We start from the raw sequence: 132,809 nt of genomic DNA on the forward strand, positions 1-132,809 counted from the left end.
GGCTCTGTACTTTGGACTTTGTTTCTCGCTGTTTTTCCCTGACTCCTTCATTCCGCCAATTTTTTTTTTTTTTTTTTTTTTTTTTTTTGCAGCGCAGTGAGTCTCAGGCTCATTCAACAACACGAGTAAGGGTTTGGCTGTAAACAGCTCGTTGCTCTGGATTCCCCCCTGGATGCAGACCCGTGTCTGCAGATGCTCCCGCACAGGGCTTTCTGCAGGAGCACGGCTGCAGCGGGGGGCTGAGCATCGTGGGGGGGGGTCCGAGGGCTTCCCGCAGGCAGGCTCCTCGCTGCCTGTAAGCTCTCCGGGGTAGGGATGTCTTTATCACTCGGTGTGTACAACCACCACCACGTGAGTGTTTTTGTCGAGGTGGTTTATTAAACCTTTATTACATTTATGTAACTCCTAGGGTAATATGATCTGGAGTTAATTACTGGAGCCGGTTTTCTTTGTGAATACATCTGAAGAGTTTGTCAAAAGCCTGCGGTAGTCTTTTGTGCTCCTGTTTAACGTGACACAAATTTGGATGGCTCGGCGTAAACATGGGCATCGGGGAGGCTTGGGCAGGCGCTGGAGGCGGAGGAGAGCCCCGTGATGCTTTGCAGGGGGCTGCTCTGTCGGCAAAGCCCTGCCTCGGATGTGGGCGCCTGGTGATTTTTTGGGGATGGATGCAATGCTCTGCGGTGTCCCAGCCAGCCTGGGATATGGTAGGAGACCACCTGGAAAGTCCCGGTACGGAGGGTGCAGGGCGAGGAGAAGCCCAAATACTCAGGGCTAGAAGCTGACGCCTTACTGCAGCCGGGGAGAGGAGGGAGGAGGAGGAATCCACTGCAAAAATGTTCTTGAACGTGGTCGAATGAGGTTGAGCAGCTCCAAATGTGAGATTCTGAGAAAAGCAGTGCTAAATAAGGACAGGTAGCTGCCTCTGTCTGAAAGGATATTTTTATTGGGCCGGCAGCAGGAAGCATAATTTTCTTTAAATGACATGTATATCTAGAGTATGCTGTAATACAAAAAGTCAGCCAGTGCTGCGCTTTTTTGAAATGGGAAATTATATTTCAAAATCCATACAGCAGAATTCACCGGGAAGGGAACACAGCTGGCGGTGGGCAAGTGGGGGGGATGCTGCCACGTGCGACGGCAGTGCTGGAGAAAAATACCTGTTTTCTGCCATGTCCCCACCAGCGAAGGGGCACATTTGCCCCCTCTGAACTCTGCTGATTTAAAATAGGCATTTTGGTTCTTTTTGCTACAAAGATGCGGTATCATTCATGACCAGGATGAATATACGTTTGTACCGACGTGGCTGTAATTATAGTAGTCTCTATGCATTGCGTACGATGTATATATTATCCTTGTACCCCTGGCACTGCTGTTGTGAAAAGTCTGTTGATGCTTCAGTTCGAAAACTTGGTTTTTTCAGAGGTTTCTGACTTCCCATAAAAGCCTATTCTGGGCTGAAACTCTCTGTGCCAACTCTTAGGCAAAGATTGAAATTTCTTTTCTGAAATTTTGGGTTGAGCCAGTTTGAATGTTGTTATAGAAAGTGCATAAGGGCACAGAGTAAAACTTGTGTCTTGTGTGCCATAAGCGAATCTGACTCCTAAAGAACTTGCATTTTGTATAACCATTTACAGAGGTGCAAAGTGCTGCCATTGTCAACAGCAGTTTTAACCCTTTTATTTTTACACAGGTAAGAATTGCTGTTGGTATTGGCCTGTACTTGATAACCGTGCCCTGCTTCTGAGTATCGGGCAAGTTTTTGGTGGCAAAGAGCCGGTGGCTTTGGCAGTGGCAGCTCACCCTGCGCAGCTGGGTGCAGCTGCAGATTTTGAGCAGTTAATGCTGAAGGAAGTTGGGTTTTGCACGGTTTATTTTAGTCTCCTAGCTCACAGAGAGAGGCAGGCCTCTAAATTAGGTGCTCTGAATTACTGTCGAAAGGCTTCCCTGGCAGAGGATCTGGGCTCTGGCGTTAGATGATGCAAATGCATCATCCTTGTGCTTATATACAGGTTTATTGATGCAAACACATCGTTTCCAGTAAATATCAAGTATATCTCCTCTTTAAAGCCTGTTCTGTCTTCTTATAAGCCATTGCCTCTGCTCTGGAGGGTGGAATAATTGCTTACAGACAAAGCTATCTGATTTTTGAGAATGAGTGTAACTGTTGCTGGCAACTCGTCTGATTAATTAAACAACAACAAAAAAAAATCCAGACAACCCGTTTTTTTTTTAAAAAAAGCTTTATTTTGTTTCAGTCTGGATGAAACCACAGCAGGTGAAGTGAGCTGGGAAGCAGCAGCGGTTCCTGCTTGCTCCGTGCTACGCCGGGCACCCCCGATGCTCGTAATGATGTAGCATGCCGCACGCTGCCGCGCAGCTGAACAAAACTCACCGTAATGAAAAAAGGCACAAGCACATTATTGTGGTTTTGTTCTCCCCGCCTGTGCTCTGCTGAAGTGCTGGGCACTCAGGAAATGCTGTCTCCAAATAGAAGTGGGACACAATGGGGAACTTGGTTTTTCACCTGTAATTCGGTTCTGCCCTGCACCGTCTCTAATAACGATCCCTCGAAGAAAGAAAAGAGCAGTTCTTCAGTGCAGACCCTCAGCAGCGAGAAGGCAGGCTGCTGGCACGAGGCAGAAAACCTGGCGCTGGTGCTCGGCTTCAGAAGAATCACGACCTCCTGTATGTGCAAGAAACAGAGCCTGTTCTGATGTAGGCATCTCCCTCCTGCAGAAGGTTTTGCACAGTCCTTTCACCAGCGGGATGAGCAGGGATGCTACCGAGGAATTTGGAAATGGGCCTTTGTAATTCTATTGCTTTTTTTTTTTTTTAAACTTTTGAAAGGCTGAGTCATTACCTACTTAAAAAAAGGAAATTCAGTTAATCATGTTTCCTTTCTGAAACACGATGGATTAGTGCATTACAACTGCAGTGCATTGAACTGTGTTTCCATAATATCCTGTTCACTGAATTCCTTAGGTGAGCGCCTGTGCAAAACTTTCTTTTTTAAAGAAATACTTCTGTAAGGAGATCCTTCAAAAAGAAAGTGGAAGAAATGGCCGTCCACAGCCTGGCAGGGAAGAAGTGCCATTCCGCACATGCTCTTGTGGCTTCAGAGCTCCGGATGCGATGCACAGAGTCCATCAGCCCAACGCGATGAGAACTGGAAAAAATTCCCACTGCTTCAGCATGAGCTGTCAGTCACCTGAGTACAAAAACCAAACTGGAGACTTACTGCCATAAGCACCAGCAAAATATAGAGTTCAAATGTTTAAGATTTCTTTAAAGTTTTGAATTCTGTATTCCAAACTCAAGCTCTGCTTAGCTGCACACGCGGAGCAGAAGCGGCGTGGAAGGGGGGAGCCGAGGAGCCAGGAGAGCCCTGGCGTTAGGCTCAGAGTTACTTTTCCTGAATGCTTTGTTATTTTACCTTTTGTCATCAAACTTACATAATTTAGTTTAAGCAACAACTCTTTCAACTACAGCATGTTTACACTGAACTGAGGAAGAAACATCCCAAACTTTCAAATAAATGTTCCAGGCTGCCGAGTTGTTTTGCCGGGTGCCGGTTTGTTTGTTAGTGGCTTTGGTGCCGACGGAGACCCCCGCGGCTGATGGGGAAGCCTCACCACTGTAAGCAGAAACCAGTTTCCAGAAAGAAAATCGGATCGTCTGCACCCACCAAACCTTTGTGCTGTGTTCAGGCACCTTTGTTGCGTTTGGTGCCACTACCTGGGTGTAGTTGCGTAGATCTTTGTTCCAGCTAAAGAGATGAAATTGCTCTCTTTGTCTTTCAGGTTTTTTGCTCAGCAGTGTAAGTTGGAGAGGTTTCTGGTGCCCGCTGTTTGCAATAAGCAGTACCCATCCCCACCTCAGATGCAGAATCCGTTTGGCCTTGAACAAATTACATCACCCTTGGCTTATTGTATCTATAAATGGGGATTATGTTTAAGGCACCTGAGCATACAGGGCTGTTGTAAAAATTAATTAGGTAATGGTTTTAACGTGCTTTGAAGATGAAAAGCATCGCAGTACTTTAGGTGATAATTACGCTCTGGAGGCTCTCACTCCGCTTGCAGGTTGGTTTTGACTCTCATACTGATGCTGCCACGCGTGTGCTCGGTGGCTCTCCAGCTCCAGCAGCACCCAGTACCGCGGGTGTCTCCCCTGGCTGAAAGTAAAACGTGTTTTAGGTTCCCACATGACATAGCCCAATGTTTTGGAGCACTTGCATGTGAGCATGCTGCATCCTGCATGCAGACCGTTCGCTTTTCCTTGCTATGAACTGTGCTAGGGTGGGTTATTGCTCCACACCCTGAGCTCTGAGCTGCTCCCTGAAGACAGGGCTTGAGGTGAGCAGAGGTGTGAACCTATTATGGAGTGGTGGTTGTGCTAAAGGACCCTGAACTGCAAGGAGTTCAAAACTCTGCAAGTAGAACATGAATATGAGTAGTTCAAATTCTTTAAGTATAAACAGAGACCACAACAAACATCAAAGCGACCAGAAGAATTCAGTCCCAGACGGGCTTCTATTCTGTTTAATGCTAGATGGATGAGGATAAGAAGTTTTGAGGTTTTTTTTTATTGAAGCTCAAGTTATGCCATTGTATTTACTCAGTATTCATTAGGCAAAACTAAAGGGCGTTATTTAATTAGAGTACTTTTATCTAGTGCTCTTTCTTAAGGTGGAAACTAATGTAAAAAAATAAAGTTTCCAGTTAAAGCAAGTCTTTCTGATGGCTTTTTTTTTTTTTCCCCCTAAAGGAAGTGCTAGCATAAAGATCGGGTGGGATTTAATAAATTTCTGTATGTGAGGTATCTGAAGAAGCCTGGACCAAACGCTGCTGGGCCACACCGCTCTCGAGAGACACCTGGTGGAAGGAGCCTCCTCCCCAACACCTCCTCGCCAACACCTCCTCGCCAACACCTCGCCGTGCCAGCCCGTGGGATTTCTGCTGCTCTGGGGCTGCAGCAAGGGGTGCCGGTGCCTAAGGAGGGCCCTGGGGCCAGGGCAGGAGCTTGAATCCTGGGTATTTCCAACCATCGCTGCAGGTGAAGGTGTGAATGCAAAGGCTTCTGCGTGGCTGTGATAGCTACTCATGTAAACCGAGCTTTACGCTTAATACTGCGCTTTGAGACCCTTTTCTTCTTCCTGGATGCAGAGTCTCCTGATCTCAGTTTTCCAAGTAAAAACGTTGAGTCTGTGCTAACATTATACAGCTGCCCTTCAGCACAGGCGTGCATGATGCTCGTGCAGCTCCTCAAGTGCACAAAACCAGCTCAGATGGGGACTTTAAAATACTACTCCATCAAACTGCTGTGCTCCTCTGGAGGAAGCCAAGCTGTCGGTCCTTGGTGGAGCACAAGGAGCTGCACGGTTTCTTCCTGAGCAAGCACACAGCATCTCTGCTGCAGGACTCCAGATGCTCAGCGACACCTCTGGGTTTCATTTTTAGCTCAGCCTTTCTCAGCAACTTGGAGAAGGCATTTAGGAAAACGAGCACATCAGATTGTGCTCGGGATAATTAAGATCTCAGTGGTTTTGATCACGTCCCGCTTGTCAGCAAAAGGCCGGTCACAGACTAAGGCGAAGGACCCATCCGGAGGGTGACGAGAGCACTCGTCGTCGGAGGGGGAATGACTCGTGGGAAACATCACGCACTGTGGAGCCATTGAGGTAGGGAACCAACACACGTAAACAACAGAAATTCAGCATTTGTATTCAAGGCAGCGTTTTCATCGCTTTAATTATATTTTGGATAATGCAATAAAATACTGGCGACCTTCTGGATGCAGGCAGGAACCAGCAGCACTGGATTTATCGAGGCAGCTCCCACCCAACCGTAAATCTCCGGATCCCGGGGCCGTATTTCCAACCCTTTTCCCTCCTCTCCCGGCGGGGAGGGCACCGGGGGGGAAAGGCGGGCGGGGGGGGGGTTGGCGTCCCGGGACAGCGCTGCGGCCACGCCCGGGTACCGCGGGGATGCGCGGCCGGGGGGGGGGGGGGGGGGGCAGCCGTGGGCAGCTCCGTTCCGCCCCGCTCCGCCCCGGGGCGGTGGAGTCCGGCCCCTCGCCCTGTGCCCGGCGGGGAGCGCCGCGTCCCCCGCCGCAGCGGAGCCGAGCGGAGCGGGGCCGGTGAGTGCCGGGGCGGCGGGGGGGGGGGGGGAGGTGGTGCCGGGGGGGGGGGGGGTGTTCTCCCTTCCGCCCTCCCTCCGCCGCGGATGGAGGTTGGGGGGGCGGCTGCTGTACCGGGGGGAAACGGTCCTTCCCCCCCCCCCGAGGTGTGTAAAACGGGAAGGGGAAGAAAAGAAGGGAGAGGAAGAGGAGGAGTTTTGCTGTACCTGTCGGTGCGCGTCATTACACTCGAGTAAATGCTTTGGGGTTATTTGTGTATTTATTAAGGTTTCGTGGCTGGGTGAAAAATAGTGACGAACCGAGATATGAAGGGTTTGGGGGGGGAAGGGAGGAATGGAAGCCCGAGGGGTGTCCTCCCCCCGCGGTTGCAGCCCCGGGGATGCTGCGGGAGCGGGGGGCTGTGCGGGGAGCAGTGCGGGGGGCCGTGGGGGGGAGCAGTGCGGGGGGAGCTGGGGGGGGGCCGTGGGGGGGAGCAGTGCGGGGGGAGCCGTGCGGGGGAGCTGTGGGGGGGAGCCGTGGGGGGGAGCCGTGCGGGGGGCGGCCCGGCCCGGCCCGGCTGCGCTCGCTGTCAGCCCGTTGTGCTGCGACTCCGTGACGGTGAGTTCGGGGGGAGCGTCCTGCAGTTCTGGGCTTCGTGGTGCTCGAGGGACGGCTGTTTCCCTGGGGGGGGGTTCCATAAGGGAGAAAATTCCGCCCGTTTTTAAAAATGCATAAATAAAGCATTTAGCTTAAATATTTTAAGGCCAGTGAAGAGCACATCAGAGTTTTTCTTCAGTATCACTTAGGCGATTGTCTTCTTGCAGCAAGATCAATAATCTTATTTTTTTATCTCTCTGCGGCTGTTGTTCACTGATAAGTTGTTTTGGTTTTTTTTTTCCTTCAAGCCACAGCTCATTTAGCTGGGGCTCATCCCCCCCCTTGTTTGTTTGGTTTGGTTTTAGCTTTAAAAACACTTAGTGCACCACTAAATGGCATAAACTGACCCTTAAAGACCATTGCCAGGTTGATGTCTGGGGAAGTGAGGGAACTCTTCCTAGGTATCAAACGATCATTATTCCCCCCCCCCCCGCAAGAAGCACAAATATCTCCCATGTGGAATGTACAAACCCAGGAATTTCCTTGAGACTGCTGTGTTTCACCCACTTCTCCTGTCACTACAAGACCAGAAGGAAGCAGCTGAATTGTTGGGGACTTTTGCTGGTTAAGGATATTTTTGTTTGTCCCATGTTATTCAAATAAATGTCTTGGCAGCTGCTTTTTCTGTTTGTCCTATCTGTTCGTTTTCCTGGTCTGGAGTTTCTCGAAGGGTTTGGATTTTTTTTCTTTTTTTTTTCTTTTTTTTTTCTTTTTTTTTTTCCCCAGATACAGTTTTTCACCATTCAAGTGATATTTCTTCAGTGTTCTTAATTGTGCGTTATGTAGCTTCATCAGCTTACGTGGAGATGGCAAGTGTAATACCAAGACATTAATTAACACTCTTAAAATGACCTTCCCTCCAACCCAGGGGAGGTTAAGTAAAGCATAGAAGTGTTCCAGTGAAGGTGTGGAAGTATTACTGTTGGTTGGGATTTTTTTGTAACTGGATGGAAAATAATTAAAGGAGCAGTAACGGGCATTAGTGATTGATTAAATCAGCTTTGCTAATTTTCTGGATTTCAATAAACTAGAGGAGTGGGGTGAGGGAAGGGGTGGCCGCTTTAATGCGGTCGTGTAGCATTCGGCAAGGACCTCGGTGGAGCTTCTCCTCTTGTAAGTGCTCTTGGAATCTGCTCCTGAAAGCAAACAGTGGAAGTCCAAGCACTTAACAGGGCACGCTGTGAGCAGAGGGGAGAAGCGTGATATTTTTTATGACCTGTAAGCAATAGCTGCTCTTGATTATTTTTACAGCGGCTGTCATCTTGAAGCGTTTCTTGCTTGAAAACGTCCAGAGGAGTTGCATACATTTTTTTCCTGCAAAAATTAGTTACTAGCACAGGTTGACGTTTAAGCATTTCGCGTTTCATTTTGTTTTTTATCAAAGGAAAAAAAAAATGTTTTATTTTTGGAGTAGATTCAGTGGACTTTTATGGGAAGCGCTCCAGGTGGGGTCTCTTCCCCAGGCTTTGCTTTCAGTGATGTGCAGCCGTGTCCCCCCCAGGTCGGTCCTGCCCCATGGGGGACCCTGACACCCAGCAAAGGAAGCCGTGAGCAGTGGGTTCGGTTACTTATGGATGCCTTTCCCCTCCTCTCTTCCCTCCTACGCTCCGAGAAACGCAGGCTCTGATAACGCTGTCTGCCTGTAAGCAGTTTGTGTATTTGAAGTTCTTCAAGCTCAGCTCATAGCAGCAGTGCTGACATCCGAGCAACCTCATGCGCTTCTTTAGTTAGATGGTGTCTGTACTCCAAAAATAGATTTCCATATTAAAATACGGCTGGGGAAGGAAGCTTGAGCCATGCATTGTCTGACAGATAACGGAGGAACCAGGGCCAGCTGCAGAGCTGCTCTGAACGGGCGGTCACCAAAACCATCAGTCCACTTTGTGAATAACTGCTGGGAGCTGTAAAACCTGGAATATGGATAAATTCTTAAAATCTGCACTGTATTTTGGCTGAAATGTTGAGAAATGACTCAGCTGTTCACCTGTGGCAGGTGGGTGTTGCTGCAGTGGGACTCATGGCCGGAGCAGTCGGGGAGCGGGACGGGGTGGTGGTGTGAAGACCCGTGCGAGTTCTCGTGCTGCCTCTGCTGAGCAGCTCTCGGTTTTATTTCAGCTCCTCAGGTGAGGAAACGGAGAGAGATGTAGGTTGACCAGTGACTCCGAACCTCAGACAGCAAGGTGGTGGCAAAACTGGGGATAAAATCCTGGTGGTTCCCCAGCCTGCTGTTCCTCACCAGGTACGTCCTGGTGGAACGGGCTGCTGTCTCCTGGAAGAGCATTTTCAATTTTATTTTAATTCCATTTTTTTTTTTCTCCAAAAGATTATGTTCAGCACTACTGTGCTGTGCAGCTGGCCTAATGAAAAGGTAAAAGAATAATGAAAAGGAAAATAAGTAGCGTTGGATCCGCTCCAGAGCGGAAAGGGGTTACTCGCGGTAAATTGAACAGTTTGCCTGGGGTGAGATGGCTCTTGTTTTCGGATGCATGGGTCTGGCTGGCTGCCCTGAGCTCACGTGATGGACACTGGAATTGTGCTTTGAGATAAATACTTTGGTTCGTAGTGTGTATGTAGCAAAATGAAAATAAGCCCAGGTTAGCTCAAGCCTCGTGAGCTTGCGCAGAGCTGATGCTGCCTTTGCATCCCGAGACCTCTCCCAGCCAGTTTGCCCAGCTCTCTCGTTGCAAAGGAGCAGTAGCAATTTCTTCGTGTGACGGGCATCTAGCAGGTATATTGGAAGGCATTTAAAGTACAAAAAATAAAATTTACATGAAAATAGAAAAATAGGAGATGCTGAATGCTGTAACTGCCTGGCTTTTGCTTTTTAAATTGTTTTGTCATTTCATATGGGTTTGCTTTAGTTTGTGTCTTTTTATTTCCTTAAACAAACCAGTCTGGAAAAATGGCACCAGCTACTCCAAGAGAAGCAGGAGTATGGAGGCAAACCAGAGCTCTCCTGTTCAAGAACTGTCTTATTAAGTGTAGGACTAAAAAAAGCAGCGTTCAGGTAAGTGGAGTGCTTGTTTACTGCTGTCTTCGTGTCTGCGGTTATTCTGCCTTTAAGTGGCTCTCGAGTCGGAGGCAACGCTCAGTTTTATTATAATGTTTCTGCAGCTTCAAGGTCTGCTCTGAATTTTGGTTTGAAATAGGCTTTTTCAGAAGGTATTTTCTGATCCTCTGGTTGAAAACATATTCTAATGTGTCAGGCGCTATCCAGAAAATGTCCTTGATTTCATATTGCAATTTTAGTGCACTTTAAAAACATTTGCAGTATAGCAGGACTAGACCTCTCCAAAAGACTTTTATCTTTTCTGAGAGTTTAGCCCTGTGCGTAGGTGATGTGCGTGATACTTCAAGATGAATTTTGAGGTGAAGAAGACACAGTACAATCCTTGGCTAGACTTATTGAACGGTTCGTGGCTTGCGTTTTGCTACTTCCCAAATAACCTAAGTTTGCTGATACTTGAAGCATGTAGAATTATCCCTTTATACCTTAAAATGGCTTCTTAAGTTACCAACGCAAGCAATTAAAATCCCGCTTCAGTGCCAGAGAAGGATTTGGCATTAAAATTACAGTTGCATTGAAAACGTTCAGGGAACTCTGCAGTCAAGTAAGTAGACTCACAGTCCCTCTCTTAAGCTTCGTGTAACTAAGATAAACTTTCAGAAATTTTTGTTTCTACGACCGCTCTTTGATTTTTTCCATATTTCTTTCTTTCTCTGCACAGGAGGTCCTTTTCCCACTCTTTTTCTTGTTTTGGCTGATTCTGATGAGCATGATGCATCCGCACAGGAAATACGGGGAGGTCGCCAACACCAACCTCGGCACCCTGGATACCTCCGTGCTGGTGAATTTTGTCATCGGATACACGCCGCCAACCCGAATGGCACGAGAAATCATGAAGAAAGTGGCTTTCGATAACTTCGAAGATGGTATTCGGAGCATTTTATTTTTCGGAGTATATCTCACGCTGTGGCTTGTGTTTGAAGAGGGAGCTGGGAAAAAGCATTTCTTTCCCATCGCAGATAAAGAACAGACTGCGAAGGCGGTTTGGTTTTTTTTTTTTTTTGCTTCGTTGGCAAATGTTTTGGCACTGCCATCTCCGAGTGGTTCCCATTCTCCTGTTGCAGCCAACGAGTGTTATATGGCTGCAGGAAGGATTTTGGGAGAACACAAATGCAAAGTACAAAAAGCCCCTGAGCAGCTCTAGGGCTAATTTATACTTATCCTGTGACATCCTGGGGTAAAGTCAGGAGATGATGCTGTCCTGCAGATATTTTAGGTTGTGTTTGCTATCCTGTTGTTACTATCAAAACAACATTTTTAAAATTATTTTTTAAAAATGCTGATCCCCGTTAACGCCGTGTCACCTCTTCTTTTAAAAGCTATTTTTCTTTTTTTTTCTTCTTTTTTTTTTTGTTTGTTTTGTTTTTTCCCAAGTGCTTTGCCTACGCAACTCACGCATCTAATGGGAACTTATCTCTCCAGAACCACTCTGATTCTGATGTATTTTCAGTTTGGTATCTTTGATTCTCTTCCTTATGGTATGGATGCTTCAAAGGTACCGCAGAGCCCAGCCCAACATCTGCATTTTCCTTACGGGTGCCCTCAGCTGCTTGGAGCAAACGGTTCCACTTTCTGCCTTTGCAGCCCGTTTTCCTCCCGTCCTCTGCTGAAGTCGGTGGCAAAATACTGTGTTTTCATATATTTAGCCCTCTGCACTGGTTAATCTGCCCTTTTTGAAAATTGCTGGTGCTGGAGAATGACCTCTTGGGTAGCCGGCGCAGGATTGGGGCACAGAAACTGTTGGAGCAGCAAAAAAATGGGGGAAAAAGGAAAAAACTTGGGGGTAAACTTGAATTACCTACCTCGCTACTGAGCGACACTCCTGCAGGTTTCTGTCCAGGAGAATACTTCTTTCGCTGGGACCAAAATATTACCCTAAATATATGCGTATCTCCAAAACCAAATAAATCGCTAATGATTAACGTCATGCTTCTTTAAAACTGTTGCACGGTTTTTCTTCCTGCTGGGCTGATACCTAAATGAACGTGATCATTTCTCGTATCTCCCAGGCATCATCACAGAGGAGTATTTAAGCGAAGAGGACCTGCAAGAGGCTAGCGCTTTTAAACCCTCAAACTTCGTGGGTGTAGTGTTCAACGATGCCATGTCCTACCAGCTGAGGTTTCCCGATTCGGTCGCTATGTCTTCCATTTACATGGAATCCAGAGGTAAATGTGCACACTCTTCCATCTATCCGTAAGGGAATAGACTGAAAAATCATTCCCTCTCTTTCTTTCTTGACCTGATGTTGCATATATTGGTTTTTTGGAAGTTGTTTCCACCGCTGATGAGGGATGGCCTCAAGCTGCACCGTCTTTACGTTAGGGATAGGACGGCTGTAACTCCAGGTGTTTGCATTTTAAAATGCCCTGCTTTATTCCGCAGCCAGTTGCTCCAACCTGCGGAAAGGGTGTGAATCGGTAACGTACTGGAGCTCGGGATTTACGGCTCTGCAAGCCTGCATCGATGCTGCAATCATACAGGTAACTCCGAACAGATAACATAGTAAGACCCAGGAGACTGAAATCCGTGGACTGCCTTGGCTCTGAGTGGTTTCGATGTTGTCTGTTAATTCTGTAAAATGCCATAGCAAAAATTAGCTTGGATCCGATGAGCAGGCAGAATATTTCACAGGTGGTTTTGCTGTAATTTGGACAGAAATGTTCTTGTCCGGTTGAATAATGCAGACATTTGTCTTCGGTTGTGTCCAAATGAGCCCGAACCATCCGTACATCACAGCAGTTAAAACATGAAGGCTTGACAGTGCTCACCCCAAAATGCTGTTTAAGGTGCTGTGCCAAAAGGGGCTGCAGAATTCGCCTGGCTATTTTGGTGTCGGTATTGCTCAGCGATGCCCTTTTTCCCTATTTCTCCCCCGTCATGCCGCTCACGGTGAGAGCGAGCCTCATCATTTCAGGTGACAGGAATTGCAGAAATGTTAATTTTTATCTCCAGATGTTCAGATATTCTCCAATTTCCCTGCTTTTTGGACTGGGATTTGGGGACAGTAAGGTTTTGGGGTGTCCAGATCTCTCCGTCAGCAGGGATGGAGACCGGGCTGAGCGCGGGGCGACGTGCTGGCACGTGGGTGCTGCTGGGTGGGATGGGGCTGGAAAATCCGGAGCGATGCAAAAATAACTCTTCCTTCTCCTCCTTCCAGCTGAAGACTAATCAATCGGTTTGGGAACAACTTGAATTGACGAGAGCAATGGTTATGGGAGAGGCCGCGGTGGTGGAAATAGATAATTTTCCTCGTGCGATCATTTTAATTTACCTAGTGATCGCTTTCTCACCGTTTGGGTATTATTTGGCAATTCATATTGTGGCGGAAAAGGAGAGGAAGTTGAAGGAATTCTTAAAAATATTGGGACTGCATGACACTGCCTTTTGGTATGTGAGTGTTTGGTGTAACCCGTTCTTTATAGAAGAAATATAAAATACATAAAGAAATAGTTAAAAAAATAACTCTAGGAAAACTCCTTTATCCCATCCTCCAGTTTTTTAATTGTTTTCAGTCTGATTAACTGAAAACAGCCTAAAAGTGAGATACTCTGTAAAATCTAACATAGAGATACTTGCAGTATTGTGAAAGTAGAAATATTTTAATAAGTAAATGCCAGAGTAATGCTGCTACATTTATGCATGTAAAGTTGCGCCAGACTTCAAGGGATTAAATGCGATGATGCGCGAGATTTTTAAGTAGTTTGATTTTATTGTTTTTAAGTATTTTTGGCTCAGTATCTCCTTTTCTGGTGGCTCAACAGGTAACCTGCCGTCTCTCTCCAGAGCTTATCAGCAGTTTCCCCAACACACAATTAAATGAATCTAATTCCATAATTTTAACGTGACAGAGCAATCTAAGCAGTGGGTTTTAAATTGTTTCCTTGCCAAGATGGAGATTGTCCTGTGCAATATAATGGATTTTTTTCCCCAAATGAGAGGATGTAGTAATTTGAAATCATTGATAGTCGCAGAGATAAAAGCAGGTTTAGTTTTGCCCTTTGCTGCAGCAGCCAACAGCGTTTTAGCATCTTTCTCTGCTGCGCCGTAACAGCCAGCTGGGATTGTCTGTCTTTTTTTTTTTTTTTTTTTTTTATTCCCCCCCTGGTTGCTTTTGTTTTATTTCTGCACCCAAGCTCTTTTCTGACAGTCAGTTCTGTTTGTTTGCGGTACGTCCTTAGTGACAAATCTTATTTAGTCGAGTCCTCCACCCGCGGCGTTGGTCTGCTGTCCCCACTTGCGCATCAGCGTAGAGCATCTCTGGTCTGGAGAAAATCGTTTTACTTTTCCCAGTGCGAAATGGGAGCGATCTGCAAAGGCACGCTGGTAATGCAGCTTTCATCGGCCACTGGATATGACTCAGAAACTTGCTTCTGAGGAAAACGTGTCATTTTTTACTACCTGTACACAAACCGCCCTTATTTCCCGAGGTCAGAATTGCTCACAGACTTGCAGCTCTGTTTTTAAAAGAAAAGGATTTTATTACCCTGCCCGGCTACTGGAATGACTAGTGTATTAAATTTTAAATAGAATTTCTTTAATTATTGAAACCTACTACTCAGTTACCCTCTTTCGGTTATACCAGGGAATTAATTACGCAAGTTAAAATAAAAAAAAACCCAAACCCATGAATCATCTAATTGTGTATCTTTTTGATGCCGTGGGTATTGATGTGTGTGCTCTAATGCGTAGAACAATTATAGGGATGTTTACAAGACCTCTCTTTATTTGGGGACTCTTGTTTTGTTGCAAGCCTGTCCTTTGGTGCAGCTGTCTGGAATATTAAAGACTGGTAGTTTTAGCTATTTTTGTGTGTGAATAATTCAGGCTGGGAACTCATTGACTGGTTTCTGTTCTTTTTTTCCCCTTTTGCTCCTAGGCTTTCTTGGGTGCTGCTCTACATGAGCCTGATTTTTGTCATGTCCATTCTTATGGCAGTGATTGCGACAGCCTCTTCCCTCTTTCCCCAGAGCAGTGCCTTTGTCATATTTCTCCTTTTTTTCCTGTACGGAATCTCTTCAGTAAGTATTTCTGGTCTGGTGGAATTCGGCCATCCCATCCCTGTGTTTGGTTTGGGTTTTTTTTTTTTTTCTCCCTTCCCATCTGATCTTGTTCTCTCTGCTGAAGCATTTGGAACAAATGTAGCTGCCGTAGGACCAAACGGTGGTGGGTGAATGCTCTAGTGACTGTACCAGGAAAATGATTTGATTATCAGAGGCAAAAGTGAAGCTATGGTCTTTTCACTTTAGTATTTCTATACCCTGTATTTATTTATTTTTTAATATAATACCTTCTTATCTTTTTTTTTTTTTTTTATCTGTCCTTAGGTTTTCTTTGCACTTATGCTGACACCTCTATTTAAAAAGTCAAAGCACGTGGGTATAGTGGAGTTCTTGGCGACGCTGACTTTTGGGTTTGTGGGCCTTAATATTGTCCTGCTGGAAGATTTCCCCAAGTCTTTCGTGTGGATTCTCAGCCCCTTATGTCAGTGCAGCTTCTTGATCGGTGTCGCGCAGGTAAATAACCTTCTGCTCCTCCGATTGCAACCTCATTGCACTCATCTTGCATCGTTTTCACATAAGTCTTGACGTAGATATTCTTAATTTTATTATTTTTTTTAAATAAACTGATGAAGGTGGGGAAAAATGCCTATTTTAATAGCTTCTCACGGCAATTTAATAGCAAGCAAAATACAGTGCACCATCAAGCAGCCGTTATTCTTTGTGTTCGTTACTGTGATCTCCATCTCTTTAATTTTTTTCCCGTTGCTAAGTTTTGCACCGTGCTGTGCTGTCTTTCCAGGCTGGTACGGTGCCGGTGTGTAACATCTCCACTTGTCCGTGTTTGTTGGCAGGTCATGCATCTAGAAGACTATGAAGATGGCGCAACATTTTCAAATCTAAATCGCGGTCCTTACCCGCTCTTTATCTCTCTCATTTTATTGGTGCTGGATAGCGTATTTTATCTGCTTGTAGCTGTCTACCTTGATCAGGTTATCCCAGGTACGTTCATGAGAAAAATGGAACTGAACTGTGCCAGCATCACCAGTTCTTGAAGTCCTGAGCCCCCAGGCTGGTGGAGCTGGGTGCCGTTTCCGACTTCATTCCAGCTGTGGGGAAAGGAGATGCTGCTCTTTACAAATATATTTTACTCTGTGACTCGGAATACTTTTAGCTGAAATAATTTATGTTCTGTTACAACTGCGAGATGTGAGGAGGGGTATTGGCATGTTCGGAATCGATGGCTTTTAGGCACGCCAGCTAAACTGGGTTTCCCTCTTTCTAGAGGAAAAGCTGCCTCACTGCCTTAACCCAGCCTTTGCCGTTGGCTCTTACGGGGTCGAAAATTAAAGACTGCTCTGCCTGTGCCAGACCTTTCCCTGTGACGGCAGTAGTTTAACACGAAACGTAGAATAAAGTTGTTAATCTTGCGACTAATGCCTGGTTAAGCCCTTCAGGTGCCTTTGCCTCTGATCTCGCTGGCTTGGCGTTGCCTGTGTTTAAGTCACTGTTCTTTCAGCACTGGGGATTTCTCTCGCGTAGAAAGAGATTCGCAGATAGATTTAAACACTTAACGCTGCTAGCAGATTCCAGTTTTGCTGATGGGAACCGTGGCTGAAATGCAAATAATATAAACGTGGCTGATGAAATCCCTCCAGCATCGGGTGTGGGCTGGCTCCTAAACCTTTAGCAGGATAGCTCATGGCTTTTATAGCGAAAACCCAAAAGCTGAGGAATATCTGCAGTTCCTTTTGTACCAGTATTTTATACTTGTACAACATTTTGTAACGTTGCAGTTACAACAAACAAAAAGGCTGTCTTTTTCTCTTCGTTATCCAGGGGAATTTGGTCTCCGCCGCGCTCCGTTTTTCTTTATGAAGCCCTCGTTTTGGTCAAAGCGCAGAAAAAATTACAAGGAGTTGTACGAGAGCAGCATCAATGGCAGTTTAAGTTTCAGCGAGATCGTTGAGCCAGTGCCTTCGGAATTTCAGGGGAAAGAAGCCATCAGGTACGATTCCTGCCGTGCCCCACGTGCAAATGAGCAGATCGCCTGATATTTAATGTGTAATTTGAAAAATCACTCTTGTTTCTCCAATCGTTGGATTCAAATGGCATATGGTATGCATTGCTGAGAGTCCTCCGCGCGCGCAGCACGGCGAGTTTCCATTTTCAGTGAAGCCCCACCATCAACGACGTGGATGCTCTCCAAGGATAAATCACTGGGCTTAAAGAAAGGGTTTGTTTGTGGATTGTATTCCTTCAGTTGGAGTCCTCTCAAAACCGGCCGGTTTTCCATTCCCTCAGTTTCACTGAGGCCACGAGAGGCGTAAGCGGTTGCAGATGTTGAAACGCCTACTCTTCTGGGAGGGTTTCGTTTCTGGTAACACACATTTGAGGAGGAAAAAGCTGAATTCTAGGTTTGTGTGAAGGCTGTTGTGTTCTCTGTGGACCAGAAGAGAACTTCATGGTGGTTTTACTCAGCTGCCGTATCTAAGAGGGTGAGACAAAACCGATGAATAGATGGCCACGCTCTCATCTTTTGCGTTGCGTTTTGTGTCATCTGTTGTCTTGCATCTGGACTGTCACATATTTTTAATGTATCTCAGATATTAATTTCAGTATCTTCCTTTCAGCCCTCGTTTTCATCATTTTCCAGTGGCATAGCCTGATGGGGGTTGAGGAACTCTGCGTCTTCACTCCTCCTGGTTGGCTCGGCTAGTCTCAAATATTTGAGCTTAGTGACCAGAACGAGTCTTGTGTTGTCAGTGCTGTCCCTGTCTCTTTGGGCATCTGCCATAGGTTGAAGAGTCCAGTTTTAATCCTGATGTTCACATGAGAACATTGTGGCCATTTTTGCATTATTCATCTGCCCTGGACTCCTTCGTAGCATCCCTCCACCAGCTCTCCATCATTTTCTCACTGTCTTGTCATCTTTACATGTGCAGGTTTTGTTTTCTTTCATACCCAGTTCTCCTCCCCACTATTCACACCTGTAACCCACTCCCCATCCTCATGTTCAGCGTGGCCAGGCTTCCAAAACCCATCCTCCACACGGTGCCTTCCGATAAACTGGTTGGGATTTTTTTCATTTTGAAAAACAGTGGTGCTGGAAGGAATGTTTTTACCTTTCTCGGAGAGACAGATACTGGCTTTCTTTTGCCTAATCTTGATCAAGCACTGTCAGTAATCACATCTTTGGAGTCTGGTCTACTAACATCTCTTTTCCATATCCTGTCTGTTGAGTCTTCTGTTGTGAAATTACTGGGGAGTAGCTGTGCCCTTTTCTAGGTTGGGAAACCTCTAGTGCATTGCTCTACAGCGTGAAAGAAACACAGATTCGAAATAACTCAGTCTGTCATCATAGGAAATACCTAAGAAGGTGACCAGAAAAAGGTTTCTGATACCGGGGTGGAGGTGGACTAAGTTCTGCAACAAGATGTGCTGTCTCTTGACTTGCCTCTGTGGGTCTGCAACGTGTCTGGTGCCACTTTAGTATGGTCATCTTGTTGTGACTGTTGCCAAGCGTGGATCATTCAAAATGACGTATCAAGATCCTAAAATAGTTTATAAAATGACGTGTCTTCTTTCAGAATCAGCTGTGTTCAGAAAACATTCAGGAAAAAGGGGGAAACTGTGGAGGCTCTCAGAAGTAAGAACATTTTAGCTTTTTAGCTGCTTGTCAGATGCAGAGGAGCAATAGCTGAATTGTTGAGTGGTCTTTTGTGTTTCAGTTGGGGCTTTTTGGTTTCTTTTAGTGGGGTGGGACGTTGGAGCATGAATGCAGATGTGCTTGCGTGCGTCTTCTCTCACCGCTTTGGCAGTAATCTTGTCTAAAATAGTACCCCAAAAAGAGGAGCCCTTCCATCACTAAAGAAAGCCTGCTGACATCATCCCCGCTATTCCTCCTCCGCCCGTGTCATTAGTGATACCATCTTCCCTGCCCCATCTTCCCTCATCTTTTCATCTCGTTTCCACGCGTGGCTTTTAAACGCAGCCAGTGCAGGGACTGTCCCAGCCCCAGCGGTCGCGGGGCGCGGAGGTGAGGCGTCCCCTCGAGCCGAGCGTGAATGCATACCCCATATGTCAGTATTTGAATTGACCTCTGCGGTGGGAGCCGGCTCCGGGAGCCACGAGTGTGTCGCTAACATCTCCTCTTTCTCTTGCGCCTGCCTCGGGGACCAGATTTATCCTTCGACATCTACGAAGGTCAGATCACGGCTCTGCTCGGGCACAGCGGGACCGGGAAGACGACGCTGATGAACATCCTTTGCGGGCTGTGTCCACCGACGGACGGTGAGCTTCTCCGGTGTTTTTGGGTACCCTGCTTTTGAAAACCAAAGCTGTTAACCTTTATGGTTATTGCAGGACGCACCAGATTTTTCTCTGGATAATGTCTGGCAGAGTCCACTTCAGATTCATGTCCTTGTTAGCCTGCTCTCTGACCATAAAAAAACCTCTCAGTTGATTGCTCTTGGCTTTTTTTCTCACTTTTTTTTTTTTTTTTTTTTAGGGTTCGTCTCTGTCTATGGGCACAAAGTCTCTGAAATCGATGAAATGCTTGAAGTGCGACAAATAGCGGGGGTGTGCCCCCAGTCCGACATACACTTTGATATATTAACTGTGGAGGAGAATCTCTCCATATTTGCTGCGATTAAAGGAATCCCTCAGAATGATTTGATACAAGAGGTAAGTCAGCTGGGCACAAGTATTGTCTTTTATGTTCATTTTTAACCTGTAGGGCAAAATACCCTTACCCTGCGCAGACAGTTCCGTAAGACGAGTTTGCAGGGGAATATTACTTTACAGTACAATACAGAGAGGTACAGATGTTTTTTACAATTTTTCCTAGGAAACTGAAATACTCATGAAACATTTCAGATCCTAGCGTTTGTGTTCAAGCATAGACGCCTTGGAACTTCTTCAGGTTTGCTGGAGCTCGAGACCCTGCTCTGGATGTACGGGTTCGTTAGCGGGGGGCGTGGTTCAGATACGGAGTACGCTGTGAATTAGGAACAGTTAATTTGAATGTTAATTGTTAATCATCTGGTTAAAAAAAATTGTAGCTTTTTTTAACAGTAAATGTGGTTCTTATGTTTTAAAGGTGCAGAAGGTGTTGTTGGATTTGGATATGCAGCCTATCAAAGACAATCAAGCTAAGAAATTAAGTGGGGGGCAGAAGAGGCGGCTGTCGGTGGGTGTTGCTGTTCTCGGGAACCCAAAGGTGAGAGCGAAGGAGCCGTCCCCAACCCGCTGTCACTAATACACCTCAGGGCTGACGCCTCTTGGCAAAACCGACTAATGCATCTAATAATAGATAAGGTGCAGAAATTATTTCTGTGAGCATCTGTCGCTCTTTTTTTCTTCATTTATGGTTTAAACAATTAAGATCAATAGCTCAGCCTTTATGCTTGAGGATGGTAACGACTTCGGTAATGGCAGTAGCTCTGGATTTGATCTCTTTGTGAAATAAATAGCACGACAAGTTTTGTGTTGTCTCTGGCAGGTAACGTTTAGTCCCCAACAGTGAAACTGTGGGAGACTTTCCTGGCAAAACCATCCAGGCGCTTGGAGCAGGGACGGAGCCGGAGAGCTCTTTTGTGTTACAGGTCTATTATTTCTGGCCTGTAGGAATGGGAACTGCTTTTAGACCTGTATTTAAAAATGATGTGTGTGACAGTTCGCTGGGATTTTAAAAGCGTGTGTGCATATTTAACCATCCCTTACTAGAAGGAGTGAATACATTGCTAGACGTAATTGTATTGGAAACAGAATAAAACAGACTATGACATATGATTTTTCCATTTGGAAACAGGAAACAACAGGAGATTAATTTATTCAAAGCATAGTGAAGATAGGTGCCTTGCTCACTCCAGGATGTTTTTTATATATGTTTTAGAGGACTAACTAGCAGGCTTCAAACACAAAGCCCAGTATCTGTCACTTAGGAAGGATTTCCTGAAGTCAATACCTTGCACGTGGATGTGGCTTTGCAAACGCGTCCTGTTTTTGCACAAAGGTTTTACTGCTGGATGAGCCGACGGCGGGTATGGATCCGTGTTCACGGCACATCGTCTGGAACCTCCTGAAAAACAGAAAAGCAAATCGCGTGACCGTTTTCAGTACCCACTTCATGGACGAGGCGGATATCCTTGCCGGTGAGTCCTGCGCGACCGCCTGGAACCGCCCGGGGTACCCAGTCCATAAGTGATGGTCACGTTATAGAGCAAAAAGCGATGCTTCGCTAACCGTGGTGTATGCCTTTATTTGAAATATATAGTGGGTTTTTGGAGTAAATTGACAATCCTTAGATTTTTTTGGTTTTGTTTCTAGATCGTAAAGCTGTGATTTCTCAAGGGATGTTAAAATGCCTTGGATCTTCTCTCTTTCTCAAAAGCAAATGGGGGATTGGCTACCGCTTGAGGTATCCTTTTTCTGTGATATCTGTTACGTGGCGTCAAGTACCTTTTCTTTGTTTTCTGTTGAAATCTGTACGACAGCACTCCCCACCCCCCAAAAAAACATCCTTTTATCATCTTCATGCTGAATGTTTGGTGCTCTGCTGGCTGATAGTTCTGATGTGGGTGTAAGCAGAAATCAAGCTTTAAAAACCCAATTTCTTGTGTATTTTTTTAGCATGCACATCGATGCCTACTGCAACACGGAAGCTACAACCTCGCTGATAAGACAGCACATACCTGCAGCCAGCCTGATCCAAGAGAACGACGAGCAGCTCGTGTACACCCTGCCGCTCAAGGACATGGACAAGTTTGCAGGTATCGATGTCTTTGTTGTGCTGCGGGACACGCTGACGGAGAAAGCCATCAAGCATGGCCGTAGCCTGCAATTCTTGTTCCATTGCCACTCTATATGCTTTTATACATGCTCATCGTTTGGCTCTGATTTGGCTGACGATCAGTCAGTGAGGACCTCCTTGCCTCCTCCAAGGGGGCTGTGGTACGTTACGAGGGATGTGGGTACCCGACAGCGGGTGCTGGGGAGGTGCCTTCAGCAGAAGGGTGAAGAGACCCTTTTGTCCAAGAATCCCCTTGTCCTGCAGAAGCATCATCTCCTTGCAGAGCGTTTTAATGAGCAGGGCTGGTCTCCAGCGGGAAGCCGGAAAGCCCCAAGTCCTACAATAATCAATCCCCCTTATTGCGAGCCGCAAAGAGCATTGTGTCGCTGCCTTAAAATTCACGGGCGAGAGGGAGCGCGGCACAGATCTGTTTATTTTCACTAGATGGCAGCAATTATCTGATCAGTCCTACGCGGGGCTCCTTGTTCACCTCCCAGGAGAAAATGGAAGAAACAGTGTGTCCTTTGCGCTATGCGGAGAGCTAAGGGGGAATCAATACTGATGTGAACACGCAGCTCATATTTCATAAATGAGTTTTTCCCCGTTGCATTTAACCATTTAATCATTTATTAGCTTTACCTTTAGCAGCCACTGCGTGTACTTTTGAAAAACAGGCACCTTTTATGTAAGATTGAATCAATTCCCCTGAACTATTTCAAGGTAGAAGCCAAGGTTAGGAATATGCCTCAGCCATAAGAAGAAATTCAGCCAGGGGCAGAAGAAATTGCAGAGATCTGTTGAGCATCGTTGGGTATCCAACTGCTCTTCCCATTTGACGCATTCGCATTTCCCTTCCGTGGGACCTTGGCTTTGAAGCTCCTGGTTTTGTCAAGTCCTTCACTTCATAGGACTGGCAAGAGCCTGATAGCATTTTTTTTTTTTATTCCAAGGTGCCCTCACTCAGAACATCATTTTGGTCTTCAAGCTATGCATGCTGTCGAGGATCTCCTGCCCAGTTAAGCTGGCTTTACAGATCTGGGTATTTATTTTTATACATACAAAAATACATCCAATTACTCAGTGCTTTCATTTGTCAAATCGCTCTGTGCCTGGGCAGGGATCTGGGTAGGATGAGCTGTCCCGCAGTCCCTGTGTGTGATGCTCCCAGGAGAGGGGCTCTCATAGCCAGCTGGGAGGCAGCTCTGAGCTGTAGGATGCTGAGGTGATTTCCATAAAGAACATGCCGCATTTCCCATACCTGACCACAGAGGCTGAAATTTTGTGCTAAAAGGAGCTTATCCCAGCCTTGGTTCTCAAGCCATGACCTGTGTCTTCATAATTAAGCAACCATATTTACACGTTACCTGCTGCTTTTCCACCATGCAGAAGGCTTTAGGGATGCCTGTGATGTGCTTGAAGATCTCTTGGGAGATGATGTAACCCTGCTTCAGAGCAACCAACATGTTTCACCTCTGCCTCTAGGCTTGTTTTCTGACCTGGACACTCATTCCCATTTGGGCGTTATCACCTACGGCGTTTCCATGACGACGCTGGAAGATGTCTATCTGAAGCTGGAAGTTGAGGCAGAGATCGATCAAGCAGGTGGGGTGGACCGTGGCTGTTTTCCTGTTTTCCCTCCTATTTGATTTAGTCTTCGTTAGTGTAGAATTGCCCACGCCGCATCGCTGCCAGAAGGAGTTTTGCTCTGGAGGCAAGAATAAAAAAATCCTCTCGCAGAGGGCTGCATCCAGCAGCACAGGGCGCCTTCAGTCTCACGGCATTCCAGGCTTCTGAAATATTTATCATGAAAAACACGCAGAAGTCAGCGAGTTGGACGAGGAGTGATTCTGGGAGGATCCAGGGGAAAAGCTTTTTACTGGCTGTCTCTGCAGTAATTAATTTTTCATCCAGTGTACTTACATCTAACTTCTTTGCTTTACAATTGCACTTTTTATGGCTAGCTTTTTAAAATGTACTTTATTTTCCTAATGGAGCTTACTTTCAAGAAAGTGTAAATGCACAGGATAAAATCTATTTCCAACTTTACGCGTGAACAGTAATATTAGTTGCCTGCACTTAAGGCTGAAATAGCCGAACTTTTCATTCTTTCCCTCCTCTAAATTACCTTTCCATTCAAATGAAAAGTTGAGACGGCTTAATATTACTCCAGAATTAATCAGCTCTTCTTTTGATGTCAACTGTGAATGGTTTAAGCAATCTTAATCTTTCTGGAGCTTTCTGTGGGATACAGACTAGTAAACTATCCTGCCCTGCAAAGCTTTCGCGTGGGTGTAGGAGGGTTTACCCGCTGAATGTGCCGGTACTGAGCAATGCAGGTGCACACGCAGGCTAACGGCGTGAAACTGGGGCGAGCCTGCTCCTTTGGAGTGGCAGGGGTTTGTATCATCTGCCTTAAGCGTCTGCTGCGCGTGCGATGCAGAGCCGTGGGGTAGGTCGGTGTCGTTGACCTTGGGGTTAAGTTGGAATTTGGAAATTGGAGACTGGGATGAGATGGCTTCTGCAATAGCAAGGGGACGGAATTGCCGGTCAGCCACCTTTCTCCAGCCCTACCGTTTCCAACCGCGTAGCTCTGTCAGAGCGTCGGATCTCTAGAGTTTTACTCTCTTCTTTTACAGATTATAGCGTGTTCAATTCCCAGCAAGTGCAGGATGAAATGGACACGAAATCCCTCGACGATATGGAGCAGAGCCTCCTGATGCTCTCGGAGACGAAGGCGCCGGCGATGAGCAATACAGCCCTCTGGAAGAAGCAGGTTTCCACCATAGCGAAGGTTCATTTCCTTAGTCTCAGGCGGGAAAATAAATGTGTGAGAGTTATGTAAGTATTGGGGCTTTCTCATTTGTATACAAAATTCTCAAAACCTGTTTGAATGACACCAGAGAAAGGGCAGGATGCGATTAATTTTTTTCCCATAGTTACATTTAAAAAATAATAAGTAAGAAGCTATTCATTACTGTTGAATACATGCTTTTTTTTGGGGGGGGGGGGGAGATGTTATATGTGCATGCACATAAACTGGGTTGGCTTTCTCTGAATTTTAGTAAAATCAAAACTTTTATTTCTTTCAGGTTGTTGCTTTTTCTCATTTTTCTTGTAGTTCAGATTTTATTATTTTTCATACACCACATCATCAAAAATTCTGTAGCTGCTATCAAACTTTCCCCAGATTTGTACTTGCTGAAGCCCGGAGAGGACTATCACAAGTACAGGAGTCGTCTCCTGCTGCAGAACTCCACAGGTAGGAGAGCAGAGATGCTCCACGGGGGCAGCTCCCGTCTCCCCCTCTCTCTTCAACGTAGTGTTTCACGTGGTGGGGAAAGACGGTGTGTGCTGCTTTTGGGGTTGGGGACAAACTTTTTCCTTGAAATTCACCCAAATGAAGAGTTTCCAAGTACCCAGAGATGGTAGAGAGTGAGTATCCTTTGTGCCGTAGGGTTTGGTTCAGAGATCGTCCTCCTCGTCCCGTGTCTGGTAGCCTTGTGCTCGCTGTGTCTCGAGGCGCAGAGACAACCCGTGTGAAGGAACTGGGTAGGGAGACATTTAGATACATCAACGTTAAAATCCTGCTACAGAGCGTTTTGGAAAATTCCTTTTTATTTCAACTTAGGATGTTTTTAAAGTGCGTAGCAGCGATCCGGGCAATAGAAATGAGCATCTGTTGGAGTTCTTGGGAATTTGTGCTTAATCGAACTTCATTTCTCCAGCCGCTGTATCAAAGTGCTGCTGGTTTCCTGCTCTCTTAGCTAATTCTCTGTTCAACCGAAACCGTATCCTGATAACGCTCGTTGGCAGCTCTGCTTCCTCGCTGCTGCGTTTGACTTGCACAAATTAATTGGAGAGTATAACCAAAAAATTTTCTTGAAGTCTTTGGAGGCTGTTGAGTGAGAAGCCAAAATAAAAACGTGCATGTTGTTCAAAAGAGCAGAGGACTCTTTTTGGTGGGCATGCGTGAGGAAACAGCGATCTTTCGTCATAGGGCTATAGCAGTGAGAAAATGCATCAATAATTTAGTGTCAAATACTCCAAGTTGGTGATGAGTGATCGTGTTTTCTCTGTTTTACACCAGAATCGGATATCGATGACATTGTCCGCTCTCTTGGGAGCATGAACATACTCTTGGAGATGTTCAATGACAGTGATTACGTCGCAGCTGCGCCTCACAGCGCAGCTTTAAACGTGTTTGACCTTGAATCCAGACAGGTAAGACGAACAGACCAGCTCGGTCGTATCCCAAAGGGCAGACAGGCAGCTGGTGACGGGATGGGTTTGTTGTACTCTGGCCTGAAAGGCACGGATTGAGTCGTATAATCGAATGATATAATATTGCTTATACAAGAGGCCTGGAAAGAGGCTTGTATTAACAGAACGGAAATATTATCAAATAATGATCAGTATGGTAGGCTAATAAAACTTCCATCTACCTTTCTTCCCCACATGAAAAGCCAAGAGAAATATTTTACTTCACAAGAGATCTGGTATAGGAATTTTTTTTTTTATTTTTTTTTTTTTTTTACTTATACTGGCTGAATTATACAATTTGACAGAAGTATAATTCCATTGTGCTCTCATGTGTAAAGAAAAATGAGTTTCTCGGGTTGTAAGCATTCATTTCAGTATGGTCGCTGAAGGAGTGTCAGAAAGATTTGGACATTGGGGTCGTATTTAATCTCCAGCAAAGGAACTGCTTTGCAATGTGCCAGCTCTGTCTCTTGTTCCCATTTTTATTCATTGCAAACTGTTAATATTAGTGTGACAGTGCAGCCCTTAGCTAATCTAAATTTTTTCCTGTCTGATTTTTAAATGCATTAGCAAGAACATAGAAGTGTGGGTCATTGTGTGTATTGTTTTGCAGACTGTAATTGTCTGGAGCATCATTTGTCATATCCTCACAGTCGCATAAAACATTCTGGGAATTTAGTACAAATAATTTGTTCTCCAGGAGCATGACTGTTTTCCTGAATTAGGTTACGTGTTATAACCACGCTGAGCAGCCCAGAGCTTCCTGCAAAGCATACTCTCATTGCGCAAAGATTTTTTCCAACGTTCAGGTTTAATTAAGCCCATAGGAGAGCCCTCCCAGGGTATTACCCTTTGTGCAGAAGAATTAATAGAGCACATACTTCCCTTCCCAGAACTATGTTTTCACGGTCATATTCAACAGTACCATGGTGCATTCCCTGCCAGTTCTGATGAATATTGTCAGCAATCTACTTCTGCGCAATTTAAACGTGACAGAGAGCATTCAAATCTGGAGCAACCCCTTCGTTCAGGTGAGCAGCACCCGTGGCTGCACGGCAAAAAATCACCCTTAAACACGGCAAAGCATCCCTGGGGTGAGAGGGGGAGTGCAAAACCACGCCGTAAACGAAGGGAGAAGCTGTCTGCAGCACCAAGGCTGCGCTCAGCATGGTGCTGTCGGGAAGGATTGGGCCCCAGTAGCCAAAGTCCATGGAGTGAGTCGTGGTACGGACCTTTGCAGAATTGAAGAGGACTTGAAAGGTGCCGGGATTTTGTTCTGCAGCTTGTGGAAGTGGAGGGAAAAGGGACTCGGAAAGAGGATGTCCTGTTGGGAAGCGGTTACGGGTTTGTTACGGGTTACCTGCAGTTCTTGGAGGCTGCACGTGGGGATGCTGGAGGTCTGCTGCCTCCTCTGCAGAGCTGGGGTGGCCTTTAGGAGAGGAGGGGACCTGCTGCAGGAGATAAATGCTCAAAGGGTTTATTAGACACTCTTATAAACACTCCAGAAACCTCCATAGGTATTTTTCTTCATGCTGCAGCTCAGGTGATCTTGAGAGACACAGAATCTATGTTTTAGCATTTATGGTCATGTTCCAGTTCTAAATGCCTTTTTTTGTGTGTGTGTCACGTGTTCTGGTATTGAAGAAATCTGATTTATATTTCAGAATCTTCCAGACACAATTTTCAGACTGGAAATCTATTTTGAAGCTGTGTTACTGGGAATCATTATTACTGGAATGCCACCCTATTTTGCCATGGACAATGCAGAAAACCATAAGGTAAACTCCCAGAAGTGGATGCATAGACCGCACAAGAACTTAAAAACCTTGGGATTTTGAGGGAAATCTTAAGAAGTGTTTTAAATAGCATCTTTTGCCATGAGAGGCAGTACGGATGTGGCTGCTGTTCGGTGCCTGGGATGGAGCAGATTTGGGAAAAGCCCTTTTGCTTTCCACGGAAATGCTTTTTGCTGCTTTGGCGGCTAGAATCAGCAGTAACCGGGTGACGCGCTGATGCCACGTCACCGTAAGCGCAGCGTATTAGAGGGAAAACCAAGATCCTGCTCACACACCGAGGCAGATCAACATAGTGTTAATTTTAATTAACAATTAACATGGCGTTTTCTTTTCCTCTTGCAGATCAAAGCGTACACGCAGCTGAAGATAGCGGGGCTTTACCCCTCCGCTTACTGGACTGGGCAAGTCGTCGTTGACTTCCCGCTGTTTTTCTCCATCCTTGTCCTGATGATAGGCAGCCTCTTCGCCTTTCACTACGGCGTTTATTTCTACGTTGGCAAGTTCCTCGCTGTGGTGAGTGCAGCGGGGACCGGAGCACGCGTGGGGATGCGAGAGGATGGTTACGTTATTTTCCACAAGTGTTTATTTTTATTAGCTGGTTCAGCGGACTTTTTCCAACCGATACACGAGGAAAATACCTACTAAAAGCTGCTGGTGTAGAGGCACCGATCAGGCTGCACCAAAGGCAAAATAGTACTACTTTTCGTGGGGAAAACTACTCAAATTTTGGAGGTTCGTTCAGAACTGGAATAAAACGGAGCTTTAAAATACCAGGATCTCCCAAGGAAATGCTCCATCCTTTTTTGCCCTGCTTGCTCAGTCAGCTTTGTGCTCTCTGCTGCCGATTGATAATTGCTCCATTTGCATCGGCGTGCTGCTAATGACGAGGCTACGGTGACTTTGAGCACAGACCAGCCCTGCAATGAATTGCAGCATACGATTAAATTGAAGATACTACAGGTCTTCATGTCTTTTATATTCAGAGCGGGCTTCCCTGAGATATTGGCTGTAATTGAGAAGAATCAGATTTTCCTAGCTGCTTTCCCAGAAGCTCGGAGTTAATCAGGTTTGGGATGTGACTGTTGCGCTGCAGGGCTATTTTTCTACCAGTGCATCTACCCTTGTTTTAATTTCTGTGAAAACGCTAAGGCTGAAGGGTGGAAATTCCTAATATTTGCCAAAATCTTCAGGTCAACGTTTATGGGAGCCTGTGTTATAAAAAGAAAAAAAAAAAGGGAAATAAGTTTAAAGGAAACTGAGGGAGGTTCCTGCCTATCCATGTATTCTTTAATTTGTGTCTTTAATAGAAGATGCTGTTTGTACCAAGGTGGCAAAATATGTCAAATTAAGTGACAAAGGTGAATCCAGAGTTATGTGGCACACTACAGTAATTCCAACTGATGCTTATACAAAAAATGCACCCCCTGGTTCTCGCTGTACATTTCCTGAGAAACCTTTCCTATCTTTGCAGATTTTTTGCCTGATTGGCTATGTCCCGTCAGTCGTGCTCTTCACTTACGTGGTCTCCTTCACATTTAAAAAAGTCCAGAATACAAAAGAGTTTTGGTCATTTATATTTTCAGTGGTGAGTAGCTTTACCTTGGTTTCGGTTAGCTAGGAAGATTGATAATCTCCAAAGCCACAACAGGTTTCCCAGTTATTTTATTTAGCGCTGCGTCCTTAATGCAGAAGGAATTTGAAACGTTTAACAATGTCTCTGTACTACTGCTATATCCTAAATGATAAAAGCTTTAAAAAATGTGCCTCAGATTAGATAACATATGCTTGGAAAGCCTGAACAGAATGAAAATGGACTTTTTTTTTTTTTTCCCTTTTGTCTTGTGCAGACAGCCTTGCTCTGTACAGTTGTCACTGAAGTGGCCTTTTTTCTGGACTATTACCTGGTGACCACCATCCTGCATTATGTCTTCTCCATCTTCATTCCTATTTATCCCCTCATTGGCTGTCTGATTTGTTTTATCAAGGTAAGGGGACACAAGAAATCCTCTCCAGAGCATTTGTAGATGGCTGGGGTTGGGTGGGCGTCTTTAATGATAACGAGACAGCAGATACCTGCCCCGTGGTGTAATGTCACCCGTAGCCATTCCGTATGTGAAGAGTAACAACTGCTGGTGAAAAGTCACTTTTTTTTTTTTTTCCCCTGTAAGCAGTGTGTTGCGACTTTAAAAGGAGGAAGGAAGCGAGTCTTCTATTAACTATCTAAAGGAAAACCGTGCGTTTCTCAGCCTGCGGAGCTGAGCGAACGCGGTGATGGGAGATGGATTGGTTGGGAGTTGGTGGCTTTAAACTGGGAGCAGCCCCAGGGACTTTGATGGAAGTTTACTGGTGTCAGACTGGTGCAAGCAGGGTCTCTGCAGAGCTCAGAAAGTGCTTGAGCAACGTAATTTAAATGACTGGTTTGAGATTAAAGTGCAGTGCGGAATATGCAGTCCCTGGTAGGTGATTATTTACCTGAACGTGGTTTTTTTGCACTGTCAGGTCTCATGGAAAGGCAAACGAAAGAACGGAGGATACTACGACCCGTGGGACCGGCTCCTGGTAGCAGTTATAGCTGTAAGTATGATTATTTGATTAGTTGCCATATTTGCTGTAGAGAATTGCTAACTCCTGCTGGGAGGCCCCTTCTGTTCAGGCATCTTTATTAATAAAAGATTTGATGTAACACCGAGCATCACTGGAGCCTGCAGCTCTGCATCCCGTGGCAGCGTGAACAGTATCAGTAAAAGCTGCTGTGCCGACCAGGTCAACATCTGCTGCTTCAGTGATCTTATTAACGGTGCCAAAATTAATCCTGATTATTCTGGGAGTCCGTGCTGATGGAGCAAGAACTCCAGAGCAGGGGACAGTCCCTTCTCTCTCCAAAAACCCCAAATAATTGCCATGAAATCTTAGCAGAGTCTGGTTGTCGACCCACTGAGCAGCACCTAACGCTGTATTTCATCTTCTTGGAAACATCAGCACGTCTGCGGTGGTGAAGAGCTGGAGCTTCTTGTCACTCCTCGCGCTGGTGGGGGTCACCTGTAGGGTCACCTGTGGGGTCACCTATAGGGTCAGCTGCAGGGTCACCTATAGGATCGCCAGCCTCGCAGGGCTGGCAGCACTCCGGGTAACCAGAACTGTATTTGTCCGTTTTAGCCCTATTTGCAGTGCGCCGTGTGGCTCTTCCTACTGCGATGCTTCGAGCTGAAGAACGGAGGGAGGACAGTTAGAGAGGATCCATTTTTCAGGTGTGTCTCTGTTGAATAGACTTTTAAAAAGTAACAGTCCAAAGAAGCCGTTTTTAAAACCGATGCTGGTGGTTAAACTGGAATATGCAGCGTAGAGCTATGGGGGATATTGCAGAAAATAAAATACCTGTGGTTATAGCCCATCCCAAGTGCCTAAAGAATTTCTTCTCCTAACTTTCGTTGTCTGAAATTCAGTCAATAAAGTGCAGAAATATTATTTTTACTTCCTTTTAAGTTATATGAGTGCGGTATCGGGAATTTTATAAGGACATCTGCCATATGAAAACAGGGGTAATTGCAGGGTTTAATGCCTGTTACGATGGTGCGTAACAGGAGGCAGCAGCTGTGCGACGTGCGCTGCAGCGAAGGTTGAGCCGCGCTGCGGCCGCCCGCTGGGGCGGCGATGACTTGTCCCTAACGAAGCAGATCGGTTCCGAATTTCCTTTCCCCCTGCGTGGCTAGAGCTGCGTACCCCAGCAGAGAGCTCGGCACAAAGATGACGAAGCTGCGATCGCCGACAGCTCTTTCTGCTCTTTTGGGGCTTCTCCCAAAGCATCAAAGCAGCGAGCAAACCTCGACCGATTTCTCCGAGAGCTTTATTCCACCTGAATGCCGAGCGGAGGCATCACGTTATTTTCCTCCCCTTAGAAAATGTTTCACGAAAACGAGAACCTGGAAGTTCCCAGACGTCCCGCATGATGAGAACGAAGATGAAGACGTGAAGGCGGAGAGGCTGCGAGTCCAGGAAATACTGAGCAGCCCCAAAAGCGAGGAGGTAATGCTGCGCGCCCACGGGCGCTACCCGCACCCCGAATCCGGAGGTTTCCCAGAGCTGCTGGGATCTGCAGCCACTTCCCTCTTCTCTACTAGATGCCAGCAATCCTGGTCAGCAGCTTGCACAAAGAGTTTGATGAGAGAAAGGAATTTCTTCTGGGGAGGAAAATAAAGAAAGTGGCAACGAAACATGTGTGCCTCTGCGTAAAAAAAGGTCGGAGTTAAATTACTTGCTGTTGAGCTGGTTTATTTACAAAGATGACTCTTGAATCCATTTACCTGACCTCCCGGGCAATGTTTTGTGTGTCATCCATCCTTTAGGAGAAATACTGGGGTTGTTAGGGCCCAACGGAGCTGGGAAAAGCACGCTAATTAATATGCTCGTTGGAGAGATTGAGCCAACCAGTGGGCAGGTATGTTGCATGCTGCAAACTAAATAAAAAACGATTCTATATTTAACTTTTATTACTATTATTGCAAGCATTCCCAAGTGTTTTTTGCTAAAACTTTACAAAAATAATTCTGAAACTTATGTTATTGAGTAAGGTCTGTACCTTTCCCTTGAAGGTTCTGATGGGAGATTATGCTTTTGGACTGAACAGCGAAGATGACTCGGTGAAATTTGTGGGATACTGTCCTCAAACGAATCCGCTTTGGCCGGATATCACATTGCAGGAACACTTTGAAATTTATGGCGCTATCAAAGGAATGAGTCAGACCGATGTTAAGGAAGTCATAAAACGGTAAGCAGTTTATTACAGAAATGTTTAAGGTTTTAGCTGTATTTTTCTTAGGGCTTTTTTTTTCCCTTCCCCCACAACTCCTAAGGCAATATTTCTGTTCATTTATGTCTGATTGGATCTTTTCAGCAAATTCAGCAAGTGTGAATTTGTAGGTTAGGAGATACAGATTCAGCCACACAAAATTCAGCTGGTATTTACAGTGGATTTTTTTGTTGTGGTTTTTATTTGGTGTTGGTTGTTGGGGTTTTTTTGGGGGGGGTGGTTTGGTTTTGTTTGGTTTTAAAGTTATGAAGTGCTAACGATGACCTTTGCAGAGGCTGCGAGGATGGTGAGCCCCGGGCTCGGAGCCATTTCTTGGTTGTCACCTCCTCTAGGACACAGGGCAGGAGGTTTTTATGGAAGCACCCAGCTCCAATTCTGCTTATTGCTTTGCTTTTTTTATACTTTATATACAAATATTTGAGCTCTTCAAATGAGAGGTTCGCATACTGTGTGATGAGGGGGGAGCCGAACCATCACCCTCTCAGCTGTTCACATGCAGTCCTCCCCCTTCCGCAGCATCGCGAGTGCCCTGGATTTGAAGGACCACCTGCAGAAGACAACGAAGAAGCTGGGCGTAGGGCTGAAACGCAAGGTAGGGGGGAGCTTCTCGAGGCGCCGTGTTGGGTGTCTCCAGCAGCCGCTGTGTCCTTACCCCTTCTCTCTGCCTTCCTCCCAGCTGTGCTTTGCCCTGAGCATGCTGGGCAACCCGCAGGTCACACTCTTGGATGAACCATCAACGGGGATGGATCCAAAAGCCAAGCAGCACATGTGGTGAGTGCCACCAGGGCCGTGCTGGCCACCGGCTTGTTTCTCTTTGGGAATTTCCCTACTTTTCGTCTGCGTTAGCCCTGTTAATGCCAGGGAGAGCCATAAACGGGGAATCAACCCGACCTTCGTGGCAGGTCCACTTCGTCTGTGCCCTCTCCCAAAATAGCGTTAAAAACTTGAAAGTCAACTCTTTAAAATAATATAAGGAGTATGAGGTTTGAGCCATCTTTGTGAAAAATTCAGGTGTTAATTGTTGCTGTGGGAGTATTACTGGTCCATGAAATACAGGGTTTGTGTTTGACCATCACGGTCCTCTTTTCCTGCTCACCCAGGATTTACTGTTAGGTGCCAAATGTTTCATTCAGGGATTTTTTTTTTTTTTGTTATGTTTTGTAGGCGGGCAATTCGAGCAGCATTTAAAAATAAGGAGAGAGCAGCTATCCTGACCACTCACTACATGGAAGAGGCAGATGCTGTCTGTGACCGTGTGGCCATCCTGGTGTCCGGGCAGCTCAGGTACCGCCGGAGCCCTCCCCTGCGGGCGGGTGTTGTGGCAGGGAGGATAGGACAGCTGTCAACTAGGATATATTGATATGAAAATACAGAGAGACAATTTGTTTGCACCTTCAACTTGGAGAAAAATTAAACTGCAAAAAGGGTCTGTTTAGAAGTTATTTTTATTATTAGTTATACTCTTATTTTCTCTCTGCAATTGGTAGATGTATAGGTACTGTCCAACACCTGAAGAGTAAGTTTGGCAGAGGATACTTCTTGGAAATGAAATTAAAAGAAACAGCAGATGTACAGCAGGTGGAGTATCTGCAGAGCCAGATCTTGCACATCTTCCCAAACGCGAATCGTCAGGAAAGGTGAAGTTTAACAAACACGTGGAAAACGTTGATGTTAATACAAGCCCCTGATTTCTCAACAGCAACTTGGCACCAAGTAGCGAATGCCGTGATAGTAAAACGTATAAAAAATGTTTACGCATAGCTTAAAAAACAAAAAGAGGAAGGGTTTTGCAGGCCAGCAAAAGCTGCCAGGGCAGTGGCTGCGAGCCCTGCGTGCAGAAGTTCAGCGTGGAGGAAGCAAAACTCAGTGTCTGCATAGCTGGTGCCTGATGGCTTCCTCCTCGGTCAGGGTCCCTGGGAAAATCTGAGTCACTGAGTCTCTGACCCTTACCTAGAAATGTCTGAATGTTTTCTGGGGGTACCTCAAAGTTTGAGGGCGGGTTGGTTGTTTTTTTTTTTTTTCCCCGAACAGCTTAGAATTTCTGCCGTATGAACTCGAGGGTCTGGCTCAGTGACTGCTGATGACTCTCCAGAAAGGACAGTGCAGGCATTGTGTAAGGAGCCTTCTTCAGGTCAGGAGGTTTGGAAGAGAGTTCATCTTTCAGAAGCAAATGCGTGGGGTAGAGCAATCCCCCGTTCGGGAGTCTGGGTTGCAGGAACCACTGGATGATGCAAAGTCCCGAGAGATCCCGTGACCTCTCTCTAAGTTCATTTGAAAGGCAAAACCTCGTAACTTTGGGAGTGCTGGGCAGCGATTTTTCTTTCATTAGTTTATAGGGAGAATATAAATGGTTGAACCTTAGCTGAAGAGCGTATCAATCATAGAGCGGTCTCAGGGGGATCTCAGCTGATGCACCTGGACTGGGATCCTTGAGACAGGTTATAAACCAGCCGGTCTGCTGGAGCCGCAGCGTTCCTGTTGCCTTGGATGGTGATGGCTAGTCAGAGTGCCTGGAGTAACCTTCAGAAAATGAGTGTAAATCCGCTCACTTGGATATTAATATTTCTGCTTTGAGTAATTTTACCTGAAGCTAAATTCGCTTTTTTTTCTTTGTTCTAGTTTTGCTTCTATTTTGGCATATAAAATTCCTAAAGAAGACGTACAGTCGCTTTCACATTCCTTTTCCAAGCTGGAAGAAGGTAATTAAGCACTTGCCATGCTTCACATACAGAAATCATTTTGTCTCCTATAACTGACACATTTGCCATGCAGTGGCACTTTTGCCTTTCTGTTTCAAATCCATTTAATTTATTTTTTGTGCTATTAATGGTTTCCCAACTCTCTGTTTCTTATGAAATGAAGAATAAGTGCTTAAAATGCTTTAAATCCAGATGTGTTAGATAGCAAAGTATTCCTAAATACACGCTCTCGTTGATTCTTTAACAGTAAAACACGCCTTCAACATCGAGGAGTACAGCTTTTCTCAGGCAACACTGGAGCAGGTATGTTAAAGCAAATTATATTTGGTGGAAGTAAACCCTGCCACGCGAAGGTGTCGCAGGTTTTTTGACGGGGTTTTCGCAGGCGTCCTGGGTGGATTCGCTTTGCCCCTGCCACGCAGGAGTCGTGCATCCAGTCTGGGCAAGCCGTAGTGGATGGGGAGGGGGTGCTGAGCCCTGCGCAGGCAGCTTGTCCCCCCTGCCTGGCTTTCGGGCATTTTTGGGGAACCGAAGTCCCCTTTTCCAAAGTGAATCGGGACTGCCAGATCCCCTGCTCCTTTTTATTCCCAGTTTCTCCTTCAAAAATAAGATGCCAACTGCAGTGACTGGAGCAAAATAAATTTGAGGCGTTAGTGGAAGTGCCGCTCTGATTTATTCAAACGACGGGCATTGCTGTTCGTTTTGGAAAGGAGGGTGAAGCTGAGGCTTATTATTGCTTATTCTGGATTAGTTATTGCTGACGATAAATGTCCTTCAGTGTGTATTCGGTTCAACTTCCTGTTCATTGTGCTCTTGAAAAAATGAGGTGGGAGCGTAGGAGCAAGGACAAAAAACCCAAAATGCTAAAAACTTCCTACTCGGAGATGAAGCAACACATTCAATACTTGTGAGGTTTTTAGCATGAATTCTATTTGTGACAAAGAAAGCTCCTACAAGGACCCTGGTGTATTTGCATCCTTTCTGTCTGTCCCAGGTTTTCGTGGAGCTTGCTAAAGAGCAGGAGGAGGAGGACAGCAGCTTCGGCACCCTGAACAGCACGCTGTGGTGGGAGAGGACGCAGGAAGACCGAGTCGTTTTCTGAGCTCCTTATGGTCCAGATCTGCTCGGCAGCTCGTGTTTTGTGCCAGCGATGATCCTCTGTGCGCACGTTTGCACGTGAGCGCGGAAAACTTCGGAGCTGGGATGGACAAGGAAAATCGTATTTGGAAGCATTGAGCGTGTTCCACCATCCTGGCCTTAGGCATAACGCTGGAATAGCGGTGAGCGTCCCCACCGTTATTCTGGCTGATCTGAAATTCCTTCTCCCCTCGCTGTTTCCCGGTTTGCATTGAGCGAGAAGCCGCTGCCGCGACAGTCGGTCATCTCCTGGTGTTGGTCACTTGTGCAGGAGCATCCTTCTGCCTTCCTCCCTCGGCCGTGCTGCGCCGGCGTCGGGGCTGGCTGCTTGAGGTTGGGCTGGCGCGACTGGAAAATCGTGCGTTTGAGCAAAACCAGTTGCCGCTGGAGCATCCCGCGCTGTGGGACCCGCTCGCTGGTTCGCAGGGTCGTGCCGTGCCCCCTGCCCTGGGTTGGGCATTGCTGCCTGCCCGACGAGGTGCCGTGCAGACACGTGGCTCCGCAAGGTCCTGCTCCCCCGCCGGCTGACCCGTCCCTGCTTATGCTTAGAAGATGCACCTGCTTGAGAAGAGAGGGGAAAAACCACGCCAAAGCAATTGTATTCACTGCAAAGAGGGTCCCGAATTACACTGCGAGCTTAGCTTGGTGTCCACCCGGTGTGAAAACGTTCATTCACGGATATAATATGGCACTCGTCGACACTTAGATCCCGTTCTGTCGCACGTTGGCAGATGGGGCTGACTCGTGCTGCGGTTCTGGGTGGCGTTGGTGTTCGTTATGCATGCGCTGTCGGGTTAAAGGGGGTGTACAGAAGTGGATGCTTTCTTTCCCCCGCTTGGTAAAAGTACAAAGACATAACTGTGTAGTTACGGGGTTTGCAGAGATGTGAGTATTTCTCGTCTTCATTAAAAACAGTCTAATCCTTTTGTTGGGTGTAACGGTGTGTATCCTGCCAGCTGGTTTTAGAGACAGTCCTTTTTAGATGTTTTCATTTTTCTTGACAGTGAATTCCTGAGTACATGCAACAGTACTTCCTAATCCGTTGCTATTACCTTGTGATGGCAATAAGTAAGGCAGTAGCGTGCTCAGCGCAGAACGTTTGCTTTGTCCTGGCCTGGCGATTTTTCATTCACCTTCGTAAACCCAAAATAAAAAGATCCAAATTCACAGCCTCGTTGGTAGGAATGGTGCCTTTGGTTTGCATAGAAGCACTAAGAAAAGCAGAGTATGTAATCCTTCATCCTAAGACATGACAGATGTATGTTGAAAATACGTTATTTTGTTTTTTCTACACAAAGCCATCGTCACTTTTTTTAGTTTTATAAGGTGAAATAAAAGATTGTTAACAGTGCATTGTGTTCTGCAATGAACAAATATAGAGATGCATTTGTATCGAAACATTGGCTTCATAAGTCATATCAATTATATATTTTCACATTAAAGTTAGGAAAGACCTTTGTTTTTCTTGTGAAAACTCAGCAAACTGTGGGTTAAGGTGGTTCTGTGTCATGTTTATAATTATCAGGCAATAATGTATGCTAGATGTCTGATAGTGGTTTGTTACCACGTTGAGCCAAATTCTGTTTTCATTAGTTTCCTACTCTACTCTGAGGAGATGTGAACTCTTGATGTAAAACTTTTGCTTCCTCTTTCGTACCTGTAGATTGCGTATAAATGTACAGATTTTGTTGCGTAGTTAAAATTTGAGCCCAAGAACTGCAGAAACACCTGGACGTCCTGACTGCTTCCCCAGGGGAAGGTTCCTTCCCTTTGGGAGCGCGGAGCGTGACTCTGCCCGTTCTGATGAGCCCTGAGCCGTGGTCCTTGCGTACGCCCGACCCTCCTGTGCTGGAAACAAAACCGAGGTAAAGAACCAGGATTACAGCACCAGCCTCGAAACTGCAGTTCCAGAAGCCCTTCTAGGGCTGACGCTTCCCTGTAAGCAAAGAAAAATGACCCAAATTCAGCTCTTTTTGTTTGTGCAGCCTTTTGTTTAGCCCCTGGGAACCCCCAGCCCCTTGCTCCCAGCTGCATCCCTGCTGCTGGCCGGTGTCTCTAAGCATTTTCCTTTATTTGAAGCGAAGGTGGGACCCGGAATTTTGTCTCGGGATACTTTCCCGTGTCTGTACGTACAAGCTAAGAGCGTCTTCCCCAGATCCCACGTTTCTTCCATCTCTCTCTGTAAATGGTGTTTCAGCCGAGTGTCGCTTGCACATCTGTCCCGCAATGCACAGCACGCTCTTTTCGTGTGAACTTAGGAAAGTACAGTTGTGACCAGTTAACCTTGAAGTCTTCTGTCAATGTTATTCTTTAACTTAGAGTTAATAGTCTGTAAAATAGTTCTGTGCTGTCTAGATTACGTCACCCTATTTAAAACAGTTTCTTATTTTCTAACATTTCAAGTGGATCATATGAAATCTTTCATTAGCAGCTAGATTTGCTCCATTTGGTACTATTCCTGTTTACCCTGGAGTAACCCAGTTGATGGTGGCACTGTGTTCACGCAGCTACACGTGCAAAGAATTTGGCTCGTGAAGTTAACTGCGTATTTGGGGTGGGATCTTTTCGGCGTGGTGACGTCATGTGTCAATGTGGCGTAAGACGCCACCCCAAAACATCGCTGGAGTCATAGTACATTGTATCAGAAGTCTTTCAAAGTGTCGTGTGATGTCTATAATTGCCAGAATAGGGAAAACACATGCAAAATTGAACCACGGAATCCCCTGGAAATGCGAGAGCTTTACTCCTGCAATTTTAAGTCCCTCTGTTGAGCTGTTGCCGGTGACATGCCAAATCCCAGCTGTACAATCCGCACACCCGGTTTGCGCTCTAGGAGGTAAAACGGAGCCGAGGCAGCTGGGTTTGGGCTGACTGCGGGACTTGGGGCAAATCAATTCACTTTGTGCCGCCGTTCCCAGGTACGATGGGTTGCAGTTACCTTGCAGGGTTGTTGTGAGAAATAGTCAGCTAGTACATCCAAAACGTGCAAAATGCATTTACTTTGTGGTGGTGTTATAAGGTTGTATTTTTATATGGAGGAATTTAATGTGTCTGATTTTGTTTACGTTACCAGGAAAAGCCCTTCTTTAAAAATATCTCTGTGTAGCGAGTGAAGTCGTTTATGTGGCCAGTATCCAGTACTCTGGTAGCAGAAACAGAAGGTGTTGGGTCTAAAGGTGACACGTTTGTAATACTCCTCCTGATACTGCCGTCAGGCGCTTTGAATCATTTGCGGTTTATTTTATACACCCGTCTTTCTTTTACCACTTTGCTGTATTTATAAAGCCGAGGTTTGTCCTTTTCCACCAGAAAGTACTACCAAAATAAAGATGGATTGGATTGTTAAATGCTCGTGTTTTTATCGTGCGTGTGTTTTGCCGTGCTAGGAATAGGGGATTGTTTTCAAAAGCCTTTGCTGTTCCTTGGAGCACGCCGGGGCGTGCAGGTGAGCGGGCACGGGGGCTCGGGCAGAGCGTGGTGGCCCCGGCTCTCGGCATGGCTGGGGGCATCAGGTTGCGGTAGTTGCGTATTTTTAATTGGATTTGGGCAGTTGCAGTATTGCAACGCTTCGGATTCAACCGCCCGCAGTTGGGTAACGTTTTGCAGCCAGATTAATTGAGCCCGACTTCGGGCTGTTGCTAGAAGTGACCCCACGGCAGCCGCGTACTCCTGGCACACCACGTCTTGCATCCGCGGGGATGAACCGTGTTCATCCGCTTGAAAATTAACCTCACCGAAAAAAATAATTCACGAATCCGTGCCCAAGACAAACTCACTGGATGGCTGGATGGGTGCTCGCTCTGGCACAAGGGAAGCTGGAACGCGAAACCGTGGTCTACAGGGATGAAGCGCGCTGCCTGCCTCCTCGGCTGCCGCACAGGACTGCCAGCTCCCAGCGTCACCCACCGCCGAGGAGGAGGAGGAGGAGGAGGAGAGGAGGTCCACCCCCAGCCCTGCGCGTCCTCAGCTAAGGACCTAACAAAATGAAAGGGGGGTTGTGCACCCTGGACCCCTCGGTGGGGAGGAAAGTAACCCCAAAGAAATTTAATCTGAACTCAGTGAAAGTTCCCAGGTTTTCACATACTAGTTTGTCTTTAATGGTATGTTAAAGGCAGCATGCCGTTTATTTTATTTTTTTTTTAAATAAAATTTTAAAATTTGCCTTGGAGTGGGATACTTGAGCGGCAGAGCCAGGAGCAGCACCCAGTACACGGGATGGGAATCCCCAAGGAGCACTCTTAGCAGGCGTCATTTTTATGTTAAAATGCGTTTTCTGTAGATAACACGCAGGCACGCCAGGCCTCCGTGCTGCATCAGGTATTGCCAGCACACTATGGCACGGCGTACGTGTCAGAAATGTAGTATTTTTTTGGTGAAGGTCGTCTCGGATGCACTTTTTGCGGTTACGAGCAGCCTTCCCCGGTTCTGACTTGTTGCCCGATCGGAAGGGGTGCAGGAAAGTGCCTACTCGTCTAAATGAGCTCATTCCTTGCCAATGAGTAAATCGGCAGCTGCAGAAGAGCTGCGGCCTTTTGTTGAGCAACAACCAGACGGCTTTTGTGGTTTTAGTCAGCTCTGCAAATCAGATGCAAAGTCTTTGAGTTGTTGAAGTTCCAGGACAGCCAAATTCCTTTAACAACTACTTGAATTGTCGTGTGGCTGTACACCCTTCCAACTCATTTGGATTTCCTGGCTTATATGATTTCGTCACCTCCCTGTTTTGAACGCAGATCCATTGGAAAACTTTTTTTTAAAAAACCCAGCTGTGTAGCAGCTGCTGGAAAAGCAATTAAAAGGAGTAGAAACTAAAAAAAAAAGAAATTATTAAAAACAAAGGGGAAAAGAGAAACAAGAAATAAAAATCCAGTTGGTCCTTGGATGCAGGATTTGCATCTGCAGAGGAAGGAGCGCTTGCTGACTCAGACTCTGAGCAAGGTGGGGAGAAGGCGGTGAAGTTTTCCCTCCGGAGAAGTTCAGGCAGGGGCGAAGGTGCTTTGCCACCGCTCAGGAGCTCGCATTCGCCCTGTCTCAGGGCACGCAGCTCTCCTCTTGCGACGATCCCCAGGACTTGTACGCCTGGTAGAAACACGCTGTTATATTGCGCACAATGCACGTGTCGTATTAAATACTGCAAAATGTAGTCTTGATATCTGCAAGCTCTAGGCCAGCTGGTTGTAGGTATTGCTCACTGGTTGGGTCATCGCTCCAGAAGCGTTGAGAGCGTTCGCACCTCTGGGACCGGACTCTGACATCAGGCTGGAGAGGGGCACGGCCGTTGGGCTGTGCTACGGCGTTGAACCCGCTCCAGGACTACAAAGAGACGAGGAGTCCAGACATCTCAGAGCTGTAGGAGACGTATTTCTAATGGAAAACACATTATCAGGTAAGGAGTTTCATATTTCTCTTTTGCTAAGAGAAAAATTATACCCAGGGCATTTTCATGCAGAGGTTGTGTTTGCTGATTAATTTTTTCCTTATTGTTTTAATACAGTGTTATTCTGAATGCATAAGAGCTGTACTTTCCAGCTGCGTTCGCTGACAAACGTTGAGCTTTACATCAAGATGTTTAAGAGGCAAAGGAGAAAAAAAATATTCTACTTTTCTGGGTGTGCATGGATTTTGATTCTCACCGCTGAGGTACTTGGGCTGTAGGCGAAGAGCTGCAGGTCGAGTGCTGGGTCATCCCAGCTAACGCTCCCTCGCTTCACTCCATCTCCTCCAGCCTTGCTATCACCAATAAAGGCTTCTAAAAACGCAGACCCCCAAATTTCACTTCTCTGTATGAATTAGTGTTGAAATTTGATACAGGGCAGGCTTAGAGGTTTTTGTGGTTTTTTGAGATTAGGAAAAAAAAAAAAAGCCTGTTTCAAAAATTGTGTGTTAAAGAGTAGAGTCGGTACAAATCTGTCCCGTATTTATCAGGAGGTAAAGACAGGGCTGTGTAGGGGCCAGATGCAGGTGTTTTGCATCTGCAATAACTGGCACACAGGAGGGTACAGAGAGAGCGCGTTCACCTTTGCACTCCCCATGTGCAGGGATTAATCTTTGGCTCTCGGAAAGCCGACGGCTCCTCTGGGAAGCACGAGATGCATCGCACACTGCTTTCTTCATAGCCAGCATCGAGAGGTTCCTGCCGGTGCTCCTGAAGAACAACTTGCTTTTAGGAGTTAGACACAATATCCTCTGTTAAGTTTTTATTAGGGGGGGAGGGGGGGAAGTCTGAGGAGGTGCCAAATAGGAAATCCCTGAGACAGTAAATAAATGAAGCCGTTGTATGGGACATGCCTTCCCGGGACAGCCTTTGGTACAGCAGAACTGCACACAGGATCCCAGTAAAAGTTGTTGCAATTCCTGAGGAGTGTGTTCCTGGAGAGCAAGAAGATTGAATGCATTTACTGAGCCCTTGGAAGGGAAACGCTTCCGGAGACACTCAGTTTTACAAGTGATGCTCTTACTGCTTTAAGGCTTCTCAAACACTGTTGCCTCCAAATACATTTCTGATGTTTGGGTTTGTCTTCTGAATCTGCAGGTTTGAATCTCAAATCTTGTAGAGGCATCCCTCCTGCTTATGTTTTGTGTCTTTTGATATCTAATTTAAATTTAAATTTTTCCTGATGAAGTTCATGCAGTGTTTGTAGGCAGCATCATTCGTTTGACTTTCTGACTTCACGTTTCAGCTTCCAGGGGCATTTGCTTCTTGCTCCAAAGGCAAAAGTAAGATTAGAACCAATAGAAAATTAATTGGAGTGTTTTAAAAAGCCTTAGATTAGCTCCATCTTTTTTTTTTTTAATGAAGTGTCTGTTATGTCTGTAGAAATTCAGTGCAGTTTTTGCAAGACCATCACGTTTTCCATGTCATCCAAAGACTCCAGCGTGAACCTTTTCTTTACTCCCCCAACATCCCAGGCTGGGCTGTTGCTTTCAGTTCACAATGACTGAAATCCAGACCTGGGCAAAAAAAAAGTAGCACTTCCTCGAAATCCCTTCCTAATTGCCTTTAACCTTCAGGTAGGCTGCAATGGGGAAGCACAGGAGAAAGCTCCAGGCAGGGAAAGCAGAGCACTGGGGAGATAACCCTTGTAAACAGGGATTCTGGATCCATCACCCCTGGAGTACGCAAATATTTAATTCTTCCAAAAACAAACAATGAACGGAACAGAGTAGTAGAACCCTTTATTAACTCCAGCTGCCCAATCCATGAAATCAGAAATGATGTCCAAGGGGAAAAGAGCGCAATGCGTTTGAGGTTGCTTTGATTTTTGGTTTCAGCCATTTTAAAGGATTAAAATACAAAAACACATTCTGAGGTTCCCTCCTCTCCTTCTGGGAAGGTCATGAAACCAGCCACTCTGAAATTGCTGCTGTTCTTGCACAGGACATTTGCTGCTTGGCCACGTGATCAAAGTTGGAGCTGAAATAAATATTCCCCATAAAAATATCCCCTAATAAATACTCCCTGGTCAGTAATTAGGAGGATATAAAGAAACACATTGGAGTTTTAATGCTGCCCTGCCCCAGCTGTGCTAGCATTATAATTCATTATATTAACATTTGGGTGAAAACATGACAAATTGGCCTCTTACCAGCCTGTTTAAGGGAGGCAGTGGCAGCATCTATTTTAGGCTACTTTTAGCATCCAACCAATGTTTCTAACGTGGCCTCCTGGGTGGCAGCTGCCTTCCCCCTGTAGATGATGTGAGGAGAATGCATGTATGTCATGGGGATGTTTTAGGGTCTAGTTACAATATCTGGAGCAGGTGAGCAGTGGTTTGCCAGTGAATCGCAAGTGTAAGGCAAGACATAAATTCACTGCGAGAAATGCCGGATCTGAGGGTGAGCTGTATGTGCAACGTAAACTAGAGCTACCGCACCCAGGAGCTGGGCTTGGCAACGCTGCTGCTGTATGTTTTAAGTATTTTTAATAGCTGCATAAAAAAAGAAAATTAAACTTTATATCTTCTTTTTTTCTATATGCCATTCAATCCTCTCGTATTTTTAGTACAGGACAGGCTGTTGTCAATTTTATGTAGATGAAGAATCAAACTATAGCCAGTTGAATGCCTCTTTCTACAAAGCCTCTTTGGGATGAAGAAGGACGAATCTGTGCACGTGGAAGGGTGCAACCCACCTCTGTTCCCTTGTGTGATCTTGGACTGTTTCCTTCGAACTTCTCCTTGGTTGTCCAAACTGTAAAATGGACAAAAGCTCTTAACCTTTGGCATGTTATCGGCTTCCTCTGAAGTGGCGTTTACACAAGTAAATATATTCACTTCCAGTGGTCTCTTTTTTTCTAAATGATATTATTTTCCTTCTCATCCTAGCTGGGGAAAATGCAGAGGATATTCAAGAAAGCCTCAAAAATAGTTCAGCAAACCCGTGCTCTCTTATGGAAAAATATTCTTCTGATGCGGAGGATGAAGACAGAAAGTTTTCAGGTGAGTATCTGTTCTTCCAAAGGGAAGTTAGGATTTCCACTAAGAAGGATTTTTATGTTGCATTGTTTTTATGCCAGGTGATACATGAGAAGCCTCAGCTGGCAACGTGGTCCTCTGGAAAATGTCAGCAGTTACACTTCTTCCCGTGACACTACAATACCACGGCATAACGAGGCTTGTTACAAAGCTGGCGTGTTGCTTTTGGTTGTTAATCCCATTTCTGTACTGTCTAGAAGAACACGATGTCCAATTCATGATTACGAGTGCAAAATTATCAGCAGACCTTGTTGGCTTCAGTGCTAAGAAAACATGTTTTTCACTTGGAACGTTCCTCGTATTTTAAAACGATTACACCTGTGAAATAGATCTTTCTCATTTGCAGGAAGAAGGCATTCATGGCCAGAGGAGCTGGACCATGCAGCCAGATCAGCGCTGCATGAGAAGGGTCCTTGAAGACACTTTCCATACCAGCCAACCTCCAAGTCACGGTGCTGCCACTGACCTTTACATGTCCTTCCTTTCATCTAGGAATGGATTATGTCGGTGTTTTTTCTCTTGATAATACAAATATCGTCAAGTATAATATCCCACTACCTGCGACAAGAAATCCCTTACGACTTCCTTGGACGATGAGATGATCCTGCCTTTAACCCTATGGGATATACACTTGTGTACACACCTGTAACAAACACCAGCAGGGAAATAATGAGCAAAGTGGCTTTGGATTCTTCAGTGAAGGGTAACATTGCTCTTAAATCCTTGTAGCTGCAGTGCCCGAACCCACCCTGACACTGTGGGCACCTTGGTCTTCATTGTGGTAGGGGGAGAAAGGGATTTGGACAATACAATTTTTGAGGGTACAAAGTGTGGCTGGTGCACATTTTCATGTTGTTGCATGACTTAATCAAAGTTTCAGCTGTCGTGGTTTTATTCTTTTTTTTTCCCTTTTTTTTTTTTTTTTTTTTAATGACAGATATAATGATAGAAGAGGTGGAAAATGAGGAAAAACTGGAAACGAGGAATTTTGGAGGAAGGCATTATTGGTGTTGTTTTTAAAGATGACTTCTCCTACCATCTCAGATTTCAAAGCTATAGTGTTGTGTCTTCAAGCGATGCCTTTGAACACATTGGTAACAGAATAAATGAAACCAGAGAACTTGATTTAACATTTAAAAAAATGCTTATATGGATCTCTGTGCTGCCATGGCACTCAGAAGGGCTCAAGGCTGTATATGTTAAATGCTTCAAGAAAGATATTAGTTAGAATTTGAGGTTTTGTTCCCTTTAAAGGAAACAAATGTCAGAGAAAAAAAGTTAAGAACACACACGTTATCCACAGTTCTTGTTGTCTTTGTTCTTGTCCCTTCTATGTCTTATGTCCTGAAAATGAGCATCATGTGTCCACTAAGGTACTTCTAACATAGTGCATGGACATGTATTTAATACATTAAAATCTAAATCTGCACGTACATTTGTCCACATCTTATTTGGCCAAATGCACCCCTAGTTACTAACTAAAAGTTATCTGAAACAAAAAGTGAGTTCATCAGCTGATAGGCCAAAAAAAAGTTATTTTGCTAAGAACAGGTCTTGAAAGTGGCAATGATGGAGAGGCTATTTATTCTGTCTACACAAGTGAATAGCTCTTCACAGACATGACCCCAGCTCTGGTGTGCTCTGGATTTCCTAGAGGTGCTCCTCTCCTGCCCTCAGCGTTGGGCACGTTTACGGTCGCTGAACTCTGTACTCTGAGCTTGGGCTTCTGCCGAAATAGGAGAGCTGAGCGTGGCCGGTTCTTCTGCGCCGTAAAGACAGGGCTGATGCCACATCAGGTGGCCCATGGAGCTAAAGCCACCCACTCCCAGTGCTACGTTATTCTTGGAGAAAAATGGCTGGTCCAGGAAAAAGGCTGAGTAAAACTGAATCTTGATTTCCTCTCTCAAATCAAATAAGTTTTCAACCCCTCACGCATACATAAGCATGTATTTGCACATATATATGGAAATATTAGATCAAATTATTCTGTTCTTTATTTTTTTTTTTTTTTTTTCTTTCTCACAGATACCTGCTCCAATTTTTCAAGTGACTGTGTAGTCCCTTTGTACTGGTATGGGGGTTTCCTATCAGTGCAGGCCAGCATTGATGCAGCAGTCATAGAAGTAAGTACGCTCATGATGGAAAAAAATGTTTTCTGTTCTTTCTAGAGTTATCTGTAAACTTAAAAGAAACAACCAACCAACAGAAAGACGCCAAACAAAGCAGTTCATTTTCTGTGATCATTAACTTTTTAAATACATAGTGTAATTTGAAAGTTAAAAGAATGATAGATCATTCAGCCTGGAGAAGAGAAGGCTCCGGGGAGACCTTAGAGCCCCTTCCAGTCCCTGCAGGGGCTCCAGGAAAGCTGGAGAGAGACTGGTGACAAGGGCAGGGAGTGACAGGCCAAGGGGGAATGGCCTGAAGCTGAAGGAGGGGAGATGGAGATGAGATATTAGGAAGAAATCCTTCCCTGTGAGGGTGGTGAGGCCCTGGCACAGGTTGCCCAGAGAAGCTGTGGCTGCCCCTGGCTCCCTGGCAGTGTTCAAGGCCAGGTTGGATGGGGCTTTGGGCAACCTGGGCTGGTGGAGGGTGTCCCTGCCCATGGCAGGGGTGGGACTGGATGGGCTGGGAGGTCCCTTCCAACCCAAACCAGTCTATGGTTCTATGATCATTCTCATGGCTCAAGGCAGTGTTAGTGTTTATTACAAGGGAATACAAAAAGATGCTAAATATTGAGGTTATTTGCCGCTTATAAACGTAACATTGTTATTGACAAGCTAATAATTTTAATGCTTATAAAAATCTGTTTGTTTTGATGTTGGCGGTTTCATTATAGAAAATCAAATGAATGGCTAATTTCTTTTCTTTAGGTGAAAACCAACCATTCTGTCTGGGAAGAGATGAATTCAATTAGTGGCATTCGTCTGAAATCACCCTTGATCAAACCTGTGTATAAACTGGATTATATTTCATTCTTTATGTACGTTATATTGTCCTTCTACCCATATATGTACTTTTTATCAGTGAAAGTTAGAAGAGAGAAAAAGCAGCTCAAGGTATTAATGAGAGCAATGGGTTTGCAAGATCTCGCATTCTGGTAAGCGTCGTAGAAATAAACTGTGTAATTACAGGAATTATATTATGTATATAAGATGTATACTAGCTTGCAGGATAGATGTGGGTCTGCTACCACTGCTCAGCTCAAAAGCAGTAGTTTCCCCAGACCCCAGCAGCATCATTTGCAATTGCCTAACCATACATCTGGGCTCCCCGAAGCTACATTTTGCATCTTAGTGAAGCAAAATCTTTGCTGCTTTTATCTGTAACGCATCATTTGCTGGAGGACATCAGTTTCCAAGCACATTGCTCTGATGCAGGATTTTTCATTTCCCCAAAAGAAGAGGAAGAACACTCTTCATGTTGCAAGGTTCTTGGTGTTGAGGTGTTGCTTGCCTCCAGGAAATGGGTGGATACACACAGAGGGAAAACACAAAAAGTGAAGAAATAACTGATTTTGGAGAGAACTGCAAATTATGAAGCACAGGGGGACGCAGGGTCTATCAAAACAGGCCTCCAAAGCCTTCTGAGCATGCGTATTAGGAAAAGCATAAGAATAAGTATTATTAGGAAAAGCATTATTAGGAAAAGCATAAGAATAAGCATTATTAGGAAAAGCATTATTAGGAAAAGCATTATTAGGAAAAGCATAAGAATAAGCATTATTAGGAAAAGCATTATTAGGAAAAGCATTATTAGGAAAAGCATTATTAGGAAAAGCATTATTAGGAAAAGCATTATTAGGAAAAGCATAAGAATAAGCATTATTAGGAAAAGCATTATTAGGAAAAGCATTATTAGGAAAAGCATAAGAATAAGCATTATTAGGAAAAGCATTATTAGGAAAAGCATAAGAATAAGTGGCTGCAGAGCCTGGGCTTAGATGCCCTGTGGCTCTTTGCTGGCATCGTTGCATCTGCAGAGATCTGGGCAGGTGCAAGACAGTGATATTTGTACTTTTCCAGTCTGGAAACAGTAAATGGAATTGTATTTGGGAATTATGAAGTATTTGAATGAGAAAGAGCGTGTCTTGTACTGGTCCTGCAATGGTGTGTGCTGTCATGTACAGGAATGTGTGCAAAATAACTGTGCCTTCATTTGTAGGTTATCCTGGAGTTTGCTGTACACCGTTTACATTTCAATAACCACAAGTCTGCTGACACTGATCACGATTAGAGGAGTCATCCATGATCACAACTTTTTTGAAATATTTTTTTTTTTATTTCATTTACGGCATAGCATCTGTAAGTCTGCTTTTTTGTTCTTAAATGACGCACGACTTTGTCCATTTCCTAATCAAAACATCTAAAGCTCAAAGACTACAGAGCACCGTAGGGCTGGGCATTATATGAGAGAGTAACAAAAACTTCTCCACTACTGGGATTGATTGTTATAATTTGTAGCCTAATATATCGCTCCTCTTACATTTTGGGAGATCGGAACGTGAAATCAGAGTAAAGAGGTGCTAACATCAGCATTAATGGGAAAGCTGATGCGGTGGTGCCAGGGCTTCCTCCTTGCATCCAGGCTTCTCAGGAGGCTGAGAAGGGTCTGATCTGTCTGCCCTTACATCAGAGCTATCTGCTAAATGACGTAAGCCTTGTAATGCACCATGTGCATCTTTAGGGGACAACTGGAACTCAGCTGGGTCTCTAATTTTGTTCCTTGGATTTTCGTGGTGGTTTTTTTAATCGCCAGCAGAAATGCATCCTGCTTACTACTAGTTTTCTCCACTGCAGATTCACTTCTCTCTCACGCTCAGCTCATTGTTAAAGCAGCCAAAGTTTGCCAGTTTCCTGGGATTTGTCCTTCATGTCATCTTTGGATTGCTGGGCATTTTTACGTTCTATAAAAAACTACCACCGTCTTCAGAATGGATTTTTAATCTCTTCAGTCCTTTTGCCTTTTCAGCTGGCATCTCAAAGGTATGTTCAAAATAAAGCCAGCACATCATTAAAGTTCAACCCTCAGTAAACATGCTGCAGACTTCTGCCAGATAACAGTAGCTGCCGCACATAGTTTGCATTGCCGTAACAATCCAATCATGCCCCTCTGCCCTCCTCGTAAAAAGAAAACTTTACTCCAAAAAGTACGTGCTACTTCGTAACAAATACGGTTAGACTCTCCACTGCATCATAAATTTTACCAGCTTTGTATATACAATAAATTTCAGTCTCTGGAAAATTATTGCAGCAGTAGGATGTGTCTGGTGGGTACCAAGGTCTGCAAGAACCGTGAGGTCTTGAAGTGCTGCCCCAGCAAATACTGTTGCAAATCACTCTTCTGGTGTAGTAACTTCTGCACAATCTTGCATTCAGCTTACTAAAGCACTTCTGATACTTGTGGTCATAATAAAGTGTTGCCCATGCCCTGTTGATCACGAGTGGGCATGGGTTTCTGGTGAAGATGGTCATGATGACACAGCAGTGGCTTGCACGAAGTATTTCTGGCTAAAGGAAATGTTGCAGCTGATTTATGCTTTTTTCCCCCCCTAGATGGTAAACTTAGAAAAATATGAACCAGCCTTTACACCAGAATCCTACCCTTTCTTTAACCTATACGTCATACTGACCCTTGACAGTGTCTTGTATTTGCTGTTGGCCATCTACTTTGATAAGGTTTTGCCTGGTAAGTAGAAATGTGAGGGAAAGAGCACAAATTTCCTTACATTTTTCTTCTGTAATCCTCTTCCCTCGTAAGGGGAAGAGGTGCCAAAGGAGTGGTGGGATAGAGCTGAGAAAGCTGTCATCTACATGGAGCAACAAAAAAGGTGTCCTGGTAGTGAGCTGGTCAGGTTGTGGAATGGCATCTTGACAGCAATGAGCCTTGCCACGTTACGTGAGGGGATGAAACCTGGATTTGCTGTATTGCTCAGGAAAAAAATGGTTGGGAAGAATCCTATTTTCCCAGAAGCTGGGTGTATGTAGCTACCTAATTTGGCCCTGCCTCAAAAACAGGGTCCAAAAGGAACGTTAAATCCTGCAGCTAGACACTGAGACGCCTTACCTCTACTTCAGCAGCCCTAACCACTGGGTTTAAAAGGGCATTGTAGGACTTGTCCTGGTTTTCCTATACCTTCTGGGCCAAAGAGGTGGACAATAAGGTCTCTGCTGTGACTGTTGCCCACCTGCATTTACAGATACGGACGAGTGGACAGCTTTGCATAAATTACCAATCCTTACATGTTGCGGAAAGGCTGTATTCTGCAGCTGTAGATGAAGTGGTGGCTGGACATGACATATGTCAAAGTTGAGCTGATGCGTAGCAGTCTTTGGTTAATATTTCACCTTCTTTGTTTCTGAATTAGGCAAATACGGGGTACCACATCCACCTTTGTGCTTCCTGAGACCATCGTACTGGTTCAAGCCCAGGAGCGGGTATGCAGGGGTGCGAGCTGGCAGCGAGAGCAGCCATGATCCTGTCTTCAGCAATAACACTGAGCCGATGCCTCTGGGCTTCGATGGGAAGGAAGCAATCAGGTAAAGACTCTTGTAGGCATGAAAAATACAACGCTGCAAGTTATATTTGACTCTAGAGAGTATAGCCATACTGCACTGGTGAATGCTAGACTGAGCCATCTAACACGTACAGATAAGGTTAATGGCAAATACGTGAAAGGAAGGAGTTATTCAGTGTTTCATTCTGCTCCAGAGCTGGATTTGAACATTTATGGGACGTGCCATCTCCTCTGAGCCAGGGACCGACTTGCTGCCCCGCAATTTCCTCTTTGCAGAGCAGCAGCAGGGAGCCTGGTTCCCTTCACCATCGTCTTTAAGAACACTACTGGTGGAGTGTGCTGCATAAGATACTGTTATTTACATCCTTACTGGGCTAGTTTGGCCCACTGCTGTTGCTGCCCATTGCTTATTACTAGAAAGCAAATATAAATCTACTAAAATAATAGCCAGGCCATTGCTTTTAATTATACCTGTTACTCATTCCCTAGGGCCTCCCATTTCATTCACTAGGTGTTCATTGAGTTTGACTTTGAAACCTTTTAAACATCTTTTCTAAAAGTACATCAGTTAATTCTGCTTTTAAGTGTACAAGAAATTAATTATATAAAGCAATTCCTTCAGATGGAATTACCACAACCCTCAACGGTAATGAGCAGGACCAGTGTGAGGAGGAGGTTGAGAAATATTCTTCCAATAGTTTTCAAAGATTACTTCGAGGCAGAGGAACCATGCCAAAATAGTGAGATTAAATAGTAATGGCTTGCTTACCTTTCCTTTAGGCTAAACAATATTAAAAAAATATACATGAAGAAGGACAAGAGAATTGAAGCTTTAAGGGGTAAGAGAGATTTTGTAATTCTTTTAATTTCATTTTTCACTAGATATGAACCCGAACTGTTTTGAAATGTACTAGACGTACTTAATTCTGCCTCCAGCACTGTTAAAATACATTATGCAATGGTTATTTCTGCTGGGGTAAATTACTAGCAAGTTTCTACCAGGTTGTTATCTTCCTGTTCACTCCAGGAAAATTACTATTTTTTTTACAACAGCAGAAGTCTCCTTAAAAGCTGTGGGTTTTGCAGCCACGAACCACTCTCAAAATCCCCTCTCAAACCTCCCCTTCAAAATGTGAACTATTTTGGGCAAACAAAACTTGACTTTTTGGTCCCTGGCTATAGCCAAGTCTGCTGTCACTGGCTGAGCTGTGTGCTCCAAGCACTTGCACATCCGCCAAACGCAGGTATGCAAGTAGCTGGCACAGTCATAGCATAGTCATGGGATAGCTGTTAAATGCCTTTGCTTAACAAGAACTCCAAGTGACGGGGAAAATATCAATATGGTCTCAAAGGTTTATACTGAGTTAAAAAAAAAAATCAACCCAAACAACCCGTGCACACACACACACAAAAGTCTTTTTTTTAAAAAAAAAAAAAAATGAGATAGCAAAGTGTGGATGCCTTGCAATAATTCTTGAACTCTCAAGCACTGGAGAGGCTAGGGGCTCTTGTCTTTCTGTGGACCACACACTAAATAAAAGATTATGAACCTCTGAGAAAACAGAAGTGAAAGTTCTTTAAATATTGATACAAGTTGACACACTGGTTCCCTCAATTCAATCGCAACATGACTGCGTGTTCCTTACTAAGTTTAGCCCTAACTCCTGAAGATGCAACCCATGGTTTTTGGATCTGTGTTTCTGGCTCTCAGCATCAAATGAAATGTCACTCCTCTGTCACACTCGGCAGCGAGCTACGGGGACAAGTCTACTTGTCTCAAAAACTTCCATCCTAATGTTATTCTATTTCTAGGTTTGTCCTTAAATATTTATGAAGGCCAGATCACTGCATTACTTGGTCATGGTGGATCTGGAAGAACCGCTCTCTTAAATGTGCTCAGTGGATTTTCCAAGCCCTCAGCAGGTAAGATGATGGACCTGAATGCTGAAGAGGAGAAGCTGTTTGTGTTTTCAGGTGTAAGGGAGTAAAGGTGCAAAACAAAGAAGTTTTCCCTCAGTCATTCAGCCTGGCTCATTGGCAGTGCAGACTGCTCCTTCAACACGAGCTTCAGGGCTGACGCATCCCTCGTGGATACGCTCGTGTGTGCAAGCATACACAGATGGTTATGTCTCCATTTGGATGGCCTGATGTTTTCCATGAGCTGCATACCTATAGGAAATACGTTTTAGTTCTTAAGGGAGAGATTCAGTGTTCTGAAATAATTTTGAGTGGTATTAAAGTTTTGGACAACACCAAGTTATTTTGTCTTTTTTTTTTTTTTTTTTTTTTTAAATATTTGAGGAACATACACAATGCTGAAATTATTTTCAGAGGTATGGACACCAAGCAGTCTGCTTTCCCCTTATAACTGGAAAACACTGTACAGTATGAAACTTGTTTCATTCATTCCTGTGTGCAGGTTCTGCAATGATATACAACTACAAAGTGTCTGAAGTACAGGATATGGAAGGAATTCAGGCAATGGTTGGGATTTGCCCCCAATTTAATTTACATTTTGAAGCGTTAACGGTGAAGGAAAACCTGAGAACTTTTGCTCACATCAAGGGGATCCAGCAGAAGAAAGTAGAGCAAGAGGTTGGTACTGTCAGTGCTGTGCTGTCAAGCGCTTGTCAGTCACTGACCTCTCTTTTATGGCATCTTGGACAGTCTGAGCATGCTTTATAAAATATTGTCTCCAGCATCTTGTTCTGTGGAAATGAGAACAACCCTAATTTAGGGGAGAAGTGGAGGTTTTTTTTCAATTCTTTCTTATCCTCATGTCGTAAGAGTTAAAATTCAGATTTGCAGTACTCATCTCTAAGCAAATCCATTTAAAGTAGATAATTTTAAAATCTCAAAGTTATACTCTCCTGTACTGTGTGTAGCCATGTACGAATTAAAATGTGACCAGTGCTTTGAAAATCTGGCTTTCATTTTTGTGTATTGCCAAGGTGCAGAAAATACTTGCGATGTTGGACCTCACCGACCTTCAGGACGTCCGTGCTGATACTCTGAGTGGGGGACAAAAAAGAAAATTGTCTCTTGGAATTGCAATTTTAGGGATTCCCCAGGTAGGGACTGGTCATATTTACACACACACACACAACGCGTACTGTTTTAGCACTGTTTTAGCTTTGCGTTTTGACTTGGCATGCAGACATTTGTACTTTTCCCCTCGCGCTCCAAGTCTGCTGACCTACTAATTCACTTGGCTGCTGGAAGAACTGAGGAATCTAGGCCAATGAGAACTGTGTTTTAAATGAAAAGGGTAATAATATTGTAATAGGGGAAAGAGCAATAAAAATGTCTGATATTTGAGGACGCATTTTATTCTTAGAGTGACATCATCAAAAGTATAAAATGAAATGATGCAAACATGGCAATGCCAGCTTGGATACATGGAGGTCTGCTCTTGTTCACCTTTGCAGGTGCTGCTTTTAGACAAGCCGACGGCTGGGTTGGATCCCTCCTCCAGGCACCACGTGTGGACCCTTCTGAAGGAACGCCGGGCTGGACGTGTGACGCTCTTTGTGACCCAGTCCATAGAGGAGGCCGATGCTCATGCTGGTGAGCCCAGATTTTCACGCTGTGGTTTGAAAACGAGGGTTTCCTATTGCAGAGCCCATGCACGGGTCCTGCCACGATGCAGTCAGTGCTTGCTGGACATATTTTGTCTGAGAGCAACACACAACCTGAGCTGAATAAAGGCTAAAACTGGAGTGATGTGCTCTTCCGAGACCTTGCTCGTGCTCTGCTTCAGGATGAAGCAATTGCATATTTTCCGGATGTACCACTAGCAGAACCGACACAAATTAGTGATATTGCTTCAAGTAATATCTTTCCTATCTCCTTATTGCTCCCAGGCTGCATAGGAAATTTTCCACAAGCCTGTAAGAATACATAATTAAAAGATTAACCTTGGTGCTTAGGAGAAAGGCAGCAGTTCAAAGAGAAAAAACCTTCAGCGCTGGCCTGGTTTTACTCCTCTCAACTTCATTATAAAAATGTCTGTTGAGTTCAGAAGGAGCAGGATGAGGTCAGTCTACTGCGCTGCTGTAAATCCCCCCTAAATCCTTTGTATTCGTACCTCCTTAGATCGGAAAGCTTTTCTCTCAAATGGGAGCTTACAGTGTGTTGGCTCATCTCTGTACTTGAAGAGAAAATGGGGAATTGGCTATCACTTAAGGTAAATCCTTTTCTTTTTGGTCATCGCCCTTTTTGTGAAAAGGTTCTAGTTGACGTATTTTGTTGTAGAGTCTGTGTCTCTATAGAGTTTCTATATAAAGTAATAGAAATCTTGACAACTCATTTTAGAAAACTTTTGAGACTGCCAAAAAGTCTTGCTTTGGATAGCAAACTGCCTTTTTTTTTTTTTTTTTTGGAACCCAATTCTGAAAGCTCTGAGCGTGAATTTGCAACCCCCTTCGCAGCCAAAAGGGGACCAGCGTAAGATGAATTGCAATTTCCATATACTCTGTGATGCCAGAGTGACGTACAACAGCTTTAAAGTAAAGTTGTTTTTCCTTGGACTTTAATTTCTGTGTTCTTGGTTTAGCAGTGCTAGCCAGGATCATTATTCTTCACCTCAAGTATTTTTTGTATACATGGCAAAACCAGGGGCACTGCAGACATCTATAAAAATTCCCACTGAAATGCTGCCCAGTTTTGGAGGTTTCCCTATGGCTGGAAGAACGACTGCTGGCTTTTTATTTTAATTGGATGATGCATGCATATTTTTTTTTCTCATTTAATACTATAGCAATGGCTTTTTAATACAAACAGGATGCGCATAAATGACCTGTGTGACCCTGAGCTGGCATCATCCCTGGTCAGACAGCACATCCCCGATGCCGTGCTCAAAGGACAGAGGGAGGGTGAGCTGTGTTATGTGCTGCCTCTGGAGAACACCCACAGTTTCCCAGGTAAGAAAAGCCTGTCGCTGTGCCAGGGTTGTAAAGGGAAACCAAGTGGCAGGAAAAGCAGAAAACAACATTGCTGTAAGGGAATAACAATATTCCCTGGCCCATACTGCCTGGGATTAGGAAGCTCAGAGCTGCATAAACATCAGCCTTAAAGAAAGTCTCTAATGGACATACTAATGTTAATAATGCAGATGAACAAAAGAAAATCCACCAACTAATCCGCAAACTAAAATCCACCGAGTCTTCTCTAGTTTCAGGATGAGATTTCTCCCACCAGGGGCCATGGGAATCAAGAAATCTGAATTTCCTACTTACCTCTAAAGAGAACAATAGTTTTGCCGTGGCTTTTAAGTTATGGAAATTAATGATGTGAGTGCTGGAAAGTACGACGTTAATCATGTCAGTCTGAGTTTCTGCCCAACACTACCCTTGGTCGCTGGGCTGAATCTGGCTGTTTCTGTTGTGCAGATCTGTTCAGCCATCTCGAGAGCAGTTTTCTGCAAGGGGTTGTTAATTTTGAGGTTAGCAGGACAACCCTGGAAGATGTTTTCCTGAAGCTGGAGGGCGAGGAAGCCACTGGTCAAGAAGGTAAGACATTGACCCCCATTTGCAAGTGTGGCGCAATTAAGGTTCCATATATACATATGTTTTAATTGAATATCTGGTGAGTTTCTGTTAAATGTGAGTTTTGGTAGGTCAAGAGTTGCAGTTGTATTCAGCATTCCTTTAGGGAAGGATATCTTCTTGAGGAAGTCTAGATGATTCAGTCTTGACTTCCAACAGACTTTTAAGCACATGAATTAAGACTGGTGTTGGAAGGGTATTTGCCTTTGAAAGGGTATCCTGCCCAGACCAGGAGTTGGGAAGAGAGAAACTGGTCAGAAGGCATTTCACAGGAACAGTGAAGATATTGGATGTGTTGCCATATGAGCCCAGGATCAGCAAGTCTGAATTCACCAATATAAATTATGTTCTGGATAAATTATGGCCCTTTTTCTCTGCCCTTGTTTGTTTTCTGGCTAAAAAATAGGTGTTCCTCTATTCAGACAGAAGATCCTTGTTGATCGTTTGCACTTGAAACGTATCCTTTGAACGCTCTTAGTGGATAACGATGTTTCTCATGGTGAACATGCAGAAGAGAGAGAACTCGAGGAGAGGGACCAGAGCCTCCTGGTGTTTTCCGAACGGGGGAGCGTGGCAGTGAGCGGGATGGCGCTCTGGAGGCAGCAAGTGTGTGCCATGATGAGAGTTCGCTTCTTAAAACTAAAGCACGAAGGAAAGTTTCTCAGGTCCATGTAAGTATGGGAACTGTTGCCTGGTCTGCTGGTTTGGTGCTTTCCAAAGGATTTGATTGTTCCCTGGAGTGACCTAGGGAAGGATGGAGATGCTTGGAAGCTAGGAATTAGGTGGGAAATGTTTAAAAGCTGCAGTAATAAGGACAGTTAGAATTTACTGATAGAACTCTGAATTACTTAAGTTTTAAATTTCCCCTTGCCTTTCTCAACATAAATCACACAATTAGTTAAAAGTGGAGTTCCCCTGGACCCACTAATGGTCTGTTTTTCCATCTAGATTGCTGCTGCTTGGAATATTTGTCCTTCCAATGCTTATGATTTCCATTCTATTTGAACTGTGGGACATCTACAGCAGCTGGGAAATCACAGCTAGCTCATATTTTCTTCCCACTGATGAGAAAATTCAAACTAAGTCGTCAAATCTTCTCATCTTCAATGATACAGGTGAATAAGAACACGTAAAGTTGATTGGCTTTCTGCACCACTCTTGAGTCCTCTTAGAGTTTATAGACCAACCTTGTCTTACTCTTTCTGTACATTCCTTTATATATTTGTGGTTTGGGGAAGCGCTTTTGAGCAAAAGCAAATCCAATTTTAGTGGTGATGATTGAATAGCTGATATTTAAAAGAGTAATGAACCAGGCAAATTTAAAAAGAAAAGCAATAAACAAACTATGTAAACATACATTGTGTTTAACCAGTTTAATTAAAATAGAAAAAAAAATGTAGATAATATAAGTTTGCTGAGATTCTGAATGATTTTTTTTAACATACCTCTGCTTTGCAAATGGGAATTTGTCTATAAGAAACTGTTTATATTGAAAGGAAAAAAACCCATAATTATTCTAATTTCTGTTCTTGACTTGATTTCAGGATCAGAAATTGAGGATTTCATTGCTGCTTTGAAGACTCAAAACTTAATGCCAGAAATGACTCTTGAGGAAAACATCACAAGCATTCCACTACACAATGGAGCTATAAAAATATCTCTGGAAAACGGGGTGAGTGATATTTTCTCTTCTTTCATCTTGTACATCAACAAGATTTTCTGATGTGTGTTTAAATGAGGCACAGCAAAATGCACACACCAGCAAGAGGGAGAATATTTATTTGACGTAATAAATAATATTGGTAATTCTGCTTGTGGGAAATCAGGGTTATATTTGTTCCTTTCCGCTGTATGTTTTTTTACAGCGATCTTTAGAGAAAAACATTAATGCAGGACTTCTGAGCTTTTCTCCAGAAATTGTTGTCTTTATTGATCACTTCGCTCATGGTAGCTGTTCGCACGCGTCCAGGTCTCCACAGTCCCACCAATAAAATTGCCTGATTGCCTTTGTCATTGCTTTTTTCTAAACCCTTCGCTGCGGTCAGCTCCTCCTCGCACCTCTCCTGAGCATGAAGGTAACGTCTTGTGCTCTTACGCCTCCAGAGCTACCAGTTCACGGTCATGTGCAGTGCGGAACCCATCAACTGTTTCCCCGTGCTCGTGAATATCCTCAGCAACACCTTCCTACGGCTCTTGAACTCCACTGCACGTACCCGCATCTGGAGCAAGCCCTTTTATAACGTGAGCGTCCTGCTTTTCTTGAAAATTAATTGAAATAGCCGTGCTGAAGTGATAAGGACTGGATGGGTTGGATGAGCAGCCTCCAAGGGTTAGGGTCAGTGGTCCAACTGCTGGCCAGTTCCTGGGTGCGTTTCTCAGCCGTCAATACCAGGGCTATTTAATGAGAATTTCTTCTGCAGTGTTTAAGGGTTTCAGTGCCATAAGGCATTTAAGCTCATGCTATGTGGCAATATGGTAGGAATACAACAGAAATACTTGCAAGCCCCACTTTGCTTCGGCATTCATTCAGCATCAAAAAGATGGTCTCTATTCTCAACAATTTACAGTAAGTCCAATGCTTTTTGAAAATTTTAGGATGCTAAATGCTTTTGTTAATTGTCTTGGTTTGTGTTCTTAAACACAAATTATTTACCATAAGTGTTATTGCTCACTTTGCTATGAGCGTCAAGGTAGCTGGGTTTCCCCTGGGCAGCTGTTGATTATTGATGGCTTCTGAATTTCTCTCCTGCAGATACAAACCCCAGAAGTAAAGAGCAATATTTTTTTCTTCTGCCTCGGCTACATGCTGCTTTTGGCTGCTGGTTTGCCTCCTCACTTTGCAGTGAGCAGCATGGAGGATTACAAGGTAAAAAGCGTGTGCTGAAAGTGGTCTTATACAAGAAGTGAATGCAAATGCGATGTGTCTGGATAGCAGTTCGTGTGCCAGTGGGCTGGACGGCATTTCTGGGTAGGATGCTAGAAGAAATACGTCCACATGAGTGCAATGTTGTACGACAGTGCGCTACCTTGCGTGTCAGGGAATCAGCTTGGGCTCAGAACAATTTGGGTGTTAATAAAGATTTTTGGGGTCAGGAGGATTATTTTTTTCTTTTCAAGAATGCTGTGTTTTTAAACAACAGTAAAACTAAGAAAGAATTGAAAGTGCTTGGAAGGGAGAGGAAGGCTCAGCCAGGGAAGAGAGAAGCCAGGGTAGTGGAGGAGGAGGAGGAGCAGGACGATCTTTTGGGCTCTGCTGAATCACCTCCCTTTTCCCATTTGCTTCTGCAGCTCCAGGCTCGTGCCCAGCTGCGGCTCGCGGGGCTCTTCCCCTCGGCATACTGGTGCGGGCAGGCGCTGGTGGACGTCCCGCTTTTCTGGACGCTGGTTTGTGCCTCATGTTCGGGGTCATGCTGCTCTTCAGCCACACCTGCCCCTTGCAGGCCAGCACCCTGCTGTCCCCGGTGAGCTCTTTGCATGTGGGAAAACGGGCAGCCACAAATCCCCCTCCCTCCTTTTGCAGCGAGTTTTTTTGCTTTAAATATTTTAACCGAAACAGGGTGCTCTAGGCAGGTTTTCATATATCCACATCCGCCTCTTTGTTGCTGACATCAGTCTCTCTCTCTAGGTCATTTGCATTGCTGGTTATGGAGTATCTCTTGTCCTCCTCCTCTATTTAATTGCCTTTAAATTTCGCACGGGACGAAGTAATCGTTACATTTGGTCTTTCATCTTCATTCTGGTAAGTGAAGTGAATCTTCACTCTGAAGTGTTTGATTTACACATCTTGCCACTTGAGGTTTCATTTCCAATATATTGATATTCAGCAAAATAACCCAAATCTGTGACAAATAGCCTAGATTTAGCAACAATGCATTAATGTTGGAAATACTTTTTCTGCCTTATTCCAGGTGAATTTCATTTTCTGTATGCTCAGTGAGCTGCACGAAGGTGTCTCGTGTCTTTACCTCACTTTCTCTGCTTTGGTTCCTGTGTTTCCACTGCTGGGCTGGTTGGTCTTCTCTATACCAGTAAGTAAACATGTCCTACTAAATTCAATAATGGTCCTAATGGTGCAAATTGGAAAAGAAGAGACACTTTCCAAATTCCCTGTCTCAAAGAGCCTACTGTCAAAAAGACAGAGTGAGAAAAGGCAAAAGAAGAAAAGGTCCAGGCTGTGGAGTGAGAGAAGGGACCAGGATTTGCCTTGTTAATCCTTTGTTTGGTTGGGATGCTTTTGGTTTGTTTAGTTACAAAAAGCTGTTATGATGACTGTATTTTGGCAGCCAGGGTAGCAGGGGAGGGGAAGGTGGTGGAGTGGGAAGACCCGGAGGGATGAAGGGAGCTGACAGAAGGAGGCGAAAGGACTGGGAAAAGAGAAGCTGTGATGGAAAAGATCGATCTAACCTGCCCAGTTTGAGGCACCTCTGAATTAGCTGTAGCCAAGAAAGCAACAGCTCTCTGAGGCAATGTGAACCCCCCAAAATACACACAGATCAAAGCTCCTTTATCCCATCCTGAAGAAAAGCTGAGTAAGCATCCCTACATCCCGCACTGAGTCACACTGTGCTAAGGAATTTTTCTAATTGACTGATTTTTTTCCTTGTAGAGTTTTTCATTTTTTCACAATATTGATCTTCTTGAGTCATGGAATCACATCTTCATAGCTGTCTTTGCAGTAAGGAGCAATTTGATGATGGTTGTTTTGGAAAGGGTGACTGTTCCAATGAGATGGACTTGCACTGGGCTTGTGTAACTCTCCCCATAAATAAAGCATGGGTTATGTGGCCAAAGTTTCATGTTAAATGTTGGCAGGGGAGGTACATCCAAGTAATCATGGACTCATATCTCATGTGACCCCTGGATGCTGTACCGTATGTGTGGAAAATGGTGGGGGATTAAGTGGAGCTCATGGATGAGGCAGAGATATTATTAATCAACTGATCAGTCTAATGCTACTTCTCCAAAAGAAAGATGTCATCTCTGATCCTGTAGGACACCTCATAGAGTCTGTCGGGGTGCAGGTTATCTGGGCTAAAACTGCAGTATGAAGTCAAGGCTTTTGCAAATGATCAGCATATGAGATGGAAATGTATGTGAAGCATCAATTTAACTTCTTCCGCCCATGGACCTATATGACTACCTTTTCAATAGCTGAAGTAAATGAGATAGGTCCCTGCATCCCCTTACAATTAAAATTAATCGAGTACATTGTTACCTTGTCTCCATACAAACCTAATTTGTTATTGCTTTTTAGCCTTACATCCATTGTGTGGTTTTTGCTTTCCTCCTGCGCTGTTTGGAGATGAGATACGGAGAAGCAGTTACGAGACTTGATCCCATCTTCAGGTGTGTCCCGGGCAGCTGGGTGCCGGGGTGCCTTGTGATCCACAGTTATCCTGGTCTGCAGGGTGGGCTCAGCCAGGCAGGACCCTCCTGGCTCACCCCTGACAGCAGGAGGAGAGGAGGAGCGAGCTTAACAACATTTTGCAAAGTGTGGATAAAGCCCATGTTTTTGACTAGTTTGTCTGGAGAGGAGGAAACTGAGAACAAGGGAGGGATTTTTTTTTTTATTCCTTTGGGTCATTACAGTTTCCGACTTTACTTACTGGAGTTTCCTTGAATGTGTCTGGAGGCAAATTCCCACCCAGTGTGTTGCAATAGAAGGTCAGTTCAACTACAATATCCTAGAGAGAATAATAAATGCCATTTAGGTTTTGGGGGTTTTTTATTCAGTTTCATAGCTGAGGTTTCAGGACACTTCACTACAGCTGGCTAAATTAATAGCTACAAATCAAAATCCAACATTTTAACTCCTTTTCAAATGTGTTACTATTGTTCTCTGCAGGATGGAGACTTCCCCAAAGCTTTGTCAGAATGGGGTTGTCTGCTACGTGCTCTCCGCTTGTCTGTCACCAGCAGCATACGACTGACCAACTAAGTCATGTGGGAGAGGATTTGTAAAAAATATTAAATTGTCAAACATTAACAAATGTGACTCAGCTAGGAGTTAAATACCCAAATAGCTTTGAAAACTTGCCCCGTGTATTTTAATTCTCCTTGAACAGATCATTGGCATGTGTCGAGCAGGGGACCAGTCAATACTTAGTGATGAAAGAAAAGCTAAAGCTGGCCTTTATTTTCTTGTGTATGCCAGTGGGATTATTTTTTTTTTCCCTTGAATAAACATTTGAGCAAACACTGTGGAACAGCTCCCTGAATTCAAATAAATTGTTTGGGGCGCTGTATTGGCGCTGCTCAGGGAACAAACTTGTGAAACCAAGCCTTTTTGGAAGGGATTCGCCGTGACGCCATCTCTCCTCCTCCACTCGTAGGATACAGCAGAGGAGAGAGGTTGGCTGCCAGAACAGGGACCCCCCTGGGGAGGACTCCCCAGAAGTCCAGGCAGAGAGGGAGAGGGTGAGGAGTGCAATGGCCTCCCTGCAGCAGGACGAGGTGGAACCAGCCTTCTGGCTTGTTTTCTTCTTCACTCTCCATCTTTGGGTCTGTCTGCTTTCCTAGCTCATGCACTTATTATTTACTGATCTGGCGTCCAAGTGCATGTCTCACCATCCAGCCCATGGTCCCCCTGGCAGCAGAGGGAGTTTAGCTGGCACTAAATTTCTATTCTAATTCTGGTTTGGTTTTGTTGTTGGGTTTTTGTTGGTTTTTTTTCTTCTCTCCTGTTGCTCTGTTTCCTGGATTTTTAATTTAGATATTTTCTCTGTGAAGAGTCATACTTAATGGTAAGAACAGATGAGCTGTCTCATGGGACAAGAGGAGAGGCTTTATTTCCCACTTCATCTCTTCACAGGAGTCGGTTATTGTTGTCAACAGTTTGCGCAAGGAATATGAAGACAAAAAAGCCAGTTCCATCTTTAAGAAAAAGAAGAAAGTTGCTGTCAAAAACATCTCTTTTAGTGTTAAAAAAGGTTTAAGTATTTTGCTGCGCCCCCTAAAATGACTAAAACCTAACGTGAAGGTCACATTTGGAGACCGTATTTTTGTGTGAACTTTGTTGTGTGCAACCAGACCCAACGCACCTGCACTCCTGTGTTCATGGTTTTAATTTATTGAGATGGTCAATAAACAACCCTTTCTCCTACTGTACTTTTAGATATTGCCTAGCACACAGGGAAAATCGTCTTATTAACAATAATTGTTATTAACAGTTCTTCCGTATTTGTTCCAGGAGAAGTATTAGGTCTGTTAGGACCCAATGGAGCAGGAAAAAGCACAACTATAAACATGATTTCTGGAGACATAATGGTGACTGCTGGGGAGGTAGGTGACTCTGTTGGAGCACTTGGGGGTTCTTAATGCCTTTATAAATGAAGGATGTGATAAGGCAAGCTGGCCATGCAGCCCTTAAGTCAGGGAATTTATGTATATGCAACCCTGGATATCACAGAAGTAAGAAGAAATTGTTAATTTACTCAAAGCACATTCTAGTTTTCATCAAAATCAATGTTTCAGATTTAAGAGTTTGAGCTACACAAAATCTTTGGTGTGCATTTGAAACTCATCATGGAATTTCACAAGCCTTGTAAGAAATGTCGACATCTAAAAAAAACCCTCAAAACCACTCTTCATAAACAGCCTTGCAAAACCAGGAAATTGAAAACGAATGTGAACAGGGTTGGGCCAGTAACAATCCATCACCTAATTATGTACAGGATGATTAATGACATGTGCGGGGGGAGGGGAAATACCATTGCTGTTACAGATTTGGGACTGAATGTTTGAAATAGAAAAATATTACTAGGAAAAGATAGTCTCACGTTGGTACTATTACCCGAAGTTTTATGGTAGTAAATACTGTTTGGTTTTGTAAAAACGCTGTCCTGGATTCAGGTGAGCAGAAGCAGCAGCAGATGGAGACAATCACTCCAATGATGCTGGACTGCCTTTCCCACGAGCTAATGACGTTCCTCACAACACAGGAGAAAACATTACCCTGTTTCCAAGGGGTTCATTGACTCACCCCAGAATAACAGACTACAACAACGGAGGCGTGTGTTTTTGTGCAGGTGCTGCTCAAGGGCTGCGATGCAGCTGCCCCCTCCCCAGGGCAGGGCAGCCCGGGGGGGCTGGGCTGCTGCCCGCAGCAGGACCCGCTCTGGCCAGACCTCACGGTGCTCCAGCATCTGGAGGTGTACGCTGCCGTGAGAGGGGTGAGGAAAGAAGATGCAGCTGTTATCATCAGCCGGTACAAAGCCAAATGGTTTTAGCTTTCCGTTCTTCCTCTCTCCAGAGGTATAGGACAGGGGAAGGGTTTTCTGCTAACAAACCTGGCTAGTGCGGTTAAAGTGGCACCTTCAATGTCTCTCTGCCTTGGAGAAATGAGATCTCCTTCTGATGAGATCATCTACTTTATACTGTTATCAGTCCCTTGACAATGAAGATTTTAGCTCTAGTTTATCTAGAAAGCTTCAGAAAAAAATTGAACTTGCTCCAATTCATGGCCAGTTACATGAGTAACTCGCTTCTCATTAACTGCAATTGCTGTCTTGAGTTTCTGCAAAAAATCCATATCATCCAAGCTAGGAGCAAAATCACCAAGTAACCCAAGGTGGTATGTATTGGCAGAAACCAGAATGTTAGTCTCTGGTTCCTCAGTACCCCTGACCACAGCGTTAGCAGATGGAGATGGTCATTTCGGTATTTTTCCTTTCCCTTCCCCACAGCACAGCAAAGGCCTTGGATCTCCAGAAGCATTTAAAAACCCCAGCTAGGAGGTTATATCTCCTGGAGAAGCCAGAAAGGTATGTGTTAGATTTGCGTTTGCTACTTGAGCAAATCCTGCTCTTTCTTCCTTGAACGTGGTGCACACAAAACCTTCAGCAGAGTGGGTTCCTGGCATGATTTGTTTTCATCAACAGCTTTTGAATCCAGCCTGGCAGGATCCCCCTCTCATCTTCCCCCACTCTCCCACACTGTGTGTTTAATAAACACTAACCACAAATTTGATTTACAAGGGTATCACCTCTTCATGCCCCACCATGTGCATCTGCCAGTAAATGGGATGGAAAACCACTTTCAGATTTTTGGCAGGCTTGGGAGTTTTGGGAAAAGCTGATTTTGGGAGATTAAAATGTGACCTGAGAACACCTGAGGTGGGGGTTTTTTTTGAATCCCTGTTCCTCCTGCATTTTGGAATCAAGAGCTTCAGCTTCTAAAAGATTCACAGGGATTACGACGTAGCACACCAGTTTTGCAGGTAAAGTAAAAGCAGACCTGACCTGACCTCGGTGTCTTTCCCATTTCAGCTGTGTTTTGCGCTGAGCGTCCTGGGAGATCCGACGGTAATGCTTTGGGATGAGCCGTCAGTGGGCATGGACCTGAAAGGGCAGCGCCGTACGTGGTGAGCAGCCCTGTTTTAGCGGAACTGGGAAGTGTGTAACAGATTTAACAGGATGGGTCTTACCCTCCCTGTTGTAGTAACCGTTGGGCAAAGAGCTTCTGCCTCGGTGGCAGAGTACATCTGGTTTTTTCCCTTTTTCCTAATGCACAGAGGATGGGGTACCACTCGCTAAACTCCTTACTCAGCAAGCAGTAAGTCCTTGCAAACCATCAGATGTAATCTTAAAAGTAGTGCACAAAAAAAAAGTATAAGTATGTTGCAGCTGAACCCATGCATTTGGTGCAAAAGACAAAATTTCCTGTTTCTTCAGAGCATGAGAAAAATAGTATAGGTTGTTCCTCCTTTTCATCACTCAGCCCTAGTTCTTGCTTTAGCTTTTCATCAACAGTTTACACTGAAAATGTAAAATTTGGAGGGATGCTGACGTGACAAATTGCAACGTAGCATTGGCATCCACATGTTATCTTCAAGCAAGATAACTCAAGTCTTTCAAATAGTCATCCACTTTTTTATAGTTTTGTCATCTCAGTTGTTTTTTTGGGAGGGAGACACAAAACAGGAGATTTTTCTTTGGCTATTCCTGGGAAGTAACTGTGATCCCTCTGTTCCCAGGAAAGTGATTCAGAACACCGTGAAAAGCAAGGAGCGGGCAGCAGTCCTCAGCACACAGTACCTGGAGGAGGCAGCGACGATGTGCGACTGGGTGGCCATCCTGGTGTCGGGGCAGCTACGGTGGGCACCGGGGTCACATCGATTACCGGGACGCCACCTGATTTTTAGTCTGGGTTTTTTGGGAGTTTGGTTTTGTTATGGGTTTTTTTTTTTTCTTCTCAATCAATAGAAAATGTTGGTTTGGAATGTCCCAAGTGTGTAGCAAACAGTTTTGTGAGGAGGTGGGTTGTTTCAGCGCACAGTATAAACAGCTGATGAATAAGAGGTTGTACATAGAATCATATGATTCTATGATTCAGCAGCACAGTATAAACAGCTGATGAATAAGAGGATGTACATCTGCTGCTCATATCCAGTGATTGCTTTATTTGCTGTTTATGATGATTTGAGCACCGCTTTTTCTCCTCTGCAGGTACATCGGTTCACCTGAGGATCTGAGAAGTAAGTTTGGCACAAGTTACCACCTAGAAGTCAAAATGACGGACGTGGGGCAAAGCGATGCTCTCCATGCCGAAATTCTGCACCTCTTCCCCTACGCGGCTCAGCAAGAAAGGTCACTACCCCGCAGGCTGCACACCCAGCCCGTGCTTGTGCTGGGATGCTCTGTTGCTCCTACTGACCTTGCTCAATAATTTACCTGGCAGTACAGTACCCCTACAAGTGCTGAGTCCTGAAATGATGAAATTATTATTATTATTATTATTATTATTATTATTATTATTATTACTTTTTCAGGACTTCTTCTTTGCTCATCTACAAGATACCAATGGAGGATGCACTACCTCTGTCCCAGTCTTTCTCCAAGCTTGAAGCAGGTAGAAGAAAACAATCAATTAAGTAAGATCACTTTCAAATTGTTTATGTAGATTTGGTTTTTAAGGATGCCTTCTCCATCTCTCCGCAGCTAAACAGAATTTCAAGCTAGAGGAGTACAGCTTGTCATTGCACACTTTGCAACAGGTAAGTTGATGCAGAAGTTACAGGTTAGAAACTGCCTGTATAAAAAGAAGAAATAGCTTGTGACCAGTATAAATAATGTCAGTCCTTGGCAATAACGGGGTCGTTTCTGTTGCGATGCACTGCAGGTGTTTGTAGACCTCACCCGGGACCTGGAGAAGCACAACCTGGATGTGGTGTCCGACAAGGCTGTGGAGCGGAGACCGCTTCACCCCTGAGCCCTTGGAGCCACAAAGGAAAATATTCAGTGTATTTCATCAGTGCTACTGATATGTGTGATCGGATGCAGCCCTAGGACTTGGTTACCTGTGCTGCATCACATACAGCCTTGTAGGGTTTCTGCCTCACAAAGAAAAATAATAGTTCTTATTTTAATAAATAAAGCCTTTATCCTCCTGCCATTCATCTGTACCCCTGCTCAGACTGACTCATGGAGATTCGCTGTGCTGAGGAATAACCCTGCTGGGATGCACTGCTGGTCCCAAGGCAGCAAGGCAGGCACTGCAGCTGTGCCTGGGGGGGTCAGCTGTTGGCGAGAGTCATGCTCAAACTCAGAGGAGGCTCTGAAACCCTCACTCATCCATGGCAGGAGGACACCAGAGCTTTGGCTCACTCAGTCCTAAGAAGCATCATTCTGGCTGGTGTCACACGGTCAGCAAGGGTGGTGCTTTCTGGTGGAGGGGCGCAGGGCTGCATTTGGACCCAAAACTCTGCTGTCATTGTGTATTTCAGCTCAGCCACCACTGGGGACACAGAGAGAGGAAAGGACTTGGCAATCCCTGGAAAAGTTTAATGAAAACTGGCAGCTTTTAGATCATCGTCTTTCAAAAAAATAATTATTATCTAGAATCAAAATAAGATGTGCTTTGACCCAAAGTAAAACTAGAGCAGGACAGTAGATTGAACAGGTCTTCTGGCCACAGCATATGTCTCTGACTTGCTTTGGTGGTCAGGAAAGATGGGCTGGGCTCCTCTCTAGCATCCATGCTCTGTGGGTACTTGGGAGGGATGGGGGCACTGGTGGGGGAGGTGGGAGCAAGCACCAGCACCCTGACCCCATCTGAGCAGATCAGCATCTCTTCTTGGATATCTGCCTGCCAAGGCTAGCTTTAAATAATAAATTTAAAAAAAAAATAAAAAATAGAAACTCCCTACATTCAGGCAGCCAGGTGTTTCCCCCGGTGCCCCATCACCCTGTTCCCCAGCATCTCCAGCCTCTGGGAAAGGCTGGTCTGGGGACCCAGTGGAGGACAGGGGCAGTGCCATCCCATGGGACAGGCACAGCAGCAAGGCCCTCACCCACGTCGTGAGCTCCCCTGGTTCATGTGGATCATGCTGGCGATGCAGGTATGGATGATGGAGGTATGGTATGGGTAATGCAGGCATGGATGGTGCAGGCGCATTACACAGCCGCAGATGCGTGTGTAGGCAATGCAGGCAGGGATGCAGGCAAGGAGATACCAAGAGGTGGCTGCCGTGGCTCAGTGATGGGCTGCTCCTGGCAGGAGAAGCCCCCAAAGCAGCCACCCCAGACACCCAGAGAGCTGCTTTCTATACGGATCTCCAAACACCAGTGCCTCTGTCAAGGAGGTGGGCAGGGAAGTGTCTTTGCTTGAGATTCACTGACTGGGACCTGGCATATCAACTTCTCTGCTTAAGTTGGTGTGTTGGTGGGTTTTTTTTCCTTTTGCAAGGAGGGGCTGAAAGGGGAGGAGAAGGTTTGTACACCCAGGAGATGTACCGGGGAAAGGTCTTAACTTCATTCTGCATCATGACGTATCACACCTCTGGACTCTTGCCTAGCTCTAAACCATCTGAATGTTATTTAAATGTTAGGGGTGGGTTTTTTTCACTAGGCAGAGCAAAAGGAAGCAGATCTAGCTCCTCTGCATTTGCAAGCCCAGCCTCTGTCCCAGCTGGTTGCTTCTCCCTTTCACCATCGCTTCCTCATCCTTGCTGTGGCAGGGGATGCTGCAGCGGGCGATGGAGGGGCAGGTGTGCTCCACAGCCACGCTGTCAGCCTGGGCATGAAATCAAATCCATTCCCTTTAGAAGTACAAAGTTAGTCAAGAGAAGTTTATTTTAATGTTTACAATACGTTTTGTAATCAGAAGAGCTGCTCCTACCCAGGAGGTGGTGCTTCACTGCTCTTCCTACACCGGGGCTGGTGGCACTGAAACAGTTTGCAAACACAACCTTTGCCATTTGGAGATATGTGACAGTCACCGCTCACTCCTCTGCCTTCAGCAGCGTGCCGTAATATTTCTGTTGACTTCAGCCTCTCTTGTTGCACTGAGAAACGTAACGGAGTTTGCCAGAGAAAGGATTTTTGTGTGGTTTGTTGTTGGGCTCATTTTTCTTCTCTTGGCCAAGACTCAAGAATTTCCTGAGTAACTTTTCAGAGAATCAGCTCCAGCAACTCAACAACAATATGCTCTGTTTGCTTTTTATAACATAAATAAATCTGAAGATCTGCCAAGGAGGAAGGGAGGAGGAAGCCAGGGAAAAGCAAAGTGGTGGTGTGAGGAATGCCTTTTGGCAGAAGTGCCTGAGTGAAAAAACGAGTGCGTGGACATAGGAGCACTGAGAGGCGCTGGGACAACCCGCAAGTCCAGCCCAGGGAGGCTCAGCATCTCCGCTTTTACAGGCAAGCTGCAAAGGACAAGCTCTGGATTCCTTTCAAACCTTCCTGTTAAGGTAAGGCTTAAACGTCCTTCTTAAAACAAACAAAAATTGTTATTTAGAAGGTATGAAAACAGCTGGTAATTAATAACACAATAATACCAGATGAGAATAGGTGTAGGTGGGACGCTGGGCATCTTCCTAACGGGCTGAGTTAAGCTTGAGATTAAGCTTAGTGACTATTTAAAGGCAGCAGAGTCTTTTTAACCTTACTTTGACATAAAATAACACACCAGTGGAGCTCAGTTAACGGCAGAGGTGTACTTCCCCTGTTTCTAGAGATCATTAGCATGGGCTAAATTCAAATTTTTATGCACTGAATTTAGTGAGATCATCTGTAAGAGAAAAATCTATTCAGAGAGTGATGGCAAAATAGCGGATTGCTGCCGCTGAGCCAATGTCCCTGCCCCATCCTGCCATCGTGCCGTGCCACTACGTGTGTTTGCAGCTGGTACCCGGGGAAGACCATTTGTTGCAGCTGTTTTTCCAGCATTTCGGTGCCTGCTGCCTCGTTACAGCAGAGATGTGCCTCTCCTGCGGGCTGAATATAAATATTTGGAGGAAGATAAGCTCTGTCTTGCCTGTCAGCACTGTGAGACATCATTCCCCAAAGGGAACAAGACAACATAAATCCTCTTTCTGTATGACAGGAAGGTTTGAACGGATTAGGTCTATAAACGCTCTGATACTTCTACCTGAGACTTCACTCAGAGAAGATCAAGATCTTGTCTGAAAGCATATTTTAGTTACATATGTGACAGCAGAGCAGTTTGGCCATCTGAATGTAACCCTTTTGTATTTGGACACTTAGTCCTTTTGCTCTTTGGAGTCATTAATTATTATTTTACTGATGTTAATATGCACATATCTCTGCCAAAGTTACTCTGATGGCTCGCTTTATGCCTGCTTCTTTAAGTTTCCACCACCAGCGTTAATCCAGGCAGCAAATCCTTGTTTTGCTTTGACGACATCTTTTTTAAGGATGCTGCCACGTCTTTTGGAGGAACACACCAATGCATGCTCGTGGCTGTTTCTCTCTTGTTTCCCATTAATATCCCTGACAATGACAGCTCTCCAAATGCACTTCCAAGAATTTGTTCTCTCGTAGCTCCGAATAGCCTTCAATCAACACCGCTTTCCGTATGAGCTCAGCTCACACCGCAGCCAGGAGTTGCTCAACACGTCTTGGTGTGAAGCCTATAGCACATTAAAATTACAAGCAAAAAGATTTTGATGATTTTAATCGACCATATTGTTGTCGTTATTTCTTGGATATTAAAGCCACCCAAGCCAATTAGGTCATGTAGTCTGATCTTCCCTTTTTTTATCTCATAAATAACTCTTACTGCTGAGCTGCAAGGATTGGGAGTACGTTGAGGACGACGAGGTCTCTTGGTCCCTCACTGCTCGAAGCTGTACTGCAGGGCTGGCTTTGCTCAGCACAGGAGGTCTGAGTTGCTTCAGCTCTCTCTCTTGCAGTAGAAAGGGAAAGAAGGTATTGCTGCGCACATGTGCAAGGACTGTGCGAATAAAAGCAGTTACTGCTGTTCTACCTTTTGTTGTATTTGAAAGTAATTTTTTTTAAAAAAAATTGTTTGTAGGTTTAAAGATGAAGACGCTTCAGAGAAATATGAGTGTTTTCCAGCAAACTAAAATTCTTCTGTGGAAAAATGTACTTATTAAGTGGAGGATGAAAATGCAGAGTTTTCAGGTAAGCTTAAAAAAAAAAAGTGAGAAACCAACTTTTGAAGAGTGGCCAGTCCCTGCCTGCCCCTATACCTCAATTTCATTTTGTAAACTTGAACATTAAAGTATATCTCAGAAGCCCTGACTGGGAATGAACACTTTACAAGACTTTACTGTTTTAACTGATAATATTTTTGTCTCTTAGGTGATGTATGAGAGCACAGATGGGCTCTTTGAGCAGAGAAATTTGCTGAGGTGACGTGCACAATGCAAAGACCTTGTTAGTTAGTCAACATCTAAGAAACCGGTGTGACCAAGTGCCTCATGTTTATATTTTAATCCCACGGAGAATATGCTCTTATACTGCTATATTAATAAATTCTCTTTTCCCCCTCACCTAGGAGTGGATGCTGTCTCTGCTCTTTCTGCCTCTGATGTTCATAGTGTGCACGTTCATGATGAACATCCGCTACCCTGAAGTGCCATACAGCTACCTCGGGCAGCTGGATGATCCTGCTTACGATGCCACTGGGGTCACCATCGCTTTTACACCCATCACCGTGACCACAAGGCAAATAATGAACAAAGTGGCCTTGAACTCTATAATGACAGGTATGCTTTGCCTTCTAAATATTTAGCTTTGTCATTATTTAACCTATTGCATATTTTGGTTTAGTGGTTTTCCGGTATCTTTGGTCAGTAGAGAAAATTCATCTGAAATCCTCCATTCTCACAAATATTTCTTCTCTAGTATTTAAATTCCTAGTGAGGTCAGCGCGTGCTTCTGAGCTGTAAAGCTCTGCCATTATAGAATAATACTATTAAGAGACGTTGGTTCATTCTTTTGAGGTTCACTTTTTTCCCAGTTGGTAAAGCATGAAATATTTAAAGGTGCCACCCTGCCCAGTGAGGACAACTGGAAAGGAGGAGCTGCAATGCTAAAAAAGCAGAATTATACCCAGTGCCTGTGCACACAATTCCAGACCTACAGAAGCTCATCGCAATATTTTTCTTACAAACTACAGGTATAAAACTAGAGGCACTGGACAATGAGAGAGCCCTGGAGGAAGCCTGGATTTCGAATAATGAAATTATAGGGGTTGTATTTAAGGACAACTTCTCCTATCACCTCAGGTTTCCTACTGGGAATGTGGTTATTCCAAATGACAACTTTGGATACATAGGTAATACAAAATGAGAATTTGTGGGTGAGTGATTGCATGGCATGGATAGGCATCACTTTGTTGGAATAATCTATATATGTTAAATAATTTAATAATTTGTTAATTGTTCTTTGTCAGTGGGCCACTGTCAATTGAAGAGTTTCCCATAGCGCATGTGCATGCTTATCATCAGCTTTTGTAGTGAAAACCAATTATGTTTCACTGCTCTTAACCTGTCATGCCCTTAACCTTTCATCCTTGCAGACAACTGTTACAATTTCTCATCGCGGTACTGTTACAGCCCAAGGTATTGGTACAAAGGCTTCCTGTCCCTGCAGTCCAGCATCGATGCTGCTATTATAGAGGTAAATGAACTGATGTAGGCGTCCTTTCGTTTTAAAAACTTTTAAACTTGGCGCAGGAAAGACAAATTTTTCTGTGACAGTAGCAAGAGATGGGCTCAGAAAATTCTGCAGAAAAACAAATATCTTAAAATACTCAGCTGTCTGAGCATTATTGGCAATGACAGTGAGACCTTGAATGCAATTTGCAGTTTCTGCAGAAAATTATGCCCTTCCATTTAATTTTAAAGCTTTTTTTTTTCTCTTCAAAATGGCAATTTCTCTTAAAGCCCAAGTGTAATACCAATCTTTGATTTAGAGTGTTTCTCAGATTCCAAGGAAAAGGCAATTCTTGCAGGAGACTGGGTTGGTATGCACATCTGCTGGATGACTTGGTTTTAAAGTAGGCATGCCTGTCATTTCTCATCCTTCCTTTCCAAATTGTTCCTCAAAAGTGTAAGAGGGTAGGGGTCATTCCACCTGGCTGTGCACCTCCAGCTGTCCAAACTGGACCTTGGGAGCTCTGGTTGACCTGAAGGATTTATCCCTTTCAATAGTAAAGGGAGGGGATTGTCGCTGAGGTGCAGACACACAAGTGAGTCAGATAAGTCCTTCCCCGTAGGGCTTTATTGCATTACTCAATGTTTTCTATAAAGCGACATTAAAAAGAAAATCTAGGGCTGATGAATCAGAAACTTCCTTTTATAAATACATCTCACTGTAGAAAAAAACCCTAAATACTGAGATGTTGACCTTGAATTCCTTTAGGTGGTGACGAATCATTCTGTTTGGGAGCAAATGAAATCAATTGCTGGTGTCCGTATGAAGTCCCGGAGTGTCATCTTCTCCATTACACTGGAGTACAGTTATTTCATGATTACTATCGTGATGTGTTTCTCTCCATTCATGTATTTCTTATCAATAAATGTTGTAAAAGAAAAGAAGAAGCTCAAAGTATTGATGAAGACAATGGGGCTGCAGGATATTGCATTTTGGTGAGTTCTTTTTAACTAAAGTATCTGTTTGCCAAAAATCGCTATACTCTTGGGTATTTGCACAATGAGTTAATAAGTTAAATGAGTTAATAAGTTTTCTCCGGTACTCTAAGGACAAACCAGAAGGGTTGAGCATGGCAGCAGCATAGCCTTCTTCCTTGGATATTTCCTCCTAAGGTGGGTCATGCTATCTGTTCTTCATAGAGTATGAATGAGTTGACCCTGGGCAACACTTAATTTTATAATTTAAAATGGTTCTGCCATGCAGATGAAGTTGTAACGACAGTTCTTAATTTAAAGAAAGTGTAATGCCACCTTTCCATCTTCAGGCTCTCCTGGAGTCTGCTGTACACTGTTTACGTGACCGTCCTCTCCTGCCTGCTGACAGCTCTCGTGGTGCAGGATGCTTTCTATCTCAGCAGCTTCCCTGCAGTCTTACTCCTGTTTTTCCTGTACGGCCTAGCATGTGTAAGTCAGGTTTTTAAGCCAAATTTTCTCACCACGTGATTTATTACGAAGTTGATGAGCCTAAACATTACTCCAGAGCCTTTTTCACAGCGCTGAGGACTGTATTTTTTGTATGGTTGTGCTAATTGAAATAGCTGTGTGGATTCTCTGACTCAGCAGCAGTCACTTGAATTACAGCCTGAAGGTCTGACAGGCAGTAGGTTGGCTACAAAAAACCTGATTTGAAACTCAGATCAACCCACTAAAAAGGACTTTAGTGTATTTTATTACAGGGATCCAGCCCATCAGGTATCTGTTTGCCTGTCAAATGGAAGTGCTACTTTTAAGGATAGTTATTTCCTTCAGTGATTGAAGGAAACTTCTGTTCTTACAGATCCACCTGGTTTTCATGCTCTGCTCCCTCTTAAGGACCTCCAAACTTGCCGGCTCCATGGGGTTCCTCATCACCTTTCTCTTCGGATGCCTGAGCCTCGCAGTGCTGATAGAAAACCTTCCAGAACCATTGAAGTGGTTTCTCAGTCTCTTCTGTCCTTTTGCATTTAATGCTGGCATTGCAAAGGTATGGGGCATCATCTCTGCAGCTGAACCTTCCCAGTAGCTTGCTGGTCTGGGTCCTCTCAGGGGGGCACAGAGCACATTTTGTCACGGATTGTGATAATAAAAGAGCCTACTGTACTTCACTGATAGAGAAAGGCATAGGAAATCATAGTCCACATTTCAAAAGATCAGCTTTTCCACACCTGTAAAATCTTCAGGTACTTTTCATTCATATCCACGTCCTGTTTTGAAACCTCCATGCAAGCTGAGTGGCTGTTGGGCAGCAAAGAGGGGCTCCAACACCCTCGTCCCTTTCCCTCATTTAAAGAGCTAGTGAATGCAAAGAAAACCACGGCCCTCGTCACGATCTGCAATTGTGCACTTCTGCACCATCCACACGAACCCGAGGAAGCCCCAGCGAGCCCATCGCTGCACACAACAGCACCATTATCCGCTGGGGCTGGACCCCAGGCAGACAAGAGTTGACTCGGGGACATCAGCTCTTCGCCACCCAGTCGTTCCTCTCCTGCTGCAGCAATTCTTCCTGGCAACAGAAACCGTGCAAATACAATTTGAGTTTTCTGCTGTGGCCATCCTTCCTCCATCCCCGCTTTGGATAATTCTGTGCAGTTTCCCACTTTTCCATCAATCATATCTCCATAGCTCTGAGCGATGCTTTCTAGCTCCAGTTATTTAATATTTGATTTCCTGATATATAAAAAAATCTGCCTGGGAGAGGAGATTTCTGCACCAGCAGAAAAAGAAACTGAGTTTACTGCTGATTTACCATATGGTTAAATCAATCACTATGTGAAATTATACCGCCTTTGTCGTGACTCTGTCATGTCATGGGTGCCAATGCCATGTTTCTTGAATGATTTTCTATAAAACTCTGATCTTTTCTTCTGCTTCTGGATAGTTCTGGACAATTCTGAATGAAAACATAAGATCTCTGTGTGGAGTAAATTTATTTCCCTTCCTCACTCAAAAGAAAGGAAGAAAAATTGGTCAGTACTGCAGATGATTTCTGGGTTAACAAAGTCAGTTGCATCCGTGGTTTGATGGCATGCGCCTAGTTTTCCAGCCTGAAAATTCTTCTTCTTTGTCCTTTATTTCAGGTTTTCCATTTAGAAAAATATGGAATGGGTTTCTCTTTTTCTAACCTTATGGAGGAATCATACTTTTTATTTTCAACTTACATTATGCTGGTCTTTGACTCAGTCTTGTACATGCTGTTAGCCATGTATTTTGACAAAGTTCTGCCAGGTAGGTATGATAGGTGCTTATGATCATACTTTCTTCTTTTATACTTTTGATTTATACAGACTGAGTGTAATAGCTCCTCAAGGAAATGATGGGCTGCTCCATTCTCTGAGTCAACCAAAATAGGTTTTAGAGTAAAAAAATATATTATACCTGAGTAACTTTTCTACTCCAGACACACACTGGTAATTCCCAAATCAAAGACAGCAAGGTGTTCAATGCTTTTTTCTTTCTAATTCTACTACTGTTGAACTGTTTATGAGAAAATAGTGTAATAATGTGTGGGACAATATTTTAATTCATTAAGTAAAATATTGAATTCATTAGATATAGTCCTGAAGCCAACCTTCCTGTCTCATCCACCCCAGCTCCAAACCTCTTTTTTTTAACTGGACAAAGTACCAGTTCTGAGGCAGCCAAATACTTATTAGAACCTCCTAAATGTTTACTCCAGGATGATGTCTGGGTTATGGCTTTGGTTAATGACAGCTTCTTTGCTTTCCTGTCAGGCAAATACGGCATCCCAGACCCCCCTTTTTTCTGCCTGAAGCCCTCATACTGGGTGAGGAGCAGGAGAGGTTCCACCAGGGAGATGCCCAGAGCTGTACCAAGCCCTGAGGAGCTCTTCAATGATGACATAGAGCCGGTGCCCCCCGAATTCATGGGGAAGGAGGCCATCAGGTTAAGAGAGAAGGAATTGCTGTTCATGTTTTCTGGGTTGGGTAGCTTGGGTTGAATGTTACCACAGACCACCGCTTCTGCTATCAGCTTTTTTTTTTACTTATCCAGGCGGTTTTCATGTTCATGAGGCTCTTGCAAAGCACTTTGTTTCACAGAGAAAAATTAGAGATAAGATGCAGATGAGATAAATAATAATTCAGGCTGGTCACTAATGGTGAAATTTGGGTAAATTCAGATTTTTAAAAAATGGGCGATTTTGCTGTGGACTTTGTTAAATGTCCATTAGGGACAACAAGGAGAACACAGAGGGCAGCCCGTTGTAAAAGAGTCATCTGTTGCAATGGGCTTGACCTTGCTTTTGCAAGACTTGGTGCTCTGATATTGCGTGCCAGGTAGTGATTGTCACGCCTGTGTGCAGAGCATGCCAAACCCTATGGAATCTCGTGATCGCTTCCTAGTACCTCTTAGTTTTCATGCCACTTCTGTCATTTTAAATTAAAACCCATAAGAATGAAAAAAGGGCACCAGGGAAATATATCTACAGGAATTCTGAAATAATATCCTCCTTACCTTCCTTTTAGACTCAACAATGTTAAAAAAGCTTATAAAAAGAAAGACAAGAAGACAGAAGCTTTAAGAGGTATGAAAGCTGTAATACTGATTCCTGTTAAAGATGAGGAAAAACAGTGGTGCAAACACTTCAGTCAGTCAAAGAAATGAAACAACACTTGCATTGCTTGAAAATTTATGTAAAATATTTATTGATGCAACTGATCACTATTTTGTTCAGTTTTTACTGATTTTTCTATTTTTCATAACAGTAAAGATAAGAAAGATTTTTTTATTGTTCTATTATTGTATTTCTGTCTGTTCTGCTAAATACAGAGCAGCTTCTTATGCCTTCAGTTCAGGGTTGGCAGAACTTTACCCCAATTTGCTAATGCACTTCTGACTGACTATTGCTACTTAATTCTTCTTGACTTGTATTGCCTTCGACAATCAAAACCTCATTTCTTCCCAAACTTGATGTTGTTTTCATTTTAGGTTTATCTTTAAATATTTATGAGGGTCAGATCACTGCGTTACTTGGCCACAGTGGGGCTGGAAAGACAACGCTGTTAAACGTGCTCAGTGGACTTACTTTGCCTTCTGAAGGTAGGATGGAAAATGGTGAGATGGGGTGGGCTTGATTCAAAAGCTGTAAAAACCAGTTTGTTCCACCTCATTGCGTTTACTCCCGTTAACAGGCTCTGCAAGCATATACAATTACAAGCTCTCTGAAATAGGAGATAGGGAAGAGATTAGAGAGATGATTGGTATTTGCCCGCAATTCAACTTACAGTTTGAAGTCTTAACAGTGAAAGAAAACTTGAAAACTTTTGCAGAAATCAAGGGCATCAAGTCCAAAGAAGTAGAGCAAGAGGTAAGTGCGTGTTCCCCTGAACCGCGTCACTGTGCAGAAACATGAGGCTGTAGGCAAACCCCACATTTCACTAAAGGCTCCTTTTGCACTGGGAAGCTCAAAGGGTCCACCTGGCTGTGTCTGCTGAAAATCGAAGCTGGTGCCCAGCATTGACCAGGTTTGTAGGCAAACTTGTGTGCTTGGTACAACCACAGTGATTCTTCTGCTCAGCCCAAGGAGATGAGGGGGTGTAGCAGCCCCTGCAGAGGCTGCTCCTGCCAGTGGTGGATCGGTGTGGGTAGGAGCTAGACCACGGTACATGCCCTTAAAACTGTACCTTCAGTTCCAACCATTTCTCCTTCATGGCTAATAAAGGATGGAAGGACGACTGGTGCTGGGAATGGACATCCTTGTGCTGTTTTAGGTACAAAACATTTTGGAGCTGCTGGATATCAGTAACGTTCAAGACACTCAAGCTGAGAAACTGAGTGGTGGGCAAAAACGGAAGTTATCCATTGGAATAGCCATGCTTGGAAACCCCCAGGTAAAGCAGCAGGCACGGCTCTGCAATATAGGGAACATTCAGGTCCAACATAACTAAAACCTTATGCATGTGCTTGGCTACAAGTTCATGCATGATTTCAGACCTCTTCAAAGAGCTCATAATTCTTAAAATGAATAAATTTAATCATTTCATTTTGTTAAATTCATAACCCATCTTGCTAGTCTAGTCTTAAAGCAGATAGATAGTTCCCTGACCCCTGCACAGCTCCCAGAATAGTTGTCCTTGCATAAAAGGTTGCCTGGGTCTCTTGCCTTCAGGACCTGAGGATTTCAGGGGAACACCAAACTCAAAAGACATGCAATGCTCCGGCGACAAATAACGTCTGATTTCATCCTTTCTGCAGGTTTTGTTCCTGGACGAGCCAACAGCTGGGCTGGATCCTGTTTCCAGACACCAGGTGTGGAGCCTCCTCAAGGAGCACAGAGCTGGACGGGTGATCCTGTTCAGTACCCAGTTCATGGACGAGGCCGATATCCTCGCAGGTAAGCACAGGCTCAACCTGTAGCATCTCTGCAGAATAATCCTGAAGAAGAAAGTCTATGTGAGGTTCAGTTGCAAAAAAAGTTTTGAACCACTGCTCTACAGTTTAAATTCCTTTGGCTTTTTCTTTAGATCGCAAGGCTTTTATCTCGCACGGGAGGCTGAAGTGTGTTGGTTCATCTCTGTTCTTGAAGAAAAAATGGGGGATTGGCTATCATTTAAGGTATCTACTTCAGCCCCAACAACTGGTATCTGGGAACATGGATGTACAAGGAGCCACCAGAATGACTGTAAGAGGGAAACCATAGAGCAGATGCTGTCAAAAAAGGAAAATGAATTAGTATTCAGTTAAATTAACTGAAGCAGCTCTTTTACACCAGAGTAAGGAATGAATGAAGTATGCTGGAGTTTTGTTTTTATGTGGCATAGCAAATACAATAGGGGTTTTGTGGTTTAGTTTTGGTTTGGGTTTAGTGTTTTTTACAAAACTAACTATTTGGGGTTTTTTCCACTAAACAGGATACACGTCAGTGAGTCTTGTGACTTAGAGAACATAACACGTCTGGTTAAACGGTACATCCCCAACGTCATATTCTCAGGACACAGTCAATATGAGCTGAGATATAAACTGCCATTAGAAAACGTGAATAAATTCCCAGGTAATATATATTTAAATACTTGAGAATTGTCCATAGAGCAAAAGTAATCACAAATGTGGGGAATTGTAAGTGAAGGGGGAGTCACTCCTACAGGAGTCACACAAGGATTTTAGAACTGTTGTATTTTGGTTTCCCCCTCACAATTTTAGGATCCATACGTTTAAGATAAAAATGTACAACAAATGCTTTTCTACTGTTTGTAATGAAAAACCTGACAGGCTAAACCGGGCTACATGTGTTATTGAGAGTTTATTTTTCTTTCTACTAAAAAAGAAGATAGTGACAAGAGAACGCTCCATACCACCGGTACCGCTCCATACCTGCAGCGGCAGCAGGCAGACCCTCACTCGCCGCGTCCGTCACATTCAGTCCCATAGCGCTACTGCCTCAGACGATGCACAGTCTGAAATGCTGGTGCTAAATAGAAAAACATCTTCAATGACCTATGGATCTGGCAGTTTTGTGTTCCTCCAGACCCTTTACATCCTGGCAGCTCGCTGCTTTATCATTTTCCCTGTGACTGGATATGCTCCAGTCAGATTGACTCAGCTGAACCAAAGTCTGGTCAGGAGATATTTTCTTATGTTTGAAACTTTGAAGGGACTTGTACTATCTCTGTCCTGCAGATCTCTTCAGTGGCCTTGACAGCTGCTCCAACCAGGGAATTATCAATTATGGAGTTAGCATGACAACTCTGGAGGATGTCTTCCTGAGACTGGAGGAGGAAGCCACAGTGGATCAAGAAGGTACAATCGTGGCTACAAATATACATGCCGTAGCTGAAGAGAACGGCTACTTTGCAATAACCCCTGGGCATGCCTCCCACAACTGATTACGAGGTGGCTCTTCATTTTTCACACATTACAACGTAGAAGCTGGTCTCAGACATACATATGCATGTGGAAAACTCTCTGCAGATGACCATGTCCTTGGGGAGGAATGGGCAGAAGCAGGACCACGGTGTCCCGATGAGACGGAGCCGGACTCCCTGCTGCTCTCAGATACCAGGAAGGCAGCAGTCGATGGCTTGGCTCTCTGGAGGCAGCAGGTCTCTACCATGGCATGGGTGCATTTCTTAAAGCTTAAGAGTTCGGTGAAAAACCTGCGGTCAATGTAAGTGCCAAAGGGATTCTCTCTTGCAGATCTGGAACTGGAGGTAGTCACAGCAGGGGGGGACAATTTTCACACCCCTGTTTCAATGAGTGTTTGGATTAATTGATATCAGGTCTTGGCTATGAATGATCTTGGTAATCTGCACTCCAGTGCCAGCAATATAAAATCTTCCGTTTGCGCATTTTCATTTCTATACCGAGCGATTTACGCAAGGGAAACCAGTTTTCTTTCTGAAGAAAAGAATCATTTTGAAACACTTTTATTTCAGATGGAGGAGGAAGTTTTAAAATAAACTGGTGTGTGCAGAGAGAGGAGGGAAAAATACTACTTTCAGACTTCCTCTTTAATTTTTTTTAACCTTCTCTCATGTTTCCAGTATCTGAACTCGTTTGGCCCCATTGGTCTTCAAGCTGACATTTCCTGGTGGGGCACAAGAGACAGAAGGGAGATGCTGATTTATGTAAAACTTATATCTAAAGGAAGTCTGAAAGGCGTTTCTTTGCCCTAAAAAGTTGAGCACTCCAGATCTGAGATCCCCTCACTGCTAAATTTTAGAGGGCTACTGTGAATGATCAAGGTTTGAGACTTCTGAAAATAAAATTGCCAAAAAATTTTAACAGAAAGAGCATTGGGCTACCTGATTATACTATACCATTCTCAACATGCAGATGCATTCTGCTGAATATCTGTTTTCAGAGTGTTTATTCATTTCTTTCTTAATAGTTTGCTGCTCTATGTGGTTTTTCTGCTTCCTCTGGTTTTGCAACTCTCCCTGGTTGCTGCCTGGCAGAGTGTGAGTGCTTGGGAGCTCTCATCCGCACGGTACTTCTTGCCCCTGGGGAAGAGGGGTCTCTCAGAGACAACCAGCCTCCTGGTCCACAACAACACGGGTGAGGGGAACGAGCCTTTCCTCATCTTTTCCTATTCTGGGGCTTCTTGCTGTTGCAAAGGAAAATAAGTGGAAAGAGGAGACAGTTGTAGGATGGAGGGCATCCAAGTGATGACAGAGGTTTTGGTGACAGAAGAGCAGGGAAATCGTAATTTTTAAGGGGTTGTGAATGAAGCCTACTTTGGCTTCAGCAGCTGGTGAGATCCTGATGCAATGATGTGAAAAGGGATATCACAGCAGAATGGATTAGAAGGAACCCAGTTCTTTCCTTCCCCCAAATCCAGTTCTCTACCCAAACAATTTCTGCATTTTCAGAGTGTGGGAACCTCAAACCAGACACCATACTCCAGTAAGAGCTGACTAATGATGAGTCAAATTAATGGTCTACTTCCAGAAATTTACCTTCAACATTCCTATAACTAGATGCTATTTTATCTTATTTTGCCAGAGTATGATATTGTTGGCTTCATCAGACCATCAGCAAGGAAAATACATTTTGTAGCAATTCAGCAAAGGCAGAAAAAAATGATAATGCAAGATTCAGTCAATGAGACTGAAATTCATTAACCTCACAGAAATGAATGTGCAATGGTCCACCGCAGATGTGCTGTCTGATGTCCTTGGTTATTAGAGTTTATCCGTTTTTGTTTGGTGGTCATGGGTTTTTAAAAAAAAAAGGTGAAAGACTCTCTTGTTGTTCAGTATTGTGATTCCTCTGCTTTTGGCTTTCACACCAGGCACAGGCATCGAAGACTTCATCCACACTCTTGAGAGCCAAGATCTCACAGTGGAAATAACAAGCGAGGAAAATATCACAGAAGAGCTAAAACACAATGGGGCTATAAAAGTGTCTTGCAAAGGCCAGGTGAGGATTTTTGTTCTCTTCCTCCTGTTTCTTCCTAACATTTGAGTAATTAAGCAAAATGCCTCCATCAGCTCTACCTGTGGGATAGTCCTATTAAGGCCCACAGGTACAAAGATCTGGAAGTGTTTTAACCAGTAGACTACATACTAGAAGAGATGTTATCTCTCTTCTCCATCTCAAGCTTTTCATTTTTATAGCACAGCTATAGACTTCCAATACCTAGTAATTTGGTTTTTAGCAAACAAAGTATAGGCAAAATGAATTATTTCAGGCCTGGATTCTCCTGGTATGCTTTTTTTCTACTGCTTCCCTGCAGATGAGAAAAGCCGAGAGTTTTCATCTTGTTTTCTTGCTCTTTGAAGAGCTACAGGTTTACTGTGTTATGCCACGTGGAGGCCATCAACTGCTTCCCCGTGCTTGTGAACGTCATTAGCAACGCTCTGCTGAGAGCCCTCAATTCCACTGTGCACATTCGGATCTGGAGTCACCCATTCTTCTCTGTAAGTGTCACAGCCTGGCAGCCAGAAGGTGCCAGAAAATAGTTCTTAAATCTGCTTAAGGTCTCAGTAAGCCATCAGAGTTTAACGGGAAGACATGTGGGGCTGTCTGTACCTGTAAACTCACCTTCCTCGGTGGTGGCTCTGGAACCATCACGTTTGACTTCAGGAAAGCTGAAGCTAATTTTTCCCTTGTGGGTCTTGAGGGCTGCTGAATGGAGAGGATGGCTGGGAGGGTTTTTTCAAGAGGTTCCTTATTCTCTACATCACATTATTCAAGCTGTGGCCCAGCAATTGACAGAAGAGATAGCTCATCACAAGTCTGGGATGGAGGAGTGGGACCTGCACCACCCGTCTCTCCTCACCACTGGCAAGCACTTTGCAGGGCTATGGTTTGGGGAAAACTTTCCTCCTGCCAATATTTGATTTCAAATCCCACTTTGTGTTCATGCTGCCCTGTACTTCATGAGAAATGCTGTAAGATGAACCGTGGCATCTAGCCATTACATTGCAGATGTTTCCTACAAATGCTTTGTTCTTCTGTTTTCAGATAGATAATCCACGATTCTGGGATTATTTTGTTTCTTTTTACCTCGTTTATATGCTGCTGTTATTCCCTGGTTTTCCTCCACACTTTGCAATGGGCTACATGCAGGATTACAAGGTAAATTCCTTGAAATGGAGCAGATTTGGGGTGGGCAGAAGGGATTACAACTGCTTTGCCACAAGGACATTTGAATACGATGGGCAGCTTGAGGCGTTTTTCCCTGTATTGCCATGAGCAACTTTGCGGCTAGCACAAAACACTAGAAGACAAAAAGAGATGGAATTTTACCCCAGCATCGCAATCGTAACAGCTTTTTGTTAGCTTTTTATTTCCTGGAGCCATTCCCATGGATGTAGTTGGCCAGCCAGGCACCAACAATAACCTGCCCTTTGCGTTGTGCCTTCCCAGGTGGGAGCTCGTGCCCAGCTGCGGATCTCAGGGCTCCTTCCCTCGGCGTACTGGTGCGGCCAGGCGCTGGTGGACATCCCGCTGTGCTGGCTCCTTCTCTTCTCGATGTTCGGGCTTCAGTTCGCAATGAGCAACAAGATTTCTGGGAACATCGACAGCCTCTTCTTGCTGGTACATCCCAATTCTGGTGATTGCCGGTTCGCTAGGGAGGGATTGGGGTAATATTTTGAGCACGTGTAGGTGTAGCTGAGACACCGTGGGTGCAGATGGTGCTGGCACTCCTCTGGGTCCCCAGATGCTTACTGACCTTCTCCTCATTTCACTTCTTATCATTTGGATTTCCCCAGCTGGGAATAAAAGGCAATAAATCTTGCCTTAATACACTCCCTTATACTTAGCAGTAAAATCCTGGCAATTTCTGAATGCCCTGATCTTAAAGTATGATGGTTTAAACTGAATGACATTGCTAGATGTAGGTTTCTGGTTGTTTAGATCACTCCATTTTCTCCAATGAAAGCCCTTTTTTTTCTGTAGATCGTGGGTACTTTTGGCTATGGAATTTCTATCGTTCTCTTCGTCTACTTGATCTCCTTCGGCTTTCGCAAAGGCTGGAACTGTGATTTTTGGTCTTTTATCCTGATAGTGGTAAGCATATGGCTAGATAATGTTCTGTAGGATTTACAGAAATGTATTCTGAGATCTTAAGGATGAGCTAGAGGTCAAAAGGCCAAGTATAAATGTAGGACATAAATACAGGCATGTGTTTTATAGCAGAAAATTCTATATTAAAGTTGTGTCATAATGTTCTGTTCTCACAGTCTTACTGTGGCACGGGGAAATGCTTGGATCCACCCTGAGCTGGTGCAGGAATAGAGGCAAAAAAGTTATTTATTGCTCTGTTCAGCACCTCACATCCAAGAGATGTAAGGTGTTGAGATATGAGCCATCAGGTTAGATGCAGATAGCCTGAGCCTGATCTGGAAGGAGATGGGTTCTTTGGTATGAACTGGGATGGGAAAGAACAGGATGGGATCCCATGTTTCATTCTTCTGCCCAAAGCAGCCTTTTGTCTGGGAAGAAGTTTCCCTGGCTGACCCAAACCAGCAGCCTACCATCAAGCAGAAATAGCTGAGGACCTCCTGAACCCTCACCATTTCTCATCTTTATATTTCTTGCCCATTTTTAGAAATTCAACAGGGAATTTAAAAGGTAGACCCATACAATTTTTAAGACCAGTGAAGAGCGTAACCCTTCCCATCAGCTAAGTTACCCTCTTGTTTTATTTTTAGGTATGCTTTGTTTCTTATATCATCAGCAGAGTCATGGATTTCTCAACCGATGAAGCAGTCTCCCTCTACGTTGTCTCTCTCTTGATTCCTGTGTACCCACTGCTGGGTCTAACCACCAACTTCCAGCAGGTAAGCGGTGGCACTGGGTGAGGAGAGGCACCCCGCCATAAAACACAACTATGCATCCTTCTGAGCAAAGTCTGTTGGTAACCACATGCTGCGTTCTGGGAAGACTCATTATTTTCCTCTTATGGGTGGGATTTTCCAAATGTCCAGAATGCATTAGAGGACCATTTCAGATCAGATCTAATTTTTCATTAGGTTAGGGGCTACTTCTCACGCAGCTGACCTGTGGCTGTAGATTAGGTAAGCCTTTTTAATTCTTTCCATGCAGAATTTAGAAACTTGACTTGAACAATCATACAAGAAAACTTGAACTTAGGCGTCTGACTTTGCATAGAAATAGAGTGAGAATTAATACTCACAAGGTGCATTACTCCCTGTCACCTGAGGGTGGTCATGCAAAGTCAACTAAGAATTTAACAAAACCCTTCAGCTATGTGCAAGACCACTTATGAGCCATAAATTACTTAGGAGCAAAGTCTAAATAGAAGAGACTCCTCCTCTGTCCTGTCTCACTCACCTCCACCTCTTCTCTGCTGGGACCCCAAAGGAGAGGAGACCAGATGTTTTCCTGTGATAAGCCATTGCTCGCAGAAAGAGAGTCTGATACATGTACTGAGTGCTGTGACATTTTCTGGTATAGGACTGGGATGCCCAAAGTCAATCAGTATTTGTTCATCTGTATGGTGACTATTTTGGGTAAATCAAGAAGCTTTTGTACATTTTCAAAGTATTTGTTGTTTGTTTTTAACCCTTCCAAAACTGGCCCGCTTTATGCTAAAGAATTACAGGTCTTCATTCTGGGTTTCTTTTTTGTTTATTTTTTTTTATTATTATTATTCTTATAGATTTTTATAGAAGATGCTGACATGTTTGGTGTGACTCCAAGGAATGATGTACTAATAGCTGTCTTTGCAGTAAGAAAATATTTAAGATTACTTTTACTTAGGAATGTGTGTCTCCTAAACCCCATCCTCAGTTATGAGGAAGCAGGCAAGAACCCTGAGCTCATTTCATGCAGGAGGAGGATCTCATATGATTACCCCTCTGCCAAAAATAATCTTGCCCCTTTGAAATGGGGAAGGGAAAATGAAATAAGCCCAGATCACTTACTGCTGCCCTGTTATTTTATGAATTGTTTTTTTTTCTTCTATAATTGATCTTTTCTGCAGTATTAGTAAGTGATAGTAGAGTTCACAGCCTTCAGGATTACCCTGCGGTTAGATGTTAATGGACTTTATTTTCGCATACTGTGTTTTTTTCCCCCACGTATTTTATAACACTGCCACCATCTTCTCAGTTTCAGCCGTAATAGGATGGAAGGCAAGGCTGTTAATGTGGCAACCTCTTTTTTTCAGCCTTATATCCATTCTGTGGGTTTCATTTTTCTTCTTCGATGTTTGGAGATAAAACATGGAAGAGCAGTTCTGAGAAAGGACCCAATATTTAGGTTTGTATAAACACACGTGCACCACAGGCACATGCAAGATCTAAACTCCTACCTCACTGCTTTTCCTTGAAGACATTTTGATATCATTGCCTTTGTGTCCCTATTTTTAAATATATAATTTTTTTTAATACTGGTGATTTTTTTTTATAACTAAAATAGCCCCCTGAATACTACAACGCTCTTATAATATAAAACAGCTCTCATGCTTGTTAGTACCTCCAGACAGTGTTGCCTGTGCTGTGTGGATGTACCACCTCGGTTCTTTGTACAACACAGAAAGATTATAAATATAATAAATGAGTAATAAACCACAAGACACATTGAACCAGAGGGATATTCACTCTTGGTCTATCCAAAATGCATTGGTGGAGAACAAGGGTAAAGAAAAAAATGCTAAGACAAATCTGGTGGGTTTGTAGGATTTCCCCAAGAAGAGAAAGCAGCCACCAGCACCCCGAGGAGCTCGAAGAGGAAGATGAAGATGTTAAAGCTGAAAGAGCAGCAGTGAGAAATGCCATAGCTGCTCCGAGTCAGGAGGAGGTACGACTAAGTGTTGTCTTCCTCGTTTTATTTTATGCAAGTAAGAAGCCCACTGGTAAAAAGCAAACCCCCGGGAATCAGTAAGCGCAGGTCAGTGCTCTGCTGTATTATTCTCACTGGGAAAATCAAACTCCCAAATGTCCAGTGTGAGTCCCATCAGGATAGACAAGAAACCTGTTAAGTGGAACGTGGACAATAAAGTGTCCTGTTGTACCTCGTATTCTCAGTGAACTATAAAAATAATTCAAAGACCTTTATAAGGTTTTCTGCCTTCTTTTAATGGAAAAATATTACTGAGGAATTAATGCTATCCAGTATAATAGACTAATCTTTCTTCTTCGCCCTTGATTTCAGAAATCAGTCATAATTGTCAGCAATCTGTGCAAAGAATATAAAACAAAGCAAGCTGGTTCAGTTTTTAAGAAGAAGAAAATGGCCACTAAAAATGTTTCCTTCTGTGTTAAAAAAGGTGAGAACTGGGACTGTTTTCCTAGACCTGTTTTGGACCCCTGATCATACCCAGAGAGTTAATTTTCTGCAGATTCTCAGTTTTGTGAGCAAGGACATAAAGGTCAAATCTATTTGCTCTGCGGTTAAGGCACGTTGGGTCTGTGGTTGATGTGTTAATGAACAACGTGACGTGGCTGTACCCTTTAGTTACCTTTGACTCTCCAATATCTAAAATAACGTAGCCCCCTCTCTCCAGGATCAACTTCAGCAGTGGCTTCGGAGAGACCTGGAAGCAATACCCAGACTCACAGCATCAGTTAAAGTTGAAACATTATGGGCTCTCAGAGCATATATTTATACTGTTTACTTTTATATGATCTTTGATATTAGCATACTCCCTTTTACATTTTTTTCTTTTGTGGGACTGTGCCGGATACATTTGTTGAATGAGGAGTATTACTGAGAAATTATATGTATTAATTCCAGGAGAAGTATTAGGACTTCTGGGGCCCAACGGAGCTGGTAAAAGCACGGCTATCAAAATGATTACTGGAGAGACGACGCTGACTGCCGGGCAGGTAGGAGGCATCTGGACACAAAAGGGATAGATCCATGATAAAAGTGCGAGTGCAAACCTTGCACGGAGGATAAGCTATAATTCTTTTCAAAGCATTATTAGTGATCAAGGTTTTAACTGAATTCATTGTGCTATTAAATTAAATAATGTATTAATAAAAAAATACTGTGAGCTACTTCTAACTTTGACAGACAGTTGCATCTACCCTAATTGGCCATGTTTATATTTCAAAACCATGTAAATGAGGGTTGCAGAATCACTCCCTTGCTCTTTGGGTTTCCTCACCTATATCCCAATGAAGCCCATAGTCTTCCTCTGAACCATACCCTTCTATCTGGGCAAGGCTATGAGAGAGCAAAACGATCAGCCTGGTTGTGCAGGTGCTGATGAAGAGGGGAGATGGAGCAACCTCCCACCTCCAGGACCACATGCCCGCCTTCCTGGGGTACTGCCCGCAGGAGGACCCGCTCTGGCCGGACCTCACCGTGCATGAGCACCTGCAAGTCTATGCAGCCGTGAAAGGGGTGTGCAAGGAGGATACGGATGCTGCAATCAACCGGTATGGATGGAGGGTGTTTCCAGGTGTTTTGGTCAGTATTTTATCCCCTAGTCCTAGGGTATGGGGAGGAGACCAGAAAGTCAAAATTCACGGTGAGCCAGAGGCAACCTTGAAAGAAACTCAGGAAATGGAACTGCAAAAGGGATTTTGTGCTAAATGCCGTGATCAAGTGAGTGGGTTAAGAAAATCTCCAATTTGCCTAAGTGCATTTCATGGGGATAAATTTACCACCAATGTCCTTTTAAGTATGTTATCTTTAGGAAGCATTTCTAAAATCTCTGATGTTACAGTTTGGCACTACAAGAAAGGGTGCTTAAGTACTGCCTGCTCAGCTGACACTGGCAAGGTGCAATGGATTTATAATGCTGTTGACACTAATGATGGGTTTAGAAAAGAGCTTGTGGCTTATTCAGTACACTTTGCTTCAAATATTCACTTACTTTTTAATAACACAATAAATGTTTAATGAAAACAAGCAGGAGTCAAGAGCAAGGGGAAGAAAGTTCCTTTTTCTTATAATTTTGGGAATCCTTGATGAGAGTACTGAGTTAGGAATAATAAAAATGCTCTTTTTGTTTGTTTGTTTCCTTTCTCCACAGAATAGTGAATGCTCTGCAGCTTCAAGACTATTTAAAAAAGAAACCCAGAAAATTGTCTGCTGGGATAACCAGAAAGGTGTGTTTTGTTTTACCTATAATGAGCACTGCGATACTCATAGTGCAAATGAAAAATCCTCTCTGTGAACAGAGGGACCTACCTGTGCTCTGAGCTACCCGGGAGAATATCGTTTTGTCCCCCATAGTGGGGTGATGGAAATTAGCCTTTTCCAAGGTTCAGTCAGAACCATGATTCCCATAAACGAAGCGACACTGTCCGCAGCTTTTTGTAGACAGAGTGCCGGGGACTGCAAAAGATTTGAGTGAAACCCCTTTCCCTGCTGTAGCTGTGCTTCGCAGTGTGCATGCTGGGCAACCCCACCGTCCTGCTCCTGGACGAGCCATCGACCGGCATGGACCCCAACGGGCAGCACTGCATTTGGTGAGTAGCACCTCAGGCACTGTGCCACCACGGTCATAAAGGGGTTGGAAGCCAAGAGCAGATGCCTACGGTTAGGAAAAGAGTGTTTTGCCCCATCTGCGGTTAGTGCTGCTTGTCACCTGCCAATGGTTTTACTGAAAACTCCATTTTCCTAGTTCTTTCTAGCTAAAGAGTGAGCAAGGAGAGAGAAAAAACCCTTTTACCTGTGAATTCATCCTTGTTGCAGACTTTAGGATAGTCATTTATGGGATTTGGAAGGATCCATAAATGGATTCGAGTCAGAAATATTTCTTTTTGTCATTATTTCAAAGTAGTACCATGTGCACATCAGTCTAAAGTTGCTGTATGTAAAGTTTTTACACTTGTTTTAGGGGAGAGGCATTTGGAGGGACAAAGGTATAGGAAAAAGTGTCTGGTATTCCTAGGGAGTGTCAGCTTTTTTTCCCCCCCCGGTCTGGTCCTCAGGAAGATGATTCGTGCCGCCCTGAATACCAAGGAGACGGGAGCCATCCTGACGACGCACTACATGGAGGAGGCGGAGGCGGTGTGCGACCGCGTGGCCATCATGGTGTCCGGGCAGCTACGGTGGGCAGCAGCACGGCTGGGGCTTCATGCAGGGACTTCTCCTCAGACCTACCTGAGCCTATCACTTATGAAGTTCTCCCCATTATTTCACCAGCAGTGTAATTTGGGAAGGAGCAGATGGTGGGGCACCAATGGTTTCACACTGACATCTATTTTTTTCCTCCCTCCCTCCCCCGCAGATGCATTGGCTCCATTCAGTATCTGAAGAACAAGTTTGGCAAAGGCTATCTTCTGGAAATTAAGGTCAAGGATCCAGAGCGCACTGATCTTCTCCATGCTGAGATTTTGAGGATTTTCCCAAGTGCAGCTCGTCAGGAGCGGTAACTATACAATTCCAGATGAATGGTGATTTCAACACTACCTCATCCCTAAAATGTACCCAGTGTGATGGCCAGACACAGGATCTCAGCTGGAGAGCGATGAACAGCTGAGTCCCTGTATGGGGATCTGATTTGATAATGTCACCACATCCAACCCTGCTGTGATCCCTGCAGCAAAACATCCATACATCCAGCTCATAGTGTGACATACAGTTTTGATCCCAGAACCTCAATACAGAGCAAGAATCACCTTTTCTTCTTTTTTTCTTTTTTTTTTTTTCTCCCCCAAGGTTCCCTTCTTTGCTAGTCTACAAGGTCCCAATGGAAGATGCACTGCCCCTGTCTCAGACTTTCTCCAAGCTAGAAGAAGGTAAGAGCAAAACAAGATGACTTTTTGAAAAGGCGGAACAGAGACTGCTCATTTTTGACTCTCTTTCCATTTCTCCACAGCCAAACGAAACTTCAACCTCGAGGAGTACAGCTTCTCTTTGAATACTTTGGCTCAGGCAGGTGATTTCAAGGCTAGACACGCTGTAAAGGCATGAGCAGGAACAAAAGCCACAGCGAGACCTGGGCCAGTGCAGTGGCAGAAGGCTGCTCCACCAAAAAACTGCCTGGGGGTGGTGGGTGAGGGCTCCTCTACTGGGAAAGTGGTGAAAAATGGTTTGATTTTTTTTTTGTTTTTGTTTTTCACTGCTGGGATTTACCATGGTGGGAACAAGCCTAGGCAAAGTGTTGCTGCCTGACTCCACTCACCCGAGACGGGCACACAGCATGTCCAAGAGACGGACACCCTTGGTAGATGCCCATGCCCAGCCTCTGTGGTTGCTCCTGAAGCAGCAGGTTATAACTGCTCGTACAAGGCTGGTGGCAAAGATGAGGAACGTTTATGTCAATCCATTGGTGGGTAAGACCTACTCTATGGATATACCTATGGGCAGCTGGTGCCTCTCAGCACGTTATACCGCAGAGCACTGGAGTCTCAGCTACTGCGTTTGTGGTCCCCACATAAAGCTACTTCACATACCTCTCCTAGGGGTTGCAGAGTGGTACCTCCTGTAAAGGAGCATCACAGTGTCTAGTGAAAGTCAGAGAAATAATCAGAGCTTTATCTTGCCCATTACAGGTGTTTTTGGAACTCTCCCGAGAGCAGGAAAAGGATAATTTCGATCTGACTTTGGATGGGACTTTCGAATGGAAACAACTTCAGCAGGAGGACTGCTAAAGATCTAAGATGCTCTTTTACACATTACTCAGTATTAACCTCACTGATGTGATACTGCACATATTTACTACCATTATCAGCATACCAGGAAGAGGAGGAACAGGCTCTGCCTTTCCAGTGAGCATCGGCCAAGGGCTCCTCTCCAATGCAGAAGATATTTCACCTGGACTCTGCAGGTGTCTGCACTGAGCCCTGTCCCAAGTTGCATTTCCAATGGCTGGTTGATGCAATAGTGCCTGCACTGGTGAGAGTTCTTGTCAAGCAGAGCAGCGTGCAGCAGAGGGACAGAAAGGTTTGCAGAAAGAAGGGTCATAACCCATCTCTGGGGGTTGAGGCGCTGCTTTGCTTGGTGGATCTGGGTGCATCAGGGAATCTGGACACGCTGCCAACCTTCTGAGCTCCTCTCCCACCAATGTGTGGGACTGTTTTCCTACAACGTGTTTAAATACATCTTATTGAAATTTGCACTCTATTTTTATACCCTTCCAATAAATGTCTCTATAGAAACCGCGGTTAAACCCTCATATGTCATCATTGCTGCGGACCGTCAGGAACAGCTGAGCAGCTCAAACTCCGTCCCCTGGGGACAGAGGTGGCCGCAGAGGGCCGAGGGCTACTGGCCAGGCAGTTCCTCATGTTTACTATCTCCAGCAGCCTGGCTCAGCAGGCGTGCTCACCCCTGCCCTCCCTCCACGCTGGGGCGGGTGGTTGTCACTCCTCCCTCTGGAAACCAGACTGGGTTGTTCAGCCTGCAGAAGAGAAGGCTCCAGGGAAGGCTTACTGCAGCCGTTCAGTTCTTAAAGGGCACCTGTAAGAAAGATGGCGACAAACTTTTTAGCGGGGTCTGTTGAGATAGGACAAGGGATAATGGTTTTAAACTAAAAGAGGGTAAATTTAGACTAGATATAAGGAAGAAAATTATGATGAGGGTGGTGAAACACTGACACAGGTTGCCCAGGGAGGTGGTGGATGCGCCATCCCTGGAAACATGCAAGGTGAGGTTGGATGGGGCTCTGAGAAGCCTGCTGAAGGTGTCCCTGCTGACTGCAGGGGGGTTGGACTAGATGGCCTTTAAAGGTCCCTTGCAACCCAAACTGTTGTATGATTTTCCTCCTGACAACTCAGGCACATGTTATCCCTGCGCCCAGCTTATTTGCAAAGGCTAAAACTCTCAGAAAATATTCAGTCCGATTCTCTTTATATAATATCTACAGCGGTGGCTATGTTGCAATCACAGCTTGTGTACATTCCCCACTCAGCTTCAAAACATATTTTGGCAGTTGGAGGACACATATTTAGAGAGTTCATGATTACTTCCCTCCTGGTTGCACAACAGCTCCGTTTCTACTCCCCACCCCTGGGAAATGAGTAAGTGAAAGCACCAAACATTTTGGTCACCTGTTCATACACTTGGCTCTGGGAAATGGGAACTCGGTGAAAAGGAAGGGTTTTACCTAGGGGCCTGGGGATATCAGCAGCGGTGGAGACCTCAAGCCGTGAGCCTCCTGGTATAATGACAGTTTATACGATCCATTCCTGTTGGGTTTTTTTCATCAGCATTTCATAGTTTGTGCTTTTTTCATCAGCATTTCATAGTTTGTGCCTCTGAAGATGCTGCTGGTGAGAGGGGCCCCTCTGCTGCGGTGGCTGCTGCTTGGAGTGGGCTTGTAAAATACGCTGGCTTCCCTCTCCTCTGCCCTCCGTATGTCTGCTCTTACGTACAGACCCTCACTTTAACCAGGAGATCTCTTTTCTACCACACAGCACGAGGGGACCAGGTCCCTTTGGAGGTCTTTGAATGATGTAAGACACAAACAGTCCTAAAAGCCCCAGCAAACAAGTCCTGTCCCAGAGACAGCATCTCTGGGAGCTGGAGAGGGGAAAAGGAGTGCACTGGGGTACAGGGAAGGCAAAAAGCAGAGAGCAGGACTGAGGTGTGAAATCTTCTTGTAGCAGCTGCATTTTCTTCTCTGGGTTGAAGAACATCTCCTGCCTTGGCTGTTCCTTCCAACACTGCTTGCACAGTTTTTTCTTTTAATTACAACGAACCTAATTCACCCTCCACTACCACAGTTTTGAGAGATTATTCTTCATGATATTTTGGGATATTTCCATTGTAGGAGAAGATGAAGCAAGCAGAGCTGGTTCCGTCATCTCCTGCACAAGGAGGAGAAGGAAAAAGACCCACAGAGTCCCCCAAAGGTGAGCTGGTTGGAGCTGGGGCTTTGCACCAGCCTCTGGGGGGAAGGGGGACAGGGCTCATGGCATTGCCAGCACACAGTTGAGATTTCCAGGTCCTGGCCCGTGGCCAGTGCTTGGAGAAAGGGGTTCTGTCACTAGCACAAAGCAGAGCTTAGCTGGCAAGAGGGAACGAACAAAAGTTCTCAAAAAGTTCATGAGGACTTAGCTTTTCCGTTGGGGAAAAACAAAGAACAAGAGATTTCCTGAAAATGAATCAGCTTCTTAAATATTCTCTTCAGAAGTTGCCTCCGCCTCTCTCCTTTCCCCTGCCCTGAGCTGGAGGGCTACAGGGGTACGAGGGGCGGGGGGGAACCATCCCCAGCTGCGGCAATCGCTCTACCTGCTCTTTGAGTGCAGGGGTTGACAGCTGCCCGGTGGGAATTACCCTGCTCCAACATGCAAACTAGCTCCAAAACTCACTTAACATTTTTCTAATTCTCCTTGTTTTCCAGCACAGCACGAGCTCTCCGTGCACACGGTGTCTTTGCTGATAAACCTGAACCAGAGCGTGTTGGCCGTGCTGCAGGACGCGTCCATCGTCCCAGCACAAAGTGGGTGAGGCAGCTCCCTGCTGCGGATGCTGCGTGCTCCCCGCAGTAACTCATGCAATAACTTGGTCTTATTAACAGGGAGATTCTTATTTATTAGATTTAATAATGCCTTCTTTATGCAGCAAAACGACAAAGAGCACAAAGGGCCATTCACCACCAGCTGCCTCCAGCGCCGGTCCCCAAGCACCGTGCCCCAAACAGGCATCCCAGAGAGACAGCAAAGAGCAGCCCGTGCTTTTCAGGTTAGGTGAGAAAAGCAGTGCCAGCCAGTAGGATTTGAATGCTGGGGACCAGGGGAGCAAGGTACGTGTGTGCTCAGGGTTTGGGAGCTCGGGGACAGCTTTTCACCCTGCAAAGTTTTGGGGAGAAAAGGGGTATTTCAAAAATGTCTGGACAGGAATGACAGGGCTTTCCAGGTCTCCTCATCCTCTCACAGATGTGATGGAGATATGAACATTGTCTAGTTCAAATGCTAGTTGGGCAACTCCCCTTAAGTGCAAGTAAGCTGCAACAACAAAAAGTAGTACTTCTGAGAATTTCAAGGAACTTCACGAAAACCAGTGATGCAAGCTTCAAAATAGCTATGAGACAAACTTCTGCCGAGTAGGAGGAGAGCAAAGCTGAGCGATGTTAAGCAAAGGGCTGGTGTCCTGCAGACACCCCGTAGGGTAAAGGCAACATACCCTAGCCCTGTGCAGCTCCTCGCAGCCCCTCCTATATCCCCCCTTCACAGCAGCAGTGCCACAGCCATACGTGCTTTCTCCTGGGCAAGCACCTCCAGATCTTGTAGCTCAGCTGAATTAAAAACATCCTTTCTTCAGAGCAACCTGGGGAAAAAAAAAAAAAAACAAACAACAAAAAAAACCACCCAACCAGGAAACAGGGCCAGCATCAAAGTTATTTGTGACTGCTCTGGAAGGAAAGACACCATGAACACGCTGTCTCCCATGCTGCAAGGGCAGTGAGCATCTCCAGCCCGGCAGACGCTGCGAGACCACAGCGAGCTCAGCCCATTCCCGTGCAACACAACTGGCCACACATGACTGTCCCAGAGCAGAGCCAGATGTTCCTCAAGCAGAAGAAATGAGGTAAGACAGATGTTGGCAACCTCGACGGCATGGGAGTCCAATTCTCTTTTTCCGTTCGCTTGAGACAGAAGAGGAAATCAGTGCTGGATTACATCTCGGCATGTGAACCGTGGAGGGGGTGAACAGGGTGTATCAGGTCCTCAGCTAATGCGAACCAGCGTATGCTCCCCAGTTTGCAGCACGTGAGTACCAGGATGTCGTAACAAGCATCTCGCAGAGTATTTAATTTTTAAGGCATTTCAGCTTCAATTACTATGCATGTGAAAGCTGAGATTTTTCTCTTGCAGCAGTGCTCCTTAATTCTACTCAGCACCTCAAAACCCTTTTGAGACTCTCGGCTCAAAATATTCTCTAGTTCTTTAGCAGCAGATGGATAAAATATCAGGCAGAAGACTATGTGTGGCTGTGACAGCAGCCAAACCCAACAAAATATTTACTTCAAAGCAGGCAGAAGAATAGCTTGTCCAGCTGGAAAAAGCAGGAAACGTTTTTTAAAAGAGTGGAAAAGGGGGACAGAGGGGGAGATGATTGTGTAAGTCATGATATTTCAATTAGATCATGCATGAATGATAACACAAGTTCATGAACTTATGTTCTAGGCAAAATGGAGGTATCTGGTTTGTCCCTGTGCATCTTCATCCTGGCACAGACATCAGATGGTGTTTTATGTACAGGAAAGGAAGGACATGGGCTGGGCAGCAGCTGAGCTAGAAACACACCTGTGTGTCTGTAGTCATGGTGGATGCCACCGGTGTGGGGACCGAATACATCTCTCCTGCGGGGTCTTACACATTTCTGAATGAATTTTGGCTATTTGAAAATATCAGAAGTCAGCTAGTCCAGTAATTAATGTCCTTGGAGAGGTCTTGGGTTGGGTCAGAGACAGTTGATGGATGTCAGTGGGAGCCCAGATTCTGAAGACAAATCCTTCCCAGGGATTTGGGGCATGCTGGAACAGGTCCTTCTGTGTCATTGTGGCAGTAAAACATCATGGGTTTGCTGGAAGAACCGTCACTATCATCAACCACCTCATCTCTCCCAGGTAAATGGATGCAGTTATAGATGCCTATAATGCCTTTAAGTAATCAGCTCTCTTGTATGTGGCCATACCAGCCTGACCTTTGCTTTGAGCATCTTTCTTCTTTGCAACAGTCTTCTCGCTCAATGTCCCACAGCCTTGAGAGCCAAGAGCTTCTCCAACCACAAAACCTGCCAAGATGACCCAAGACATCTTCTTTCCCAACCAGACATATGAAGGAAGGTGGTTTTGCCCATCATCGCCTGCCCCAGGCCCTGGTGGGATCCCAGCTTCCAACAACCACACATCAGGCTCAGCAGGTCTCCATGGAGGTAACTGATAGCAGCCATTCCCTGTGGTGAAGGGAGGTAATACTGTCAGAGTTGAGCTGTAAATGGTCTTTTTTAGGCTTCTTCAGTTGTTTAACTACTGTGTCCATGGATGGACTAAGAGGCAAGATCTGCACTGGGCTGCACTGGAAGTATTCCCTACGTTCCCAGTCCCAGCAAATATTACCTGACTTTAAAGCAAGTGCCATAGGATGTGAGGAGGATTTGAGACAGCGCTCGGCCTCACCTTAGGCAGCTGAGGACATCTACTTACTGGCGCTGGCTGCTGGCACGGGCCACAGCTTCCTCCACCCACACACCTTGGTTTTCTTTGGCCTCACTGTGAGAAATTCATTTCATGTTCTAAATGCAAATCCTCTAAAGGGTTTTCAGGATGCTAAATAGGACTTCAGAAAGAACAACAAAAAGAAGCAAGTTTTTTGGATTGGCGTTTGTTGGTTGGTTTTTTTTTTGCTTTGATTTGAAAAATAACTGACCTTGAAACAGCTAGTTTTTTTTCCCTCTCAGAGTAGGACTGAAGACTCCAGCCAACAGTGTGTAGCAGGGCTATACTGTATTTCACATGGGGATTTGCAATTACTTCTCACGAGGGACTTGAAAAGCAAGAAATAGATTCCGGTGAGCAAATGATTGCACAACATCTACTACATCTGATTTCTTGCATTTGTAGAACATCTGTCTACTGTCCTAGAGCTGGAAGACTGGCTGTAGCAGTTACAAGGGCAAACAGATGGCGGGGGGGAATCTCTGAATGGGGGGGAGCAGAGAGCAGCGGCTCCGTGCCTCCCTGCCATGTGCCCTCTGTGGGGGTGTCCTCCACTGACTCTTCCAAATTGGAGGGCATGACGTGAAGTTAGCTGCATCCACGAGGATGCTGTGAAAGCTCAAAGCTGACCTGGCTTTACAAAGCACCTGGACAAATTCATGCTTGTCCTGTCCTTGTGCTTCTGCACCCAAGGGACCCCAACACGCAGCCAAAGGAGGTGCTTGGTCCCTGTTGTCTTGGGACCCCATTAAGTCACTGTGAACTGTTTCAGTCAACTTTTGACATGTAAACCCAAATTGGGAGAGAAGAAACTCTTTTCTGGGAAGAAATCACCTTCTATTTTGGTTACAAACTGGACATGGTGTAAGTGGTGTGGTATATGGTTTACCAATGATAGCAATGCATTTCAAAATCGTCCGTTCAAGTGAAATATAGAAAATAATTTTCTTCTAATGCAATGCTTCTGGCAGTAGAGCTGTAGGTCAGTGTTTCAGTGAGAGCAAGTCTTTCTTCTAGTCTGTAATGGCTGATCTCTTCCTTCTACATCCTCTGTTCTGCCTATGCTAGAAAGGGAAAATTGCCAATGTTTAGAAAAAAAACCCCCCGATTTGCCATTTGCAGCTGTATCACTTCAGACACGGGTGCCTAAAGAGTGCTGCTCCCACAAGGGAAGAGAGGCTAAACATGCCCTGTGGGGCAAATGCCTTGATCCCATCTGGGAATCAGGAGATCAGGACCCGCAGGTGGGAGGCTCAAGGGCCACAGCCTGTCCTCGCTCAGCCACGGACACCCGGCACTGCTGCTGGGCCTGCCTTTGCAGGAAAAACTTCTGCAGGCTGCTGACTGTTAGTATGATACAAGCCATAAATGAAGTTTCTTTAAGGAATGTACTGACAGGATATTAGAGCAGTGGATGAGGGCACCAGGCAGAGGAACAGGAGTCAGCCGAGGTTCTGCGGAAAGGCCATGGGGACACAAGACAGTGGATGTTCTGACAGCTGCTTGTTTTCAAAGGGGGAGAAACGCAGTCATTTTTCCCTTCTCTGCAAATAAAATGTGGGGTTTGTGCCTTTTTTTTTTTTTTTCCCCTCCCATGTGAAAGGATTTGGCACAATGAGTTTCCGAGAAAGAAGATGCGAGACTTTTCTTGTCTTTCCTGGAACTGCCGTAATGAATCACTTCGCTCCCCTTTGCGGGGGGGGGGGTGCGGCGGCTCCAGCCCGCCCGGCCCGGGGTCGCTCCCCGCAGCATCTGCATTCGTGCTGTGCCACCTCCTGGTGACACCGCAGCGGTGCACGGCTGGGACTCCTGCTCCTCAACATCCCCCCTCCCAAAACCCTGCCGGGACACCCCTGCCTTCCCCAGCAAGCAGGCAGCGGCAGGTTTGCATCTGCAAGATTTTTTTTTTTGTCACCCAGTTATCCTGCTCCCATCTCTTACGGTGCTGGACCAGCCAGGGGGGCTAAGGCCAGCTGTGCCCCGGTCCCATCTCTGTGCCCGTCGCATGGTGAGTCTACCTCTGGCATCGAGATCGCCCGTCGTTGATGCTTTGCAGGCTGAGGTAGGTAGGACAGGAGGGTGGCGTTGGGACGGAGCCCCCCCGTGTCGCTGTGCATGAAGGGAGGTGAGGACAGGGGTGTGTGGGGTGGGGGTGAGCTGAGGTCCTGGAGCAAAAGTCAAAGTCCTTGTGTGAGCAAAATACCTGCTGGGACTAAAGAGACCTGAGCCTGAGAAAGGGCTCCATAAAGGCAAATAACTTTCCAGATTGTTGCAGTGATCTGCCGGGGGATGCTCCTGGCCCAGGATGTTGCTCCAGGTAGTCGGGCAGACAGAAGACCCCAGCCTGCCTGTTTCAGGGCGGCTTTTCCACTCAGATGCTTCCCTAACCCCAAAGGAGTATGGCTCCCACTGTTTATCGCTGTATCGGAGAGACAGCGTTAATGAGAAGTGAGGGTAAGGAAGGACTGAATCATGCACATCCTGCAAGAGATTTAGGATTCTGGTGCAAGACCAGTTCATACCTTAATCTCCCAGCCAGGAGCTGGTGATACCTTCATCCCAGGGCCATGCACTGTCAGCATCAGCCAGGGAGGAGTGCTCCCTGCGTGGCACCACAGACTCCAGAGGCAGAAACAGGGGAGGTGAAAAGGACTGGGCTGAATCTGAGGACAGCAACTCGGGTAACGCTGTGCCACTCAACAAACCACTGCTTAGAGCTTCTCCTTTCTTAGGGAAAACCTAGAACAGCAGCAGAATCTTTCATCAGAATATTTCCAATTTTCTGCACAAGGCATCCATCTGAGGGAAAGCCCCGGTTCCCAAGCGAATGCTGCCCGGCCCGGAGAGCCCCCCCGGCTGCTGGGAGAGGGGCTCAGCCCCCCCAGGCCCGGCTGCTCCGTGCTGAAGGTGGCACCGCTGCCTCTCTCATGAGCGAGAGCCTTGCTCTGCAGCTCTGCGCTCTTGCCGTCCAATGGCTCTGGATGCCCGCCAAGGATCTGCAGATGGAAGAAGGAGGTCAGAAAGCTGGACCACAGATGCTGCGGACGTGGCTGGTGTCCACAGGAATGCAGCAGCCACCAGCAGCAGGGACGTTCACTTCTTCAGCATCTCTGCAGCGAACCTCCCCGAGGAAGTTTCGTTGGCTCGGTACGGGCGCAGACCTCACCAGCAGCACAAGACCTGGTCTGAGTTTGAGGGGAGATGGAGCCCAAGGCCCCCCCCTCTGCTAAGGGGGACTCAATAGCAAGTATGTCAACTTGATACTGAAGAGAGGGGAAGAGTAAATGGTTATTATTCTAATATATTCCTCTTCTCTCCTCCAGGTCAGATCTATGTGCCAGCTTCATTGCACTACTAATATGATGAAAAGGTATCCCAGCACTTTCCGCTGCAGTCTGGGATTATAGCTATCTGCAACCTTTAATCCCTGCTCAGCCGAGGAGTGTGTTTCTGGTCACTTGGGCATTAATGCTGCCAAATCAGACTGTCAGTTTTTACAGTCGTAACACTCCGCCCAGTCCCATGCTGACTTCAGCAGCCATAAATCTGTGCCCCCTTTCTCCTTCAAGGGGCTGAAGATGCCCCTGATTCAGGGCAAGAAGCAGCAGTTAATTGGTACGAAAGGAATAACAAGTGTGGGCACAGATCCGAAACCAGGATTTATTTAGGAAGATTTTCTGGTTATTATCTACTTAGGAACAGAGGATTTGTCAGAACAGATCAGAACATTTTCATCAAATCTGGCATCCTGCATATAGCAGAGATAGTGAGAGGATGTATTAGAGGAAAAAACCCTCTCCAGCCTCTCCCAGAAGTGCAGTTACAGGGTTCAACGCTGTTGGGAAGGGGAGCAGAGGCAGCGCTGTGGATGGGAGCAGAACTGGCTGTAAATGTCCAGTCCCCGGACTGGAGCCAGCAAAGGCGGCTTCTCCCTGCCTCGAGCCTCAGCTCGCGCTGACCCAGCCGGAGCAGAGGTGATGCGTGCAGCCTGGGCGAGAGCTTGCCTTGGGCTGCAGCATGTTAATCGAAACCCAAACGTGTTTCCAACTCAGCCCCAATGCAGGCCACATCCAGCTGGCTCGGCCAAAAGGATCCATCGGTCCTCTGCGTCACGTCTGACCGCTGGGAGACGGGCAGCACAAAATCCCCAGGCTCCCCTGAGAAATACATCTTCTGATATTGGTACTGACGTTCCAGCAACAATAACATCGTCTGAAACATCAAGCACTTGGGAAATGTTTATTTTACAAAGTGGGGTAGGAGCCGCCACAAAAATATTCCTTGTTTTTAAAAAGCAAATATTCCCTTGTCAACAAGCAAAAAAAAAAAAAAAAAAAAAAAGAAAAAGAAAAAAACTGTGTGTGTATCCCAAGAAAAGAGCCCTGGGAAATGCCCTTTCCCATGCACGATGGCAGGCTGCTGGGGCCCCGGCACGACAGTGGAGATGAACAGCTCGATGGCAGAGGGTGGGAGCACCAGGGCTGCGGTGGCCCCAGCCATGTGAGCCGAGTTCCTCGCTGCTGTTCTCATTTATAAATAGAAAGGCAGTTAGTTATTATTAGAGCTCGTTGAGTGGCTCTGGAGGAACTACAGAAAACCTTTCCAAATGAGCTGCTTTCCAGTTCAAGCAAAGCTCCTGGGGTCATGTCTGGAGGACAATGTCATGAGGAGCACCTTGAGTCTTGGAGACAGGTCTGGGCTGGTCCAAGCTCACCTTTGCACCAGGTCATGGTGCTCCCAGCATGGCTGGGGTTGGTGCAGTGGCACCCTATGGGTGGGCTGTCCCCACCTCACTCTGTGCACCCGTGTTTCCCATTCCTATGATAACAAGGCAGGGCATCAGCAGAGAACCTTACCTTGGGCCTTTATCTCCAGCACCTTCCCCAGGAACTTGGAGGACACAGCCAGCACCTGCACTGTCATACCATCCTGAGGAGCGTGACGAAGCTGCTCCCCGTACCGGGTAGGAGAGCTTTTCATCACATCTTCAAGCTGTCCCAAGACCTCTGTGGGATGAAGGATGGGCACAGAGAGAGGAAGATGCACACCTGGATAACCCAGAAGGTGGGTCAGTTCTCTTGGGTCCAGCAGAAGAAACACCATCAGGTATGTTAGGGTGGCTTTTGTGCGTGTCCCCCATGCTGTCCTCACGACCCGACCCTGCCACCCTCCTCCAGACCTGTCCTAGAGAGCAGCGCACAGGCTGTGCTGGGGGGCTCTCAGCCAGGAGATCATTTTGGACATTTCTCTTTAAGTCATGGAGGGCAAGATCTTTCAGTGGCATCCTGAAAGGTGTGCCTAGGCACATCACGGGCTATCTTATCATGTCTGAGCTGCTCTGTACCCCCTAATTGTAGAGATCCTGCCTTTAAATCTTATTTTTCTTGCCTGTCTCTCTGTTGGAAACCACATTTTTCTTTTATCATGCATTATACCTTCCCACATCTGTCCCCAAATCTACAAAACTGCACCCAGTAATGCACAAAGATCCAGGACTGAAAGCATTTTGTTAGTGACCGTCCTTTACAGAGCCAGCAGGGTCAGAGGAAAAGAAAAACAACACACACGATCAATATTTTTTTAAATAGGATTTGAAAGCAAAACATGAGAAGCACCTATCTGCTTTTGATTTCAAATGAAAAAATATAGCTATTAATATACGGCAATGCTACGTTACCATAAGAATAAACCGTAGATAAAAGCTGCACACTTAATGAGGCTCAGGAAAAACAAAATTTGAAAGCAAATCTTTGAAAATCTCTAGGTAATATCTGTTCCATTTATCATGCTTTGGCAATCAGAAAATAAAACCAGGCTTAGCATAATGAAGAAAATCAAACAGGCTTTTTTTTTTTTTTTCTTCTCCCTGCTGCTCTAAAATCACCAAAGAATATAGTCATGGAAAAAAAAGAGAGAAAAAAAAAAAAGGAGGAACTTCTGCCCTCCTGCCGGTGCACAGGGAATCTAATTGCAAAGGTTTCTTCCTGCATGTGTGAGTAGACTATGCGAGACTGGAATTTTTTAATCACAATATTTAAGTTCTCCTTGGTGACACAGAACTAATGCAGTGGTCCTCTCTTGATCTGCCAGAGATGTGAAGGTAACAACAGTTGATAACTGAGTCACAAGCTGAGAATGTGAAAAAGCCAAAAAAGCCAAAAAAAAAAAAAAAATTACTTCCCTTGACATGTCTGCCCGGCCAGGTTTGCAGTGCAGCACCGGCCCCGGCCAGGCTGGGGAGATGCTGCGGACGCTGGTGGATAACAGCGCTGAGGAGGCTTTGCCTGTGGTTTTTGGGGTGTGAAGTGCTTTAACGACTGCAGGCCCCTGAATCTCACACAGAAAGCTACCCGGCAGCCTTTATACAGCTACCTCAGGTGGCTACCGACAGCACCGAGCTCAGAGCAGGAGGCTGTAGCATCACCGTAACGTGTCCAAAGCATCCTCAAACCAGGGAGCTTGACCTCCTTGTCCCTTCCCAGCTCCTGCAGCTGTAGCTTCCCCATGGAGCGTGTCATTCCCTCCCAGTGCTACAAAGCTGGGCTGTTCCACAGCTTCCATGTCTTCTTGCCTATCTAATCAGGGCTGTGTGGGGATCCCTCAGCTAACGGTTCATTGGAAAGCAATTTTAGATCTTTGGGTGAAAGATCAAATATATAGTCGATGCATTATTCCAGGACAAACCGTGTCTGTTGCGATGGACAAGGAACACATCTGGGGGCATTTGGAGGTAATAGGAGTTGCTTTTATCTCCTGTTCCCTTTGGCAGTGGCCGCAATTATTGTGCTTTGAAATCATTTCTTTTGCAGACAGCTAGGAGGAGGGAGGAATTCTCAGCAATTAGTCACTCTAAATCACATATGAGCACACAAATAAGAATAATTGCACCTTCCTGAGCTCACTGCAATGAGATTGGATACGTGCAACTCACATATATTCATATTTTCTCTCCAGAGCCAGCATTACTAAAGATTTCTTCCTCTGCAGTGCTGAGTGCGTGGTGCTGTAAAAACGGGCATTTGAATGTTGTCTCTCTTCCCAAAGGTGCTGTAAGGATGAGAACTGCGATGAGCATAAAGCACTTTAAGACTGTGCAAGCAGTGTTACAGGGCTCTCTTCCCATTACTGCCTTTAATTCTGCTGGAAGATGGGTGTAAAAAGAAATAAATAAGTAATGATCCAAAGCAAACAGTTCCAGGCAGAAATTTGGCTGGTTGGGGCTTTCTGCCTCCCTAAGCTCACGTCCTTGGGTGGAACAACAGTGATGAGCAGCTCAGGCTGTCTGCTGCAGGGGGAAGATAGAGCTGTATTTAGACTGTCGGTGCTAGGTGCCCAGCTAGCTTCACAAAGCTATCATGATAGCTTCTTGCTGCTCTGTTCTCATTACGGAGATATTAGTGTGAATGTTCAAAGTCCAGATCCGATGAAGCCACAAAGCTCAGACCTGAATGTTCCCACAGGGTTGATCCCTGCAGCCAGCTCCAGCTACGAGCAGCAGGAATGAATCACAGCTTCCCTCTCTCTTTCTCACCTCCTCAGGTGCTGCAAGCCTGGGATGCTTTCTTGGAGCCTTGCCTGTAGGTTCTTGTGCTGAAGTTCCCATGTCTGTAGCCAGGACAAACAGTGGAGAAGAGGCATTTTTCCCCTCGTGCTCATGCAACAGCCTCCCTTCCTCCTCTTAGTCTCATCGGCAGTGTACATCGGGATGTTAAAGCTTGCTAACAGCAGCAGGTACGAAGAAGTAGCGACCCACGTAGCCTCGCAGTGCTGTGCTCTCTGCAGCCCCTCCACCCACCAGGTCAGCCACCCCCATCACTCCCGCCAGCGGTGCCGGAGGGATTTCTCCCAGTTTCAACAGAAATGCCGAATTCGAGCCCCACTCATTGTCAGCACACCACAAACGTTGTTGTCCCCTGTTAGTGAGGAATGAACAAACCCCAGCCCCAGGCTGCTCTCTCTGATGCTGCCCAGTGTCCACCTCAGACCCCGCTGCTTTTTTTTTTAGAAACCAGGTCTAAAAAATTGGGTGTAGAACTGCAATGCCTTCCTTTAGTTCTTCCTTCATAAGGATTTTCCTCAGATGAAATCTGTTGAAGCCGTAAGTCACCAGGTGGCTTTTTCAGGCACCAGGGATATGTTTTCTCTCAGAAGAAAGCTGACAATCTAGCTGGGACAGACTCTTACGCGCTCTCTTTGCTCCTGGGCTGCCCCCAGCACACCGACTGCTCCATACACACACCGAAGGGAAGGGCGAGCTGGCGTCTGCACGCAGGAGGAGAGAGCCTGAACGTGTGCACATAGCATCCCTGAGACTGGAAAAATCTGCAATTGCAGCCAGTAATGACTATTACTGCGGTACCACGGCACACAGTGGGAGACACTCCAGGAGACCCTCCTGAAATCTTTTTTGCATGACTAACTCCAGGAGAGAGGAGCCCTTCTGCAAGAGCCAGGGAGGGCTCTTCCACGTGCAGCCAGATTAAATCAGAACCGTGTCTTTTCCTCTGTAATGAGACATTTTAACTCCTCTGCGCTGCGCCTTGCAAGGAACAAGCCCTTGCAGAGAGGGGGGTGCAGCATCCTCTGGGATCTGGGAAGGGGACGGTGCCATGGCTGGCCCAGGGCTCGGGAGGGGCTAAGCAGAGAGCTGGGGACACATTTCTATTCCATCATTTTTGCACGACAAAGAGACGGCAGTAAGACCCTCCATCAGTGCCTTGCTTGCTCCTCACATTGCTATTTTAATCTTTTCCCAAACCAAGAGCGGGCAGCTGCCACCAGCCCGTCCCACCATGGCTGCCACCAGCAGTGGGATGCTGACGACTGCAGCAAACCTGGCCCTGCTTGTTTACCGTGATATTAGTCACTCACTTCCCAAATCCATTGGAAAAAACACAGCTCCAGGTCCAATGCCCCAGCCTTTCTGCTGCCAGACTGACCTCAGCAGCCACAAGAAACAAATGGCCCAATTTTAAGGCAGCTGGTGCCCTGCAGTAAACAGGGAGGGTGAGGCTAAAGCAGCATCCCATAAACTCACCTGGAAAACAAGTCCCAAGTGCCTTTTAACTCTCCACTTTTGCAGGTCCCTGCGTTCATGTCACACTCCTAACTTGCCACAGTAATGAAGTGCCCGCCCCCAATTGTTTATGGGTATATTTGGACTGTTCCCCACTGTCACAGTCAGTAAAACCCAGCGCAGACCACAGACGACTTCTGCGTTACTGACTGGTCAGCACAGGGCCCAATAGGGACGGTATGCAGCATAAATTAGCATTTACCTCCTGGGGCTTCCTCCTGGTTGCAGCAGGATGGGTACCACACTAACCGCAGCTCAGCACGTGGCCAGAGCATCTCTTGCCTCCCCGACCCGACAGCAAGTGGCACTCTCCCCACACAGAAGCCCACAGGCAGTGGTTGATGTGGCCGCAGGGCTTGTCCTTCTCAAAAGCAGAAGGAACTCATCATCCAGCCAAAGAAGATGTAATTCTCCGGTACGTGATGGCATGGAGCCAGTTCCCTTCTCTGACCACTCTTCATTAACCAAAGGCAAAGCACTGCAAAGCAGAACATTTCACAGCTGCCCTGTCCTGCCGTCAGCAAGATGCCGTGAACATCCTGACCCGACAACCCACAGGGATGCTGGCTCCGTCGCAGCACTGGGACCTTTTCCAGTGACTTCAGTGGGGAGGGCTGGGGACCAGGGTCCTGACCCAGGTGTTTGCAGCACATCGCTGAAGCTGTGAAGACACAAAACTCACCCAGTCTCACCTCCCAGGCCAGCTCCCTGTCCATTTCAGGATACATCCCAGGAGGATAAAGTCCTAGAGTACAAGTTTTCCTGGCATATTTGCAACCTGTTCTGCCTGAAATAACTACAGGAGTGCCGGGGCCTTGTAGTCAGTAGCTTTTCCCAGCATAACACCAGGGAACATAGCTGAGACATTGTGTTTTACTTCATGTATTTATTTATTCTTCCTTATTTTGAATGTGCAATATCACAGCCAATGAGTTATAGATACTGCCATTAACAATAGCTGGAAAAAGTTTCAACCATTTACAGACACTGAAATGTTAGCTAAATAGAAAAGCTTTTGAACATTTTGCAAGACCAGCTTTAAAAACAGGATGTGCAAACCCTTTATTTTGGGACGTGTTTATCCCAGTGATCAGATGTTCCACCCCGGTATCCCTGTTATGGCAATAAAAGCCCTATAAAATTTTTTTAAAAAAAACAAAGCCCAAACTTTAAGTTCAGCCCAGGAAAAAAATAAAAGGAATTGCTGAAAGGGGAAAAAAATGTGCTGCAGATTTCAGTGGCACCCACTCTTACCAGGAGCACCCTTGGGTGGGCGGGGGTTCCCCCAAGCCACAGCTCACTGCTGCCTGCACTGAACCAGGGCAGATGCTGGGATGCAGCAACATTCGCGTCTCCTCCTCCCCTTTTCTGGCATCGGGATGAATGATACCCACTTCAGGAACTGCTTTTCAGTGCAAGCTGGAAAAAAAAAAAAAAACCCAAACCCAACCTTCTGTCAGGCAGGGAGAATTTGGTGCTGTTGAGGAAGGCATCTCCGATGGACGAAGAAGAACCGCTGCAGTTCGGGGCTGGCAGCACGGAAGAGCCGATGCATTCCTCGCCGGGCCACCCCTGGCAGGTGCTAAACACAGACGTGCTCAACTTAATACCTTGCGCCGCTCGCAACGTGTGTGAGACACAGCAAAGAGGCGGGTTTATCGCTTGGTATTAAAAATAGGAGCAGCGTGATGGGGTTAGCAGGGGAGCAAAACCGAGCACGGCAAACAAAGCACGTCGGCAGGATGAGGGCAGGTTGCTCTGTCACAGGACATGCCACCAGCCACCTGGCCGGTAGCAGAGGGTGGCCATCCCTGCAAACCGGCACCGGGACCTCAGGAAAATGTATTGGGAAAAAAATGCAGAGGAGGAGGAATGGGTTTAGGGTGGGTTTTTAAATGCGTTCCAGGACAGCTGCACCTGGAGGAGGTTGTTGGCAGTCTCCTGATGTGGTGGCAGCCCAATTTTTGTAGGGATTTTGCTTCCTTGTGAGCAAAGAGGCAGCGTGGGAAGCTCAGCAAAGGGGGAAACAGGCTCGTCCTTTAGCCTTGCAGCAAATGAGGTAAATCACCAGCAATGCTGCTGGCAACAGACTCAGGATCTAATGATTGCTGCTGGTTGAAAGTGATGCTAACAACATGGGGGATTTTGCTTTATAATATACAGGTTTTGAAGCAGAAAAAAAAAAAAAAAGCCTTTAAAAGTTCAGGATAAGCTTCCGGAAAAATGCCTCCCACTGCAGGGCATTCCTACGCCTGTGTGGTCCCAAGCCCCAGCACAGAGACATCCTTGACCCTCCAGCACCTGGGAAGAGCGCAGTGAGCATACTGTTATTTTTGATGCAGTCTTTCAAGTTCTTCTAAATTTGGGGTACAGCACTTTTGTCCCAGGGACCCCTTTGACCTCACATATTTCCCTTCTAGACCCCTGAGATCTGCAAAACTGCAGCTTCAAAACAGACTCATAATAATGTCCTCTCCATCTACCTCTGCGGTCCCAGGATTTTGCTGAGCAGTCTCTGCTCTTCGAGCTTTTAATTCCCATAGGATGCATGGGGTCATGCGGACACCAAGAAGCCCTTGGGTTGGGGACTGCTAACACATCTTGCATGGCTCTTCCTTCCGCTCCGAGGGTGGGATGCTGAGGCAGAGCACGATGCTGTGCTTTACCTGTGGTCAGGCAGGAGGTCCCTGTAAAGCTGGACACACGAGCTCACCAGCTGCCAGGCCATCCTTCTCCTCCGATGCTTTCCTGGGACGCTCCTCATTATTTATGGCTCACCACATTCTGCTCATGAATGCTCCTGCTACATTTGCTTGAGAGCCCAAGCAGGTAAAACCTGCAGCGAAGCGATCTCTGAAAGCACTACCTGATTAAAACATATAAAAAAATAAAACAGAGATATAAAACTGCCAGTTGCCCACAGAAACAAATAAAATTAGTTCAGCTCAGCCTCCCCCATCTTTCCTTATTGCTCAGGTAGTAAAACCACTCACTATACAAATATCTAATTTCAGGTGTGTAGGACAGAAGTCATGGAGCTAACAGGTTCCTCGGGGCACTGCGAGAGCTCTGCCCAGTGCAGGGATGTTCTGGGACGGCAGCTCTCTCCTATCGGTAACTGCTATTTATATGACCCACAGTGCTAAGCACTTCAAACAAATAAAACAGCTCTCCAGCGAGGGATAGGCACCAGATGGAGTTCCTGACCTTGCTTGGAGCTGTGATGGCTCCACGCAACAGCCAAAAGTCTTCTCCTTCCCACCCAGCAGACACTGGCCCAGAGTCAAGGCAGGTTTCTCCTCCACCAGTGCACATCCATCCGCACCCTCCTTCCTCCCCACTCGCACGCTCAGGACCGCAGTCCACCTTGCAGGACTGTGAGGGTCCAGGGCAGCTGCCAAGGGTTAACGTGCAAAATATCCTGTATGAACCGGGCTGTTTAACGAGCATCTTTCCCCCAGGTATTGGCCAGTGATGAGAACGTGCTCTGCTGTGGTAATGCTTGCAACATAAGAGCCCACCGAGGAGGAAGCTGGTATGTGAAGTGAGACAATCCTCCCTCCTCAGCTGGATCACAGTTTCAGTCAAGCTCATCTGCATTAATCTTACACTCATTAAAATCAGTTGTTCTTTTTCTAATTCAACCAGTGCTGCCAAGCTCAAGAATTAAAAATTCATGAGCCAATGTCCCTGGAAAAAAAAACAAAAACCACCCCACAAACCTGTAAGGTCATCTTAAGCAGCATAGACTTTTAAAACAATCATAAAAAATGTCTAGCTGCTCCTTTGTGCCTGAAGCTTTCAGCTCACATTTTCATGAGGGAAATGACGAAAAGCTGAGATTTTTACACAGTCATGTGACTCCAGAGGCTGGTGCTTCCTGGAGGCAGCCTCACCGAGTGCATCATTTATGATGAAAATCAAGAGACTGAGCAACACAGGAGGGATGAGCTCATTTGGTTCCCCTCATCCTGTCTCAAAACAAGTGTCATTGCTGAAGTGACGAAAAGTCCACCCTGCAGACTCCAGGGCAAGCTGTCCACTGGGTTTTACTGCAGTGAGGTCAGGAGCCTAGAAATGACGTCAGCAATGTTTTTCCAGCCTTGGTCTGGACAAGCACGTAGAGCTCTTGGCAGCCCCCAGCCCCTCTGGAGCCATGAGAGCAGCATTAGACCCGTAACAGAGATGCAGGACCTGGCGCATGATGCCCAAGGTACCACATTACAACAGGTCATGCTTTGGTTGGCCTCCAGCATCCACTGCGACTCCCATGCCACGTCTGTGCCCCTCAGACCCCTTGTTCGGCTTCCCAGCGCCCACCCAGTTACTTCTGCCCTTGAAGTCCACAGGGACAACGAGGACGTTCCTCTCCGGTGAGCAGCCAAACGCTCTCGTGGATGCAGAGCAGCACCCAGGAGGAACATGCACGTTAACAGCAAAAGTAAATAATAACTTTTTTGTTCTGTACATTTGAGTGACAAACTAGACTTGACTTTTAATATGCTCCTAATTAAGGTCACCAATGATAATAGCTGGAGAGCTGGAGTCAAAGACAATAAACACCATTTATTTAAAGCAGATGGGAACTCTGAGAGGGCTTTCCAATTTTTTTTTCAATAGCCAAAACTAAACAACATTTCAGAGAGTGCCAGGGACCTCCCAGCCCATGAAAACACCCAAGGTCTCAAATGGCCTTTGCTGGCCCAGGCTGGAGCAATTACGCCGTACTGTCTGGGTCTCTCTCCACAAACGCTGCCCTTTTCCCTCAGAAAAAGGCACCATGTTTACAAAGTAAAGCTCAAGTAGGAAAACACTGAGCCAGGCCAGTGCAAAACCAACGCTGGGAAAAGGTTAGGATTAACTCCTCTAGAGCGGAGCAGAGTTCGTTTCCTGAAGAAGAAGGAGCATAAATAAAGATGGGTTGTCAGTGAGCGCTAGCGAGTGTTGCTGCAGTTATTTATAGAAGGCATTCATTTCCTTCATGATCTGGATAAATATCCTTTAGCTTTCGAGGTGATGAATCAAGTATTAATTAACCTGCTGAGGGAAAAAAATAATACAGATATTAATGTTTTAAAAGGAAGCTCCCAGCTGAGGGGGAAAAAAAAAAAAAGAAAAGAAATAAAAAAAGGAAAGAGCTAATCTGAAATTTTCCAGAAAGGCCTTATTGTATTGGAAAGAAGCAACGAGCAAAGAACAGACTCGTTGGATACACTTACTGGGAACGTCAGCCTCTGCTTTGGTAACAGGAAAAAAAAAAACCCCTGTGATCTTGGCATGTCTACAGAGCTTCAGGGTGGAGAAGAGCTTGGAGTGAAAATTTAATGGGTGTTTTTCACCTGGCAGCGACAGCACCCACTCCTCTTGTAGCTGCCACCTCCGGGCAGGGCACAGCCGCCGGGTGCCTGAGCCAAAGTCCCTGCCAGCGCAGAGCCGTTCTTCCCAGGAAACCATCGCACACCCTGGCAGAGCGGGCAAAGAGATTTCTCCTTCAGACACCAATGCAGCACCTATTTTTTTCCCCTCTAGATGTTCAAACTACAGACCAGACCTTTCTTTCAGTGCAAGCAATAAAAATCCAGAGCAACCATCAGGAAATTAGCAGAATAGCCAGAACATGCTCTGGCTATTACACGCTCACGTAAACGGGAGGAGACCTTGGCCCTCTGACTCCCCACCTTCCCTCTGTCCCACTCGGGGACCGGCTGAGCTAACTCTTCATTTCTTGGACAAAGAGCAAAGCATCAGCCTCTTGTGGAGAATGGTGAGGCTTAGCTCAGCCCGAGCCTGAGTAACACGAAGGAAAGAGAAGTACTTCCTGAAGATGATGACTGTTTTCTAAGCAAAAATGCCAAAATGAGATGTGACACCAAAACTGGACAGCAAAAAGAAACAAATTTCCTGGTGGCACTGATACAAGACCTGCAAGACCACCATGCCATCACAGTCCCAGCACGTTGGCCTGAAATGGCTTGGCTGCATTCCCTTCTCTCTGCAGAGAGGGCAGCTTCCAAGTGACATAAATCAGAAGTTTGGACTGATTATTTTGCAAACTGAGACACAGCTCTCCTGTAGCCAAGGAGGCACGATGTTTAATGAAGCACAAAAGATCCTGTATTAGATGTGGTCTTCAGGATTGACTTCCTTTGCCATGCTTGCGTTCCACCCCCACATCCTCAAATCTTTAACAACTTCAAGCTCTTTATTTAAAAAAAAAAAAAAGCATATGCAGTCAGCCTGTTCCTACCCATTTTTAGCTTTTTTTCCCCTTCTGCATATTCCCCAGTTCTCTGCCCACACATACCCACACTACAGACAAACTATCCTAAAAAAATTGAAAGATGTCTAAAAAAACAACAGTAATCCAGGGCGTCATCAACTTCCAGGAATGCAAACTGGCTTAAGAAACCACAACTTCTTTTTGTTGTTGGGGTTTTTTTTTTGGATGGGTGTTTTTTTAGTCTTTTACAATCTTCTGTTTTAAAAAATGGGATGAATTTGCTCCTTCACCCTCCTCACTCCTCTCTCTCCCCAGCTATATTCAGAAAACATTTCTCACCAGCCTCGTTAAGCTCACATTTCAGGGCAGTGCAAATATGTGTGCATGGGGGGGGACAGGGATGATGAGTCAATTAGGCACCTAATAAAAATCTGATTTTAAAAATTCCCTTTCCGATGGCGAGCATGCTGCGAGCCATGGCAGTCACAGAACTGGTGCTTCCAGCTCGGTCCAGCCTGCCTAGTGCCTCCCTTGCAGATAGAGAATGGTTTCCTGCAGTGAAACCACTCTCATCCTGCATTAAATGTCGTGTATGATGAGGCATCTGCCACTTCATGTGAAAGACGCCATCACAGGCTAATAAATCACATTGCCAGAAGGACATTTGTGCTATCACCAGAGCTCTTTTAACTGTATGGCCTTCCCCCTCCGTATGCTCCCGTTCATCACCATGCCTTGCAGACCTCACATATTATAGCTGATTAACTCATCCCCAGAATAGGCAGCCGAGCTAAGCTCTTTGAACCTGCTGGTCTTGCAGTCACCTCTTCTGCTGTTCCCATCACTCCAGCCACGGCTTTCTGAGTCTGCAAAGGAAAGCCCTAGAGATGCACCATTTGTCATACAGATGCCAGTTATTATACAGACAGCACCTACCACTGCCTTTTTCCAGGCATGCACTAAATTGGAGGGGGTGGATGTGAGAGACGGTGCCTATTCATTCTCCTTGCAGATGGTCAAGCCACAAAGCACCCAAGCGAAGCCGTACGCTTCCTTCCAACCTCCTTGCCTTGGCTGAGACTCAAACCACCTACCGGTGGAGTCATGTTGGACTCACACGCTCTCTCATAGTGCATAACCTTCTCTCATAGTGCACCCGTCCTGGCGACACGTCTGAATGTGTCCATTTCCCATGTATGCAGGGCAATTTGAGACATTTGAGTATTTCAGGTTAGATTTTGATTTCGTGGGACTGGTGTAGGTTTAGGCGAGAAAATGGAACAAAACATCCTGAGCTTTGGCGTGTTAGAGCAGCAATAATTTCAAGCAGAAAACAATGCTGCAAACTTCATACCAGTAAAAACCAAATCCATATTAAGAAGAGCTGAATTTTAAAAGCGTCACTGTAAAACCAGCCATTTCATAACCAATAACCCTGCAGGATGCAACCAAGCTGGACAGATATCACAAAGGAGCACAAAAACATTTCTGGGACCGCATGAACCCTCCATGAAGATTGCTACGAGGCACGTCAGCCAGCCGCACTCACCAGCAGCCTCTGATGCCAGTGGCCAACCGTTCTGCGATGAGGACTGGTCTGGCTGTGCTGATTATAGTCTGGAGTAACCAAAATCACAGTGGAGTGGAAGGCCATAGGATCACGCTGTGCTTGTTCCCATCAACAACTTGACATCCCTCCCACAACGGAGCTGGTGGTTTCCTTTGTAGAACAGACTATTCTGTTGGACCAGGAGGGCCCCTGTTTAATATTGCTCTGGCTAAATATGACCAGTTTTGTGGCTGGGTAAAGAAACTTAACTCATTATTCAATCAAACTTGTTTGCATTCTTATTTTCCTTATTCTTCAGTGAGCCCTGGGGTCACCAGGAGGAGTCCAGGCAGGAGACGGTTCTGAGCAGGCAGCAAGCCATGGAAGTGGGCTGCTCCTCTGGCCATGGGACCTCCAAACCCCGGAGAGGATGAGGTCCATGGGGTCAGAGCCAATGCCAGCAAAACGGAGCAGGAAGAACATCAGCTGGGTAAGGATTTATCAGCCAGCACAGATAAATGCGTATATTTTCCACTGGACAAGTCTATCCTCCTATCACCAGCACAGTCCAGCCCATGGGAATGCTGGCCCAGATTATAAAACCTGGGTTTCTAGCTGCTTGCTGGAGATAGCACATCCCAGAGTAACGAAACAGAGGGGAACAATACTGCCCTTGGATCTGTCCTTTTCAGCCGTGAAAACAAGTTAATGTCAGTGTAATTAGAGTGACCATTACTTGCCATTGAGCTTCATAAAAATGTGAGGAAAGATGTATGCATTTTAATTAAGCTCCAGGGGAAAAAAATGTGTACCTGGCTAAATTGCAGAGAGATGAACTCATTACTTCATCCATGTCTCAGTCTGCTGCCTCTTTTCCTCTGCAACAGAACGATCAGCCTAGGCTGCAGGCAGTGACTTTAAAAAGCAAATAATCCTTCCAAAAGAGCCAGGCCAGCACTTTGTAATTCCTACGTCTCTGAACTGGGAGTCTTCATAGAGCCACACTTCTGGTGAGACCGATGGGCGAGCATTCAAAATGTTAGAAATCTGAGGGGGAGCGCTCCCCAAATCAAGGCATCAGGAGGGGACCCCGACGGAGCTCGCTACAGATTTTTCCAGCAGCCAGCCAGCTCTTGCAGCTGCCAGACTTTTCCATAGATTGCCCAGGTCTGATTTTCTGCTACGAAACAGCCTGGGCCTGAGCTGTCCTTTTCATCTCAGGAATGCACAGCTGCGAAAGTGAGGTCTCGGTTCCTCTTGCAGAACGTGGCTCCAGGAGTGCGGATTTGTGCCCAAGCCGTTAAGACCACGCCGTGGATGGGGTCACATTCGTACTGACGCTGCATATGATGAGTGAGGGATGGGCAGGTGGGGGCTGCAGACACCTGGCTGCCTTTGGGTGTGTGGAAAAAAGAAATGGCAGAACCCATCTGGGGTTTGAACAGCAAAGTAAAACAACCTAAACCCTTAACTAGATCTAGAAAGTTTCTGGGGTGTAGAGAAAGAAACAGCAATCGTCATCAGGCTCCTGTCCCCTGAGAATCAGCTGAGCAACCCTCCACATCGGAAAACACTTTCTGCTCTTCCCAAACACTCAGACACATCCCCTGCGAAAGTCACTATTCCTCTAACAGAGTCAGACTCGGTGTCTGTGGGCTTTATAAAGACTAAACAATTTCTCTGCTATTATTGCTCCTTGTACAATTAGACCAGAGCAGGTAGATCTTTTGCTTCGAGGTGCTGGTCAATAGTCCCAGGTCAGGGAGGAAATCCCATGCACCCCTCGATGGCACCGCACAGCCAGGTGCACCAAGATCCCCTCCGGTCAAATGCTTACACTTGTTTAATCCCTGGGAAAGTCAGTGAAACACATCTATGTCCTTAAAGTTAAGCACCTCTTTAAGTGTTTTGCCAAACAGTTTTGTAGAGCAAGCCAGAAAGGTGGTCGAGAAGGTGCCTTCAGCTTGACTCACCGCGTGGGGTGGGCTGATGGCACAGGAGTGATGCCTAGTCCAGGCAGGAGGGTGCTCAGCGCAGCGATGGGACTGGACCTTCACGGCATCTTTATGGTTAAGCTAGTGCCTCGCTGAGCTGGGGTCTCATGTCCTTCTGTCAGCAGTTTCAGATGCCAGCCCTGCCCAAGGTGGGACAGTAGCCAGCAGTGGTACAGTCTGGAGCAAAACTCTTACATTTCACAAAGAGCTGACAAAATTGGGCAACATCTAGTCTCTACCAGTGACATGGCCTTTGCAGGCAGGGAATTGAACCAGCCCCTAGAAGCTGCAAGATCCAAGACCGCAGCTCTGAGTGATGCTGGCGTGTCAAAGCTGCAGAGGTTCAGCTTCGCCTAGCACGGACACGGGCTCCCTGTGTTTCCCATCCTGCTGAGAAGAGCTTGGCTCCAAACCCAGCGGGCTGACCACAAACCCCGTCTGCATGAATATATTTGTTAAAACACTCATTCACACTGTAGCCACGGCGCTGGCTGGAAGAACATATATCAGGCTTTTTGTCAAACAAAACCCATTCCAACTGTCTGGGAGGACAGCAGAATCTGCCATCGCACTGCTTTGAAGGGTTTACAGTTCACTGCAGCACTTTATATCTGCAGTTGTTTCCATAACCAAGTTCAACAGAGCCTGTGAACAGGAAGGAATTAGGCACTCATGCAAAGACCATTAAAGTCAAGGGGAATCTTTCCATTGACTTGAGAGTGTTTGGCTCCCGGCCCTGGGTATCGGGGTCTGTTGTGCGGGATTTAGGGCAGGAAATGGGAGCAGGACTTTGCAGGTTTTCTCAGCATTTGTTACAGACTTTAGCACAGAAGCTCTCTGTGCCCGTTCCACCACATGTAAATTAAGAAGTGACAGCTCATCCGAGATGCAAGGCCCTAACTGACCATCCTTCCATCTAGTCTAGGCACCTCCTCCATCCTTCCTGGGGTGGACAGACCTAACACCGCAACAAGCTGGACTACCCCTTTCCTATGGCCACAAGATTTTTGTTCAGTCCGAGACGCAAAAATACCACAAATCAGAAGCTTCAGCAGACCTAAAAAGCTTGTTAATCCAAAATTCAAATTCATATCGGGGATTGGGATCCTACTGGGATCTAGGTAGAATTTCACTGACTTCACTTCTGCCTGTTCAGTTACAGTCAATAGTTTTGCACAGGAACACACCGTCTTTTGATGGAGTGCAGGACCATGCACCAAAATGACAAAAGATCTGAGCTGCCTCCATTTTCACACAAAGAAGCAGAGACCTGCATTTCTTGGGAGTTAACCTCTGGAAACCGATGCTCTCCGAGAAGCATCTTCCCAGGCACCCAAAATTGCCAGTAAATGAACCATGAAGCACTCCGGGAAACTTCAGGCTCTTTTAAAATACAACAACTAAGATCCTAATGTGCTGCTAACAGGAGCAGCGGTGGTTCTCTTGGCTTGCAGGAAGAGAGCCTGTCAGGTGAGTTTAGTGAAATGCTGCGCCAGGTACCGGTGTCTGCGAGGCAATGGGGTGGAAGGTGATGGCACCAGGGTGCTGCACTTGGAAGATGCTGGTTCGTTTTCTGCCTCAATCCCACACCCTTAGCTTCGTTCAGCGCTATCCCTTCATTACCTCCTCCAGCGGTAAAAGCAGGGAGGACATTTCTCCACGGCACATGCCATGGGAAAGGTCACACCAAAAGTCCAGCGGGAGAGAAATGAGGATTTGACTTGGTGCTGGAGCGCAGGCGGCGAGCCTGGCCAACGCTGTGCTCCCGTCAGCCGGAGCTGCTCAGGCCAGGAGGATGCTGTGTGCTGACAGCCGTACGCTGCCACGGGCTTCGCAGGAGGCAGCATCCAGCTGTTAGAGACGTCCTTCCCTCTCCTCGTGGGCAGCGTACGCCTGGGAGAGGAGCGAGGCTGTAAAGAATGAGTTATTCAAACCACGGGCTTAGGGAAAACCTCTGCCTCCTGGCAGATGCGCATTGCTTGGGCTGGGTTTAGAAAAAACAGAGGTGACCAAGTCCTGCTTCAGCCTTCAGTGGGAAATACAGAGACAAGAGTATGCTTAGCTGCAAGAAACTCGATCCCAGAAAGAGGAGAAAGGAGGGTGGAGAAGGAAATGCAACCTAATGCCAGGGGTGACCCAAACCAGCCAAGCTCTGCCAACAGACTCACAGAGCCAGATAGGACAGAAACTTCTACAGAACAGATTGCTTTTGGTGGCTGCACCTCATGTAGACAGTGCCACGTTCAATGGGATGGGCTCCCAGCAGTGAGCGTCACTTTTCTAAGATGACTCGACAGCGATTTGACTCAAGAGCAATGTGCCGGTCCAAAGATCACCTCTGCAGAGCAGTGGTCTGCAGGTTCCCTGTGCAGGAGCATCACACCCGGGCATCTCCATTAGCCTGGAGGGAGATGCAGTCACCCCACCGCGGGAAGTCAGGTGTGGCTTTTTGTTTCCAGAGGGATGTGGTTTTAGGAAATGAGCTTTGCTACCACCTGCTGCAAGTTCACCGGTTTAGTGGGACAAATTGCCAAATTCGACAGGAACTAGGGTCTCATTAGCATGACTGAGGCTTTGGCAGAGGGAAGGCTTCGCAGCTTCCATTTATAGGATGCGCTGAGAAACGCCGTGGCAGGAGTTCAAGGCAGGGCGGCGTGCACTATTGCATTATGAAGTCTAGACAGCGCTGGAGCCCTGCAAGCCTGAAGAATGCTTTTTCCCTGCCCTCGCATACTATTCAAAACCCAGCAGCATTCCTCAACCAGGAGTGATGTGGGGAAATATTTAATTCCCTTGTTCAAACAGATCCTTTTGCACCGTTGTCTCCCTCGAAAACCTCCGCCTCCAAAGCTCTGCCTGGAAGATGGGAGGTTGCCAGTGTTGCTGCACACATGCCAGCACGAGCTCTCATTTGACCGAATGCTACCAGGCTCCCCAGAGGAAGGAAGTGGGGAACAAAAATTTTAAAAACTACCTAAACCCCATGTTTTTATTCTTATCTGGAATGAAAACAGCACCTTTGCAGCAATTCTTGAAATATCTGCTTTTAGCTAGTTTTATTCCTCCCTTTTCTTCACTCTGAGCTGAGCAGGTCAACCCACCTGCCTGAGACTTCACTGCCTCCGTAGACCTCCAGGCAGTGCTCCCTCCTCCGTTAAAAGACGCCCAGCTGAGAAGTGTCCAAGCAGCTGTGCTCATCGACATCTGCAGCCAGCCTCAAAGGCAGCAGGTGACTGTCTGAACCTAAACCAAAAAAAAAACCCCCCGAAAAACCCCCCCAAACCCCCAGAAGTAGTTTTAATTTATTGGCAGATTTCCATTGAGCTCTAACTGCTAAATGGACTTTTCATGAGCTGAGGGGCAACTTGTTCTTAGGGAGCATTTCAGCAGCTCCTAAAATACAACCTGGGGGCAAGGCTGGGGGAAATGGGGCAGCACTTTCCTACCCATCGCCAGAAATGGAGGTGACATCTGGGCAATGCCTCCTCACCTTTAACTGTTCAAACTGCAGCAGGGTCCAGTGGCAAGGACTCAGTCATTCAGCAGCAATTCAAAGGAAAAAAAAATAGGATGAAATGATGATCCTTTAGAATGCCTCTGACTGCACAGCGAACACGTATGCTCTTTCCTTAAGTGGATTGATAAGCGCTCTGAATCAGTATTAACACATGCCAGATGCTGAGGAATCATCTCCCACTTATGGCAATTACGAGGATGTCCCAGAATCCAATAAAGCAACTGAGAAGATGAGCATCTGGTGGTGGTTGTCAGGCCCCGACACAACGAGATAAATGTATGTAATAAAGAGGTGTGATTTTTTTTTTTCTTGAGTCATATGCCATTTAGCACTGGATATGTGCGATTTCTTTTCCCTTCAAGGGTTCTCCTTGGGAGGAGATGAGCAGAGCATCCTTCCTCCAGCGGGATGCTGAGCTGTGCCCCCCCCACCCCGCCCTTTCTCTGCTGAAATCCAGCTACCACGTGCTGATCCCCAGCCCCGTAGCATCACCCAGCCACAGTTCTTCGGAGGGAGCTGTGCAAAGCAACCATGCACAGCCATCAGACAGCACCTCCAGCCAGAGAATTCCCCAGGTGAGACCACCTCCCTCTCTCTGACCATGTCCGCTCCGCGCTTCCAGCCAAGGGCAAAACCCCACAGCTTGAGATAAGAGAATCCACCATGTGTTCAGATTTGTTAAAAGACATACAAAGTGGTGAAGCAGTGAAGGTTACTTCCTACATAAATGAGCCAAAAAATAATCATCGTGCCCAGGGAATGCTGGGGATTACACAACAGCGATCCCATCTATTGCAAACACAGGGGCAAACACGTGGCTGAACAGCTTTTTAAAAATACTTAATGGATGATTCCTAGAAATAATAGCCAGAAAATTTTATTTGTGTGCAAGGCAGTAGAGCTGAGCTATATTTAATAGAGGAAAGAAGATAAAAGTAATCTCCAAAAGTCTGGTAATGCAGACTCTGTGTTTAGATATACTTCGGTACATCTTTATCGGTAAATGCCAGCGTAGCTACAAGGATGTTTTTCTCAGTTTGGATAGCAATTCAGGGATTCATTGGTTTGAACATCAGAAGCAGCCGTTAAAACGTCTTGTACGAACTGCTCTCCACCACAAGCCGAAATGGTTCATCCAATATCTGAACAGGGTCAGGGGTTGGATAATTTAGAGCTATTTGCAATGAGTGACACACCAGCCTTCGCCCACAGGCAAGGGCCAGCCTAGCTCCAGCCGTTCTCGCTGCCAGGGCCCTTCTCCCACTAAGGATGATCTTTAATTCATTCCCTGTCCTCACAAACAAATTTTACTCCCATTTTCCTTCCCAGAGCTTTCTCAGACAACGTGTGGAAAATGAGCTGAGGAAGAGAATAGCATGAAGAAAAGTTGGTGAGCGAGCATTGGGGCCATCAGTGCCAGCACACGTCACCCATCTGGGACCATGGAAACCCCAGCAGTCACGGTGAGCATCCTCCCAGGCTCCCAACCCTTCCACCCCACTGAAACACATCCTGCCAGGAAGAATTCCAGACCTCCAGACTCAGCAGTGCCTGGAGAATCTGCTCCTTCCTTTCATTCCGATTTTCCTTTGGGCTTCTCCTACAGCAGAGCTTTTTCTCCATGTGATTTCCTACAAACATCTGAAAAGAAACACGACCAGCATCTGTTGTAACAGCAGCATCCATTTAAAAAGCATTGAGCAGACCCAAAGTCACACAGTATACTTAGTGTCACTTACAATGTTAACACTGAAATAATTTTAAAAGTAATTTTCTATGTAAATTTGAGCTCATTGCTTACTTTTGGTAAGATCAAAATGCTTGGCATCAATTCCAGGTTTTCAGAACTGTGGGTTCAGTTTGCAGAGGGTCTCTGGGAGAGAGGGGGACATTTTGTCCTAGAGAATAATACTGCTTCTCTGAAACATCTTAAAGGCTATGAAACCATTATTCTGGATCCTGGCTCGTGTGAAAGCCAAAGTTCAAAAAAAAAATTACATTTGGAGTCAAACTCGCCTTATTCCTTTCAAGAAGTTGCTGCTTTTCTTCTTAAACCTTTGTTTAACTTTGATCCTTTCTGTGTTTGAGATCTGCCTGTCTCTTTGTGTACCCAGTACCTGGTCTAATGAGTTCCCTTCCATCACTCGGGATCTTTGACAGCACAGTGTTACAACTATATTAACTACATGAAATACACTTTTAATGTCCCCTAACGGGGACATTAAAAATGGGCTTTAAAGTACGAATTTAATGACTTAGGATAAAATTTAGATCATACGCAATATTTGACTTTAAAAGCATTATGTAAATATTTAACCAATTAATGCACCAAGTCCCATTGCAGGGAACACAGTTAAAATATTTTGGCTCCCGTTTTTCAGAAAGTATATCTGTGACAGAACTTTCCTAAGCGTTTGATGCAAAGTGCTGTCAGCAGCACCAGCTACAAGGCTGTGCAGAGAAAGGTGCTGTGCTTTTGGGAACCTAAAAGGTCCGACCACAGACACCCAGTGCTCCACATGGCCAAGCCACCCTGCTCCTCCCAGGAGCACTCAGCTTAACTAAACCCGACCATTTCACCTGGCTTAGGGACCTCTACACTATTTAATAAAACACATTGCTCACATCGCCCAAGACCACAGCGTGAGGCTGCGGTGGGGTGTTTTGCTCCACCGAGGTCCGTGCACAGGAAGGAACGGGAAGCGTGTGTGCTTGCCCAGCTGGACGCCTTCAGAAAACATGTCCATCTCGGTGCCGCTGGGTACGTGTCTCTAAAGTGCTGAACAACAGGAAATCGTTTGACTTATATCAGACCAAATCCAGAGAGTATCAACCCTGCAATTAGCTATAATTAGAAATCCACTCCAGCAGTGCTCCCCCAGGCAGAATCCATGCACACCCACACGCGCTCGAGTGCTAAAACAATGCTGGTAGAGAAAGGCGTGATGACCACCTCTCCTCCCAGGGGCGGCCCGTGTGCTCACTACGGGTCCCAACCCTACATCAGGGCTCACCTGTGACCTCCCAGATGCTGAGCGAGGAAATGGTTTGTACCACAGAGTCAGACCTCAGGTCTTTACAGCTAACCCTCCTGGGCTGCCCAAGTAGCTGTCCCCTGGCCAGCCATGCCAAGTCACTGGTCTCAGATCCAAACTCGCCTTGGATAAGCACATAGAGTTATTTTTTAATGTACCTTTCTGCACCATAGCTTTTTTTTTGTATCAGAAAAGATAACCTGCTGGTATGAGATCCCCTGGTGAGCAAAAACGAATTAATTTCCCAGCCTCCCACTCCAGCCATCGTCAGCCTTCCCCCTCCACCGTCACCCAAATACCAACAGGCTCAAAACAACAACTTGGGCATGGCCAAACCCAGTGCTATTTTTGCATTGCTAATGCCCCTCAGAACTTTTGCCAGGTCTCAGAATAACATCCAGAATATAATGGGAGAAGCTCAGTCCAGACAAAGAAAGATTCAGTTGTCACCTTATTTTCAAGGAGATTTTGCACTCTTGATTCCCTGGCAGTTAAGGTGCATTTTGAAAGCTCCCTACTTAACTGTGTCTCCAACTAAAGCTCAACATTGCCATATGAACAAAAAAAACCCAGCACTTATGAGATCTTGATACTTGGGGATCTAGTAAAATGACAGCAACCTCAGCTATAATTACTGCCCTGTAATCTGCATGTCATGAATAACTACGTAATTCAGCAATAGCTGAAATCGCTGCACACAGTTATTTGCTCTTTGCGTTGAAATAAAATCGTGGGGAAGATGGACAGCAATTGAGTGCTGTGTAGATATTCAGTAATTTTCAAGCTTTTTCTGTTAACAGACCCTTAATGTTTTTCCTGTGGATGCCCCACACAACAATTAGTGCGAAGAAGTGCACAGGCTTTTCTCGCTGAGCTACGTGCTGCACGCCCCCAAATCCAGCCAGCAGCCCCAGGGTGAGCTGAGAAGAAAGGTGGGTAATTTGGAAAAGGCTAGGCTGGGAAGAAAGGTGGGTAATCTGGAAAAGGAAAAAAAGATTTTAACCACAACTAAAATCGAGTCTTTATTCTTGCTGTTCTCTGAGCCAGTTGTTTCACAGATGTTTTTAACAGCTTTCAGAGCGTGAGAGTCAGAGCCAACAGGGCACCCACACCACGGCCAAGGGGAAAAATTGCTATTTTGATCTCTCTTTGGGTGCGTGGATGAAGTCTTCATGTATTGTGCAGTGAAAAAGTACTGAATATTTTGATTTGGAAACCATGAGAGGTCCCATCCAACCAACGCAACACTAGGGTAGAGGAGGAGAATGAACACCTCTGGTACCTCCCAGCTCTGCTAGGAAAGGTTGTTACTTCCAGCTATTCATCACATCTTTGCACATCAGCTGGTTTCCTCTATAACTTATTTTTGACAAAACAAGCCAGGTTAGGTCTGCAGCCAAGCTCAGCTCTTTAAAATGCTTACAGCCAGCTGGTACCTTCACTGGACTGAGACAGGAGCGCTCACAGGAGCAGGTCCATGGAGAGACCAGATGGACACCAACCCCAGGCGCAGGTGATGCTGAGGATGGCACCAGCCCAGGAGCCACGACTCACCCGTGTCGACAGCATCCACTCACGCCTGCACGGCAGGAGCCCCCAAGCTGCAATTCCCATGAGGCAGGTATAGATCAACCTCTGAACCTACCCAGAAAGAAACGTTTCCACATCCTGAGAGATCAAGTTCAGCAAAGCCAAAGCTGTTGCACAGACAACACAGGCCTCCTACAACTGCAATTCCCACCAAAAAATTCACATCAACAGAAACCTCCTGACTGTGCTGAAACATCCCACGCAGGATGGCATCCCCAGCACATGACTTAAACACAATGACTGAGTGCTCCGCTGCAAAACAGAAAGGATAAGAACAAATTCAAGATTCTCAACTGCTAAATCCACATGATTCTCTTGGTTATAATGGACCTTTGTCAAATCACATAAAGTTCAAAAACTTTCTTTAAAACTCTTAGTGCTTGCAAATGCCTCTGCATGCATATTAGTGGCAGAGATGGACAAAATGGTCATTCAGTGATCTCATAGCTCCTTCTTTCCCAGTATCTCATTTGTTCATAGACTGAAGAGACCCTGGCACTAATAATTACCTATTTTAAATTAAATGCAAGACTGGAGAGAGGAAAAAATCTTCCTGAGTGTGGCAGACTTCTTTATATCTTGCTAAATCTCCCTCCAGAGCAGCAGCTGTTGGTGCTGAGAGACAGAAAATCAGCTGAGCCAAGGACCTCAGTCCTGCACACCAGAGGAGTGCAATGAGGAGTGTAATAAGAAATGCCTTCACACTCAGGCCAGGAGGATCATGCATTGAGCTGATGAGGCTTTGCTGACCTCCACCCCACCGTGTGCTACACAAACCATGCTAAACTCCAGCTGGCTCCACCGAGCAAGCATCAAAATTTGAAGCCAGTTTTCATATGTGACCCAAAACCCCTCTCATGGGAGCAGAGAGATGGTGTAAGGGAAAGAGGAGCCAAAGGATCCCACTTTCTTGAGCAATTTGGGAGCACAGGAGAGAGCATGGGGAGGTAACCTTGCTGTGAGACTAGCACCCACGTAGAGGGGAGGTCTCTCACCCCTCTGAGCCCAAACTGTCCCTCTCCCAGCAGTGATGCTCTGCCCATCATTCTCTGGCCTTCAGAGATTGCTCTAGGATGACAGACAGACCCAGAGGAACATCTGGAGCAGCAGCAAGCAAAGAGACAATTTAAACAGTTTGCAGGACCAGCTGGAGCTTCTCTCACTGCCAATTAAACAATTTCCCTGACCATTTTTTATTTAAACTTTAACACGGCTCTGCAGTTCCACCAGCCAGGACACAAAATACAAGGGCTCCACACACTTTTGCTTCCCACCATCACAGAAGACTAACTACCAAGGGCAGGAAGAAATGCTCCTTCTCTGTGGTTATTGCACACAGCAGATAACAAGTCCATTTCATAGGCATTTGCCTCTGGATGAGCAACAAAGGCAGAAATGAAAAACCCAAGAACGAGCGCAAACCCCCACAAGAGCTCTTGTGTTATGCCCAGTAGATCATCGGAGAAATGCGATGCTATAGAAATACTTTGGTTCCAGCTGAATCTATGTGTGAACGTGAATTGTTAAGTGGAATAATTCATTGTGCATTGACTTTCACCACGGGCCCTAAGATTCAAATCCATGTTCTTTCCAAATTACTGTAATTTTCAGCCTATCTCCTGTGATGATGTACATCGCTAGCCTGAAATTCCCCTGTGGCACTTTAATAAATAGTTTAACCTGAGATATAATTTACGAAGATTTCAGTGCCTGCTCGGGAAGATCTATTTCTGTTGCAGGAACTTGAACTAAAATTGGCATCACCTCTCTCCAAGGCTTTCTCCATTGTGCACACTGTGCTTGGGTAGACAAGTCTACCTGTGCCCTTCCCCATGGACCGCAGAGGCTTGAAAATATGGAGAGAAACAAGGTCAAAGATGATTTCCACTCTTGGAGGTCCAAGGAGAGAAGAAAAGTGACCTTCTCAGGCCCTGTCCAGAGACCCAGGCTGCACCCCGGTTATCCAGGTTTTCATTGCAGCACCCAAAATTTCACACTGCTGGGACACAGTGCAGAAACAGAAGCAGAAATAGGCAGAGCTGAAAGTTCTGCCTTAAATCCCAGCAAAATATGCCATGTAGGAATCAAGGATTAACCACCAGAACCTCCAGGTGCAGAGATTGCAGCTCACCCCTGCTCACCCGGCAGAGGTTACCAGCTTGTCCCCATGTCCCCTCTTCAGAAGATGCTCCCGACACCCGTCTTGGCCCTTTTCTGTGCACTTCAACCCGTTTCAGTCAACAGCCTTGTTCAAGTGCTTTTCTCAGGGGCTATCAGGAAAACCTGCTAATCTGACGATGTGCCTGAAAAATCAGTGCAGTTTTAAGCAGTCCAGGTACTTCTGTATTCACCCTGTTGTCCAAATCAACCTTTTCCCTTCAGATGGCAACTCGGTTCCTGCTCCACACAGCATTCCCTGCCCTGGTGCTCACCCGTTGGTGGTGACTAAGGGTTAATAAGGAAGTCAACGAAGGACAGAGTTGAGTAACAGCTGAATTTTCTGCTGATAAGAGACTCCTCCTTCTGAGCCTCATTAATACTATCCTGATTATTTTCTTGCTTCACAAAATATCTTATTGCTGGTTCTTCAGCAAGACAGTGAGTTTTCTGCACCCCCCCAGTGCAGGGATGAACCAGCTGTAACTGACCCCTAAAGCAGTTCTAGAGGGCAGATTAAGTCAAAGACCATCGTCCTGGCTCAAGAACCCATGTTTAAAATGCTAGAGTCATTTTATACAGAGACATTTGAACCTACAAGAAGTCGCAGTGCCGTAATTGCATCTTAATTTGATCTGAAGACACAACTGTGCTGAAGACAGACACAGGCTCCTCCTGGGTGAACACACGCAGGCTCAGCGGCTCTTTGGCAGGGTGTTAATTTTCTGATAGTGCAAGAGATTCACTGATTCTCCTTATCTTACATCCTACTGATTAAAAAAAAAAAAAATCTCAACATTACTGTTGACTTCCAACAAAGTGAGAAAAAAAAGCAAAGCCGACAAGCAGTTAAGGCCCAAATAGTTCAAGCTGTTTTGATGGCAAGAAAGCTGGAGGAGCCAGCAGGCAATCAATCTGGATGTCGATCACCCAGATCCAAACACATCTATTCTGGCATCGTTAGGAACAGAGCGGTTGTCCTCTTGAGGTCCTTCTCAGCTCCTCCATTTGTTCTGATTTTTTTTTTTAATTTATACTGCATTTATTGCAGAATAAGCTATTTAATAAATTCTTGTGGCGCAGCTCCCTACACAAGTGCTCTGTTCCAAAACCGTTACTTCTATTACCGAATACTATGTCCACAAAGAGAGCTCCCCCAGAAGAGTTATTGCCAAACAGCCCATTCCCTTTGGCTGTACGGCAGCCAGCCGCCGAGCCAAGGTTAAGATGACCCTGGTGAGTGGCAGAGATTAATACAGTCAGGAGGGGGGAAAACAAATAGAAATACACGAAAAAGGAAAAAAAACCAAACAAAACCTCGGGAAAAGTTGAGTAGGGATATGGTGCCACAAAGGCTGCCTGGGAAGAGGAAGGATCTTCCCCCACCAGCTGACATTGTGCTTAGACACACACCTACAGCATCCTTACCTAGTGGAAAGCAACAGATTGCTGCTCTGTTTTTGACCATCTGAATTTACTGGTGCTTTTTAATTAACAATTTTCATTGTGGATTGAAGTTGCAAGGGCATTTCCCCCTCCCCTCAGTAAAACAAATACTGAAAAAAAGGGCTTGTGATTGAGAAGCTCACTCCCTTTCCCTTTCTTTCCCTTGCAGTTTTGAAACACGAGGGCATTTCCAGAAAAATCAAGGGATACAGAGGTGCTGGAATGAAACACTGATTTATTATTATTACTATTACTAGGCATAGGCTTTCCTTTTGAAAATCGTCACTAAGCCCCAACCCAAAGAAGTGCATGGTTGACTTCAGGCTGAAGTTTAGGGGACTCAGCTCTGCTCCTCAGCCTGCAGCCATGGATGAGGTCTGAAGCATTCTGGGGGTTGAGGTCTCCATGATCTCCCGTCCTTAGTCCCACCCCGCTGTGACACAACCATTGCCCTGGCAGAGATGTCCCCACCGACGAACCAGCCACAAGCAAAGTGCCCACAAAACCCTGAGGCTGTGGCTGGTTTTTACCCTTTTTTTTCTTAAACTTTTAGGGAACAGTCGGGGAGCCACAATCTCTTCCATAATTTTTCTCCATCTCCCTCTGCAGTGTCATTTTCACCTGAAAACACACAAAGCCAAAGTCTCTCCTTCACCTCATGACTGATCCCTTGGCACTTCCAATGGTCCTTCTCAAATCCATGATCTTGCCTATAACCATATGTCCCCAGGATAAACTAAAAGCATCCATCCTTACCTGCTTAACAGTTTCACTTTATCTTCTTACTAAAAAACAGCCATAATTTTACAGCCTCTCTGCCTGCGGTTTTCACTGGGACAAGATGCGCAATCGTAATAGCAAACAGCAGCCAAGATTGTATAGTTTCCTCTAAATAATTTAAAGCACTATTCTTGCAGACAAAGAGGACTCAGCCAGCCTCCTCCATGGAGGGGCATAACGTACAAACTACATTTAACTCATGAGGTAACTTATCTACTGATAAATTAATGTGCTTTTTTTTTTTTTGAGAATATATACTTTTGAGGATAAAGGTGTCCCAGTTGCTATCACAGCCTACCATGCCCAGAAAATGGAGATTGGCTATTTTCTTTCATGGTCTGGATGAGCTGGTGGTTTGGGATCCATCTGTGATTTTAATGGAAGAAAGCACAAAGCCTTTCATTTTCTCTGTTTTGTAAACAATCCTTGTCCCATCCACTGACACGCTTTTAAATCATTATATAGGGAGTCCCAAACCAACCCTCAGTGGTTTCACTAAGAAACTGGTAGGCAGATGAGCTATTGCAAGATTTGGAAAATGTTACAGCAGCTTGGGAAGGAGATTCAAACCCTCTGCCCTGGGTTTGGGTGCCTGGTCCAGCCAACGGCAAAGGGAACATCTGTGCCTCTTCCCAGCCCTTCTGCTTGGTTTCCACTGCACTGTCTGCTAACAATAGAGAAAAATAAAAAAGTTCCTCTCTTTGAAAGCCATTAAAATTTAGAAAAAAAAAAAAACCCTCTGCAAACAATCTGCATTTTATCTTCTTAATGGCTCTAAAGCCTCCACTTGTATCCAAAAATAATTGCACTCAGCAAGAGTTGAAGAATATTCTTTTCAAATCGTGGACCAGATGTTCCACTGAGACCATTACACAGTTAACTACCAATAAAAGTAATTCAACAAACTAAATACTGATTAAAGAATGTGCGCTCACAGCCCAGCACCATTTGCAGACAAGAAATGCGATTTGCTGTTATTTAACCTTTAGCGACACAGACGTGCTGTCCTCTTCCTCCTTGGCAAAGGCAGCACCAGCCAGCGAGTCCGGCTGTTGAAGAGGATTGTTTGGGTTTTACTATCTTAGAAATCAGATCTCATAAACTCAATGCAAGCTGAGCCGCTGGCCGGACAGCCAAAAACCCCAACGTTGCTCAAGAGGTCAGTGCCATTTTCCAGTCCATCCCAGCACGTCCAGGACAAACAGCCTCATGCCACCCGCTCTGCAGGGGACATACAGGCAGCAGCGAGAACAGGCAGTCCTGCCCACCTTTCTCCATGAGCTCTCCTTGTCACAGACCTTCTTTAGGCTCCAAGGGTTGGTGTCCATCAGGTGGGCATTGGATGAGAGCAAGTACCGGTGCACGCAGGGAGCTGGAGCCTTCTCGGACCCCATGCACTGGGCAAGGGTTTCATGACTTGGTCACCATCCATATTGTTCCTCCTGGGACAGGAGGGTCTGGTGGCAGGACCGAGCGTGGGAACCTGCCACAGCCACCCAAGCCTTTGCTCTAAACACACACGCCAGCTTCAGAAACGCTTAGAGGGAGAGAGGTGCAGGGGTAAAAGCAAAGCTGTGCTGGAGGAGACAGCCCAGAAACACCCCCGGCACAAAACTGCCGCTCTCTTGGACCGTGAAGGTGGTTTCATCTTGTTTGTGCTTAGCAGTGCAAAAGCCATTTGCCACGTAGAATAGGAACTACCTGGCCTCCCGAGCCCGGAGCAGCTGACAGCTTGCCAAGGCCAAGGGGACGAGCCTTGAAGAGCAGCCAAGAGAGGTAGATGGGAGGAGGAAAATGACGGGAGCTGCTGCCAGGGCCCAGCAGGTTGGACATGGAAGCATTAGGGGGTGTCATACCTGGGGCATCTCTCACCTTCTGCCTTCCCTGTCCTGGCACGAAGGAGGCTTCAGACCTCATTCCCACTTTGCATGTTTCTAAACACTCCCTTTTATACCCTATAATTACATTTTTGTGCCATAAAATCCTCTGAAGAGGCTTCCTCTCTCAAAAGACTCATCTCCAATGCAAGTGGAGAAGCACTAATTGCCCTATCAGGGTCTCCAGGGCTTTTCTCTGTATTGTTAGCTAACAAAAATGTGTTCTTAATTTAAGCACTTAGCCCAGATATTTCATTTTTAATTACAAGCTGAGGCAGAGCGCTAGACAGCCCAGAGCAACAGCGAGTGCTTCCCCCACAGAAGCGGCACAGCAGTGACCAGGGATGGGTTTCACACAACCCTGGTGGTAGAAGACCCCCAGCCCTTGGGGTGGGGGAAGGTGCCAGGCAGAGGGGACCCCACCAAACACCCCACAAGAGGCACCACCTCCCCTGTGACCTGGGAAACAAACCCCAACCCCTGCAATGACACACGGACGCACCCCAGGAACCCCCACACCCCCTCTGCCCTCCCCAGCTGCTCGCGGGCAGCGCTTTTATAGGCAGCGGCGCTCCCTGATTGGCCCTTCGTGGCCCCGCCCATTGGGCGGGGCTCCCGGGACGTTGCTCCTCCCCCAGGGTGTGGCTCCTCCCCCCGCCCTGGGGCTGGCAGGGACCCCTGCCTGCAGTCCCTGCCTGCAGTCCCTGCCTGCGCTGCTGGATGCTGTGCAGCTGGCAAAGCGCGGGGGGGGGGGGGGGGGCGGGATCCGCCGCTCCGAAGGCAGGAGGGGAACTCGCA

General features: G+C 45.6%; 3 protein-coding genes and 3 long non-coding RNA genes across 24 annotated transcripts; 5 read left to right on the forward strand and 1 right to left on the reverse strand.

The window, feature by feature from the left end:
• Nucleotides 1-5,513: 5,513 nt before the first annotated feature.
• Nucleotides 5,514-39,683, forward strand: ABCA5 (ATP binding cassette subfamily A member 5). Of its 7 annotated transcripts, none has more exons than XM_054846506.1 (40): nt 5,514-5,683; nt 8,893-9,016; nt 9,671-9,784; nt 10,506-10,710; nt 11,854-12,012; nt 12,230-12,327; nt 13,005-13,234; nt 14,724-14,865; nt 15,172-15,360; nt 15,699-15,846; nt 16,684-16,852; nt 18,435-18,493; nt 19,027-19,137; nt 19,355-19,530; nt 19,946-20,065; nt 20,861-20,999; nt 21,175-21,265; nt 21,478-21,617; nt 23,120-23,239; nt 24,274-24,475; nt 24,727-24,896; nt 25,725-25,858; nt 26,791-26,928; nt 27,562-27,675; nt 28,036-28,206; nt 29,165-29,278; nt 29,541-29,678; nt 30,193-30,267; nt 30,850-30,941; nt 31,590-31,716; nt 31,812-31,929; nt 32,037-32,128; nt 32,283-32,458; nt 33,017-33,092; nt 33,177-33,271; nt 33,665-33,784; nt 33,988-34,137; nt 35,120-35,199; nt 35,447-35,502; nt 36,194-39,683. In XM_054846506.1, exons 3-40 carry the CDS (start codon nt 9,680-9,682, stop codon nt 36,299-36,301), a joined length of 4,947 nt encoding a protein of 1,648 aa, XP_054702481.1. In that variant the 5' UTR covers nt 5,514-5,683; nt 8,893-9,016; nt 9,671-9,679; the 3' UTR covers nt 36,302-39,683. The 7 variants fall into 7 exon arrangements, with proteins under 7 accessions (XP_054702481.1, XP_054702484.1, XP_054702483.1 ...); XM_054846508.1 differs by lacking the exon at nt 5,514-5,683 and adding an exon at nt 5,831-5,849; XM_054846507.1 differs by lacking the exon at nt 5,514-5,683 and adding an exon at nt 6,022-6,141.
• Nucleotides 39,684-41,214: 1,531 nt separating this feature from the next.
• Nucleotides 41,215-68,252, forward strand: LOC129214827 (ATP-binding cassette sub-family A member 9-like). Its single transcript, XM_054847070.1, is given in 44 exon segments — nt 41,215-41,271; nt 41,515-41,719; nt 44,659-44,771; nt 45,300-45,510; nt 45,745-45,784; nt 45,786-45,901; nt 46,833-46,930; nt 47,681-47,907; nt 48,972-49,077; nt 49,079-49,111; nt 49,607-49,792; nt 50,363-50,495; nt 51,175-51,346; nt 52,105-52,163; nt 53,137-53,247; nt 53,744-53,919; nt 54,276-54,395; nt 54,753-54,891; nt 55,420-55,510; nt 56,107-56,246; nt 56,715-56,834; nt 57,382-57,541; nt 57,819-57,985; nt 58,415-58,542; nt 58,974-59,111; nt 59,623-59,736; nt 60,159-60,254; nt 60,257-60,331; nt 60,496-60,609; nt 60,779-60,898; nt 61,477-61,545; nt 62,125-62,216; nt 63,203-63,323; nt 63,682-63,799; nt 64,060-64,151; nt 64,898-65,076; nt 65,555-65,609; nt 65,612-65,632; nt 66,137-66,231; nt 66,844-66,963; nt 67,316-67,456; nt 67,639-67,718; nt 67,808-67,863; nt 67,989-68,252. Coding segments are annotated over 44 exon segments (5,094 nt in total). The 3' UTR covers nt 68,079-68,252.
• A 1,757-nt stretch (nt 68,253-70,009) lies between these two features.
• LOC129214618 (ATP-binding cassette sub-family A member 10-like) lies at nt 70,010-93,764 on the forward strand. Of its 11 annotated transcripts, none has more exons than XM_054846559.1 (39): nt 70,014-70,557; nt 72,144-72,253; nt 72,630-72,840; nt 73,254-73,412; nt 73,656-73,756; nt 74,501-74,727; nt 75,057-75,195; nt 75,569-75,754; nt 76,851-76,998; nt 77,505-77,676; nt 78,258-78,316; nt 78,721-78,831; nt 78,924-79,099; nt 79,503-79,622; nt 79,987-80,125; nt 80,256-80,346; nt 80,643-80,782; nt 81,409-81,528; nt 81,700-81,895; nt 82,619-82,785; nt 83,522-83,649; nt 84,012-84,149; nt 84,697-84,810; nt 85,102-85,272; nt 85,636-85,746; nt 86,391-86,519; nt 87,362-87,430; nt 87,872-87,963; nt 88,383-88,503; nt 88,858-88,972; nt 89,440-89,531; nt 89,911-90,089; nt 90,689-90,764; nt 91,033-91,127; nt 91,593-91,712; nt 91,892-92,032; nt 92,323-92,402; nt 92,483-92,542; nt 93,159-93,764. In XM_054846559.1, exons 2-39 carry the CDS (start codon nt 72,152-72,154, stop codon nt 93,194-93,196), a joined length of 4,833 nt encoding a protein of 1,610 aa, XP_054702534.1. In that variant the 5' UTR covers nt 70,014-70,557; nt 72,144-72,151; the 3' UTR covers nt 93,197-93,764. The 11 variants fall into 11 exon arrangements, 8 of the variants coding, with proteins under 8 accessions (XP_054702538.1, XP_054702534.1, XP_054702537.1 ...); XM_054846557.1 differs by having other exon boundaries at nt 70,015-70,557; nt 92,483-92,538; XM_054846558.1 differs by lacking the exon at nt 70,014-70,557 and adding an exon at nt 71,884-72,037 and having other exon boundaries at nt 92,483-92,538.
• A 4,284-nt stretch (nt 93,765-98,048) lies between these two features.
• Nucleotides 98,049-99,006, forward strand: LOC129214726 (uncharacterized). The gene is made up of 3 exons (XR_008579786.1): nt 98,049-98,179; nt 98,313-98,487; nt 98,564-99,006. It is a non-coding gene; the product is annotated as an uncharacterized LOC129214726 (long non-coding RNA).
• A 4,179-nt stretch (nt 99,007-103,185) lies between these two features.
• LOC129214789 (uncharacterized) lies at nt 103,186-108,987 on the forward strand. The gene is made up of 2 exons (XR_008579811.1): nt 103,186-103,876; nt 106,310-108,987. It is a non-coding gene; the product is annotated as an uncharacterized LOC129214789 (long non-coding RNA).
• LOC129214788 (uncharacterized) lies at nt 108,718-131,797 on the reverse strand. Of its 3 annotated transcripts, none has more exons than XR_008579810.1 (2): nt 131,433-131,797; nt 108,718-110,712 (listed from the first exon to the last, which is right to left on the reverse strand). It is a non-coding gene; the product is annotated as an uncharacterized LOC129214788 (long non-coding RNA). The 3 variants fall into 3 exon arrangements; XR_008579809.1 differs by having other exon boundaries at nt 131,403-131,797; XR_008579808.1 differs by lacking the exon at nt 131,433-131,797 and adding an exon at nt 110,840-111,194.
• Between the last annotated feature and the right edge of the window lie 1,012 nt (nt 131,798-132,809).

The sequence above is a fragment of the Grus americana genome, chromosome 18 (assembly GCF_028858705.1).
Source record: "Grus americana isolate bGruAme1 chromosome 18, bGruAme1.mat, whole genome shotgun sequence".
Classification (NCBI taxonomy): domain Eukaryota; kingdom Metazoa; phylum Chordata; class Aves; order Gruiformes; family Gruidae; genus Grus; species Grus americana.

Excerpts from the sequence above, each read along its gene's own strand:
- ABCA5 (XM_054846504.1), top strand. The coding sequence starts at position 8,735 with ATGTTGAGAAATGACTCAGCTGTTCACCTGTGGCAG. Across the intron at positions 20,066-20,860 it reads CTGTTCTCGGGAACCCAAAG|GTTTTACTGCTGGATGAGCC; the intron begins GTGAGAGCGAAG and ends TTTTGCACAAAG. Across the intron at positions 21,618-23,119 it reads GGACATGGACAAGTTTGCAG|GCTTGTTTTCTGACCTGGAC; the intron begins GTATCGATGTCT and ends CTCTGCCTCTAG.
- LOC129214618 (XM_054846557.1), top strand. The coding sequence starts at position 72,152 with ATGAAGACGCTTCAGAGAAATATGAGTGTTTTCCAGCAAACTAAAATT. Across the intron at positions 81,896-82,618 it reads GTGAAAAACCTGCGGTCAAT|TTTGCTGCTCTATGTGGTTT; the intron begins GTAAGTGCCAAA and ends CTTTCTTAATAG. Across the intron at positions 83,650-84,011 it reads AAGTGTCTTGCAAAGGCCAG|AGCTACAGGTTTACTGTGTT; the intron begins GTGAGGATTTTT and ends TGCTCTTTGAAG.